Source organism: Myodes glareolus, chromosome 17 (assembly GCF_982192425.1).
Source record: "Myodes glareolus chromosome 17, mMyoGla1.1, whole genome shotgun sequence".
Taxonomy (NCBI): Eukaryota; Metazoa; Chordata; class Mammalia; order Rodentia; family Cricetidae; genus Myodes; species Myodes glareolus.
The window spans coordinates 20,319,311-20,425,709 of record NC_142042.1 but is presented as its reverse complement, the minus strand read 5'-3'; the positions used below and the strand labels follow the sequence as shown (position 1 = coordinate 20,425,709).

Here is a 106,399-nt window from a genome sequence, read left to right as displayed (position 1 = left end):
GATGAACTTGTTGTGCTAAAAAAAAAAAAAGAAAGAAAGAAAAGAAAAGAAAAAGGAAAGAAAAAAAAAGGTACCAAGCCATGTGGCAGTAGGTAGATAAGAAATAGGGGTCAATTTAAGTTGTAAGCACTAATTAGTAACAAGCCTAAGCTATCAGCCAAATGTTTACAATTAACAAGAAGCCTCTGTGTGGTTAATTGGTTAATTGGGAGCTGTTAAGAGCTGGCTGGAGGGACAGAAATAGCCAACAACAAAAATCCTGGGCATATTATGTCAGAAACAGAGATGAGCACGCGTTTACCTTTGCACAAGGCAGAATTTATTGAATAACCATAAACTCACAAGGGACCACAGTTTCAACAGCAGCAATTTGTCAGAAACAGAGATGAGCATGCGTTTGCCTTTGCACAAGGCAGAACTTTACTGAATAACCATAAACTCACAAGGGACCACAGTTTCAACAGCAGCAATTTGTCAGAAACATCAGCTTTTCTTGACAGTCCTGGCAGTGGTGAGCAGGGATCCTTTAATTTCAATCTATTTACTACTATTAACACTCAGATCACATATTACACATCACACAGTGTGTGTGTGTGTGTGAGAGAGAGAGAGAGAGAGAGAGAGAGAGAGAGAGAGAGAGATTATAGAATGACTCGTGTGAGTTAAGGGGTCACAGCAGACTTCAGAGAGTTTCAGAAGTCCCAAAAAGCAAAAAACACAGTAGAAATAAATTTGCAGACAACGAACCAACCTGAGCTGTTGCCCCTGCTAAATCAGAGGGTCTCAATCACTCTAAAGCTGTGACCCTTTAATACAGTTCCTCGTGGTGTGGTGACCCCTCCAACTATTAAATTGTTTTCGTTGATACTTCATAACTGTAATTTTGCTACTGCTGTGAATCATAATGCAAATACCTGATACGCAGGTGGTCTTAGGCAACCCCTGTGAAAGGGTCGTTTAACCCCCTAAAGAGATCACCACCCACAGGTTGAGAATTACTGTGCTGAAGAGTCTATTAGGGCTGTTGTAGAGTCAGGCTTCAGGCTGAGTTGAGAGCAGCAATAGAGACAAAAGGGCGGAACTGGGTCCAGATGAATACATGAGTAGATGGGTGGATGGCAGATCTAGGCAGGTGAGCAGGTAGGTGGGCAGACGACAGTTTGAGTATGCCATGCCAACAACAGAGCCTGAGCTGAGTTAAAGACCCTGAGACAGTTCTGAATTATCTCGCTGTCGGTCTCTTGGTACACATCCTAGGTGATCAGTGAGCGTTGTCTCCATCTCTGTTTGTTTGGTTTTTTAGAGACAGGGTTTCCCTGTGTAGCATTATCTGTGCTGGAACTCACTCTGTAGAACAGGATGGCCTCAAACTCAGGGATTCCCCTGCCTCTGCCTCCCAAGTGCTAGATTAATGGTGTGCACCACTACCACCAGGCATCTTAATGCTAGGTGCCTGCCTCTTGATGGGACTCAAATGTAGGAGTTTCCTCCTTTCCTTCATCTGGCATGATAAATTCTTAGGCCTGCTCTTCTCTGTGTGGTTTTAATATGTTCACTGTACAGAAGATGGGGCAAAGTTTTGTATCGCATAGTATTACTTATCCCATGCTACCTTGCACATGCAGTATCTGTCACATGAGTTCTACACACAGTTTCAAGCTTTTCATGTCTCATTAGCATATTGAATCCTCCTAGGGGTGTGTTTTAGTGCTGTGATGAGCCATAGGTCACCTGCACACGCTCTCAGGTACTCCTATGCCTCTTCCAGTGGCTGTAGTTAGTGAATCTCTAACCTGATATTCAGAAAGCTCACAAACTCATGGAAACTGAATAATGAGCAACTGAATCACCCCTGGGTCAAGGAAGAAATAAAGAAGAAAATTAAAGACTTCCTATAATTCAGTGAAAATGAAAGTACAACATACCCAAACTTAGCAGTATGAACAAGACAGTTCTTAATACTAAAAGCCTACATAAAGAAGTTGGAAAAATCCCACACTAGCTAATTAATAGAACATCTGAAAGTTCTAGAACAAAAAGAAGCAAATTAACCAGAAGGAGATGCCAGGAAATAATCAAACTGAGGGCTGAAATCAATAAAATAGAAACAAAAAGAGCCGGTTCTTCGAGAAAAGCAACAAGATAGATAAACCCTTATCCAAACTAACCAAAAGGCAGAGAGAGAATATCCAAATTAACAAAATCAGAAACAAAAAGGGGCATTTATACAACAGAACCAAATGAAATCCAGAGACTCATCAGATCATACTTCAAAAACCTGTACTCCACTGGACGGGAGGGAGGCACACACCTTTAATCCCAGCACTCAGGAGGCAGAGACAGGCACATCTCTGTGAGTTCGAGGCCAGCCTGCGAGTTACAGGACAGGTACCAAAGCTACAGAGAAACCCTATCTCAAAAAAATGAACAAACACAACAACAACAACAAAAAAAAAACAGTACTCCACAAAATTGGAAAATTTAAAAGAAATGGAAAGCTTTTTGGATAGGTACCACATACCAAAATTAAATCAAGACCAAATAAACAATTTAAATAGACTTATAACCCCCAAGAAATAAAAACAGTCATCAAAAGTCTCCCCTCCCAAAAACAAAAGCCCAGGACCAGATGGCTTCAGCACAGAATTCTATACCAGAATTTTAAAAAAGAGCTAATTCCAATACTCCTCAAATTGTTTCTTACAATAGAAACAGAAGGAACATTGCCAAACTTCTTTTACAAGTCTACAGTAAGTCTACATTTACCCTGATAACCAAACCACATAAAGATGCAACAAAGAAAAAGAACTACAGACCAATCTCCCTTATAAACATTAGTGCAAAAATTCTCAATAAAATACTGACAAACTGAATCCAAAAACACATTAAAAAAAATCATCCATCATGACCAAGTAGGCTTCATCCCAGAGATGTAGGGTTGGTTCAACATACACTAATCCACCATATAAACAAACTGAAAGAAAAAAGCCACATGATCATCTCATTAGATGCTGAAAAAGTTTTCCACAAAAAAACAACATCCCTTCATGATAAAGGTCTTGGAGAGACTAGGGATACAAGGAACATACCTAAACATAATAAAAAGCAATTTACAGCAAGGCAACAGCCAACATCAAATTAAATGGAAAGAAACTCAAAGCAATTCCACTAAAATCAGAAATAAGACAAGACTGTCCACTCTCTCCATATCTATTCAATATAGTGCTTGAAGTTCTAGCTGGAGCGATAAAACAACAAAAGGAGATCAAGGCGATACAAATTAGAAAGGAAGAAGATGTCGAAGTATCACTATTTGTAGATGATATGATAAGATACATAAGTGATCCCAAAAACTCTATCTGTGAACTCCTACAACTGATAAATATCTCGAGTACTATGGCAGGATATGAGATTAACTCAGAAAAAATCAGTAGCCCTCCTATATACAAAAAATAAATGGGCTGAGAAAGAAATCAGAGAAACATTACCCTTTACAATAGCTCTAAATATAAACTATCTTGAAGTAACTCCAGCCAAATAAGTGAAAGACCTGTAAGACAAGAACTTTAAGTCTCTAAAGAAAGAAACCGAAGAAGATATCAGAAAATGGAAAGCTCTCACATGCTCTTGAATAGCAGGATCAGCATAATAAAAATGGCATTGTTACCAAAAGCAAGCTACAGATTCATTGCAATCCCCATCAAAATCCCAACACAATTCTTCACAGACCTTGAAATAACAATACTCAACTTCATATGGAAAAACAAAAAAAATGGAGAATAGCTAAAACAGTTCTGTACAATAAAGGGACTTCCAGAAGCATCTCCATCCCTTCAAACTCTACTACAGTGCTATAGTAATAAAAACATCTATATTGGCATAAAAACAAATATATGGACCCACAGAATCAAATTAAAGACCCTGACATTAATCCACACACCTATGAACACCTGATTTTTGACAAAGAAGCCAAAATGGTAGAATGGAAAAAGGAAAGCTCATTCAACAAATGGTGCTGGCATAACTGGATGTCAACAGGTAGACGATTGCAAATAGATCCATATCTATCTCCATGCACAAAGTCCAAGTCCAAGTGGATCAAGGACCTCAAAATAAACCCAGTTACATTGAAACTGATAAAAGAGAACTTGAGAAGTAGCCTTGAACACATGGGCACAAGAGACTACTTTCTAAATATAACATCAGTAGCACAGACACTGAGAGCAACAATCAATAAATGGGACGTACTGAAACTGAACAGTTTCTGTAAAGCAAAGGACACAGTAAATAAGACAAAACATCAGGCCACAGAGTGGGAAAAGATCTTCATCAACCTATCTGACAGAGGGCTGATCTCCAAAATATATAAAGAACTAAAGAAACTAGAAATCAAAATACAAAATAATCCAATTTAAAAATGTGGTATAAAGCTGAGCAGTGGTGGTGCAAGCCCTTAATCCAGGCACTCCGGAGGCAGAGGCAGGCAGATCGCTGTAGTTTGAAGCCAGCCTGGTCTACAAGAGCTAGTTCCAGGACAGGACAGGCTCCAAAGCTACAGAGAAACCCTGTCTCGAAAAACAAAACAAACAAATAAACAAAAAAAGTGGTATAGAGCTAAACAGAATTCTCTGCAGAAGAATCTCAAATGGCTGAAAGACATTTAAGGAATTGCTCAGCATCCTTAATCATCAGGGAAATGCAAATAAAAGCTACCAACTTACACTTGTCAGAACGACTAAGATAAAAAAAAATACTAAGGACATCTTATGTTGGAGAGGATGTGGAGTCAGGGGAGCACTTCTCCACTGCTGGTAGGAGTGCAAACTTCTACAGCCACTTTGGAAATCAGTATGGTGGTTTCTCAGAAAATTGGGAATCAATCTACCTCAAGACCCAGCAACACCACTCTTGGGCACATACCCAAAGGACTCTCAATAATACCACAAGGGAACTTTCTCAACAATAGTCATAGTAGCATTATTCATAATATCCAGAACCTGGAAATAACCTAGATGCCCCTCTACTGAAGAATGGATAAAGAAAATGTGATACATTTACACAATGGAGTATTACTCAGCTGTTAAAAAAATACAATGACATCATGAAATTTGCAGGCAATGGGTGGAACTAGAAAAAAAATCAACCTGAGTGAAGTAACCCAGACTCAGAAAGATAAACATGATATGTACTCACTCATAAGTGGATATCAGATGTGAACAAAGGATAACCAGACTACAATCCACAGTTCTAGAGAAGCTAGGTAACAAGGAAGACTCTAAGAGGGGTACATGAAGTGTCCTGGGAAGGGGAATTAGATGAGATCTCCTGGGTAAACTGGGGGCTAAGGGGGCGGTTAAGGGGAGGGGAAGGGGAATGAGAGCATGAGAGAACAAGATGGTCAAGGGGGAGGACAGAGTAGGCGAGCAATGAATGAGAAATCTTGATAGAGAGAGTCTATCAAGTCTATGGGGTTAGGGAGAAACCTGGTGCTAGGGAAATTCCCAGGAATCCACAAGAATGACTCCAGCTAAGACTTCTAGCAATAGTGGAGAGGATGCCTGAACTGGCCTTCCCCTGGAATATACCCCAACTATCGTCATAGAGCCTTCATCAGATAACTGATGGAACCAGATGCCGACAAGTTCCAGGGAGAAGGGAATGTATGAGGAGGGGCAGTCAAGATCATGATGGAGATATCTACAGCGAGAGCTGAACCAAGCTCATGGAAACCCAAGAACTCTAGACCTACAGCTGTGGAGCCTCCATAGGACTGAACTAAGCCGTCCATATGTGGGAAACAGTGATGAAGCTTGGACTACCGGAGGGGCCCCTGAGAGGAGGACCAGGATCCATTCCTGATGCATGAGCTAGTTGTTGGAGCCCATTCCCTACGGCGGAATGCCATGTTCAGCCCTATATAGGGGGAGGAGCTTGGTCCTGCCCCAACTTAATGTGCCAGACTTTGTTGGCTCCCTATGGGAACCCTTATCCATGGGGAAGAGTGGATAGGAGGTGGACTGGAGTGAAGGATGCTGGGAAGGATAGGAGGAGAGGTGGGAGGAGGGGTGGGAGGGAGAACTGTGATTGGAATGTAAAATAAAGAAAATAATTGTAATGATTCAGCTGCAATATGGCTGACACTTCCAGGTTCCAGGGCCACGCATGAGCCCCCAGGCAGAAGTGCCTAATGACCCTGGGGAATCTTAAAGGATCCTGCAGTGACCCACGTGCGGCATGGTTGAATCTGACACAACTGTGTGACTCCATTATCTGTGTATGAAGTAACCACGTCATCCCCCTGTGCGCATGTGCTAGGCATCCCCGTGTGTACATGTGCTAGGCAATCCTTAAAAGCTGGAGGTGCCATCTTCAGCTCTCTCTGTGCATACCGACCTTCACCAGGCCTGTCCACACACACACACACACACACACCTTAATAAACTCCTAAGTGGGTTTGTTGCATGTTCCATGTTTCATTCTCGCTCACGCCAGGTAATTCCAATGATGAAATTAAATTAAATTTTAAAAATCAACATAAAACAGAGTTAGTTAGGAACAAACCTAAGTTATAGGCTGAGCTTTCCTAATTGAAAAACAAATAAAGTTCCCACTTTCTAGTAGACTGTACTTATGGCTTAAAGTTTAACCTGGTAACAAAAGAGCTTCAGTTTAAAAGCTGTTGCATTAAGGCTCAAAATAAACAGTGATAAACTAACTACCTTAGTTTAGAAGTTCTATTCTGACAAAAGTTACTGTTAAAACATGGGTAATGAAGATATAAAAGTTAATGATTGGTCAACTTATGAATGATTAAATGTTTTTAACAAGCCCGAAATTGTGTTTACAGTCATGCTAAGTACAAATGTAAAACATTTATAGAGACAGAATTGGAGAGAGAGAACAATTCATAGCTTCCATTTTATAAGAACATATATTTATATATTTATTTCTTAGAGAGAGAAAGTTCCTTTTCCTAAAGACTCTATTGTGGTTTTCTTCTTGTGTGTGTATGTGTGTTTCTGTGTGTCATGCATACCAGGTGCCCATGGAGGCAGAAGAGTGGACTGGACCCTCTGGAACTGAAATTACAGGCAGTGGTTAGCCCCCATGTAGGTGGGAGAAATCGAATCCAGGTCCTCTGGAAGCGCAGTTAGTGGTCCCTAAGCACTGAGTCATCTTTCCAGCCCAGAGAGTAGCTTCTCAGGATGGACTCTACTATGGTGAAGATGCTATGACTGTTGTTTAAAGGACCTTGAAGGATACAGATATTGCATAAAATTACTGTAAAAGCAGCATTGGGCTTGAGATGACTGACCCCAATTTTGAAAGTTGTCTTGCGGCATAAAGCTACCAAACCTTATACAGAGAAATATTTGTGAAAGGAAGATCCAATTAATACGACTAATGTCACTGCTGTTTTTAAGAATTTGCCGCATGTGTGCCTTCCTTCAGGAACCACCGTCCTGATTATTAAGTGGCAGTTAAGACAAGATCTTCCACTAGAAAAAAAGACCTTGGTTCTCTAAACATTATTCTATCCATTAGCGCATTTTAAGAGTGAAGCTGTAGTAGCGATATAGCGTTTTTCCTCTCAGCGTAACACATTCTCCCCAAGTCCATCTTGGAGCAGAGAAAATCTCGGCCAGGTATCCTTGACCACTAGCTAGAAAAAGGACACCCACAGGGGTATCTAGGTCTATGGCACAGGCAATGAAACAATGGAGGCTCGCTAGCGGAGGGAGGTTGGAAGTCAACTGTGATTATTCTAGGAGATCCACACGAGTTTCCTGCAAACCTCATACAGGACATATCAAGGTAATATTCTAACACAGAGAATTTTTTCTCTTTTCCTAGAAGATGCATAGCGCCCCATTTTCTCTGATGTAAACTGAAGTAACCTCTAGCTCATGCAGAGGGGAGTAGGACCCCAGCGCATCTCAAATAGTAACCTAAACAAATTACAGCAAATGGCAAAGGACCCGGCCGCTGGCCTGACATAAACTCTGAAAGTTTCCAGTAGACCAAGGTCTATCTCTTAGAAGATCAAGATCCTTGACCTAGATCTGCCCTACACATAAGGTTAGAGGAGGACTAAAATATTTCCAGTAATGAGTAAACTACCAAATAGGTTCGTAGAAATCGCCTTCAAGTAACAAGAAAGTATACATTTACCAAGATTTAACAGAATGTGGTTTAATAATTATCTGGCTTGACTATACAGAAACCTCAGATCCCAGCCCCTTGAACTGCCAGTGCTGACAGGCTGACACACTCCCGTTGTTTCCACGGTGAAAATATGGCCACCAGAACCTGCTGGCCCAAACAGTCCCACCTACAACAATAATGTAAGGAAGCCACCATGAGCAATGCAAGCCGGGTAGGTGTCTTCTCTCCGTGTGTGTCGGGCCATAGTTGTGTCCGTTTCCCAGGCCTCTACAGGACACGCGGTCTTAAGCTCTCCCCGCTTTCCGTTCCCTCTTACTACAGCTATCTGCTTGTCCCTTCTCAGCGTTTTCATTACTTCAGTAGGCAGCATACAAGCTCTGTTCCAGATTTCCCCATTCAAAGGCAAAGCCCTTCTCTCTTTTTTTTAACTTTTTTTTATTGATTTTTATTGAGCTCTACATTTTTCTCTGCTCCCCTCCCTGACTCTCCCCTCCCCTTCAACCCTCTCCCAAGGTCCCCATGCTCCCAATTTACTAAGGAGTTCTTGTCTTTTTCTACTACCCATGTAGATTAGATCCATATATGTCTCTCTTAGGGTCCTCATTGTTGTCTAGGTTCTCTGTTATTGTGATTTGTGGGCTGGTTTTATTTGTTTTATGTTTTAAAACCACCTATGAGTGAGTACATGTGATAATTGTCTTTCTGGGTCTGGGTTATCTCACTCAAAATGTTTTCTAGCTCCATCCATTTGCCTGCAAAATTCAAGATGTTGTTATTTTTTTCTGCAGTGTAGTACTCCATTATGTTAATGGACCACATTTTCCTTATCCAGTCTTCAGTCAAGGGACATTTAGGTTGTTTCCATGTCCTGGCTATGACAAGCAAAGCTGCTATGAACATAGTTGAGCACATGTCCTTGTGGTACTATTGAGCCGCCTTTGGGTATTTGCCCAAAAGTAGTATTACTGGGTCTTGAGGAAGGTTGTTTCCTAATTTTCTGAGGAATCGCCACACTGACATTCAAAGAGTCTGTACCAGCTTGTATTCTCCCTGACTTCAAACTCTACTACAGAGTTACAGTATTGAAAATAGCCTGGTATTTGCATAAAAACAGACAGGAGGAACAATGGAACTGAATCGAAGACCTGGGTATTAATCCACGCACCATCAAACACCTGATTTTTTACAAAGAAGCCAAAAATATAAAATGGAAAAAAAGAAAGCATATTTAACAAATGGTGCTGGTATAACTGGATATCAACATGTAGAAGAATGAAAATAGACCCATATCTATCACCATGCACAAAACTCAAGTCCAAATGGATCAAAGACCTCAACATAAAGCCAACCACACTGAACCTTAAAGAAGAGAATGTGGGAAGTACACTTGAATGCATTGGCATAGGAGATCACTTCCTAAATATAACCCCAGTGGCACAGACACTGAGAGAAATAATTAATAAATGGGACCTCCTGATCCTGAAAAGCTTCTGTGAAGCAAAGGACACAGTCATTAATACAAAATTACAGCCTACAGAATGGGAAAAGGTCTTCACTAACCCACATCTAATAGAGGTCTGATCTCCCAAATATACAAAGAACTCAAGACATTGGTCATCAAAAGAACAGATAATCCAATTAAAAAAAATGGAGTACAGACCCAAACAGAGAACTCTCTACAAAGGAATCTAAAATGACTAAAAGGCACTTAAGGAAATGTTCAACATCCTTAGTCATCAGAAAAATGCAAATCGAAACAACTCTGAGATTCCATCTTACACCTGTAAGAATGGCCAAGATCCAAAACACTGATGACAACTTATGCAAGGATTCCTCACAGATACAGATAGTTAGCTAAAAAAAAGATCTGGAAGATGGAGGGCAAGGAAATTTTCACACCTACCCTGGCTTCCCAGAGCAGGTGGCACTGAGGGAGAAACTTTCCTGAGAAATAGAGACCCACCAGGTAATAGCGGACAAGACTTTGTAAGCAACTGAAACCACAGGGAAAGTACAGAGACCAAAAGAGCTCTCATTTGTTCATTTTCAAGAAGCCTGTGTGGATGAAAGACAAGGCGGAGGCAGACAGTGGCAGAAAATAGGACTGCAGAGAGACAAGGAGACTGTGATGTCCATGGATGCTGTTAGGCAATGCGCAGAAGCATCACTTCTAATGTGTTAGCCCAGGAGATGGCTGACACCATGGTACGGAGGGTGCATCTGAAGACGATAACACCAACCGGTGGAGCAGAAGCTTTTCCAGCGATTTACGTGAAAGACAATGTAAGAGCCCAGACCACGGAGAGGTAGCTAGAAAGGAGAGTACAAAACAGTGACGATATAAACAGAAGACAAAAAAAAAAATGGAAGACCATTTTGTTCATTTACCCTTATTGTTAAAAATGCCCATTCCACCCAAAGAGATCTACAGAGTCAACGCAATCTTAACAAAATACTAAAAACATTTCTCTCAGAACTAGGGAAACAGCCTTAAAATCTGTATAGAACCACAAAAAAAATGTAAATAGATAAAGTAATCCTGCTCAGACAGTTTAAAACAGGAGTTTATAATCGAGTACGAGTGAGCACAGCAGCATGGTTTGGCAGAAAAAAACAGAATCACAGACGAATGGGAGCAAACAACAGAGCACCCATAAGTCTAAGTCGTTCTATTCAGGTTAAGTGATTTTCTCCCTTCTGCCATCCATAAGGTTGTTAACGGAGTTATTTACCCTTCAGTGGCAGGTCTCTTATTGCCAGAAAATAGACTTTGAAGTGCCCATTCTGGCAAGGACTCTATTGAGTTCCTAGCCGGGGAGATTAGTTCCTCCTGGCTCAGTCTCAAGGGAAAAGAGAAGACATGTCTCTCTCAAGAGTTAAATTTATAATGGAATGTTTATAAGGTTTGTGTTATAAATTTTTTTGTTGTTTAAGCTAATTCATACAGATAAAATTATTGCTTGTTTTTATTTAGTGAGGCTTACCTGTCTTTGGCTAGTGCCTGTTGAGTATGAGTCATTTTGCATACAAAATACAGCAAAATCGATAATGTGCTTGCTCGTTGGAACACAGGCTGGATTTGAAGTCTGTTTGATTACAAAGTTCATATTTATCTTCAGGTGTTTGATAAAACTTGGACTCTGTAATTTTCCTTCTCTCTCTCTTTTTTAATTCTCTGAAACAATATCCCCAAATTAAATACTTTTTTATTGGTTGCTTGGTCATTTTGTAAGTAATAAAGTTCTGTGGGGAAAGGCGTCTCCAATGCAAGTGTTACAACTCTGAGGGGAAATGTATCCTGGAGACAGAGAGCCAAATCATAGTACAAAGCCACAGTGCAAACAAAGTTCACACAAGGGCTTTATTGGGAAAAACACAGGAGTAGGTGGCGGGTTTATATCAGGTTTCCTGGGGGCAGAATTTTCCATGATGGATATTTCTAGGGTGGGGTTGGTGAAATTTCAAGTCATAGCCTGGGGTGAGCTCTGGAATTGATGGGTTCAAGCCTCAGAACCGAACTCACCTTTTTACCTTGCAGTCATGGTCACAAAATAGAAAATTAACTAAACAGAGAGCAACTTTGTGAACAGCTTCTTTACTGACCACTCTTTTCTTCCATGTAGTTTTATAATCACACATTCTCCAAGAATTAATGATTACCCTTGGGTTACAAGTGCATGTATATTATGTATGTACAAAAAAATGACAAAATCAGTCCATGGATGAAAACCAAAAAAATACTAGTCTTCAAACTGGAAGAAACATTACCTAGAAGAACCAACATAGAAAACACAGTCCAAGAACCTTTGGACCAGGACCACAGAGCTACCACTCACAGATTGTACTATGCTCAATAGATACTGGATAAGTAGATGAGAGATAGATAGATAGATAGATAGATAGATAGATAGATAGATAGATAGATAGATAGATAGATAGATAGATAGATAGATAGATGACAGATCGAATTTAATATTAGATTTTTAATCTTACCCTGAAATTCTAGTGCTATTTTGACTGGAGCTATGGGGAAGTCACCAGAACAGCAAACCAGGTGACATGGACTTAAGCAAACAGGTAGATCCAGTGAGTGACATTTCTAAGCTTGGATTTCTCAAGGATACTAATGTATTGTTACAGAGGATGACTGGGACAGGTACAGGGCATCAGATATGGATGAGCAACTTCAGAAAATAAGGCAAGAACTAAGGGGCATCCATGGAGACATTCTCTGAAGAGCTTGCCTCTTGGCTCTTCAAAATGGTTTCCATTTCTTCACATTTTCTTCACCCCTCTGCAAATCTATTGACTTAAGAAAATGAAATAATACTGGCTAGCAACGTGTGAGTGTGCATGTGGCTGGTGGGGGAAGTGGTGTGGGCACAAATGTGTTTAACTGGAGGACAGAAGGCAACCTCAAGGGTCATCTTCTAGAGCACTGTTCACCTCCTTGACCTTGAGATAGGGTCTCCCATTGAGCTAAGCTCACCGGGCAGAACAGGCTAGCTGGCCACTGAGCCCCAGAGAGCTCTCTGGCTCTCACTGTCCAGTGCTCAGGTCGTAGTCAAATGACACCATGCCCAACATAGGCCTAGATCATAGGTTCTAGGAAATCAATCCCAGGTCTCACACTTTTATAATGATTTATTTATAGTGATCTGCCTGTTCATATGCCTACAGACCAGAAGAGGGCACCAGATCTCATTACAGAGGAATGTGGTCGCTGGGAATTGAACTCAGGACCTTTGAAAGAGAAGGCAGTGCTCTTAATCACTGAACCATCTCTCCACATCTCACACTTTTAAGGCCAGCTCTTTACAGACTGAAATCTCCCCAGTCCAATTGCACCTTTCTTCTATACCCCCTCCTTCATCTAACCACTGGTCATAAAACATTCCTTCTACACCAGTCTGAATCTTTCATTTTGCTTTGGCTACTTGTTATAAGTTACAGCCAGATTTCCTAACACCATTTCTTCCTGATGCACAAGTGTACACCTGCCTGAATGGAAAAATATATACATATCTAAGGAAGGTTTTGCCTGAGACAAGAAATATAAAGGGCAAATGTGTAGTTAATCCAAGCACTCAGGAGACAGAGGCAGGTTGATCTCTGTGAGTTCAAGGTCAACCTGTTCTACAGAATGAGTTGCCGACTGTTACACAGAGACTGTTACACAGAGAAACCCTGTCTCAAAACATAAACAAACAAAAAAGAGTCAATGCACAGGTTTTTAGAAAGATATCTCATGAAAAACAACCTGTATTTCTTTACTGAATCATCAAGATGCTCTTGAGAAAGAAAGAAAGAAAGAAAGAAAGAAAGAAAGAAAGAAAGGAAGGAAGAAAGGAAGAAAGGAAGGAAGGAAGGAAGGAAGGAAGGAAGGGGAAGGGAAGGGAAGGGAAGGGAAGGGAAGGAGGGAGGGAGGGAGGGAGGGAGGGAGGGAGGGAGGGAGGGGAAAAAAGATAAAGAAAAGAGAAAGATCTTAAAGTTATTGGAGCTAAATTCCTATTTTGAAGAGAAATTTGGATGAAAACAATGCTGCTTTACTTGAAAAATGGCATGAAAAGTAAAGAGAATCTAAGAAACTGATCACAATTTCCTATGAAATTTAAGGACACAAATGAGACAAGACAGTTGAAGTCTGTACATGATTCTGGGCTGTATTCTGTACTCATGGAAGAAAACATTTTTTAGAGAATGTGAAAGCTAGACTATAATGCACCAAGGATCACTCCACAAGAAAAGACGCTTGCCACCAAGCCTGATGAACTGAGTTCAGTCAACATGTGTTGGAAAGAGAGAACTAACCCCTGTTAGTTGTCCTGTGACTTCCACTCATTCACCATGTTACACGAATGTACATGCATGTACAATACATACAATGAATAAATAAATTTATCTTTTAAAAAAGAATAAAATGTGTTGCCACCTAGGCTGTTGATCTCTGGATCACCCCCTAGGAAAGCTGATTTTCCTGAAAATGTATGAAGGAGATGGGTCCATTAATGAGATGAGGGATTTATGTCTTCAGAGGCTACTCGTTGAAGACAGTTGTGTACAGATCTTTGAAGCAAAGACATTCCGGTTTTCTGAGTTCTAACTCAAAAAGAATGACTTCCTTTTCTGATACCATCCAAAATCCTAAGAATGACACTTAGGGCTGTCTCACTGTTTTTCTAATGATAAATCTTCTTCCCTGTTACCCTGTTAGTATGTTCTGGATGTATCAGTCTTGGATGTTGCATAAGCAACCTTGAGCACTCCTGCAGCAGGGCTCATGAAGAGAGCTTTTGTGTGGCCACTGAGTCACCATGAGTAGAAAAAAAGAACAGAGAGAAAAGGGGGTGCATGAGCTATGGTGGGTTCATACAGTAGAATGCCCACCCAGAAGGAAAATAAACTATAATTTAAGGTACTGTGATGTCAGAGTCTGGTGCTAGCCAGGACCATAAATTATCTCTCTAGACCAGACCCCATCATAAGCTATCTCTCTCTCTGGACCAGCGTGGAGGTGCAGGAATAAAGACACAACGCATATGGTTTTATCGGGAGGGAGATTCTCAGTGATCACTTGTGAAATCCTGAGTTCAAAACCTGAAGAACTTCTCTCTTTATTTTCCAAACAGTTTTTATACCAACACTTAACTGAGGTGGAAATACATTAGCATTCTGTTTTCTAGGTAACTAGGTAACTGGCTTTCAGTCATGTCCACATCTTCCTGGTCTGTATGCTAGCTCAGTCACAGCCTGAATTAGCACCTCTTTTCAGGCACCCCCCAAATTACAAAGAAAGAACAGAGCAACATCCTGACCTTTTGTTAGGGTAGCAAGAGCCTGTCTGGAAGGTTACATGACCATTCCAGATACTGACTATGGCTTTAGAGCCTGGCTGCCATATCGTATAGAAATATGGGCCTCACTGTGAGTGATTTACAAACAGAACTGAGAGGGAAACACTTGGAAGGACACACATTCTAGGAGTCTATTATTAGACTAGTATTCGTCTATAATTAGTCTATTATTGCACGAACATATTAACACTCTAACTATTAGATAAGAAAGCACAAATATGTGGCAAAACAATAAATATGCAAGGAAATTATCAGGCTGTAAAAGAGAAGAGTGGGGAAGAGGGAAGCTCCAGAGCAGTTGAAACACCTTTACTAAGTGGTTATCTGTACAATTGATGCACTTTTCTCTATTCGATATATTGTAATAAAAGATAAGAAAAGAACTAATGAAAAGAACTCTTGGTGCCAGCTTGGAGCGATGGGTTTGTAGATGACATACAAATACTATGACATACAAATATCACAGGAGGAGTCAGGCAGGGCTGTGACTGGACAACCAGCCAGCAGGAATGCTATTTATTCAGAGTTCTCAGCACAGGACACAGAGAATTCCAGGTAGAGGTGAAAGACCAGTGAGAAAGACACTTCCAAAGCAAGCTTCCCGAGGAAAATGGGCACCAAGGGAAAAGTAAGTAAACAACCTACATTTAGCTTCTGCTTCTGCTGTGTCTGAATATTTGCTGAAGACGCTGCCCCCCACGTTACACTCAAGGCACAGCAAATTAAAGCCAACTAAAGGGACAGGAACAGTCCATAAGCTAGAAATTGGTTCTAAGATAAAACAACTCTGGATTTGCTGAAGTCTTCTTGGGTACTCATACACTATTTAAATGAGGATGAGGGGGGAAATTAAGTGACCTCTGCTCTAAGCATCAATGCAGCATATGTATTTAAAGCATGGGAATGAATGGGACAAGGTAGATTACAAAATGCTGTTTTTATGACCCCATGTGAGGACACCCAAGGGCTTTCCAACATAAGGAGAAAGAAAGTAAAGTAATAAGAGAATTGGTGGATTTTTTTCTTACTTATATTTCAGAATTTCTTGTAATGAATGTATATTGCACTTGCAATTTAAGAAATAATTTAAATCATAATTAAATATTGCAAAGAACAATTGAGAAGGTTTCAAATGGTTAAAAAAGATTATAATGAAAGACCCCCAGTGTGGGGAGACTCTCACTCAAGCCTCGGGATGACACGACCCTCCCAGTAACTCACGAGAGACCGTCCTTGCTGCAATCATGCAAGGTTTAATCGACAAGATGGGAACCAGTGCACTGGGGCCGAGACTCATAACCCATACAGGGGAAGAGTTCGACCCCGAGTAACTGGGAGAAGGGGTTTTTAAGGGGAGAGACCACAGCCCAGTAATCCAAAGGGGTAGGGAGGGCATCATAGAAAGTTCCAAAAATACCAATGATAATCACAAGGGGGCAACTCCCTGTTTCTCAAGATTATTCTCAAGATTACAATCTAACTTTATCTTCAGCTAGTTCCTGAAACTGAACCGGCTAATCCTAGATTTCTGATTCTTCCCTCCCTGCTTAGATTTTTGGCTCTATATTTTCCTGCTAGGGGGATCTGGATTTATCCAGGTCTTTTAATACCAATAGTACAGGCAATAATAAAGACCAAGGATTACAGGCTTTCTTTCAATTTTCCTTATATTTGAAATTTAAAATGTAATTTGAGACTGAAAAAAATAATGTAGAATTGTAAAACCTTAGGTGTTTAGTTTCCTATCATACATTTTTACTCAATTTTTATGATGAGAACAATTTTTATTTAACTTACATTCTACTGATAAATTGACTGTGTCTCACTTCCCAGATCTTTTTACCATCTGGAGACATTAGTTGTTCACAGGTCAGTGAGTTTATAATGGGACTTTCTTCTCTAGCAGTTTCAGAGTGGTAAGAATATCTGTTGGTCCAATGACCACACTTTAACTTCTGGTCAAACTTTACCTTACCATTACACATTAATTAAAAATAATAAACTGCTACAAATGACCTTCTGTGTGTTCAATAACCACCCCTGGGAGACTACACTGATGGGGTCAGAGGAATTAAAAGAGAAGATTCTTCACCATTGTCCTATAAAGGCAACTAAATCCCAAGGAACTGTACAACATCTTTCAAAATGTTATGTAACTGTGAGGAACCACCTGCTCTCTTGTCCTGGGTGGCGTTAGATATATCACTGAGTGGACTCTAACAAATGTCCAGTCATTAAAGAGGATAGTCAACACAGGAAAAATTGACTCCACACTTCCAAGTGAAACACTGGCCAAGCAAGGCCTTTGACTTATCCTCACATAGATGGACAAAATGGCAAAGGAAAGACTAGTTGAGCCAGGGACTTCTCCTGAGTCCAAGTCATGCCTGAGGACCAACTTCAACTGCCTTTGGCAGAAAAAAAGAAAGGATTAATTTTGGGCCCCTCCACGGTCTTAAACACTCAGCATAAAGATATAACCAGAATTAAAACAGTTTGTGTTTATTTAACAGTTTAAGGAACTACAGTCCTCAGACACGGTATGATAAATTATTTGTACAACATTCTCACTAAAGATTCTAGTCCTGATAAATATATACATTGCACAGACACAGGACAAGACCTTAACTTACTTCACCACTGCAATGTCTGTCTGCAGGGGAAAAGAAAACAGTCCTAGGTTCTTAGTTATTGAGGCCAGCTCTGTGGAAAGCTGTGTTTTCCAACCACAGAACACTGTTTCCGGAAGGGCACGTCTCAGCTCCCAGGTGTCCTTCTGTACTCTGACCGTTCATGGACAGTGACCAAAGGATATTGCCACATATCCTGTTGTCAAACTAGGGTCTGAAAAATTATTCAGGATGCCCAAATGATGTCTTTGGGACACTGTGACACAATTCTGCTTTAAAAAAAAAAAAAACTCCTCTTTTAGTTTACTAGTTAGCTGCCACTGTCTGGTTGGGACTCTGGATTGTGACATCTGGATTTCAGTCAGGTGTGGCCCATACTGTCCACGTCCACTGGGCATTACACCTATCCGGGCAGTAATAGTGCATCTATTACTATAGCGGGCAAATTACTTTACCTACTTTTACAAAGTTTACAAGTGGTCACTCCTTGTTCAAGAGTCTAATGTAACAGCAGCTGACTGTCCAGCTGCTCTTTGATCTGTCAACTATGACATACATCGATTGAGACAGAGCAGAGAATTTCTTTGATGTTCTACGGGATTCTACTATGAAGGTTCTGGTGCACTGTCCAGCCAGCTTCACGGCTATGTTTCACCATGCTAAGTAGGACTTAGGTTATTTATAAGGTAGAAAATTTTTCTTCACTAACTTTGTCTCTTCTTCACGAGAACACAGTAAAAGAAACTCAGTAGCTGACTTCTGAGCTTGAATTGGCCAATGAAAGGCTCCTTGAATTCGTGAACGGGACAAGTGACCTCCTCCGTGGTCTACAACTTATGGTGACAGCACAAAGCATCAATCTTATTGATACCTATTACAAAGCCTGCCAAGGATACTTTAAATGGTTTTCTTGCCCATTCTCTGTCTCTAATAAGGGCAAAGCTGCCCCAACTATTCTAACTACACGTTCAGTAGTTATAGTACTACTAATAGTCTCACTTGTTATATGTTACGGGTGCTACCTCAACAGTTTGACACACTTCTAAAAAAACTGCTACCATCAAATGGCTATTAGGTTCTGAATCCTCAACATCACCTAAGCATTTCCTTGGTCCCTTAGACCAACCCATGCCTGAGGCAGTCTTACTGCTGCCCCTCCCTCATCAATCCTTTTGTCAACTCAAAACAGCTAAGAGGGGTCAGCAACTCAAAATCCCTACAGTAGTTAGGGTGACCTCTGAGAGGGGGGCAAAGAGGAGCCAGGAATCAGGTTCCCTGGTGGACAAATAGGGAAAGAAACCAGAGATAAGCAATAAAAACAGTAAACTTTTAAGATGGCTGACGTTTTCCTCAACCTCCTGACCTGAGACAAAAATATTAGGCATAGACCCTGTCTCAAAAAAAAAAATTAGGCATGTTCATGACCTAGTTGAACAAGTTCTAGGCCAGATCAGGACATGTATACAACAGTTGGGAGTCAATCCACCATCCCACTTTTCCTGAAACCAAAGAACCCTAAATTAGAGGAGGAAGACTCTTCAGACACTTAAAAAGCCCCTGCCCTGAGAGGAGGTGGGATTTGGGGACCCCTGAGTACCCCATGCTTTGCAGGTCTTTTTCTCTGTGTCTTCCTTAAACTGCTGATTCTGTCTATTCCCGCTTGCTGTGCTCAAGAGTTCTCTGCTGCTACTCAAGACTTGCCCTGCCTTTTAATTCTTTAGCAGGCAGAGGAAATGAACCCAATCAAGATGTCTAGACTATAAAAAGAGTGAGACGAAAGGTACCTATTGTTCCAAGTGAGATTTTAAAAAGGGGATCAGGTGTTCTACCTTCAGGTCTCTTTAATTCTGGTGGTTTTCGTAATCCGTAAACCCATGTTACATGTTTTAAATTCAGGCAGGAAGCAAGCATGGTAATCACTCATGGTGATTGTCTTCTTATTCAAAGGTGACTATCTAGGTGTGGAAAGGCTCTTTATAGGACAGATTCTAATTGGTCTTAATAATAAAAAACCTGAAGTCAGATATCAGGGGGTAGAAGATGAAGATCAGAGAAGCAGAGCAGTCAGACACTAGCTCTTACCTCTATGGAATCCTCAAACTGAATGGGCGAGATCCTGTCTCTACCCACCTTGTATTCCAGTCTCCACATACTAGTGTTGGGATTAAAGACATGTGCCTCTCACGTACTGGAATTAAGCATGTAAACCACCACTGCCTGGCCTCTATCGCTAACTAGTGACTATCTCCACACTCTGATCTCCAGTCAAGCTTTATTTGTTAAAGCACCAATAAACTATCACCACATTTTCCCATTTTTGTCTAAAATATAAAAGGTTATAACTAATATAAGAAAAACTATATACAGTAAGGACAACCTGTCTATCTAAAATATATCTCTGTCTGACCTTGAGAACATACTTAATATGACTACAAGTTCAATTATAACAGGAGACTAATTACTAGCCTTCATTTCCTTATTACCCTAAATAATTGGCAAAAAAAACTTCCAAAGGCTAAAAATTTGCATTACCTTGTTGCATAGGTACAATAACTTAGACAAGATTCAAAATGTATGTAAAGTATGTTTTAACAAAGTTAATTTTAACTTTGTATCAATATGCAAAAATTCATATCAATGTAAAATAATTAAGACTATTTGTTGCTTTTTTGGTTTAAAAATAGATTTAATAATCTACCTTTTTATTCTATTTCTATATCCCCCCTTTTCCTTTTCAGAGTAGATTCAATAATCTACTCTTATATTCTATCATATCTATATTCCCTTTTTTCATTTCAAAACAAGAACTCTGAATCTGATCACCTTTGTTCAACTTTTTTCCTGACCATTACCAATAACAACTTTTAACCAACCCCCCTAAACAATGACAAATATTCATAGCCCACTGAATGACCAACACACCTCTTGGGAATGTGGGTGTTGTGTTCTTAAATTTACTTCCTGCTATCTAGGAGTGATGGTATCTTTAGGGAATCCTGAAAAGAAAAATTTGGGTTAATTGTCACCTCCTGGGAGAGGTATCTATATCATTTGTTGACCAGTCTCTGCATAATTGGAAGGTGCAGAACTTATCTCAAGTCCTGACTAGAATAGTCTGTGAGTCTGGACCATCTTTGCTAGCCACCTTGAAATTGTCCTGAGCAGTTTGCAGTCCAAAGCCAATCTTTGAGTAGTGTTTGTCAGCTTAGTGGCATTATCATAATTCTGGTGGAATCATCGTTATGGGGCCCCATCATCCTTTTGAAGAATTCAAAGTTCACTGTTAGGCATCGTCATGGTTCACTGCAGAAAACTTAAATATTTTAACTGTCATATGCAGCAGATCTCAAAGAGGTTAAAGGATCAGTGTTGGTTATGTATATCCAAAGTATAAAAAAAAACATAATTTCTAGATACTTGATAGAGACCCACACTTGAAGTCATGTACAGAAAGCTAGATGATGCTTTTTCCTTGAAGAACAATTAATTAAAAACTCAGAGAGAGAGAGAAATTGGGGCTCAGCTAATGGTGAATCAATCCCACACCAGTTATGTTTTAAGGGGGTATTTATTTTGAGGGGTAAAACTTACATACACCATAAACCGTCAGGAAGGGAGCCTAGTCGCTGGAGCAGGAGCCGGGAGCAGGAGCCAGGAGCAGGAGCCGGAACCAAGAGGCCGGAGCCAAGACTTGCGGCTCTTTTTAAAAGAGAAATATACCATGCCCCAGTGGGTTGGTATTTCAGTGGCTATTGGCTGACGGAGCGGAAGGCGCTCCCGCATCACCGTGGGCTCATGCTTCAGCGACTATTGGCTGAAGCAGTGGAAGGTACTCCCGCAGCACCTCCCCCTTTTGTTTAAGTAAGAGAGTTCTAAGCCTACTATGAAATTATATACAGTAAGTACAAACCTACACAATTATATACAATAAGTACAAATATCCTATTCTAACTAGCTAAAGTCTTATATAATAAATAACTTCGCCAAGTCATGAGAGGAAAGTAGCTACATTTATCTAGTCTTCAACCCCATAGAAGATCCGAGAAGGGAAATAATGTTACCTGAGTAATTAGGAAGTGCAATCAAAGAACTTCCAAAACATGCAACAAATCACAGAGACAACTGGCTACCTGGGCAATCACCAAAGACCTGTTTGCAGTGTTGAAGCAACCAACTTTGACTAAGGCCTAGAATAACTGACAGATTATTTTTAACAGGCAAGAGATTTTTCAAAACCATCTTACCCTGTCTTGGCAAGATTTACAATTCTGTTTATCCATTTCCGGATTTTAAAAGGCAAAAGATTTTTCAAAACCATCTTACCCCGTCTTGGGAAGATTTGACAGTTCTGTTTATCCATTTCCAGATACCGTGTATTTGTCAGTAGCTGAGGTATGGGCAGTTCCTTGCCCAGAGGCCAGTTTTGTCAAGAAGACAAGCTCCAAGTGGAGTGTCTTTGGTGCTCAATAATCTCTCGGGAATAGGTCAGTGTTGCCAGGAGTGATTGTGTCTCACTACACAGAACTCTAAGATTAAATTAAATGCCATTTTCTACAGCTCTTCGAAGAGGTTGAAGATTATTTATATATAATCTCTATGTATCTAAAGAACCTGATTAGTCTAACCATAAATATGACAGACATAGATGACTATTGATCTACAATTCTTAACATGTATCTAACTTAAAGACTAAGAGAATAAGCAACTGTGCAATAAATGAGGACAATGCCCTCCAAATGTAAACAATAAATATCAATACATAAACAATATATGAGTATCTTAATCAGAGGTAAAAATGTACACTGCAATATGGTATACATATATCAATACATAAAAATGTTTTAAACAGGTAGAAGCATGCATACATACAATATTCAATATATGCCGATGTAATTATCTATAAACAGTAACTCACAAATACCATTATTATCTATCCAATTATCCCCTTTTTTTTCAAAATGATCCCTGAGCTTAAAAAATTCCTTTCCAAACTCTCAACCGTATACTAATTATAATCAATCCCTAAATATTGTTCCTAAACCTGGGGACAAACTTTGCTGAGAGAGGGGACATCGTCCTCTAGAATTACTTCCAGCTGCCATGGGGGTATGGTTCTTTCTGGAGGATCCTGTGAAAGTAAAATGATGGTTAAATTTCAAGGTCAATGTCTTTTAAAATTGCAAACAGTCTCTGAGTATTTTGTGGAGGTCTGGCCAGAATGTTGTTCAAGATGTGCACCATTTTAGCTAACCAAGTTGGAATCATCTGTGCAGCTGATACCCAAAACAGGACTTGTAGTAGCACTATCAGTATCATGACATCATATCAACCGAGTGGAGCTGTTGTTATGGGGGTCCCATCTTCTTCTTGGAAACTTCAAATGTCAGTGCAGAAAAAACTCATTGTTCATTGTGGAAAACTTAAACATTAATTATATAGACATAAACAAACATATGTTCAATGAAAGGCATGATAGACATATTCAATGAAAAGTATGATAGATATGAAGAAAAGCAAGGATGTTTTCTAAACTCATACTTCTTTCTGTCTCATATCATGGCTCTTGACATAAGACAGAAACTCCAGAATCTCTGGGTTTTTCTCCTAACAACAGGCTTGGAATTAGAGAGGGACCGAGCCAAGAGTCCAACTCCAAAACCAGCTCTATAAATTCAGAAATATGATTTAGTATATTCCAGAGCTTCATACTCACAGAACCTATTCAGTTTTCTTGATAATCCATATTGGGTAGTTATTTTTCCATCTGTCAGTATTCAAACATCCAGGATCCTTTGAATTTTTCAAAGACAAGTCTTTTCCTGTGGAGATAAGAACAGAACCCTGCCCCCATTCTATGTTTTTCTTACCACCTGTATGGTCATCATCATTGTAGATGCTGTCATTTCTCCTTTCCAAGAGGTTTCTTCTCTTCAGATCTAACCTTTACTAATTTTGATGGTATCCACATTTTTTCTTCTTCTGTGGAAACAAGAGCAAAAACCCTTCCCCAGCGCAGCACATCTCCTGGCTTCCACTGTGAGGTCAGCACATCCTTGAAATAAATTGGTTGATTTAATTCAGCAGACTTTTCCAATATCCAATGTCTTTCTGCAGCCAATGTCCCATTCTCATTAGCATTGAGAAAATTCAAGGTTAATAAAGCATTATGTAACCTATTCCTGGGGGTATTTTCCACCCCTTTCTGTTTGTTCAATATATCTTTTATAGTACGATTTGATCTTTCTACAACTGATTGACCTGTAGGATTGTATGGTATACCTGTAACATGCTTAATATTATAATAAGCAAAAAATCGTTTCATTTTCCTAGAAACATAAGCTGGACCATTATCCGTCTTTATCTGTGTAGGTATACCCATGATGGCCTTAACTTCTAATAAATGAGTGATTACTGAATCAGCTTTTTCTGAGCTTAAAGCAGTTGCCCATTGGAAACCTGAGTACGTGTCAATGGTGTGATGTACATATTTTAATTTGCCAAATTCTGGAAAGTGAAACACATCCATCTGCCAAATTTCATTCCTTTTAATACCCTTTGGATTAGTCCCTGCAGGCAATGGTGTTTGGTTATAAAAAGAGCAAGTAGGGCATTTCTTTACAATCTCCTTAGCTTGTTGCCATGTAATAGAAAACTCTTTTTTCAAGCCTTTGCTATTGACATGATGTTTTTTATGAAATTCAGATGCCTGTAGCACACTACCAATCAATAATTGATCAATATCTGCATTACCTTGTGCTAGAGGACCTGGCAGACCCGTATGGGATCGGATATGTGTTATATACATAGGGAAGAGCCTGTTCCTGATCATGTCTTGTACCTGGATAAACAATGAGGTCAGTTCTGTATCATCAGGTATAAATTCAGCAGTTTCAATATGCAAAATAACTCTTTCTGCATATTGTGAGTCAGTAATTATATTAAGAGATTCTTTAAAATCCCTAAGCACCATAAGGATAGCATATAATTCTGCCTTCTGGACAGAATCATAAGGACTTTGTTCCACTTTACTCAATTCTTCTGATTTGTAACCTGCTTTCCCTGCTTTATTAGCATCAGTGTAAAATGTGTGGGCTCTGGTTATTGGAGTATCACGGCCAATTCGAGGAAGGATCCAAGAAGTTCTCTTTATAAAGTTAAGTCTCTTGCTTTTTGGGTAATTGTTATTGATTTCTCCCAAAAAATTAGCACAAGCTCTTTGCCATGGTTCATTGTCTTCCCACAGCTTTTTTATCTCATCAGCAGTGAAAGGCACTATAATTTCTGCTGGTTCTATACCTGCTAATTGACGAAGTCTCAGTTTACCTTTTATAATTAATTCAGAGACCTTTTCTACATATGTTTTCAATTTTTTACTTGGTTTGTGTGGTAAAAAGGTCCATTCTAAAATAGTATCTTCCCTCTGCATTAAAATTCCCGTAGGAGAAATTCTGGAAGGCAATATGACTAGAATGCAGCTAAGATTTGGATCCACCCTATCTACATGTGCCTCCTGTAATTTTTTCTCAACCATTGTCAGTTCCTTTTCTGCTTCAGCTGTTAATTCTCTGGGACTATTCAAATCTTTGTCACCATCTAAGGTTTTGTTTAGATGAATTATTAGATCAGGTGTTATCCCAACAGCTGGTCGTAGACTGGAAATGTCTCCTAATAATCTTTGAAAGTCATTAAGAGTTCGTAACTGGTCTCTCCTGATTTGTGCCTTTTGAGTCTTAATTCTTTGTAAACCTATTTTGTAACCTAAATAATTAACAGAATCTCCTCTCTGAATTTTTTCAGGAGCAATTTGCAATCCCCATTTAGGTAATACTATTTTTACTTCTTCAAACAGCCTTTCTAAGGTGTCTTTGTTTTGATCAGATATCAGGATATCATCCATATAGTGGTATATTATGGACTTAGGAAATTGTTTGTGTATAATTTTCAATAGTTGGCTTACAAAATATTGGCACAGGGTGGAAGAGTTTAACATTCCCTGTGGGAGGACAGTCCACTGGTACCTCCTTGCAGGCTGAGAGTTATTATAAGTAGGCACTGTGAAGACAAACTTTTCTCTATCTTTTTCTTGTAATGGCATAGTGAAGAAACAATCTTTCAGATCAATAACTATAAGAGGCCATCCCTTTGGTAACAGGGAGGGCAGAGGAATTCCAGATTGCAGAGGGCCCATAGGTTGAATAACCTTGTTGATAGCTCTAAGATCTGTCACCATTCTCCATTTACCAGATTTTTTCTTAACAACAAATACAGGAGAGTTCCAAGGGCTGGTAGATTCTTCTATATGTCCAGCATCTAATTGCTCTTGTACCAGCTGTTCTAAAGCCTGCAACTTTTCCTCAGCTAAAGGCCACTGTTTAGTCTATATTGGTTTCTCAGTCAACCATTGTAGAGGCATGGCTGTTGATACCTCTGAAGGGCCATCAATTGTGTTGTGTTCTTGTATAGCTCTAATGGCTGGTTTCCACCATCTGTAATATCTTGTAATATTGTCCTCAGAAATATAGGCTCTGGAAGCAGCAGGAATGTTAATTTGGGTATTCCATTGCTGCAATAGGTCACGGCCCCATAAATTCACTGCAATATTGGCTACATATGGCCTTAGTTTTCCTATTTGTCCATCTGGATCTATACAATTGACCCATCTCGTGCTTTGTCTTACTCGAGATAGGGTTCCAATTCCTAAGAACTGAATATCTACCTCCTGAAGAGGCCAATGCGGATGCCAAGATTCTGGAGTAATGATACTTACATCCACACCTGTGTCCAGTAAGCCAGTAATAAGTTTGCCATTTACACACACTCTTAGCTGTGGTCTTTGTTCCTTTATAGAAGTCTGCCAGAATATCCGTTTACTTTGTCCTCTTAGATTTCTTGATTCATTCACCACATTTAACTCATCCTTCAGGCCGTTATTGCTTTTAACAGCAGGCATGGGTCATTCTAATTTCCCTGAAGAGGCATGTTCTCTGCAGTGATCGGAAATGACTGGACCACATTTGTCATGGGGGCCTTCAAGAGGCCCCCTATTGAGTTTCCTGATGGCAACGGGTTGCCCTGTTTATCTCTTGTTGACCTACACTCATTCGTCCAATGCCTACCCTTTCCATATCTCCTACATAAACCTGAAGGCTGAGTCCTCCTATTCCTGTTATTCCTAGAAGAGGCATTATTCCTGGGATTCCACTGTCTGTAGTCCCTTTTCACGTGTCCCATTTTGCCACAATGAAAGCATTTTGTAATCTGATGTCTCCTTTTACCTTTGGAAATTGCTTCTTGCACCCATGTTTCATTGCCATAATCAAATGTATCAACATTCATTGTATGTAAAACCCATTCATCCAAAGGCGCTGATCTGAGCTTTAAAGGCCCCAGGATCCTTTTGCATTCTACATTGGCATTCTCAAGCCAAAGATTCAATAACTATATTTCTTGCTTCTGGATCAGGTATCCCTATTTGTACAGCCTTAGTTAGTCTTTGTAAAAAGTCACTAAAGGGTTCTCTCTGACCCTGTTTGACCCTGATATATGATTCTACTCTCTGACCTGAGTCTTGAACCCTGTCCCAGGCCCTTAGAGCTGCTGTAGCACATATGGATAAAATGTTTTCATCATAAAGAGTTTGTTCCTGAGGATCAGAGAAAAGTCCTTCCCCTAAAATTTGATCTAGTGAAACCTCAATTCCTTTTGCTGATTCTTGTTGTTGTAAAAGTCTGGCCTCTTGTTTGAATAGGCACTTGAAATGCCATAAAAGTCTGTTCTTGAGGACAGTTGACGTTAATTTATTCCAATCTTGAGAAGTGGCCCTGCTGCTCAGAGCCCCGGATTTTAACATCTCCCTAACAAAGGATGAATGTAGTCCATAATTCACAATTTCTTGTTTAAATTCTTTCAGATCATTCATACGTATAGGCTCCCATGTATGTTCTTTAATGACCTTAGGGTTTTTGGAGCCAGTTATCTTTTCTGATGTTATTACTGGAAAGGCAGGTATAACTCTATGTAGACTGAGAGTTTTTTGAGGTGAATGTTGCCTTTCTACCTTTTGCTCCTGTTCATCAGAGTCTATGATTTCCTCAATCTTATTAAATCTGCTCACCATTGCCTTCTGTAAGTCCTGAATCTCCTGTCCAGTATTATGCTCCAAAGCCTTCATTAACGATTCTAAGGCATGGAGCTTGTCCATCAGGGACACCATTTCCTCCTTGGACACAATTGCCTTCATTGATAATTCTAAGGCGTGGAGCTTGTCCGTTAGAGATACCATATCCTCCTTGGACATAATCCTCATGGCATGTACTGTGCCTTCTTGTATGGAAACCCTGTCAATTAATCTATCATACCCTTTTGATAAAGTCCGATTTTCACATTCAATGGTTATAATCCTCTCAGCTAATGTTTCAGCACTTACAGTCATGGACTGGAGGTTACAAGTCATTTTGGTTGTCCCCTCCTCCAGAGCAGTGAAGCTCCCTTCTAAAGAAGCAATATCAGACTGTACCTTCTTGATATTTTGGTCAGTCGACCGAGTCATATCAGACAAAAATCTAGTCTCCTTCTTGAGAACTCCAAACTGTGATCTAGTCTCCTCCTTGAAAACTCCAAACTCTTTTTTGAAGAGGTTGGTGTCAGTCTGAATTGTCCTTAAGGTTTTAATCTCTGCCCTCAGCATTGCTGATTCAATCTTGAAGGACTGCATCATCCTTATAAAATATCCAAACACCAGAAAAGTGACAAGTCCCAGAAATAACCAAGTAAGAGGAATATCAGAAACCTCATGGAGGATATCCTCCATGGTGCAATTAAAAAGGCCATTGAATTTGTGGATAGTAATATTTTCTGACATGTTCAATCAAAAGAAATTGTATTTATTTATTTGTTTTCAACAGAAAAGAAAAATCTTATCTGTAATGACCCTTTCTGCCAGTAAGTGGCGGGGGCGCACCTGAATCCACGTGGCAATGGTGCTGACCCAGAAAGATTCTGAAATATATATACACTCAAATCCAGAGGTTACTTTCAGGCTAGCAGCGCAAGCCAAACTCAGCTGGGGCTGCAGGGAATACACTGCCTGAGTGGTGGTAGAGTTGCCACTTGCCCGAGTTCCACGGTGTTTGCAGAAGCCGGAAAGTCCCCAGCCCGATTCTATTGAATGAAGCTGGGATCCAGTGCAGGCTTTACTGTAAAGGCCGTGGGGCCGCCAAGGGACTGTGTGCTCTCAGGCTGCTAGGCCCGCACCACGAAGTGGGAAAAAGGGCCCACGTTCGGGCACCAAATAATGGCGAATCAATCCCACATCAGTTATGTTTTAAGGGGGTATTTATTTTGAGGGGTAAAACTTAAATACACCATCAACCGTCAGGAAGGGAGCCTAGTCGCTGGAGCAGGAGCCGGGAGCAGGAGCCAGGAGCAGGAGCCGGAACCAAGCGCCAAAACCAAGAGGCCCGAGCTAAGACTTGTGACTCTTTTTAAAAGAGAAATATACCACGCCCCAGTGGGCTGGTATTTCAGCAGCTATTGGCTGACGGAGCGGAAGGCGCTCCCACAACACTGTGGGCTCATGCTTCAGTGACTATTGGCTGAAGCAGTGGAAGGTACTCCTGCAGCACTCAGCCTGAGGATCTGAAAAGCAAAGCCGCCAGCCACTGGCTTTTACCTTGACCTCAGTCTGAAATGGTGATCCAGGAATCTCAGAATGAGACTGTGACTAAGAGCTGTCTCCTCCCATTTTATAATCCTCTCTAGGGCTGGGATTAAAGACATGCACCACTGGAATTAAAGGCATGCATCACCCGGTTTCTATAGCAACTAGTGGGGTTACTGGGATTAAAGGTGTGTGTTACCATTGCCTGGCTATAAGGCTGACCAGTGTGGCTGTGTTAGTCTCCCAACCCCCAGACAAGCTTTATTTATTAAAATGCAATTGAAATGTCACTACATATCCTAAAATCAGTTAGTACTATAATGACCATTAATATCATGACAAAAAGTTTAATACATATATGCATATATATATATATTAATCTTTTAATTTGAGATAATATTTATGCCTTAAGAAAAGCTGTTAAAGAGTCAAAATAAAACCAAAGGATTATGAGATTAGTGGTAATACAATAGTTCCTAAGTTTTGGTTTTTCTTCTGTCCCATATCAAGCGACTCTTCTGACATGAGACAGAGATTTTGGATTTTACTTTAATAAGCATGCTTGGGTTTAGAGAAGGAGAGAGGTACACATTTACTCCAAAGCAGCTTTAATTTTCAATTGAACTGGGACTACAAAAAGACCATTTGCATTATGTGTCTGTAGAGAACAGCAGACACAAACATTTGGGAAGATTTATGAAATTTTATCCTGCTGGAGATACGATATACAAATGGGCTAATTTACTCTTTTTCTTGTGACTTTTTTGGATGATTTTTCCTTTTTCTTCACATGTCTCATTTGTCCAGTGGTCTTCAGATTCCTTACCTGGATGCCTTCATTCTCCTGAAAAGATGAAAACAAAACCCTGTCCCAACCCTAACTTTGGGGAAGTTACCTTTCAGAAAGTTATATCTGAACAAAGAAGCATTTGTTAATCATATAAGCTAGGTTAGATTGAATGGTCAAGCTGTTTGATGAACTATTATCTCCCTTAATCAAGAGGTCTCTCTTGTTCGAATATAATCTTTACAATATTTTCATGGTTTCTCCTTAAATTTTTGTTCTATCTTCTAAAGCTGTTCTATCTATCATCCAGAGAAATATCATGCTTTTCACAAAAGGCACTAGATTCCTTAATTACTCTGGGAAGACATTTCCTCCATGATGACAGCGAATGACTGAAACAAATTAGGCATGGGGTCTACAGAAGGGTCCCCCAGGGAGTTTCCCAACAGCAAAAGGGTTACCCTGAATATCCCTTTTTTTATTGACTTTTATTGAGCTCTACATGTTACAAGGATGGAGAGCCTGCTTATTCATCCCATCCAGCTGCCCGGCTGGCTTAGCCCCAAAATAATCACACAGAAATTGTATTCATTAAAACACTGCTTGGCCCATTAGCTCTAGTTTCTTACTGGCTAATTCTTACAACTTAATTTAACCCATTTCTATTCATCTGTGTATCACCACGTGACAGTGACTTACCAGGTAAAAGTATAACCAGTGTCTGTCTCAGGTGAAGAATCCATGGCTTCTCTCCTACTCCCCTTTCTTCCTCCCAGAATTCAGTTTTGTCTTCCCCGCCTGACTAAGTTCTGCCCTATCAACTAGGCCAGAGCAGTTTCTTTATTCATTAACCAATGAAAGCAACACATGGACAGATGGACCTCCTACACCACTACATTTTTCTCTGCTTCCCTCCCTTCCTCTCCCCTCCCCTCTTCAACCCTCCCCCATGATCCCCATGCTCCCAATTTACTCAGGAGATCATGTCTTTTTCTACTTCCCATGTAGATTAGATCTATGTAAGTCTCTCTCAGTGTCCTCATTGTTGTCTAAGTTCTCTGGGATTGTGGTTCGTAGGCTGATTTTTTTTTACTTTATGTTTAAACACGACCTATGAGTTAGTACATGTGATGATTGTCTTTCTGGGTCTGGGTTACTTCACTCAAAATGATGTTTTCTAGCTTCATCCATTTTCCTGCAAAATTCAAGATGTCATTATTTGTTCTGCTGTGTAGTACTCCATTGTGTAAATGTATCACATTTTCCTTATCCATTCTTTGGTCAAGGGGCATCTAGGTTGTTTCCAGGTTATGGCTATGACAAACAAAGCTGCTATGAACAAAGTTGAGCACACGTCCTTGTGGCACAATTGAGCATCCTTTGGATATATACCCAAAAGTGGTATTACTGGGTCTTGAGGAAAGTTGTTTCCTAATTTTCTGAGAAATCACTACACTGACATCCAAAGGGACTGTACCAGCTTGCATTCTCACTAGCAATGCAGTTTTCCCTTTTCCCCACAACCACTCCAGCATAAGTTGTCATCAGTGTTTCTGATCTTGGCCAACCTGAAATATCTCTTGTTGATTTACATTCATTCATCCAATGTCTGCCTTTGTCACACCTTCTGCATACTCCAAAAGAGAGGGGCATTCTGTGTGGATTACTCTTAGGGAAAGCATTGTTTCTAGGAGCACCCTGTTTGCAATCCCTTTTTAGATGACCTTGTTTATTGCGATTGAAACACTCGACATAATCGATTTTTCTTCAAATCTCTGGAATCACCTCTCCTATCCAAACATCATCATGGTCATGAGATTCAATATTGGTTGTATCTCAGACCCATTTCTCCAAGGGTGCTCATCTTGCCTTTAAAGGCCTAATTACTGTTTTGCGTTGTGCATTAGCATTTTCAAAAGTCAGAGATTCTATTATTATTCATCTAGCTTCTGAATTTGGTATCATTCTTTTTAAAGCTAGAGTCAATCTTGGGGGAAAAAAAACCTCAGTGAAGGTTTCTTTTGGAACCTGGTATAACCTTAGTAAATGACTTGATTTTCTTTCCTACTTCTTCAATACTGTCCCAGGTATTCAAAGTTGCTGCACAGCATAAAGCCAGAGTGTAGTCATCATATAGAAATTACCTTTGCACATTAGCATAATCTCTTTCTTCAAGAAGTTGGTCTTGAGAGATGTCTATACCTCCAGCCCTAGCCTCATCTTTCCAACAAGTCCTCTACTGTAATTGAGGACCAGGATCCAAGACTGCTATAACCAAGTCTTTCCAGTCTTGAGAGATAATTCTACTACAAGTTGACCACAAATTTAACATCTTCTTCACAAAAGGTGAATACATGCCATATGAGATTATCACTTCCTTGAATTTCCTTAAATCTAACATTTTCACAGGAGTCCATTCAGCTCTTACACAGCTTTGAAGATACCTATCATTTGGCAATTTCAGTAAGGCTGCTGGATACATTAAATTTGGTTGCTTGAAAACCTTAACAGATCCTCTCTAACCTTATAATGTGATGCTAAAATTGGTTCTCTTTTAAATTCATCTGTGTGGATCTGAATATCTCTATGATCTGTTTTATTAAATTTTTCTAAGGCCTATATCTTGGCACTCATATCAAAGAACTTTTTTGGAGAAAAACCAAGAATTATCAAACTGACAATAAGGATTATCAAAATAATAATTAACATTATATCAATTCCAGCTAAGTTAATTATCTCTTCATTCAAGTGTTCCATTTTTAAACCAAGCATCGCGTAATCATACAAAGACCTAACTCTCTACACTGTAATAGTTAGCTAAAAGCGGTGCAAGGACTGCAAAAGAGATCTGGAAGATGGCAGTTCAAGGAAATTTTCAAACCTACACTGGCTTCCCAGAGCAGGTGGCACTGAGAGAGAAACTTTCCTGAGAAATAGAGACTCACCAGGTAATAGAGAACAAGACTTTGTAAGCAACTGAAACCTCAGGAAAAGTACAGAGGCCAAAGCATCTCCCATTTGATAATCTCTAAGAAAGCAAGGCTGAGGCAGAAAGTGGCAGAAAATAGGACTGCAGAGAGATAAGGAGACTGTGGTGTCCATGGATGCTGTTAAGCAGCTAGCAGAAGCATCACTAATAATGTATTAGTCTGGGAGATGGCTGATGCAGTGGTGTGGAGATGCATCTGAAGATGATAACACCAGCCAGTGGAGCAGAAAGCTCTTTTTCAATGGGTCATGTGAAAGGCAATATAGGGTTCAGACCACACACAAGTAGCAAGAAAGGAAAGGAGGGCACAGATTCCAGAAAGTGTCTGATTGCAGGCAATGAGGACAGAGAGAAATTAAGGTTATTCCTGCATTTCTGCCTTGGATGAATGATTGGATTTCATGGTTGAAACAGGGAAAGCAGATTGTGTACTGTGTCCTCTAGGGTACAGATGAGAGAAAAAATGACTTGTTTATATATTAACATGTTCAGTTCACGTTACACGGAAGACAGTCAAACAGCATAAAAATGCGTATCTACATCTTTAGGAGAAATCTTCCCCATGATACGAAAGTAGTGACTGAATACATAAAAATGGAAGATAATTTATAATAAAGATGATGGGCTGATACCTGAACTCCTAAGAACTGCTTTTGTATCAGGAATCTCTCCAACATCAATCTCCAATCATTCCATCACTATTTATTAATCACCACCATTAGATGGACTTCTCTCTTGCTCCATAACTCAGTGCTTCCCTCCTAAATCCTTCATATCTAAGATAATAAATAAGCCCACATTATAATTTCATTACAACTCTGAAGTAACTAGTGGGCAATTTCATTTATAATAAAAAGCAAATGTTTAGCATCTAATCAAGAGTGGTGGCGTGTGCTTGTAATGGCAGCTCAGGGACGTGGAGGCAGAAGGATCACAAGATCAAGGACAGCCTGGGATACATAGCAAGACTCTTACAGAGAGGACAAAGAGAGAGAACTATCCATCCTTTTATATGTGTGCTTTTCTACAAATATATGTTATTTGTCAGACCAATTTAAATATAGAGGCTGAAAGCTTAAGAAAAATTATATTGGTCTAACAGCCACCAGGTTCAGTATATATTTAGATTTTCCAATTTGTTTATTTTCCTCTTGAGTCTAAGTACCTTTCAGATCTACTGAGTCTCCCTTTCTCCCGTCATCTGCTCTACCCAGGTGATCAAATGTAAAGCTGCTGTGCTCTGGATGCCTGGGGCCCCGATGGACTTTGAGGAGATAGAAGTGGCCCCACCAAGGGCAAAGGAAGTTCGAATAAAGGTAAAACACAACCCAGATTTCCACGTCATACCCAAGGTGTTCGCTGTAAATTATATATCTTTTTCAGAATTTCCTACTCAAAAAGAAAGCTGCATTTTTCTTCTGTCCAGGAAGAGTTAGGGAGGGTTGGTGTCTGTTCACACTGCTTAGTAGACTAAGAAAACTCACCCGATGGGGGTTTTCAAGCTTGGTTAGTGCTTGGAATCACTGAGCAGCTTGGAAAATGCTAACTGCATCTCATCCCCGAGATTCTGAAGTTATTCATTGATTGGTTTGGAGAGCTCATATCCCCAGATGACTCCAGCTGGCTCCCAGAGAGCTAGAAAGCAGTTCGTGTGACTTGTAGTTCAACGTCATTAGATCATTTCCATTACAGCAGTGGAAAGTATGTATTATTTACGGATGGACGACAGAGAGATAATTCTAAGTTCCCTTACCCACACAAACCATATCCTCCTCTCAAGGAACCTTCTCTGATATCTATTCTCTACTGAGCGAGGAGGGTGGTATTTAACATCCCAGTCGAGTACTCTCCAGCAAGGTTACAACTCTCACAAGTTTTAGACTCAAGACACCCAACCATTTTCTGACAAGCTGCAATGTGACTCTCTAACCTGTGCATTTGAACCAAAATATAGAGCAAGTGAGGTGATGGCAGGCAGGGGACGGGCTGAGTGGGGGTGGTGCCACTAGCCATTGTCATCCAGGTGATTGTGATAACGAAAGAAAAAAAAACCTGCCTGTCGAAGATTAACAGGAGCATTTCAGCTATAGTGTCAGAACCAGAACAAAATAATGAACATGAAAACAGGTTGGTGGGTGCAGTTCTGGGTCCAAGAGGTTTGAATACACTTTCTTCAGTTGTGTCAGCACAACAGAGTTGTGACTTACACTAAAGCAGGATTGTTAACACACCTTTTAAATGTGTTTTGCAAAATGAACTAAAACTTTAGTTAATATAGGAAATATTACTATATTCTGTCTAATGCCTCAACCTTTTAATCCTATAATTAGTTGCCTTCCTCCACACTTCTGCTCTCAAACCAGGTCGGGTCTTCAGCACCATACTGAGGTGATTTCAACTGGACTCTTCCCCCCTTGGGCTCATCCACTCACCTCAGTGGATGGTGCTGTTGGTGATGGTGTGTTTTGTTACAGAGGAAGACATGGGGGACAGGCTTTGGAAGTTCACAGCCTTCCCTTACATCTAGAATGCGCTCTGGTTCCTTTTTTGGTTGAAGATGTGTTCTCTCAGTTTCCTGACCTGGCTCTCTGCTGCCGTACCCCTCCCTCCATTCCTCAGGTCTCTCTTTGAAAGAATAGCCCAGGGTAGACTCTTCCTTTTGCGAGCTGTTTGGAATACTTTCTCACAGCAGTGGAGAAGCCACTCACCAATGCACACGGTGAGCTTCCCCAGCTTCTCTTCTGAAATCAATAAACTGTGACTCAACATTTTTAGCTTGGAAATGAGTAGAGGGAGAACACCGCGCTCGTTTACAGAACTAATTATTGACAGCTGTCAGAAATGAGTGCTGACTAGAAGCGACGCACTAGAAACCGTCTCAGAGCAGCAGATCTGAAGTTCCTTCGCGACAGGCAAATCTCAGTTCTCTGTGCTTTCCACGCAGATGGTGGCCACAGGAATCTGTGGGACGGATATAAAAAGTCTGGCTGATAAGGACCTTTCCCAGTTTTGCCCCATCATTATGGGCCACGAAGGAGCTGGAATAGTCGAGAGTGTGGGAGAAGGAGTAAGCACAGTGAAAACAGGTAGGAAGCAACATCCGGCCTCAAGAAACGGCGAGTTTCGGAGCCCACAGCAGAAAACCAATTCAAGGGCATCCCTTATGTGTGTCACAATGAAGCAAATAAAAAGAAAGGTGAAACTCTGCCCACTTCCCAGAGGGGATGATCAGAACGGTCGCTAGATTACAGGGCAATTGTCATGAGTTTTAGTCTTCTCATTTACGTTTTGAAGTAGAGTGCACCCAATCTAGCGCGAACAAGTGAGGAGAGAAAAATGAATAATTAGGTAAATAAAGTGAGGGCAGTGGCCCATATTGTTTGGTTGGGTCTCTTGGATCCCCTTGGCCAACAACTTGAAGGGAGGTGGACTTTCACTGGCATTGGGTTGTTGATAGTCTGTGTCTCCTAGAGAAAGCACTGTCACCTGATGTTTGGAAACTCCATTTAAATAAGATGTGTGTGTATGTGTGTATATATATGTATAAATACATGTGTAGATGTGTATGTGTATATTTAGATATAAAGTATGTATTGTGTATACAGATAAGTATAAATGTGGGTACAGATGTGCAAATGTATTAGATATGTATGTGTGTATGGTTATGTATAAATCATATATATGCATGTTTATATGTGTGTATAGACATGCATAAATGTGTGCATTGATATATATTTGTATGTATATATGTATACATATTGTGTACTTATGTATGTGTATAGATGTGTATATATGTGAATATACATATTTGTTATATGTTTATTTTTAAGCTTATAAAATAATATTTCATTATGGATTTTTCCAATACTTTTAGTGTTATTTATCCTTCCTGACTCTTTCTCCCTCTGTATCACCCTACTTTTCCCTCCCCAGTTTGGTCCTCACACCATTTCTTCCCTTTCCTCCTTCACAGCATCTTTGTTCTACGGCCTTCTCTCTAGAATTCCTCCTCACTTTCTCTCCCAGGATTCCTTGTGTCTTCCTGGCTTCTGACATTGCTCCAGGATTTATACTCAAATACAAAATACAAATTCACAAACATAAGAGAACATACAACATTTGTCTCTCCAGGTTACCTGACCCAGGGTATTTCCCCGCTCCATCCACTTACCTGGAAATGTCATGAATTCATCTTCTTTGGGTTGTGTATCAAGACCATGATCCCATTATACTTTCATCACTGAGGAGCATATAGGCAGCCTTTATCTTGCCACTGTTTCCAATAAGTGGCAGTAATTATGGCTGAGCAATTATCTATAGAGTAGAATAATGTGAGTCCTTTGGGCTTACGACAAAAATTAGTTTAGCTAGGTCACATAGTAAACAAATTTTGATGTTTTTTTTTAATTAAGTCTGCATGCTTATTTCAAAATGACTGCAAATCCAGAGTGGATTCCAGTCTCCAACAGTGACAAAGGAGGTCCCCGCTCCCCACATCTTTACCATCATTAGTTGAACAGTTGTTTTTTGATCCTAAGACATCCTGACTGGGGTAAGATGAAATTTCAAAGTGATTTTAATTTGCATATCCTTCTTTTCTGAGGTTGTTGAACAATTCTTTAGATATTTCTTGGCCATTCTAACTTCTTCTGAGAGCTCTCTGTTCAGGTCGTTAGCCCATTTTTCAAAATGAGTTGTTTGATTCCTTGATCCTCCATTCTTTGAGTTCTTCATCTATTCTGGATATTAATCTCCTATCAAATATGCAGCAGGCACACACCCTCTCCCACTCTGGGCTTCCTCTTCAAGCAACTGAATTGTCCCTTTGTTGTACAGAAGAAGCCTTTTGGTTTGGTGAGGCCCCACTTGTCAATTCTTGACCTCAATTACTTGAACAAATGGAGCTCCACTCAGGAAGCCCTTTCTTACACTGATATCTTGTAGGGTACCCCCTATGCTTTTTTCTAGCAGTTTCAGCGTTTCAGATTTCACATTTCAAGTTTTTTTCTTCTTTTCTTTTTCTTTTATTTTTTCTTTTCTTTCTTTGGTGGGGGAGAGGGAGGAGTAATAGATATGGGCCTAATTTCAAACTTCTGTATGGAAGACCAGTTTTTCCCATCACTATATGTGTAAGCTCTTGTCTTTTCCCCGGTGTGAATTTTTGCCAACTATCAGACGGCTATCGGAATATGTACTTAAGTTTGGGTCTTCTATGCTGATCCACTGACCTACCTGTCTGCTTTTGTCCTAGTATTATAACTCTGTGATACAAATTTAAACATGGTGTGATAATTTATACAGAATTGTTCTTTTTGCTCAGGATTGTTTTGGCTCTTCCTGGGACTTCCATATGAACCTTAGGATTTTGGGGGGCTCCTATTTCTGTGAAGGATGTTATGGGAATTTTCATAGAGATTACATTGAATCTATAATTTGATATGATGGTAACTTTCACGATGATCAATCTGCTAATCCACGGGCATGGGAGTCTCTTCCCTTTTCTAATTTCTCCTCCTCAATTTCTTTCTTCTCAGCTTTGAAGTCTTCATTGCAGAGATCTTTGACCTCCTAAAACTAAAACCAAAACAGAAGAGCCTAAATTCTAACAAAGCCTTTAAATTAAAATTTATATTAAATTGTTATACTTGGCAATATCAGACAATGAATCAGTTAGTAAACTCATCCCAAGCAAGACACTCTGATCTTCTCCTCCTAATTTGAACATAGAGATACAAAGGACACACACACAAAAAATAAACAGGAATATGTTTGCTCTCCATGGCCACAAAGAGAGAGATGAAGTACAACATAAAGCACAGCTTGTGACCAATCTTTCCCCAATCCTGGACTTCATTTTTTGAGCACTGTATCTATTTTGACTCAAGCCCCACAGTAGAAATTAATGTAGAGGACATAAGATGTAGTTGAAGATGTCTTAGGGTTCCAAACGCTGTGAAGAGACACCATGAACACAGCAACCCTTATAAAGTGAAAACAATTAGGGTGGCTTCCATTTTCAGAGGTTCAGTCCATTATCATCATGGTGCAGCATGGTGGCGTGGAGGCAGACATGGTGCTGGAGAAGTAGTCGAGCATCTTGACTTGCAGGCAACAGGAAATGGACTGTCTCAGTGGACATAACTGGAGCACATGAGACCTCAAAGCCCACCTCTACAGTGACACACAGCCTCCAACAAGACCACACCTACTCCAACAAGGCCACACCTCCTAATAGTACCACTCCCTTTGAGGGCCATTTTCTTTCAGTCCACCAACCACAAAGGCACGCAACTAAACTCTTTGCCTAGGTATTCCAAAAGTGCCTAACAAAGTGGGTAGATCTGGGGCCAACTCATAGAGATTCAGCCTTGGCCTGGGACTGAACAGGATGCTGAAACTATGTTGGTAGCCAAACACAATTAAACGTGGAAATAGTTCTTCATTATCACATCTTCTTGGTGCCTTGCCGTTGACATCCTAAGAAACCAGACTACTTAACACTAGCACCCTAATAAGTTACTCTACTTTTTAGGTGACAAAGTCATCATCTTATGTATACCACAATGTGGAGAATGTAACACTTGCCTCACTTCCAAGAACAACATGTGTAAGGAAATTAGGTAAGTCTTTATAACTCCATCTTCTTAAAGTCTAATTCGGTTTCACTGAAGAGCTTTAAGCTTTTCAATACAACATAAAGTTTGTTTCCTTTCACCTATAAAAAAGACTGTCAGGGACACATCTGACATCTGAAAGCAGCAGCAGAATCACCTGCAGAGGGAAGATAGTGCATCAATATATCGCTACAGGCACCTTTTCTGAATACATAGTCATAAAGGAAATCTCAGTCGCCAAGATTGATGAAGATGCTCATCTGGAGAAAGCGTGCATAATTGGCTGCGGGTTTGCCACTGGTTTTGGTGCTGCGATCAATTCTGCCAAGGTGAGGGGCTTTTACATCCATTTTAAAATAGAACTAGTGGGATAAGGAAGTGAAATACCTTTCCCGTTGGGGTACCACATGATCATACCCCAGGAAAAAACAAGCAAACAAATTTATCTCTAAGCACTGCTAAGTTTATTAAATTAGTTGGTTGCCTTCCCATGCATTCCCTGACATCCAGGAGTATAGGTATACAGACTTCAAATATAATACAATTATAATACGACTATATCTTCCCATATTCCAGTTTGTTTAATTCAACAAGCAATAGTGAACGTTTCCACTATTCTGCCGCTAAAAACTCATCAAGTTTACATTCTAATTTAATAGTATATTACTTATCAGTGAATGTTAAAAAAAAAAGAAAGGGAGAGGTACTGAAGATGTCCTTCAAGGACAGAACGCATGCCTAGTATGCACAAGGTCCTGGATTCAATCCAAGTACACCGATGTCTTTGTTAGGGTTTCTATTGCTGTGAAGAGACCCCACAGCCAACACAACTCTTATAAAGGAAAAACATTTAATTGAGGTAGCTCTCTTATAGTTCAGAGGTTTAGTCCATTATCATCATGACGGGAAGCAAGGCAACATTCAGGAAGACATGGTGCTGGAGAAAGAGGTGAGAGTTCTTGCATCTACACCCACAAGTCACAAGAAGTAGTCTGTCTCACTGGGCGCAGCTTGAGCGTAAATGAGACCTCAAAGCCCACCTCAGCAGTGACACACTTCCTCCAACAAGGCCACACCTACTCCCATAAGGCTACACCAAATAAAATTTTAAGGGTTTAAGAGAACCGATGGAGAGGTGATTACACTGGTCAGGGAATCTCACTCTGAGCGAATGGGCTACAGTTTAGCTCCTTCTCTTGGAATATCACTCGAACCATCCCAGCTCAGTTCTTTAAGGGGCCTTTGATATTTAAGTCTTTGCATTGTCCACTGTGTTTTAGTCTCCAGGCTCCGCACAGAGATGGGATGTATCTTCATCGCTTTGTGTCACTGGGACAAAATACCTATAGTAGCCACACTGCAAAGAAGAAAGGTTTGTTTTAGCTCACAACTTTGGAGATTTTAGTCTGTGACACAGTCTTGGGGGCTACCTTGGGGCAGGAAGTCACGGCAGAGAATGCAGAGTGGGGCAAAAAGATTATAAATGGGAGACAAAAAAAGAGAGAGAGAGAGAGCTGGTATCCTAAAATCCCCTTAGGGCATACAGTCTTACATGAGATCTCCCTTCCACTGGGCTCCTTCAGAAGGTTCTGATACTTATTTCCAATGTCAAGGGCTGAGGAGTAGGCCTTTATTTCCTGTGTCTTTAGAGCATGTTCCAAGTGCACACTATATCAGGTTGGAAGGGGGTCAATTTAAATTGGTGCCACACTGCATGCTGCAAAGAAAGGGAGACAGAGAGAGAGAGAGAGAGAGAGAGAGAGAGAGAGAGAAAGCGCTTCCATGAGCAATGACTCTGAAGTAATTTGGTAGAAATGAGAAAGGGAAATTTTCAAGAAGATGGAGGTGTTTGAAATAATTCCAAACTGTCTAGAACTAACGACATACTCTGCCCAAATGAATCCTAAGATGCAATGAAACTTCATCACGTCACTTCCATTTATGCAAATTCCCCACTGGGACTTGAAACTCTCCTTGTAGGTAACTTTTTGTTCCTGTGGTAAAAGTATCACACACCTAGAAACAGCCTGAGAAACTAAAATTCTCTAGGTGTAAGTTACTCGAAAACGCTACTTCCTTCTGTCTCACACAAAGCAACTGTCTTGGCGTCCCAGAGTCACTGTGGACACAGAGGACTGGGGAAGAGCTCGCTGGTAGAAACTTCCTTGCTAGCATGAGACTTGGCATCACCCTCTACCAGAGAGGGGAATGTTCATGTTTGTTTTGGTTTTGATCTGTGTCCAGGTGACCCCAGGCTCCACCTGTGCTGTGTTTGGTCTTGGAGGTGTCGGGCTGTCTGTCATCATTGGCTGTAAAACAGCTGGAGCGGCCAGGATCATCGCTGTGGACACCAACAAAGACAAGTTTGCGAAGGCCAAGACAGTGGGTGCCACTGAGTGCATCAGCCCGCGAGACTTTGACAGTCCCATTCAGAAAGTCTTGTTTGATATGACGAATGGCGGAACAGACTTCTCCTTTGAGGTCACTGGAAACCCAGAAATAGTGGTACGTGGTCTTTGGAAGTGACAACTACCCGCATCTTACACCAGTTGTTGTTTGCTAGTTTAACTGAATGAACATCTTACAATTCCTTCAACGTCCCTCTACTCAATTTTCCTTGCGATCCATAACAAACCCACTAGGATATTCTGTCCGTTTACTTTCCAATAGAATCTGCAAGTCTGCTTTTGCGTTTGTTTACCCCTCTGTTTCAAAATACTTCTTCTTCAATTAAACATGAAGAACCCCCAGTCAGAGGTTATATGACCCCAGATGGCCTGCGATGCCAAAGACTGTCAAGCCAGGAAACGTCAGAGAGATAAGGCTCTGCTCAATCGGCCTAGAAAACAATGAGCTTTTGTCTTTCAGTAAAATCTTCCATGGCAGGTGTGAGCTTCTGCACCAAGCATTTCCTCGTTTGACTCAATGACTGGTGGCTTTTCTGCCTGAACCTGGCTAACACACGGAGATAAACATGAAGGCCATCACACCAGGCTCTGAGGAGAGCTGTCTTCTGGTCTCGGTGGAATGATGCTTTACTGTTGCATGGACCCATCTTTCAGGAAGTTACATAGAAAGAAAGCAAAGAGGAGTCTTTTCCAACCTGAGTATTTTTCCCAGAATTCCAATTTTCTTAGAGTTCACTGCAGATAACCCTCTCACTCAAGCACATAGCAAAGCCTTTATCCCTGTCTGTTCTGGAAAAAAAAAATTGTTTGAAAATAATGAATAGGAAGATGGTGTGTGATCACTTTGTTAGCATGACATAGTACACAAACATCTGACTATCACTTTTGATATCTAAAAGTAAACCATCAGCTCAAACCAGCCACCCACAATCATAGTCCTTACAGAAACTATTGTTAATTTTATTACCACAATGGTCTATAACGGTTTTCATCTCTGTTCAGTTTGCCGAATCCTAAAATCCCAAATACTATTCTAGGAAGAAACAGTAACTCACCTATGTTATAGAACATCTTCATAATATTGATGCTATTTCCAAAGGGACAGGGGAAATCAGAAAGGAAGTCATAGATCATTAAGCAGTCAAGCGGAATAAGAGTGGCCCAACTCGGAAGTAGGTGGTTTTATTCTTTTTCTGTCTTACATTGTTTTACAACAGGCAACTGCCCTGGCCTCCTGCAACAAGGACCATGGGGCCTGCGTGATCGTTGGAGCAATTGCTTCTTGGGTTCAGCTCAGCATCAGCAGCAAGTTGTTCTTCTCGGGACGTACTCTGAAAGGGTCAGTTTTGGGAGGTACGTACAGAAGAAACCGAATGCTGCAAGTGAGGAGCTAGACTGAGGAAACAGAAAATGGGCCAGAAGTGCCCAAGAAAAGACATCAACCAATTCAAATGACAGTCTTGTTTCAATGTTTAAAATTCGAGTTAGAAAGTAGATATTAACTATGTCCTCTGTCTCTTTGTAAGCTTTATTTCATACAAGGAGAGGAAAAAAGAAAAAAGCAAGTTTTTGTTGATTTGCAGAACAAACAACACAGCAGAGTCTGGGCGCTGGGGATGGCGCTCAACGGAAGAATAGTCATGTCAATTGTTGAAGTCCTAGGTTCAAAGCTACCCAAATCGTCACTTGCTAAAGTCTGCACTCTGTGTGCAGAGCTCTTGTCTCACCCAACACTGTGGCCCCAGTCTCTGGTCGCAGTCTTATACCAGAAACTTTGAAACCTGTGTTGCCATGGTAAATGCTCTGTCCCTCATCATTTACTCAAGGAATGTGCTGTGACCTTCAGAAGTAGCTTTGTAACTTTTTTTATGGCCTCAAGCCTCCTGTAAAATATGTATTTAAACAAGGTATCTGAAAAAGCACGGGAGAATTAAAGCAGAGAATTAGAGACAATTATAGAGCAAGGGAATGAGAACTGCAAAATAAAAGAGAGAGAGAGAGAGAGAGAGAGAGAGAGAGAGAGAGAGAGAGAGAGAGAACGACCCTCAGATTGTGTGTGAAGCTATCACAGAACTCTTTCAATCCTCACTTTGGAGGAGCAGTCTCTGAGTTACCCTGGGTAGTAACTTGGGAGCCGGACCTTCAGGATACTGAACAACTCAGTTCTCCAGGTTTTCACCACAAGTACTTCCACCCATTGCTCCATCTCCCCAGCCCAGGGTCTTTCTTAATGTTCTCCCACTGAAATAATAAGCAAAAGTGTTTTTACATATATACACAAATACTTCCTTAGATCACCAATAAAAACAAAAGAGAAATAGATGAGACTCATGGGTGGCAACAGATAACCCTAGTTAGAATTTGTGATTATATATAGAATAATTAAGTTTTAAAATACACCTGTTAGAAGAGTTTGGGGCCGTTTTGAGAGTAGGTAGCAAGGCTAGAGAGCCCAACATTACCTGGGATGAAGAAAAGGAAGCTTGAGGATTGCAAAGATGGCTCGACATTTATAAGCATCTATGTTTTGAAAAGGACCAGAGTTCCTAGCGTCTGCATGATGACACTAGCTTCAGGAGATCCAATATCTCTGGCCTTCTATGGCACCTGCACACACACACACATAAACTACACATAATTTAAAGTTATAACAATGAAAATAGTCTTTTTCTCTTTTATAAGATAGGTTGTACTATTGAGCACTTCTTATCTTTTAATTGTTATTTCTTCTTATGTGTGTGGGTGTTTTGCTGGCATATTTGTCTACACCACATATATGGCTTGTACCCATAGAGGCCAGAAGAAGGTGTCAGATATTCTGGATCTAGAGTTACAGACAGCTGTAAACTGCCATGTGGGTATAAAGGAATGGTACCTGTGTCCTCTGGAAGAGCATTCAGGGTTCTTAACTACTGAACCACCTCTCCAGTCATATATATCCTTTAAAAAAAATCAAGCAGATAACAACATCCTATGACAAAGTTATGAGCAGAGGGCACTAGTCTGGGTAGAGGAAATCACAGCCTGCAGGATCCATGCTCACCTCTTCCGTACGGGGGTGGGGGAGTAGGGTAGGGGGGCAGAAAACTCTGGTTGTGACTCATTGACCAAGGTATGCAGTCCAGTGTGGAATGGATATGCTTTTGGAAACTCACGAGAATAGAGAAAATACATTGTGGGCTTGTGTGGCTTTAGTTGACCCCATCTTTCTTTGGTCATCTTTACTCTCAGAGGACATATTTTAGTAATTCATACACATTAACATTCTGTTACTCTAGGCTTGCTGCCATGATGTTCTTCTCTGCTCATAGATTGTTTGGTTAGTTCATGAAGCTGCATGTCAAAGCACACAGACACAGATGTGCATGTGCGCAAATACACACACACACACAAACACACTCACGCCCAGAGAGAGAGAGAGAGAGAGAGAGAGAGAGAGAGAGAGAGAGAGATATTTCTATGCTTTTAGAGAGTACAGTACGGAAGATCAAACCTAGAGCCTCTTTAGCACAGCCATGTGTTCTCCCAACTGAACTATTTCCCCAGTCCTCATTTCTAACCTTTACGTTCATCTACGCATCTCAAGACTGTGGCTTTCAGTATACATTTTGTTTGAATTCACTGGTCTACAGAGCTTACAGCCTAACACCGGGAACATTGCAAGACGAGATTTATTTTCTATTGGTTTTGAATTATGACCTTTGTGTCTGAGGCACCAGAGGTCCCGTGAAGAGCATAAACCTGTTTGTGGGTTGTATGGTTGGAATAGCCCTCATCCTGTTGGGGCAGGCTGATGGGACAGCAAAACATCTCTAACGGTTTTAACATTGGCCAGCCTTTCTTCCTGTCTTCCTTCCTATCTTCGTTCCTTTCTTTTCTCCTTAATCTCTTTTTTATGGTTTGAGAATTTCAAATAATGTGTATATGGTATTGTCAAATCCACACGCCCTTCTCCACATTCTTTTATACTGAAACCTCATTGGTAGAATAGTTCATAAACCTGTGCTCTTTTGCATATTTCCAGGTTGGAAAACCAAGGACGAAATCCCTAAGCTGGTTTCTGACTACACAGCAAAGAAGTTCAGCCTAGATCCACTGATCACCCACACCCTGGCTCTCAACAAGATCAATGAAGCAGTTCAGCTAATGAAAAATGGACAATGGTAAAGGTCATGTTTAATCTGTGTGTGGGTATGGGAACAAAGGGACTGTCACTGCTGCAAAGGCTGCAGAGATTCTTGCAAGAGCTCAACCCTTCCCTGCCCTCTGTATTTTGTTTTATTGCTGCCTTATATAATACATGATCCTGCAAGGAGTAAGGTAGTAAATATTTGTTAGCTTTATTTTTCACTCAACACAGAAGTAAAGGTGTCGTCCCATGAAGTTATGGTCCTACTTTGGGAACACAGTTTATGGAGTGGAAGAAAGGGTTCTGAGGGTAAACACACTTGACACAAGATAGACATCTAGTCCCCAGCGCCCACTTAAAGACGGAAGGAGAGAACCGACCACAAGGCTGGTCTCTGACCTCCTTATGTGCACCTTACTTCCCGTCTATCCTCCACGCCTCCCCGGAATAATAAGATTGACTACAAAAAGGAAAATGGAGCCCACTTTACAAAGAGGCTGTTGTTGGCATTTTTATTGCTTTGTTTCTGTATGGGGAATGTCTATAACATTCCTAATTCTGATACCTATTTAATCTCTCCAGTAGAAACTAACCATAAATGATATCAACCTTTGTCTTCATTGAAGTTTCTATTGCTGCCACGAAACACCATGACCAAAAAGAAAAGTTGGGGAGGAAGGGGTCTATTTGGCGTACCCTTCCACATTGCTGTTTATCACTGAAAGAAGTCAGGACAGGAATTCAAACAGGGCAGGATCCCAGAGTGCGTGAGCAGACTCAAAGGCCATGGAGGGGTGCCGCTCACTAACTTGCTCCCCAAGGCTTTCTCAGCCTGCTTTCTTACAGAACCCAGAACCATCAGCCAAGGGATGGTACCAACCACTATTGGTTGGGCCTTCCTCTGTTGATCACTAGATGAGAAAATACCTTACAGCTGAATCTCAAGGAGGCATTTCCTCAACCGAGGCTCCTCCCTCTCTGATGACCCTAGCCTGTGTCAAGTTGACACACGAAATCAGCCACTACAGCGCTTCCCACGGCTTTAAAGCTTCTTCCCTATTTTATTACTCGGAGAGCAGCATGCTATTTTGTTCACATTCCTCACAACTTGTCAGTCAGCCCGTTTTTTATCCAACCTTAAAGGAATAAGCATGAGAATAAACATGTGGAACATAGACCTCAAAAGTCTAAAACATGAAAATTTGAAATCAAAATACATGTTGCTTCACAAATTCCTCCAAGTTTTGTTTCTCTTCTTTTTCCTTTATAGCATCCGCTGCGTACTGCTACCTTAGTTACAAGATCAGCAGCATTTCACCACCTGGATTTTGCATATCATCATGATTTAGAAGAACCAGCCACACAACACTTTTCTATTTTTTTGCCTTGATTCATTCAACAACGTTGTATCAGGCTCTCTCACCTGATCACACCATCAGAATTGTTCTCACGTGACCCCCGGCCATGGCAGTGCCATGCAGGACCTCCCTTTCACAGCTACACTAAGGTCGATAAGAACCACCCAAGAGCACATCCTGCAGATGAAGGCACACCAAGATGCTCCACAGGCGCAGCTATCTCTGGACCCACATTTCTTCACCCACTGGATCTTTCCCACACTGTATGCATCTATATGTGAAGCTTGGTGTATTGTCCACAAGAATTAGAATTCCCCCCGGTGAAACTACTGGAACTAATAAACAACTGAGCAAACTTTCGGATCACAAAACCAACAGACAAAACTCAATAATGTGGTTATATGGCAATAGCAAGTTTTCAGATATGGAAATCCAGGAAGCAGTCTCACAGTTACTGTGAGATTGGTCTCTCAGATAATAACTAGGAACAAATTTATCCCAAGGTAAAAGATATCCACAACTAAAAACTATAAAACATTACAGAGTACAGTGGTGTGCTTCTTTAATCCAAGCACCTTGGTGGCCAAGGAGGGTCAACCTATGTGACAGGGCATGATTGCTCACATAGCAAGTTCTACATAACTTGATCATGATAAGATCATGTCTCAAATATATACATATTTAAATATATAAAAATGAAAACCATTCTTTGTTCATGAATTATGAATTACGAGAATATTGTTAAAATGTCTGTACTACCCACAGGGGATCATAGGAATCATGGGTGATGAAATCGGAGGGCCACAGCAAGCCGGCCCACCCTTTGATGACGCAGTCCACCCTTCGATCATCCTGGGAACGATGATCGGTGGACACTGCAAAAAGAGAGCTGGCCATGACCCTCATGGAAGAGCTGTTCCTCCTCTCCCCACACTGCAATTGGGAGAGATGGCCTCACCCCTCACTACAGGACAGGAAGAACTGGCCCTGATGGTATGGGCAGAGGGAGCTGGTTCTGCTGCTTCCCTGGGGTGACCTGGAGCGACCAGCTCAACTACTGCCCAGACCCAGAGCCCTAACATCTACACTATTTAGGACCTGCTGGAGCTCGTGAAGGGACTGGACTTGATATCCATGGGATCTCCAAGACCCAGGATGGCTTCAGGGTATCTGAGAAGAGTTTAGGTGAAGAGCCACTGATGATGCTGTGTGAGAGACCAGAGGCCTTGAACCACACCAATGACTCATTGCAATGAACATGTGAAAGACAAGCAGATTACACAAAAGGATGTATTGTGTGATGCATCACGGCTCCCAATGTCACGAGGATGAATGCAGAGATATTGGAGAGGCCGGAAAGACAGAGGAGTAAAGAGGGTTTTGTTCCTTCGGTTTTGTTTGGTTTGATTTTTTTTTTTTATTTTTCATCTGTGGGGGACACTGCAGGGGTGAGAAAAAGATATGGGGGGACTGGGATGTGAGCAGAATTGGGGTGCGTATTGTGAAATTCCCAAGAATCAATAAAGAAATTATGCTAAATATTAAAAAATTTTTTAAATGTCCATACTACATAGAGATCTACAGATTCAACGCAATCATACCATAAATATCAGCAATATTCCTCACAGATAAAAATAGTCTTCAAATATACATGAAACCCAAAAATGCAAATAAACAAAGCAATCCTGAGCAAAAAGTAAAAAACAGGACCCATTATGATCCAAAATACACTGCTGAGTCCTAGTGACCACAACAACATGGTTTGGCAGAAGAAAGAGAATCATAGACCAATGGAACCAAACAGAGAGCCCAGAAAAACTAAAGAGTGTGCAGTGAGCATGGTAAGAGGTTGCTAAGAAGATGCACTGGAGGAAGGAGAGTCTTTTCAATTCATGATCCTAGAAAGTTATATGGAAAACAAGTTTTTTAACCCATTTTGTTTTTTATTTTTTAATTGTTTTTATTGAGCTACATATTTTTCTCTGCTCCCCTGCTTTACTCTTCCCTCCCCTTCAACCCTCTCCCATAGTTCCCATGCTCCCAATTTACTCGGGAGATCCTAGTTTTTTTTCTACTTCCCATGTAGATTAGATCCATGTATGTCTCTCTTAGGGTCCTCATTGTTGTCTAGGTTCTCTGGGATTGTGAACTATAGATTGTTTTTTCTTTGCTTTATGTCTAAAATCCACTTATGAGTGAGTATATATGATACTTATCTTTCTGGGTCTGGGTTACCTTGTTCAGTATGATGTTTTCTAGATCCATCCATTTTCCCACAAATCTCAAGATATCATTATTATTTTTTTTCTGCTGTGTAGTACTCCATTATGTAAATATACCACATTTTCCTTATCCATTCTTTGGTCGAGGGACATTTAGGTCATTTCCAGGTTCTAGCTATGACAAACAATGCTGTTATAAACATAGCTGTATACATGCCCTTGTGGCACAATTGAGCATCCTTTGGGTATATACCCAAAAGTAGTATTGCTGGGTCTTGAGGTAGGTTGTTGTCGTCAGTGTTTTTGATCTTGGCCATTCTGATAGGTGTAAGATGGAATCTCAGAATTGTTTTGATTTTCATATCTCTGATGACTAAGGATGTTGAGCATTTCCTTAAGTGTCTTTCAGCCATTTTAGACTCCTCTGTGGAGAGTTCTCTGTTTAGGTCTTTACCCCATTTTTTTTATTGAATTGTTTGTTTTTTGATGACCAATTTCTTGAGTTCTTTGCATATTTTGGAGATCAGACCTCTGTCCAATGTGGGGTTGGTAAAGATCTTTTCCCATTCTGTGGGCTGCTGTTTTGTCTTATTGACCGTGTCCTTGCTTTACAGAAGCTTCTCAGTTTCAGGAGGTCCCATTTATTAATTGTTTTTCTCTGTGTCTGTGCTACTGGGGTTATATTTAGGAAGTGGTCTCTTGTGCCAATGTGTTCAAGTGTACTTCCCACTTTCTCTTCTTTAAGGTTCAGTGTGGCTGGCTTTCTGTTGAGATCTTTAATCCATTTGGACTTCAGTTTTCTGCATGGCAATAGATATGGTTCTATTTTCATTCTTCTACACGTTGATATCCAGTTATGCCAGCACCATTTGCTTAATATGTTTTCTTTTTTCCATTTTATATTTTTGGCTTCTTTGTCAAAAATCAGGTGTTCGTAGGTGTGTGAATTGATATCTGGGTCTTTGATTCGGTTCCATTGATCCTCCTGTCTGTTTTTATGCCAATACCAGACTGTTTTCAGTACTGTAGCTCTGTAGTAGAGTTTGAAGTCAGGGATAGTGATGCCTCCAGAAGTTCCTTTATTGTGCAGGATTGTTTTGGCTATCCTGGGTTTCTTGATTTTCTATATGAAGTTGAGTATTGTTCTTTTGAAGTCTGTCAAGACCTCGAAACTTTACTGGAATTTTGATGGGCATTGTATTGAATCGATAGATTGCTTTGGGTAGGATTGCCATTTTAATTATGTTAATTTTACCTACCCAAGAGCATGGAAGATATTTCCATTTTCTGGTGTCTTTGCTACGGACCGGCCCAGGGGAGTCACTCAGACCATAAGAGAATCAGGGCGAAGGCACAGGAGAAATCAGGATACGGCGAGGAAAGTGACACACAGACACTCTCAATGTTGAGACATGCTGTTGCGATTTACTTACTTCAGTGCAGGATTATATATTTCTTTTTTACAATCAAAGAACTTGGCAAAGGCATACATCATCAAATCATAAAACAGAAAAGAGCAGCATAAAACAGTTTACAAAAAGAATCTTTGAAGATGCTTTGACTTGGGCACAAGGACTTCTGTTCTCTCACACTTTGCAAAACAAATTCTCTCCTCTTGCCTTCAAAGAGATCACTGCCCTTGAGCTAGACCATCTTTATCAGCTTGCAGGTGGCTGGTTGGTTTGAGCTAAGTGACCTTGTGTGCCTGGGTGAGAAAGAAAAAAGCTACTATCTCCCTGGGAAAGTTTTCTGCTAGGAAATTTCTAATACATAGTCTTGAATCTCTCTGAAGTTTACTTTATATCACTAACTTCAACTCTCCTCCCTTCTCAATTCTCAGGCTCAGATATTGTCAGCTTAGGCTAGGTCTTTTTCTTCCCATAAAAAAGGTTTCATAGGCCTTCTGTTTACAACTGTACATATTTCGCAGGCAAATGCCTAAAGCTTCTAAGGTTTTTCTTAGTAAAATTAACTCCTTTTGTTCCACATCATCAAGGAATTGTCCTAATGATGATTCTGGCAATTCCCAGAACTGGCTACTTTTTTAAGGCTTTAATTAATAGTGGAGCAGAATTCAAAAATGTCCTTAGCAGTCTTGTTTGTATCCACAACTGCCTGGAATAGTTTGATCTGTTAGCAATATGCAAGAATCACAAAGAACATACAGACAAGGGAAAAAGACAGACATATGGCTCCAAGGACAGCCAGGTTGAGTCAGTACTAATGGCGACTCAGGTAGCATTACACCACAACTGATTGCCAAGGGACCGCTTGGAACACACAGCTCCGAGAAGCACAAATCCCACTCCTTCCGGCAATATTTGCTCATCCAGTCAGCATTTCTGCTACACTGGCGAGATAGTCGTGGATGTAGCATGTCTTCTTCAATTTCTTTCTTCAAAGATTTAAAGTTCTTGTCATATAGTTCTCCCACTTGTTTGGTTAGAGTTACTCCAAGTGATTTTATTCTATTTGTGCCTATTGTGAAGGGTGGCTTTTCTCTGATTTCTTTCTCAGCTCATTTATCGTCTGTGTAAAGGAGGGCTACTGATTTTTTTTTTGAGTTTACCTTGTATCCTGCTATATTACTGATGGTGTTTATGAGTTGTAGAAGTTCCTTGGTAGAATTGTTTACTTATGTATACAATCATATCATCAGCAAGTAGAGAGAGTTTAACTTCTTCTTTTCTAATTTGTATCCCCTTGATCTCCTTTTGTTGTCTTATTGCTCTAGCTAGAACCTGAAGTACTTTATTGAATAGATATGGAGAGTGGACAACCATGTCTTGTTCCTGATTTCAGCGGGATCGCTTTGAGCAGCTCTCAATTTAGTTTGATATTGGCTGCTGGATTGCTGTATATTGCCTTTGTTATGTTTAGATATATTCCTTGTATCCCTGCTCTCTCTAAGACATTTATTATGAAGGGATATTGTATTTTATCAAAAGCTTTTTCAACATTTAATGAGATGATCATGTGGGGTTTTTATTTTCAGTTTCTCTATATGGTGGATTACATTGACAAATTTTTATGTGTTGAACTATCCCTACATCTCTGAGATGATTGTTTCCATTGAGAAGTCTGGTGTAATTCTGGTAGGTCTGCCTTTATATGTTACTTGTCCTTTGCAGCTCTTAATATTCTTTTTTTATTCTGTATGTTTATTGTTTTGATTATTATGTGGCAAGGGGACTTTTTTAAATCCAGTTTAAGGGTGCCTGAACCGGCCTTGGCCCATAACCATACTGATGAATATTTTGCTTATCACCATAGATCCTTCATCTGGCGATGGATGGCGATACAGACGGAGACCCACATTGGAGCACCGGACTGAGCCCCCCAAGGTCCAAATGAGGAGCAGAAGGACAAAGAAAATGACGAAGGACTGCGAGGGATGCTATCACCCACTGATACAAGGGGACTGATCTAATGAGAGTTTACCAAGGGCAGTTGGACTGCAACTGAAGGAGCACGTGATCCAACCAGATTCTCTGAATGTGGCCGGATTCTCTGAATGTGGCTGGCCCGGAGTCTTTCTGAGAAGCCATTAACAATGACACTGGGACTAGTTTCCTCTGCATATACTGGATTTTTGGGATCCAGTCTGTTTGGATACTCACTTTCCTGGACCTGGAGGGAGGGGGGAGGAACTTGAACTTCCCACAGGGCTGGAAACCCTGACTGCCCTTAGGGACAAAGAGGGAGGAGGAGAGGGAGGGGGGGAGTGGGAGGGTGTTGGGAAGAGGGGCGTAAAGGGAAACTTTTATAATTTAATAAAATTACTTTCAAAAAAATAAATCCAGTTTATTTGGTGTTCTATAGGCTTCTTGTATCTTCATGTGCATATCTTTCTTTAGGTTGAGAAAGTTTTCTTTTATGACTTTGTTGAATATATTGTCTGAGCTTTTGAGTTGAACTTCTTCCCCTTCTTCTATACCTATTATCCTTAGGTTAGTCTTTTCATGGTGTCCCATATTTCCTGAATATTTTATGTTAAGCTTTTGTTAGATCTAATGTTTTCTTTGACTAATGGGTCCATTTCCTCTATTGTATCTTCAGCACTTGAGATTCTCTCTTCCATCTCTTGTATTCTGCTATTCATGCTTGCATTTGTGGTTCCTGATCGGGAAAACAAGTTTTTTTTCCACATACAAAAAAATAAAGCTATACTGCTCCTATTCTTGAGCCGATTTCAAAAACAAACTCTAAGCACACTGATGTCTTCCATGTAAGGACTGCAACTCCTAAACTACTATAAGAAAGCGTAGGGAAACAGTTCTGAGCCTTGAAATGGGCAAGGGACTGTTGGACAACACCTCATAGACACAGAAAAGATAAGTAATTAGTCAAATTGGATTACAGCCAACCAAGAAGGGGTTCTGCGCAGCAAGGGAAGTTGTCACCCAAGTGAAGACAGCATGCCATTGCAAGATGGTTCTGGAGTAGAGTACTATGAGAAGTGGCAATTAACAGATATAAGGTGAGAACAGATAGCACATTGTGTATTTCAAATAATATCAAAGAAAAGGGATTTTGAGTGTTTTTCTCACAAAGAAACACTTTTTCAGGAGACTGTTTACTGTGATCTAATATCCCAAAGTATATACACATGCTGCTCCATAATTATATAGAACTTTATGCTTTTGTATGTCAGCTAAAAATAATCTCAAGATGCTTAAGAGATGACTTAGTGGTTAGGAGCACTTGCTGCTCTTTCTGAGGACCCAGGTTTAGTTCCAAACACCCACATAGTGACTCACAACCTCTTCTGGCCTCCATGGATATTGAATGCATACAGTACACAGACATACATGCAGGCAAAACACCCATGCACCTAAAACAAAAATAAGCCTTTTTAAAATAACAGAAATGAAAATGCATTGATTTTTAGAATTAAATAAAACTCCCTGTCTCAGTTACTTCTTTTGTTTTGATAAGAAACCATGACCTTTGAGATGCTTGCTCCCTGTACATAGGCAGGTGCTACCAAACCTATCTACTCTGGATGACAGACACATCTTCTCCATCTTTCCATGTCTAAGCTGAAAATCTGCATTCTCTCTTTCCTACCTCCATTTCAAACCATCCTCCTACCTACTCTATCCCTAAAATAAATTTTGTAACGGTGAGAACTTGGAGGAATCTCATCATGCTGGAAAGTCAGAATTTCCCAGGAAGGAATTAACAAAGCCCAATTATCCGAGCTCCTTTGACTATCTCCTAACAACTTTCATCCCCCCTTTTAAGGTAAACTTTCAATATGTAGCCCAGGCTGGCCTCAGCTCACAATTCTCCTGCCATAAACTTCAATGTACTGAAGTTACAAGAGTGAGTTACTCCACTCTGCTTCCTTCTGTCTTCTTTAAGCACCTGTTCATGGTGGAGCTCATTGAAAACATCTAATTTTATCACAAAAGCAGCATCTCTGTCTTCTTTCTGTTAATACTTAATTGTAGAAGGCCGCAATCACACTCTCCACCATAGATGGCGCTGCACCACCAGGTGAACTAGAAAGCTCACATGTGTTGGTATTTTTCCACTACTCCCAAGGTTTCACCTGGGACTGGGAGCAGTTGACCAATCCAGGAATGACACGTCCAGGGCAGGGTCTGTTTTCCTTTATAAGGGCTGGGTTTCCCTCATTCTGGGTCTCCGCCATGTAAGCTTATGCTCTCCCTCTCAAGATGCATAAAGCTTTACTGCAGAAGAATCCTAAGTGTCCCGCGTCGTTCTTGCTGGCGAGACGGTAGCGTGGGACATCTGGTGCTCGAAACCCCGGGACGCCGGGGGACCCTGACAACTGCTCGCACCGCCGGAGACCCCTTGGACACAAGGAGGATTCAGAACTGCAGGGTGTTTGCTCAGAGAGGTACGACTATTCTTGGACTTTTCGGTTTTGGGCTTGACTTGTCTCCACCTTGGAAAGATTTTGTAGAGGCCTTGGTACTTCTTAGCAGTTCTCTTATCACTTTGAAATTGCTTAGAAGATAAATCCTGCCAGGCTGTTGTTGCAGACGGACAAAATGTATTGGAGGAAGTCCAGGATAGCATATCAGAAACTGAGTGCAGTGAGAGGTTAGGCGCGCCTGTAAGAAAAAGAAGTAAGGAAAAAGAACCCCCTGGTGGAATGGGGGAGACTGAAAAGGAAATAAGAAAAAAGGACCCCCCGGTGGTTCTAAAAATGGGGGAGAAGATGCAAAAAAGCTTTATGTTATGTTGTTTGTAATGCAGCTGCGGCTGGAGGGCGGCTGGAGCGGAGCTTTGCTCTGTGGCTATGGTGGGAGACACGTTGTGCCGGCTCAGTCGGTGCCTGGCCTGGAGGGTATCACAGCAGTACCGAGAATGAGAGAGGTGCCACAAGCTGCCAGGCCAGAAGGCTTGCAATGTGCCTGAAACTGTGAGGGGCTCTGAGGCTGGAGTGGCTTCTGTTCCGCTTGGCTGAGCTGAGCTGTGCTGATCCTAGGTAACAAAGGCGGACCAATAGCCTGGGGCAATGGGCGGGGCGAACAATGCCGGCTACTAGCCCGAGAGATTTTCCATCTGAATAAGGAACTGAAGAGATAGCTTAGGGGTTAAGAATGCTGCCTGCTCTTCCAAGGGTCATGAGTTCAATTCCCCAGTGACCACATGGCAGCTTACAACTATTTGGTTTTAAATCTAATGTTTCAGGATCCACAGGGAGGTAGATGCAAAAAGCCCTTAGATTTTTAAGGTGATTGGGTCATTGGCTAAATCTGTGACTGTGGCAAAAAAGCCCAGAGTTTCCAAAATGCCTCTGGTAGACTTCTTGATGCAGCTGGAGAATTGCGCTCCTGCGATCCCAGATGCAATGACTGATTATTAAGCAATTGTTTAGTTATCTTCTAGGTAATTGGACTGGAAAACTTGATGAGAAAGTAACAAGGATGACCCTCTAAACGCTACCATAGATACATCTATTAGAGGTAGAATAAAGAACAGCTTTATTATGGCAGCTTGCCCAATTGGGCTGTGAATGGAAAACTCCAGCCTTATGTGTGACCAGTATACCATATGAGAACTTTATAAAAGTGGCTAACTTGTCCCGAGAATTGTCTTTGTATCTTGCAGGAGAATTTTGATGATTTGCTGTCCTCCTTGAGATGGTCCATCATGACAATCAACTCCACGCGAGTGGACATAAGCCTGGCCAAAGGATTCCAGTCCTGGATTGTGTCCTTCATCCCCTACTTCAAAGAATGGGTAGAGGTGGAAATGTTTTGGAACAGTCTTATGCTATGGATTAGTGTTTTTCCTCTGGATGGTCTGCTGACTCAAATCCCAAAATCGTAGGGACAAAGTGGTTATTGCACAAGCGCTGGCTGCCCTGGAACAGGGGGCCTCTACTGATGTGTGGTTATCTATGTTAAAGCAGTAAGGTTTAAGCCAACCAGCTCCTGCACCCCTAGGACTGTGGTCCATTGCACAGGGTGGAGTGCTTGGCTTAGCTAGCCCTGAAGGTTGTCGAGCTTAAGAGCATCGCACAGAGAATGACCCTCTCTGAGAGATAAGTCGCTCTGCTTAAGGGTTTCCTGCCGTATATTCCCTTTCCCAGAAAATTGGCAGAGGGCAGGCCGGATAGGTTCCAGGTGTCATGAGCCTAGGAACAGATTCCGTGTAAGCCCATTTTAATGTTTTCATTTTGGGAAGTGCGACCTCTATCTTTACCTTCCTAGGGAGTTGCCTTTCTGCAAAGAAGTAAAATTAGGGGGAGATGTAGAAGGCCGCAATCACACTCTCCACCATAGATGGCGCTGCACCACCAGGTGAGCTAGAAAGCTCACATGTGTTGGTATTTTTCCACTACTCCCAAGGTTTCACCTGGGACTGGGAGCAGTTGACCAATCCAGGAATGACACGTCCAGGGCAGGGTCTGTTTTCCTTTATAAGGGCTGGGTTTCCCTCATTCTGGGTCTCCGTCATGTAAGCTTATGCTTTCCCTCTCAAGACGCATAAAGCTTTACTGCAGAAGAATCCTAAGTGTCCCGCGTCGTTCTTGCTGGCGAGACGGTAGCGTGGGACACTTAATCAAAAATATTACACAAGCAATGGTTCTCTACATCAGTTTATAGCTATTCACCACTGATGCTAGCTAGCTAAAGGCCACACTCAACTACAAACCTGTGTCCTGCCTCAAAGCCCCACCATTTCAGCTACATTTAATGGCCCTGTCCCAACCACCAAGCAAGACACATCTTTGCAATTTCTAGGCATGGCGTTTCCCAGGATAGTGAATACACGGTGGTTTATGGCCTCTTCCAAGGCTTGCCTAATCCCACACCCACACTATAAGCAGGTAGTCAGCTTCTAAATACAGCTTGATTAAATCATGCAACGTTTTGAGTTTCTTCTACACTTTTATCTGAAAGAATAATTATATCATTAGTTATTACTCAAATCATAATAAAGCATGTATAAAATATAGAGGTCTTCTGCTGAAATACAGTGAGCAAATGCTAGGCTGTGACCCTGCATTCATGTGCTGCGGGATAATGCTCTTGTACACTGTAAAGATTTTTCGCTCGTATTCATCTAATAAAAGCTGATTGGCCAGTAGCCAGGCAGGAAGTATAAGTGGAGCAACCAGACCAGGAGAATTCTGGGAAGAGAAAAGACAGAGATGCAGTTGCCAGCCAGACACAGAGGAAGCAAGATGAGAAAAGATACCAAGTCATATGGCTAAGCATAGATAAAAATTATGGGTTAATTTAATTTGTAAGAGCTAGTTAATAATAAGCCTGAGCAAAAGGCCAAACAGTTTATATTTAATATAAGCCTCTGTCTCTCATTAGAAAAGCACAGGCTTCTAAGAGATAACAACTAAACATGATAAAAATAAAATACAATACGATGAAAAAAAAAGTTTTCATGTTGAAGTTGAACATGGCAACCCAACAGGAGTCCCAAGCGCAGGCACAGGGTTTGAGACCCACTGGTTCTCACAGTCAGGTGTCCCATAAAAATACTAAGCTAATAGCTTTAGTGTATACGCAGAGAACCAGATGCAACCTGTGTAAGTCCTGTGCTGCTGTTTCAGTCTCTGTGAACCTTGCTTAATTTTCAAAGGGCCATCTTCTTCTGGTGTCCTCCATCCCCTCTGGCTCTTAGAATAGTCCTGCCTCCTCTTCCACAGGATTCCCTGAGCTGGGGGCGGGGGAGGGACAGATTTGATGGAGACCTCCAATTTAGACGCCATCTGCATAAGGTCTGGGTGCTGCCAGAGGAAGCCTCTCTGATGATGGTTGGCTAAGGCACTGGTCTATGAGTACGGCAGAGCATCACCAGGGATCATTTTATTGTTTTATCTTTCTTTCCTTTTTTCAAGTAGAGTTTGATTTTCACCCTCTGGGCCATCTAGTCTCCGGTTCTTGGTTACTCAAGCAGAGCTGGTTCTGAGTTCCTTCTCGTGGAGCCTTAGGTCAATCAGCATTGGTTGGCCACTCCCACAAATTCTGTACCACCGTTTCCCTAGCATATTTTGTAGGTAGCACATATTGTAGTTCAAAGGTTTTTGTGGCTGGGTTGCTATCCACGTTTCTCTTTGGTCGCCTGCAGGGTACCTTCCCTTACCAACGGGACTAGAACGTAGTAGTGAGGACTCTAGTCAGGCACCAGCTCAGCTTCTCCAAAGAGTTGCGTAGGTGTTGTCCTTGGCAATGGGGCCCCACTGTGAGTTTGCAGAGAGGATCATTTTGTCTTAGTGTACAGCTTGGATTATTTGTGGATTTCCATGGGAGTCCCCTGGCCAACAACTCAACTGAATGCAACCTAGTCAGTCCCTCCAGTAGAAGCCTCAAAAAGGGAAAAACTCGTAGAAAGATATTCAAATCAGTTTGGAAATTTGGGCTTTATTAATGCCTTTCTCGGAAATTCTGACATTACAACATGTTGAGATTCCTCCATGTGTATGATGGTTTCATATTTTTGCCTTTCACACACACTCTCAATTTTCTATTAAATGTTGGAAATTAATGCTAGCCCTCCCTCTAGTGGTAGCACTCGTCATTAACCTACATTATAACTTCAAAACCTGCTTCCTACTCCCAACAATTTCTCTCCAACTTCCCCCAAAAGCCAAATAGCCCACCACCAGAATGAGCGGCACGATCCTAAAGCAGTCCACTAGCTTCGCTTTGTCCTTTCGGGGAGCTCCGATAGTCAGTTGACAAATCACAACGCTACAGTCCACAATGTGCGGTGAGACACGGAAACAGCCTGACAGCTAAGGAAAGACAGGCAAATAATCACAGCTCAGTATAAAAAGTGTTATTACGGGGGAATAAGCAGCCAACAAACCAGAGGTAAAAGTCTTTCTGCCTAGAAGATGACAGGAAACTCAGAGAAAATACCTGAGCCTCCGTGGGTACAATTTCTGCCACGTGGGAAAAGCGGTTTGTGTGTGGAGTGGCGCTGTTCTGTGATGCACCCTGGGTAGCAGCCCTGTGGAAAGAACCCGCGAGCCTGGAGCTGTAAGGCCTTCCAGTCCCCTGGAAGGGAACCTGGAAGCAGATTCTTCCTGAGCCGATCCTCGAGATGATTGCAGGTCTGGGCAGCACATACAATCGGGGACCTTCTGAGCTAAACTTGCTCTCCCAGACTCCCGGCCAACAGAAACTTTGAGAGCACATTTGTGTTTTAATCTGTCAAGCAGTGAGTTGCTGATGTGTAAGTGCTCATGCAAGGAGTGGTGACCCCCTGGCATGCACATGCAGTTGTGGCACCTTACTAAAAGTCTCTCTTGAGGTGACCCGGGATGGGGTAGCGGGCACACGGAATGTACTGCCTTGTGCAGTATCACTATCTTATCTGATTGTTATAGAAATAGAAAACTGAGTATCACAAGCATAAAGGGTGAATAGCAACCAGTGCCCATGGACTAAAAAGATCTCTAGGAATGAGTAATCTCTAGGCATAAAGAGGGTTCTTTAGAAGACATCTAACAGGCACAAAATGTCTACCTAACAAAGCAGTAGGAGCTTCCCCAGTAGGAAATACAATCACCACAGCCCCTGACTTTCAGCAGGTTTACTTTGCATACAGACCACGCATGAAATACCTCCTTCGGAGTGGGTGCCGATCCAATCAGAAAGCTGCTGACTACCTCGCCACAGCCCCTAATGCACATATGGGCACAGAAAGTCAGTGACGTAACACTCGGGGTCTCCAGCTGGCTGCGGCTGTTGGTGACTTCTCTCCCCCAGGAGCATGTAAAGCACTTCCAACATGGTGAAAACCAGCCAGCAAGGAGGAAGCTTCCGGCCCAGTTCCAGCATGGTTTCTCTGTGTCCTGCAACCAAAATGTGTAGAGCCTTCAGCAAGAAGGAAGAGATTTTTCAAACAGCATTCCCAGTCTTGGCACAGAGGCCAAATCTGACCTGTCGCTGAAGATGGTTCATCTGGCCCCAGACATTCGACATTCAGTAAGCAGCTTGCATAATGGCTGAAGGGCTCTGTTGGTAGGTGGGCATCAATGCGTATGATTTTAACAAAGCAGACACGGTCCTTATCGTCACAAAGATTTCAGTCTCCTGAGAATAACGATTAACAAAAGCATGCACACACATACAGTTAATCACAAAATGCAATAAACATTAGAAAAGTCAGGATTTAAAAGTGGATTTATTTTGGACCGAAAGACAGATTTTTTTGAAGTGAATTTTAGATACCAGTCGAGCACTGGATGCATGGAAGAGACTTGGACACAAGGCTCGCACCACAGTCAACCTTCTAATATGGTTTAGTATCTGTGCTTTGCTTTTTAACATTCGCAGGATGCAAAAAGTGTCCTAGCTATAACTGCTCATTTTATATTTCATTATTATTACAGAAGACACCTGTGATACTCAATGCTTGTGTATCTCTTCCTGTGGTCTTCCATACTATGACCTTTTCCCTCTGGAATAGCCCATGATGCTGACTCTGCTTCCGGGCAGCTCAGATGAATCCGTCCATGTTCCTTGCTGGGGCCTGCAGTGAACAAACAGTTATGTTGTTCGTCAGTGTTACAGAATTCTTGTGGTTCCATTTAAATTCTGCACACAACATTCTGCTGAGATTTGTCACTGATTAAATAAGGGTGCCACTGAGCAGGTCAAATTTGAGAGTGCGGGCTGGAGGGCTGGGAAGGAATGGCACAGGAGGCCTGCAGCACAAAGAACCTGGATCCAGTTTGCCGAGTTAGAAGAGGTAAGGGATAATCTGAAACCTGAATGATTCGGAAAATTGCGTTTACTTGATATTTCAGTATTAAAGTAACTGTATATACTCACCTAAAGATGAGGAATTTAACCTTTATTCTGGAGTTCTAACCAAGACCAGGACACTAAGATCCCCAGGCAATTATTAACTGATAATAACAATGAACTGAGTGTTGTCCCAGAGTTCAGAATTCTATTCACTAATAATAATAGAGAGGAAAATTACAGAGTCCAAACTTTATCAAATACCCAAAGCTGCCAGAGCAGTAGCTGATGATAAATATGAACTTTGTAATCAAACAGACTTCAAATCTAGCTCTTGCTTCACTAAGCAAACATGTTACCTACATTGCTGTATTTTACATTTACAGAGTACCTGGTACTTTCCAGAACTCTGAAATTCTCTAGGAAGGACATATAAAACGCCATCTCAATCCTAATGACATACTACTATACCCATAGACCATGACTGGCTCACCCCACATCAAAGCTTCTCCTTGAACTAGATGAGGATTTGTGTTAAATATATGTACATCACCTCAGTAGAACATGAAATCAGATGGGGCTCATATGTCTATCTCAGTGTGCCTAACAAGCAAACCAAGATGGAGAAGACAAAGCCTGTACATCTGAAGGATATCTCAGAGTTTAGTAAGCAAGACAGCTGTGGGACAGCTCCACGCAGGGCAGCACAGAAGCAAGAGGGTCAGAGGAGGATGCAGAGAGCACCGGGGAGCAAGACACAAATTGGGAACCTGAAGAGAAAGTCAGTAGTATTTAGTGTGTGGGTAAGTGTTCAGGAACAACTGAGTTCTGAGGTTGATTTGGGAAGCTTTGGAGAGCTCTGGATGCTTATAGACCAGAAAAGGTATCTGATTTTTTTAAAAACTAGAAAATGAGAGATAAAGGGGGTTTTCTTTTTAAGAAACTGTTAGGAATATGAATCTAGTGCTTTGAAACAGCGAGTGCAGGCAGAGCTGTGCCAGCAGGAGACTCCTCATCAAGATTACTACAACAGCGTAAACAAGAAATAATGAGAAGCCTACCTGCAGATTAGTAACAGTGGGAAGAGGAAATGAAACGGGGTGCACAGAGCTTGTCAGTGCTGTGCAGAATGGTCAGGGGAGCTTTGGAACTCTGAGAAAAAGAATAGAGACACTCCTGTCAAAGCCAAAGTAAGAGAATAAGCCATGTTCAAGTTTGAAAAAAAAAAGAGAGAGACAGGTTGTTTTGTGAACATAAACACTTAAAATAGAGATGTCTACAAGCAATTAGCATGTCCAGCCTAAAGCACCAAGAAAGCTGGGAAGGAGGAAGGAGGGAAGAAGGAAGGAAAGAAGGAAGGAATGAGGGAGGAAGGGAGGAGGGAGGAAGGAAGGTAGTGAGGAGGGAGGGAGAAAGGAAAGTAGGTGGAAGAAAGGGCTACAGTGATGAACACGAGGTGATAAAGGCTAGAAAAGCTCACAGCTACAGAAAAAGTTTATAAAAGGTTAGGTGTTTGGAAGGTTTGGTTTGTTTGATTTTGCAAGGAGACTACTAATAACCTTTAAAAATGTTTAAGTAGAAAGGTAAATGTTAGGGATATTCCTAAAAATGAGCCTCTCCACCGACACAAATAATCCCAATCAGACCAAATTAGAAGATATCCAGGTTTAATTGGACGCCTGCGCTCTCAGGTGGCCTGAGAAGTGGGGGGGGGGGGTACAGAAAGAAGAAAAGACCAACAAAGAGGAAGAGGAGAGACCTCGTGTTTATTTTCTGGGGAGCAGTTTAAATAGCCTGTGGGAGTGGTCTTGACCTTTCCTGGGGTTGGGATCAAGGATTGTTGGGCTCAGGGGGAGGTAACTTTCAAAGATGGAGGCCGGAGGCTGGGATTATAGTAAAGATGGAACCCAATGAATTACAAAATAAAGGGTGAATAATGAAAAAAGTGGAAGAGGCCAGGAATGGTATAAAATCAAACAAACCAGCCCTCGGAAGGCATAGGCAGGCAGATCTCTGAGTTTAAACCAGCCTGGTCTACATACTGAGTTCCAGGACAGTGGGGGTTATGTAGAGAGACCCTGTGTCAAACAACAGTAACAAAAAGCATGTGGAAGAGAGAGCATGCGCTATACTTTGGAACGTTGAGTAAGCTACCTTTATTCAATATTAAATCACTGAGGTCAAGAAGAGCTGGTGGATGCTATGGGGACACAAAAAAGACTGGCATAGCTAAACAGAAGCACACCAACAAGGGATGGTGGCCCAAAATAGATTATACTTTTAATACACAGAATACAGAACTTTTTAGAATGCAGAGTTTGTGCATGATCAAAATGTAAAATATATAAAGTAGGCTCAGAGAGATGGTTCAGCAGCAAAGGCAATTGCATCCAAGCATACCCACTTTGGCTCAATTCCCAGAGCTCATTGCGGTTAAGAAAGAGAACTGAGCCCTTCAGATTCTCCTAACCTACGCGCGCGCGCGCATGCGCGCGCGCACACACACACCAATACACACACTCAAACACACACACACACCAATGCACACACTCAAACGCATTCGTGTACACACACACACTAAATGTAGTAAACAATTTCAAATATGTAAAACAAAAAGTACTATAAAAATAAAAACTGCATCACAATAATCTTTACAAATCTCTCGTGAACCAATTGATGATAAGCAGAACGACCTGAGTCCAGAGCGCCAGACTGCTTATCCTCAGCGACGGTCAGGGAAGCAAAGATCACACAGAATCACGTGTCCTGTGCACCACCATAGTGTCAGGTTTAAGTCTGGTGACCCTGAGCCTGAGTCTCCACACCCTGTCACTCAGAGGTCCAGTCGGTTTGTAAACATGAATCGCTCTGACCATCACAGCTGCACCCCCGCAGTTCCCATAGCAGCCCAAAGTGTGGTCAATCAGGATGGAGTCAGAAGATACAGCCAGACTACAGAGGCAAAGCTAGCCAGCTGTGGAGCAGAACTTTAAAGTAAGACACAGCAGGAGGAACTTGGGGGACAGTGAATTCTTCCACTCACCCCCTGGAGTGATGGATATATGATGTTTTTACATTGGTCAAAGGTCATAAACTTAAAGATAAGATTTAATTTTGAAAAGTTGAGTTGGTCATCAGTTGGAGATGACCCTTTTCCTAAACAGCCATCAGGTGTTACTCTGCCCCTCAGGACTGGCGGTCAGAGCCCCAGGTCAGACAGGCTCTAAGCACTGGTCCTCAGAGGCTGCGGCACTGCTGACTGTGGAGGACACTGTGAGACCCAGAGCCACTGGGACTGTGTTCAGGCACACGCATCCAGAGGGACAGTGAGAGTTGTCCCCAACAGTGACTTCATGGCTCCCAGCAGTTGAAAGGGACTCTGGCAGCTTTCGAGCCAGTGGCTTTTGAGCACCCTTAACAAAAGTGTTTCCGTGTCTGAACGGTCAGTGTTGCCTTGTTAGCATGGGCTGGCTCTATCAGCCTTGGATGTCCCATAAGCACATGTGCAGCAGGGATCATGGAAAGAACTTGTATGTAGCCACCGACTCTCCATGAGAAAAAACAAAAACAAAAACAAAAAAAAACAGGGAAAAAGGAGGTGCATAAATTATGGCGTGTTGATACAACAGAATACTCAACAGTAAGAAAAATAAACTGCAGCTAAAGACACTGGGGGTGGCTTCAAAGATGACTCAGCAACTAAGGCCACTCTTCCAGAAAACCTGGGATCAATTCCTAGAACCTAAATGGCAGCTCACAACTCTCTGTAATTCCAATTCTACGAACTTTGATAAGCTCTCTGGCTTCCATGGTGACCAAGCACACATGTGGTACACATTTGACACAAATGCAGTCAAAACACCAATATACATGAAATAAATAAGTAGAGGCACCGTGAACGATCAACAAACAAAACTAAGGGGAAACCATGTGAAGGGTATACGCTAGGAGTCTCTTCACACAAGCTTCCTAATAAACAAAACTGAACTATTAGAAAGGAAAGAAAGCTGTGTGGTAAGATCACAAAAGTACAAGGAAATTATCAGGCTGTCAAAGAGAAGAGTGGGGAAGAGGGAAGCTCCAGAGCAGCTGAAACATCTTTACTAAGTGGTTATCTGTAACTCGGCTTTGTACAATTGATGCGCTTTTCTCTATTCGATATATTGTAATAAGAGATAAGAAAAGAACTAATGAAAAGAACTCTTGGTGCCAGCTTGGAGCGATGGGTTTGCGCATGAACTATGACAGTACAAATGTCACAGGAGGAGTCAGGCAGGGCTGTGACTGGACAACCAGCCAGCAGGAATGCTATTTATTCAGAGTTCTCAGCACAGGACACAGAGCATTCTGGGTAGAGGTGAAAGACCAGTCAGAAAGACACTTCCAAAGCAAGCTTCCCGAGGAAAATGGGCACCAAGGGAAAAGTAAGTAAACAACCTGTATCTACATTTAGTTTCTGCTTCTGCTGTGTCTCTGAACATTTGCTGAAGATGCTGCCCCCCAGGTTACACTCAAGAATCCTGTCCCTTTAAAGCCAACTAAAGGGACAGGAACAGTCCATAAGCTAGAAAATGGTTCTAAGAAAAAGCAACTCTGAATTTGCTGAAGTCTTCTTGGGTACTCACATGTTATGTAAATGGGGGTGAAATTAAGTTACCTCTGCTCTAAGCATCGATGTAGCGTATGTATTTATAGCATGGGAATGAATGGGACTAGGTAGATTACAAAATGCTGTGTATATCATCCCATGTGAGGACACCCAAGGGCTTTCTAACATAAGGAGAAAGAAAGTAATAAGAGTTTATAGGTGGATTTTTTTCTTATTTATATTTTGAAATTTCTTGTACTAAATGTATTTTGCATTTGTAATACAAGAAATAACAGTTAAAATCATAATTAAATATTGCAAAGAACAATTGAGAAGCTTCTCAAATGGTTAAAATATATATATATGTACCAACAGTACAGCCAATAATAAGATCAAAGAATTAAAGACTTTCTTTCAATTTCCTTCCAATTTTACTTATACTTGAAATTTAAAATGTAATTTGAGACTAAAAAAGTTAATGTAAAAATTAATTGTAAAACTTTCTGTGTTTTGCTTATTTTCATGCACTTTAACTCAATTCTTAGAAAGAACATTTTTTTTACTGAGCTATACAGTTTTCCCCAATCCCCTCCTCCCCCTTCCCCTCTAACCTCTCCCATGACCTCCACACTCCCAATTTCTTCAGAAGATCTTGTCTTTTTCTCCTTCCCATGCAGATCCATGTGTGTCTCTCTTAGGGTCCTCTTTGATGTCTAGGTTCTCTGGGATTGTGAATAGTCAGTTGGGTTTTTTTTTTGCTTTATGTCTAGAAGCCATTTATGAGTAAGCACCTATTATATTTGTCTTTCTAGATCTGGGTTACCTCACTCAATATGATGTTTTCTAGATCCATTCATTTGCCTGCAAATGAATTTCAAGATGTCATTATTTTTACTGCTGTGTAGTATTCCATTGTGTAAACGTACCTCATTTTCTTTATCCATTCTTTGGTTGAGGGGCATCTAGGTTGTTTCCAGGTTTTTGCTATTACAAATGATGCTGCTATGAACATAGTTAAGCACATGTCCTTGTGGTACGATTGAGCATCCTTTGGGTATATATCCAACAGCAATATTGCTGGATGTTGAGGTAGATTGTTTCCTAATTTTCTGAGAAATTGCCATACTGATTTCCAAAGAGGCTGTACCAGTTTGCACTCCCACCAACAATGGAGGAGTGTTCCCTTTACCCAACAACCTCTCCAGCATAAGTTGTCATTAGTGTTTTTGATCTTGGCCATTCTGACAGGTGTAAGATGGAATCTCAGAGTTGTTTTGATTTGCATTTCTTTGATGGCTAAGGATGTTGAGCATTTCCTTCAGTGTCTTTTAGTCATTTGAGATTTGTCTGTCGAGAGCTCTCTGTTTAGGTCTGTGCCCCATTTTTTATTGGATTACTTGTTTTTTTGATATCAAGTTTCTTGAGTTCTTTGTATATTTTGGAGATCAGTCCTCTGTCCGATATAGGGTTGGTGAAGATATTTTCCCATTCTGTAGGCTGTCGTTTTGTCTTGTTGACTGTGTCCTTTGCTTTACAGAAGCTTCTCAGTTTCAGAAAGTCCCACTTATTAATTGTTTCTCTCAGTGTCTGTGCTACTGGGTTAAGTTTAGGAAGTGGTCTCCTGTGCCAGTGTGTTCAAGTGTACTTCCCATTTTCTGGAAGAGAACAATTTTTTTTAAAACTTATAAAAGTTTTTTAATTTATAAAAGTTTCCATTTACGCCCCTCCTCCCAAACACCCTCCCACTCCCCCCACTCCCTCCCCTCCTCCCTCTCCATCCCTAAGAGCAGTCAGGGCTTCCTGCCCTGTGGGAAGTTCAAGTTCCTCCCCCCTCCCTCCAGGTCCAGGAAGGTGAGCATCCAAACAGACTGGATCCCAAAAATCCAGTATATGCAGAGGAAACAAGTCCCAGTGTCATTGTCAATGGCTTTTCAGAAAGACCCCGTGCCAGCCACATTCAGAGAATCCGGCCACATTCAGAGAATCTGGTTGGATCACGTGCTCGTTCAGTCCCAGTCCAACTGGCCTTGGTGAATTCTCATTAGATCAGTCCCCTTGTATCAGTGGGTGAACGCACTCCTCACAATTCTGCCTTTCTTGTTCATGTTCTCCCTCCTTCTGTTCCTCATTTAGACCTTGGGGGCTCAGTCCAGTGCTCCAATGTGGGTCTCTGTCTCAATCTCCATCCATCAACGGGTGAAGGTTCCCTCTGATCCTGCCTTCTTTGCTCACGTTCTCTTTCCTTCTGCTTCTCGTTTGGACATAGGGAGTTAAGTCCAGTGCTCCAATGTGGGTCTCTGTCTCAATCTCCATCCATCACCAGAGGAAGGTTCTATGTTTTTATTTAACTTACATTCTACTGATAAATTGACTGTGTAAGCCTCGCTTCCCAGAATTTTTTCCTTACAATCTGGAGACCTTAGTCAATCATGGGTTAGTGGATTTAGGATGGGACTTTCTTCTCTAACAATTCTAGAATGACAGGAATACCTATTGGTTCAATGACCACATTCTAGCAGCAAATCATACCTATGCTAATGACCTGGGCTCTGGTACTTTAGAGCTGGTTACAAATGCCCACTGGGATTCTACCAAAATTTTAACCCTTATAATTATATTTCTTCTTTGCTGTAGAGATAAATATGTAGGCATGGTATTAGGGTAAATTTTCATATATCTGTTTCTTCAAAATATAAAAATTACAATGGCTATAGCATATAAATTAACTTATGCTAAAAAATTGTCTCCTGAAGATGATATAAGCATCCATGCATCTAGTCACAAACCCCTTCTTCATATATCATTTATTGACCTGTTGAGACAAAACCCCCTTATTCTATCTTCCCTCCCTCCCCTCACCACAATTCTCCCTCTCACCTCTCTCTTCCCTCCCTCCTCTCTCTTGCAGGTTATTACATGCAAGGCAGCCATTGCCTGGGAAACAGGCAGTCCCCTTTGCATTGAAGAAGTTGAAGTATCTCCCCCTAGGGCTCATGAAGTTCGAATTCAGGTAAGTAGGGACTTTAGCAGGGCAGTACAGACATGTTCCTGAACTAAATACTGACTTTCCCCTATGGCTAGCTATATTTTTAGATCCAAATTTAAAAAGAAGCATTATCATGTGTCTTAGAGTTTCTGCTGCTGTGAAGAGGCACCATGACCACAGCAACTCTTATAAAGGAAAACATTTCATTGTGATGGTTCGCTTACAGTTCAGAGGTTTAGTCCATTATCATCATGGCAGGAAGCAAGTCAGCATGCAAGCAGACACAGTGCTAGAGAAGAAGCTGAGAGTTCTTACATCTTAACTCACAGGCAACAGGAAGTGGTCTGAGACACTGGGTGGGGCTTGAGCATATATGAGACCTCAAACCCTGCCTCCGCAGTGACACACTTCCTCCCACAAGGTTATACCTGCTCCAACAAAGTCACCCTTCCTAATAGTGTTACTCCCTTTGGGGATCATTTTCTTTCAAACCACCACATCATGTGACTTGAAATTTAATTCAACTATTTTAATATTGATAACAACCCCAAGAATCAGCAAAGTAACTTAACTTTAGATTAGAATTAGGCTTTCTGTTTTCCAAATGCTAATTATAGGAAAGTGATATTTTAAAAAGGGGAGAGAGGGAAGTAGGCCCAAAGCAAAGGAGGTTGAGAACCTGGAGAGCCACCCTGAACCACAGAGGTCATGGGTGCCAAGAGGAGGAATTAGGGCTGGGTCAGTAGGGAGGAGTAGAGCAGACCCATTAACAGCAAGTCCGAAGTTATCCATTTTTCTCTGGATCAACCTATCACAGGTTTGTGTGTGAGGATGCATGAAGAAGCCTCATGCACGAATCTGAAGAATCACCCGGGGATAGGTTGGAGAGAGATTTGGACACAGTTTCTCTTTACTACAGGAGATTTATTACCTCTACTTCATTTCAGGCAGTCTCCACGCAACAGAACAAGTCATGTAGAAAGAACTATGTTCTCCCCACTGCCTGGTGTGCTTTCTCTCATCCCTCTTCCCTTGGATTTTTCCTCTCCTAGAGACAGTATCACCAATGCTGTTTTTTTCTTCCAGCAACAAGAAAATTAGAAAACTAAACTTGATTCCAAGAAGAAAAGAATAAAGCCTAGTAATTGTATAAGTCCATTTTTTTTTCAAAATATAATTCTTTTACTGAATACTAGGACTGCTATAATGCTTCAAGACACCATGGGGCCTAAGAACACAGCATGACAACTCTAGTTGATCTTGCTTTGTAGGTAATGGCCATGTGTGTGTGTCCTACTGACATCAACGCTACCAATCCTAAGAAGAAAGCTCTCTTCCCGGTCGTCCTTGGCCATGAGTGTGCAGGAGTTGTAGAAAGCGTTGGGCCAGGAGTCACCAACTTCAAGCCAGGTATTTCCCCTTCTGATTTCAGTGAACTAGGAGTTCCCAGTCTTCCCCTTCCCTGGGAAGACTCCTCACAACTAACGGCCTGTGCTTTTATGCTGTCTGGGCTCCGCTTACAGAGTTCACCTTTCCCGAAGGAACATTGACACAAACCATCTGTCACGGCATAACAAGGAAGCAGACTATCTAAAACCAGAACAGCCTAATAAAATTCTGAAAATGCAGCCACTTTATTTACAGAAACAGAGAAACTGTCCTATAAAGCAAAGCTACTGGGTTAGTGTAAAATGAAGCTTCCGTGCTTCACAAATACGTCCTGCATATGAAATGGAAATTTACTTTGTGGTTACGTAAAGAGTGAAAGCTTGTAAGAGGCTTATGGGGAAAGCATCACACACAGGTCGATGTTAGTGTAAGTGTCACTTTGGAAGTTCATAAGATAAAACATAATACCCTGAAGCAAGCCAGTGGCTCATCGTATTTTACAACAGTGTACACTCGTCATTTTCCATGTGAGAGTTGATGAGCCATATCACCCCTCCATCCAAACTTGGAGACATATTAGTATTTTCCATTCCAAGCATGAGCACAGAAACAGATTGCTCCCTCAAACCTGCATCCTTAAAGGTATGACCAGTGTCAAACTTTAGTCCTGACTGTCATTTACTGGATGTGTGACTGAGACCAGGTACAATGTTTTGTGTGTGTGTGTGTGTGTGAGTGATTGGACTTGTAGTTTTCCTAAATGATAGCTGTGAGAAATAAAATGATCACATTAGTAATGTTTGGGCTGCCACACACTAACTGCTGATCACGTGTTAATTATCATCACGTTGGTCATCCCAGAACCAAATAGGAACTGGATGAGGAGCTAGAAGATACGGGATTTATAAGTGAATCAGAAGGATGCAACATGGGCCGTGATATAAAGTCTATGCTTACTTCTAGCCTACCATGCCCCCACTCCTCTGTCCTACAAGGATACTCTCTACTCCACACAGGGTGTTTGGGAAGGCAGTAAGCAAGAGTCATACACAGAGACGTCAGTGAACAGGGGCCCAGCCAGAACTCTACGCCTGATAGCACCAGTACAGGCTGTTACTTGGCTGCTGAGCAGATTAAGAAAGGAAAAAAAAGTGCCGTACTCAAAAGAATCCACAAACTTCTATTTCACTGAAATGGTATATTCTTGTTGAATATAAAATGTATATTATAAAAAATGGTGTTTTTCCGTGATTAATCTGAGAGTAGCTCAGATAAATCAGTGAAAATGACCTTAGGGCTAGGGATCAAGCCTGAGGCCTTGCATAAATAGGCAAGTTCTCTGCTACCAATTCACATCCTAGCTGCGCTTCAGAAACAACAGTGGCACCTTAGGTACCACCTAACTATGGCCTTTCTTTCTAGGTGACAAAGTAATCCCATTCTTTGCACCACAGTGTAAAAAGTGCAAGTTCTGTCTGAGTCCTCTTACAAACCTCTGCGGGAAACTCCGGTAAGCACCCTTCACTGTTAGTAAGAATGTGGGTAGGCATGAAAGTCTCGGACACACTGGCCAAGCATACATGGAAGTAGAAAGATGAGTAAGAACCTTCCACTTACTAATTCTACTTCTATGTGACTGGAAGACATTGTTCCAGACACACAGGAAGAGATACATGCCAAAATGTTCAGTCACGTGGCTTATGAGAACAATAAAAACCATAGAATGACCTTCAGTGAAAGAATAGGTTTATGTACTGCTAGACAGTAAGTAACACAATGAGATACTATATAATGAAAACAGATAGACTTAAAATACTCACACTCGCCTAATTTTGTACACATGTTAAGGGAAAGAAGCCAGATGCTAAAGGGCGTACTTTCTGCATCACAGAAAGACAGTACCAGAATTTATGGTTACATGTGTATGTAACAGAAGTATAAACACATCACCGGAATGATAAATTCCAAGTTCAAATTGTATCTACTTCTAGGGGAGTGAGCGTGACTATGTAGGAGCACATCAGCTTACTCTAGAGCCGTACAGCTTCAGGTATTGAACCCGGGTTTTTCCACAGACACTGTGACTCAACAGTTGTGAATCTTACTCATCTCGGACTGATTTTATTGAGACCACAGAAAGATGTGTTTGTCCTGAATGCTGATTGAAGCATGTTATTTAAGAAGTTAAAGCCTGGGCTGGAGGGATGACTCAGCAGTTAAAAGCGGTCACTAATATTTGCAGAGGACTCAGTTACCAGCATAGTGAGTGACTCGTAACCACCTATAACTACAGTTTCAGGAGATCCAGTGCCCTCTACTGGCTTCTGAGGCACTTGCACACATGTGCCACATATACACTCAAGCACATATACACACTTAATAAGCAAATATCTTACAAAAAATAAAACCAAATGACTCATATCCATGCCTCTGTTTCTCTACCTACGAGAAGATACTAACATCGGTTTGCAAGGTTGAATGAAAACTATACTTTTTTGCAAACTCTTAATGAAATGATGGATTTAGACCATGGCCAAGAATTCTACTGGTATAAAAAGAGAAACAACAATATGCAATGATCTTTCCAAGTAGATCATATCATAAGCTTTGAAGTATTCCCCCCAAAACTGTGAAATCTGAATCAGACATTTCAATAAAAAAAAGTCTTATTTAAGAGGCAATGCTGAGATGGAGAGACATGTTAAACCAGCTTCCGGTAGAGTCACCAGCAACACTAAAAGGAGGGAAAATCTATGGGACTGATGACTCCACTTTTCCACAAGGAAATTACAATATGGGAGGCATAAATTTAAAAAGACATCTTAATAAAATACAGTATGCCAACGTACTGAGATGTCTCGATACAGATGAAACCGTGTGATGTGGGAGACGAGGTGCGCACTGGGGGGGGGGGGAGTGAAACGTGACGGCCTGGTCAGGACTTGACAGTTAGCTAAGCTGGAAGGTCATTGGAATGCATGGAGGGGCACTGTACTAGTCTAGTTTTACTTTTACTTGAACTTTCTGTCAGAAAGAAAATATGAGCTAACAATAGAGCCCTTGAAAGAGCTCCTAACACACAGAAAACATTCAACAGAAGTGTGTTGGTATTCACACTAAAATAGTTCAAAAATAGTGTGCATGGATGTGAAAAGTACCAAGTTATTTTCCCAACTTTTCCATTGGACCCCAGAAAACATTCATGACAAACATGTGATATCCAATTTATCTTCTTCACCAAGTCCTTTTCTTTTTCTAGGAACTTTAAATGCCCCAATATTGACCAAGAGCTCATGGAAGACAGAACTAGCAGATTCACCTGCAAAGGAAAACCAATTTACCATTTCATGGGAGTCAGTTCATTCTCTCAGTACACTGTGGTTTCAGAAGCCAACCTTGCTAGAGTCGATGACGAGGCAAACTTGGAGAGAGTTTGTCTGATTGGTTGTGGGTTCTCATCAGGCTACGGGGCTGCCATCAACACTGCCAAGGTACAGCATTAAATGCCATGTAGTCTGCAAACAGAGGTTACTGGGAGACAATGTTGTATGAAAGAGATAGAATTGTCTTCACAATCTGGCTACATTGCTTATTGCCACTATAGATTAGCTGTATCATTTACTGCTCCTATGATTTTCTTTCTTGGGGATTGAACCCAAGGCCCTGAACCTGCTAGGAAAATGCCGTACCAATGAGCTACATCTCCAGTTCAGCGTCTGTGATTTTATGTGGGCTATTATATGTCTCTAAATAATCATATCAATGGTGGTAAGCATATTATTATATTGAATATTAAGCTTCATATAGATGTGCCCTGATTTAAATACAGCTCATTTAAAGATGACCTCTAAACATGAATGCTCACCCATGGACAACAACTGCAGAAACCCCACCTATCTCCATTTAGTCACCCAGCTTTCCCCTGGTTCTGTAGATTATTCTCCCTCAATCAATAAGAATTTATTTCCCATCCCTTTGAGGCTTCAAGAGAGTCTGTTCTCGCAAGATGTGTTCCTGGGAACCTACTAGAATTTGGACACTCTTAGGAGGCTGACTGGGAAACAAACAAAGAGACAAGATAGTTTTGTTTTGTTTTGTTTTGTTTTTTTAAAAAAAAGCTTTCTTAGGTGGATATCAAAGACATCTCTGAAGCACTGCAAAGAAGCAGTGAAGCAAAGAAGCCCCCTCTCTCCCTGCTGACTCCACTAGATACATTAGATACAAGTGAGTCTATCACTATCGATAAGAAAGAGAGGTGGGTTATAAATTACTGTGTGTGGTATAAGAAAAGCAAAACAGTACCGATTTCTGACTGAAGAATCAAGAACAGATTCATGGAGAGAATTCTGTTTAAGCCAGGCCTAGATGGAGAGGGTTTATTTTAATTTAAGGAAATGGGGTGGAAATTACACTGGCTGGACTCAGGAGGAAGGTACTAAGTCACAAGGAGAGAAAAGTGCCACCATATACGGCTGGTGTGGGAAATCCTGGAAATAAAACTAAAAAGTAAACAGGGGTCATCAAAAATTTACCAAGTATGGTATCTCATGCCTGAACTATACAACACTGCAGAGGCCTAAGCAAGACTGTCTTAAGTTCAAGGTCACTGCAGTCTTAGAATGGGAATGTGTCTCCAACAAGCAAGTGATCATCATTCAGTTCCATGCAAAGATAGTCAGACTTCATCCCACCTTAAAAAAAAGTGACAATTTGGAATAATCAAGTGTATCCACTAACACTCATAAAAATATTAATGGTTATTCAAAAACAACTGTGCAGCAAAATAAGGTCCATTAGAACCACAGATGCCAATTCACCTCTGACCCAGCTTCAATGGGAAGACAACACCTTCGGAATGTGTGCATGTTTTAATTAGTTCCTAACATCACTAAAGGGCAACGTGAAATAAGAATTCTTTCCACTTGGGTTTGCTCCTTATGAACTGATATGTTAATGGCCCTTTAATAATTTTACAACTTTTGGTAGGAATGCTTCTGCCTTCACACTGGCAGGTTTTCACCACTGGATACATCATAGTTTTATAAAAGGCATTTTTTAATGTCTGTGTCTGAGTCATTGCTCCCTCCCCCCAAGAAAGACAAAGCTGAGAGCATCGGCTTTCAGCCACTCTGTACTTCTCCCGCCTGCAGGTCACCCCTGGTTCCACCTGTGCCATCTTTGGTCTGGGCTGTGTCGGCCTTTCTGCCGTAATCGGGTGCAAAGCAGCAGGTGCCTCCAGGATCATAGCCGTTGACATCAACAGTGAGAAGTTTCCCAGAGCCAAGGCCCTGGGAGCCACTGACTGCCTTAACCCTAAAGACCTAGATAAACCCGTCCAGGATGTCATCACTGAACTGACCAACGGAGGTGTGGATTTCTCCCTGGACTGTGCGGGAACAGCTCAGACCTTGGTATGTGGATTTCTCTCCCCGTCCTCAGCCCTTTGCATCTCACTTCTAATATGCTCTTTAATTACCAGCTAATAAGGGAAAGCGAGCCATGTTTCTAGCAGTAGATGTTCTTCTTAATATTAATATTTTCAAAGGCCAGAAAGAAAAGAGCTGTGAGCCATAAATCATCAACAGCCACGCTGTCCATCAAAGCTCACTGCCGCGGCCTCTGCGTCAGTCTGTTTTTGTTCTATAATGAACTACCTGGGCTTTTGATGCTTACCAAGAGAAAAAAAAGTTTCTTTTGCTTACATTTTGGAAGCTGAAAAAAAATCTAAACAGCACAGGGCCAACTCGGGTAAGGCCCTCCCCTCTGCATCACCCCACATGGGTGTGATTACGGTGAGAGTGCATCTGTCCACTAGGCCTATTAAAGATCCCACAGTTATCAACATGGCCACACAGAAGACCAACGTATGAGTCCTTCGAGGACATGGTCAGAACAAGTCTCAGTCACAGGACTTCCCAAATGCCAGTGTGGTCTGTAAGCTCAGACCTCCACTTACTTTCACGTTTGTTCTTTTGAGATCTCTTCATAGGAAGTAAACAACAGTTTCCAATTTTGTTTTCCACGATGACTCCAGTTAGTTCTCACAGGTAACTTGGGGGTTCATTCTTTTTACATAGCTAGGGACCTTCCCCGCCTCCATCAGGTCAAACAAAGAAGGGGATGGACCACCCATCGCAGACAGATCATCTCTGTAGTTTTCAACTGGGAGTGGCCAGATTTATTCTTCAGTAAATAATCACAGAGTTTGCATTTTCTTTTTTTGTTTTGTTTTGTTTTGTTTTTCGAGACAAGGTTTCTCTGTGTTGCCCTGGCTGTCCTGGAACTCACTTTGTAGACCACGCTAGCCTCAAACTCACAGAGATCCACCTGCCTCCCAAGTGCTGGGATTAAAGGCATGTGCCTCCATTGCCCAGCTGTACTTTCTTAAGATACCGATTTTATTTTTGTTTGTTTGGGGATAAAATGACCAAAGAATTTATCAGCTAACTTCTCCACCCTTTTTCTTCTTGTCTCACTAACGTGGGAGAGAAGCAGCTGCGATGTTTCCCGTGTGAGTGGCACAGCCATGCACCCTGGTTACTAAGCCTCAGCTTCAAGGTGGCTAAAAGAAGTAAAAGCTGAAGAGATGTACTTTGTGCTGTTTCCTTCCCTGGGTCTTACATGACCAGTGCATTCTCTGGAACAGAATGGAGCCAGGAAGAAAGCAATTCAAAAGTCATACAAACTGCCCCGACAGCTTCTAGCAGGCGGTAAAAGCTGGTAAACATTGTCAGTTACTGAGGACAGCACACACTCAAGGCTTCTTATCTGTGCTGTGCTCTATATTCTGGGCTTCCCACCCTGCAGTCTTTTGAGCTTCATATCCATTCTGCACATTCCACAGCTCAGTTTTTACAGTGAAAGGCAGCTTAGCGACCCCAGTTTTTCATTATGATAGCTAGCATTAGACTTTGTCCTATCTGGGGTTTCTATTGCTGTGATGAAACACCATGACAAAACACTGTGGGGAAGAAAGAGTCTTTTTGGAAAGCACTTCTACATGGTAGTCCATCATTGAGTGAAGCCAGGACAGACAGACACACAGGGCAAGAACCTGGAGGCAGGAGCCGATGCAGGGTTCAGCAACGTGAAGCCAGCAAAGATTTCTGTAAAAGTATAACCACAAAAGTTCAAAATCAAGTTGGCCACAAAGGACGCGAACAAAGTTTGCACGTGTCTTCTCTCTGAGTCTCAGAAGATTTAAAATGTTTATCTGTTTGCCTTATGGCTTTCTACACAGAATGGCTTCCACCCTGAAACTTGTATTTTTATTTTCAGTTCTTAGCATTTCTACATGAACCCCAGATTTACAATGTTCTCCGTCTCAGTCAATGGTTAGCGTATATCTCCATCTCTTGGCCTGCTCTTCCATGTGGAGACCCAGAAACCAAGGAAGTTCAGATCCAAGGCCTCACAATCTCAACAAAAGGCAGACCTTACAGGCAGGATATATCCTAACTGTAGGCTAAAAACGGCAGGGAAACAAAGTATTATTTTCTAGCATTTTTTTGCTCAATTTTAAACAGCAATTCTCCCAATTTATTCTACTTTTAAATCTAAGAATTTAATGTGTGCCTCATTTCTCAGGCTCTATTGAATCACTCACTAGCTCTCTCTCTTCATACTCTTCAATATTTTGATCCCAGACTTCAGGAACATCCTATATTTTAGTAAATGTTTGTGTTAGATTGCCAAACCATTACTGATTGAAGTTTATGCTCTACAGATTCTTCTTAATTCCATGTTCATGTTCCTCAGCATGCATGTTAAACTTTGCAGGTTCAGCCAAACAATGGTAAAACATGTCCCACTTCCTTTTAATATCTTTTTGATGGTTAAGATTATTTTTTAAGCCAGTTGTGGTAGCACATGCTTTTAATCCCAGCACTGGGGAGACAGAGGCAGGTGGATCTCTGAGTTTGACACCAGTCTGGTCTACAGAGCAAGTTTCAGGACAGTGAGGGCTTCACAGAGAAATCCTGTCTTGAAACACAAGTAAAACAAGAAAGAACTGTTTTTGTAGGTTTCATATTAACAGAACACTAGAGTAGAGCCTCAAGGCTCAATCAGATGATGTGATGACCTCCTTAACTTAGCCTATTAGGTTACTGACAACATTGTACAAAATTTCCCTGAGTCCTGTATATAGGCACACCCGAGTTCATGTGTAATTCTCTGCTTGCCCAGGCAATCTCTTGTTTGACATTTCAGAAAGCAGCAGTGGACTGCACAACATTTGGCTGGGGATCGTGTACTGTGGTTGGAGCAAAGGTTGACGAGATGAGTGTACCCACTGTGGACATGATAATGGGCCGGTCTATCAAAGGAACATTCTTTGGTGGTCAGTTTTTTATTTTTCTCATTATTATATAAAATTATGAAAGATTATTGAATTTTGTAAAGAAAAATCATTGGTATAAACATTGAGTATATAAAAACTACTCCAGCATTTGAAAAGTAAATGAGGTTTGCATGGAAATATGACTACAACTTGCAAACTGAAATTCAGCTTACGTAGGTGGGCTTAGCGGTACAAGCCTGTAATCCCAGTACTCAAGAGGATAGCGCAGATGGATCTTAAGTCTGAGGCAAGCCTTCATATGCTGAATTGAAGGCCTTCCTGAGCTGCACACAAGAACCTATCTCTAAAGAAAATGGAAAAATTGGTTGAAATGAGACAATCGGTTGAAAGAAACAAAAGGGAAATTTTGGTCTAATTAAGATAGTTCTTAGCTAGAGTGGATAATAATCTTGGTTTTTTTTCTTATGAAGAAAACCCTTATTATTTATTTACTTACTTATTTTGGTTTTTCAAGATAGGGTTTCTCTTTGTCACCTGACTGTCCTGGAGCTCACTCTGCAGACCAGACTCAGAGATCTGCCTGCCTCTGCCTCCCAAGAGCTGGGATTAAAGATGTGTGCCACTACTTCCTGGCAAAGAAAATTGTTAAAACATAATAAATCCATAAAATGAAAGGTGGAGCCAAGTTTAAGCTTAATGAATTTAAAGCAACCCAAATCTTACCTAGTAATCTCATCTCTTCAACAAGCACACTTATCTAGATTTAAATAAACAAAAAGACATTAAAGTAGAAGGGGACCAGCAGGTGCTGGGACAGGTGACGAGAGAGGAAGCTCGGGGAGAGCAGATATTAACAAAGTACATTTTGTACATGTATGAATTCCAGAAACAAGCCTTTAAATGAGAAAAATTAAAACTATTTCAGTACTTCAGATGACAAGCCTTTATGTGGCACTGTGGCTCAATTGCAGGTTGGAAAAGTGTGGATTCTGTGCCACACCTGGTTACCGCCTACAAGAATAAGAAGTTCAATCTGGACATACTGGTGACCCATAACCTACCTTTCGACAAAATCAATGAGGCAATCGACCTGATGAACCAAGGGAAAAGGTAAACGGCCAAGTCTGTGACTGAGTGGTTTAGAAATCCTTTATGATTTTTTTTATTTGTGATTTTTTATTTTATGTGTACATGTGAGTATGTGTGTGCATGCACCATGCACATGTAGGTGCTTGAGGAAGTCAAGATAGGATGTCAGATCCGCTGGAACTAGAGTTACAGGCATTTGTGAGCCACCTGATGTGGATGCTGGGACCTGAACCTGGCTCCTCTGCAAGATCATCAAATGCTCCTACCCAGTGAACCATCCTCCAACCCCAAACTTTATGGTTTTTATTGAACCCAACAACTAACCGGATCTCTCTTCTGACTCTACATCAAAATCACCAGATCAAATAATAGCCATTTGGGAAAAAGGAAGGCTTCCATTTCCACATACACAGTGTTATATGCTAGGCGGTATACAGTAGTGGCATAAATGGGTACATGTTTTCCCTTTCACAAACAACAGTTAGCTCAAGCCAGTTGTTCCCGAGAAGGAGAGATTTCTATAATATAACAGTAGGTTCCTCTGGCCCAGTGTGCCTAAGTCTAGAATCATTTTCTGTGATTTGCCAAAGAGCCTTCATGGTCAGAGCCCTGTGCAACCACTGAGATGTGAGCAGAGAGAGGCAGGTATCAGGTATATAGAGAACTTCAGCTCTCTCTGCCTTGGTTTGTCCTGGGGCTCCTGTAAGATCCCTTTGCCTGACAATTTTAGATGCACTGTGTCTCAGTATTGGTTCCTAAATATTCATTTCTAGCAATGCTCCAAATGAGGAATTCCTAGAGGCTGGGGACTGGGTAATACTAGGATTAATTATTTTAGTTTATTTACAACCTACATTTAGAAGAGAAATAGGACAAAGAGCTTAGGAGACATGGCAAAGAAGAGGCGGGATAACTAACGTGTTGGGCCCTAAATTACAGTGAAAACGATGGGAGTTGGAAGCAGAGAATAAGCTTTGCAGGAAGAGAAGGGGGGTCCATGGGGTAAGGACCCAGGGTATTTCACGGAGAAGAAACGAGAGAAAACATCCCACTGATATCTACTGTCCCGATTTGCAAACACGTCAGGCACAGCATATCAAAAAGTTCAGAAAAGAGAGAAAAATGGTGATTTTTAAAGCTACATTATGTAAACCTAGTAGATAAGCCCCTTGTAAATCTGTAAATCTGAACGTGCCTACAGGATTTCTCAAGTCAGGAGTTGGGTAGGGAGGCCTGAGAACCTGGGGTTCATCGCTCCTTTGTCCTGAAGTTCTCAGTCACAGAATACATCCACAAGGAATGCTAAGTGGTGGTAGCCAAGTGGAAATGTCATGCTGCGTTGTTAGCAGAAGGACGAACCTCCCATATTCCACACGGAATTCCTAAGCAATTAGAGGATGAGCAGAAGCTTGGGTGTAGGTCTACCTGAGGTGCCTTTCATATTCCCTCACTGGCCCTGAGGGAATCGCCTATCTATCTCCCAATGGACAAGTGGCCTTCACCACACGGGCACAGAAATCCTATGAGAGGGGAAGTCCCCCTGCCTTCCTAACTTCATAAATGAAGAGGAAGGAAGGGAAAGTACACAATACACATAACTTTCGTTTCCCCGGTAAAGGATGTAGTATGAGGGCCGGCTTGTTGGGGTATCTGTCCCGCCTGATACCCCACAGTCGGCATGCCCCAAAGAGAAAATCACACACAGGATTCCATAAGGTTATAAACTGATTGGCCCATTAGGTCAGGCTTCTTATTAACTCTTATAACTTATATTAACCCATTATTCTCATCTATGTTAGCCATAATGGCTCCGTACCTTTCTCAGCTGGGCAAGTTACATGCTGCCTCTTCAGTGGTCTGCGCAGGAGTGGCAGAGGAACCCTTCTCCTCCCTAGCCTTATCCTATTCTCATTACTCCGCCTCTACTTCCTGTCTGGTTGACCCGCCTATACTTCCTGCCTGGCCAATCAGCGTTTTATTAAAATACATGATTGACAGAATATAGATAATTCTCCCGCACCAAAAGGACATATTTAGGCATGGCACCTGCATATGCAACGTTCTTCAGCTGCTGCTGAGGGGTCTGTGATAGGGTTTCTGCCCTTGTTTACACACATTGGGGTGACTCAGGAGTGCCATTGGAGCTGTCAGAAAGCAGCCAGCAAGCACATCAACCTCTCTCTCCTTTGATGTCCTACTTTGCTAGGAGTGGTGTCTTCTCAATGCTAACGCTTCATTCCCCAGCTGGTAATGCCTTAATTCCCAACAGCAGCAGCAGCAGCAGCAAGGGCCTCCCTCTGTCAGGTCAAAATTCCACGGTCGTCCCCCCCACAGTCCGTCAGCACTGTCACAAATATTATCAACGCCGTGAATGGAGGAAGGTGACAAAAGAGAAGAAATGATTCATAACGGTGTGGCATTTGGCAGGGAGGAGTGGGACAGAGCGGGTGAGGGGGAATCTGACCAGAGCACACTGTGCACACGCTTTCAATGTCAGAATGAACCCCACTGTTGCACATAAATAGTATATGTTAATAGCACATGTTTCTCTAAAGCTGAAACTCTGAAGTGAAAAGAAAAACAACCTTGCGTACTTTGGATAAATGTTCATAGAAATAGTATTTATTGTTTTATTGTTATTATTATCAGCATCCGAATAATCCTGACCTTTTGAGATAGAGAAGCAATCTGGAATATTATCTGATTGGATCGGAGCCTGTCTGGTTGACTTGCTACTTCACACGATGAGCCAAAGAAAGCAAGGAGTTGAAGCACAAGTTTGCACTTCGTACCTCAACATAGTTAATATAAATGATATACCAAGTGTGCCTGTAAAACATGTTTAGGCTTCCTATACGCAATAACTGACGGTGGGTCTGTGGCTCGCAGGCACATTGCTGGCTTAGCCCGTGTGAAAAAATAAATGGATGAAGGAATGAAAAGAGACCTAACATATGTATAAATAGAATCATATGTTTAGGAACTGTTTAAAACTATTTTTCAGAAGTGGGAGTTGGAAATGAAAAAAATAAATAGGTCTGGCTATATATTTGTAACTTCTGAGGCTGGGGGATGAACACATGGAATTTCTTACACTGCTCTCTTCGCTTTCATCTATGTCAACAGCTTTCCACAATAAAGAGACTTTTTTATTGGAAAAAAAACATAATGCACACGCGTGTGTATACATAAAATATTATCCTATTTCTGTATTCTAATAAACTATAAGTAAATCTTAACAGATACTAATTTCTTTTTTAATATGTGTTAATTTCTTATCTCTTAGCCCCATTTTATAATCATCCACTACAATCATAAGTAATGGGATATCAAAATCTACTTAAAAGAAAATGTTTAAAGGAAAAAATACATCTTTATCTTAATTTTTCTATATAAAATAACTGACCTATTGCCTGGTAATTGTAATACATTATATTTTGTGCTTTGCTGAACAGTAAGCAATAATTGGCACAAGCTGATGCTATTTTCTAAAGTCAACTGAAAGTAATGAAGAACAAACAGGGCAGTGGCGGTGCACACCTTTAATCCTGGCTCTCAGAAGACAGAGGCAGGTGAACCTCTGAATTTGAGGCCAGCCTGTTCTACAAAGCTAGTTCCAGGACAGCCAGGGCTACACAGAGAAACTCCTATTTCCAAAAGCAAAGAGGAAAAAGGGAGCAAAGAACAATGTGCCAATGTACTTATAATAAAGGAGATAGGTCTGGAGAAATTGCTAAGTAGTTAAGAGCACTGGCTGCTCTTCCAGAGGCCCTGTGCTTAATGCCTAGCAACCACATGGCAGTTGACAACCGTGTGACTCAGTGCCAGGAGATCCAGTGCCCTCTTCTGGCCTCTGTGGGCACCAACAAGACATGCCTTACCTACGTGCAGGCAAAACACTAAACACAGAAAATAAAAATAAGTAAATCTTGCCAGATATACTAGCTCATACCCCTAATCCCAACACTTGAGAGGCAGAGGCAGAGAGAGACTGGGTCTAACCTCAAAGCCCATCTCCAGGGACACACCTCCTCCAACGAGGTCATACCTACTTCAGCAAGACCACACCTCCTAATCTTTCTCAGTTTCATTCCCAAACATGAGACTATGGGGACCAGTCCTATTTAAACCATCACACCTGTTTTGAGTTCTGAGAGAAAAACACCTCGGAAGCCTTACTGGGGAGAGGAGGGCAATGATATCTTAAAGCAGAGGCTCATATTCCTGACTTGGTTGGTTTGAAACAGGGTTATAGTATGGAGCCCGCGTTGGTCTCAAAACCATGACACAGATCAAGCTGGTCTCAGATGAATAGGGCACCTTCCTCCCTGTGGACAAATGCTGAGATCAAGCCTGTGTCATCTGTCCCTGCTTCTGGAAGACTGTTTTTTGGAAATAGAAGAAAGTTGTTCTGGGCATGCTTCCTTTTCCAGTGTTGCGGGGACTAAGACAAACTTCCCAGTTCTTAGCCTCTCATGCTATCCCAGCATGCTTTGTCTTTTCTTCCTACCCCCCTCCTCTCCTTTGCTTCCTTGATCCCCAGATTGCTTCATACCCACCTCTGTTTAAGACCTGTCCACCATAAAATGCATTATTTTCCATTGCCTTGGACACTCAGTGACTTTATAGAAGCCTCAACAAATGTTGCTACTGCTGTTTCTCAAATCTATGCTTGCAGCCTCCTTTGAAGCAGAACAATTTTAAATATATAGACAGGAAGCACATTTGGTAACAAGTTTGTTCTCATGTGCATCCAAATAATTTATATTCACTCTTTTTGGTTGTTGTTGTTTGGGGACTTTATTTTGAGAATTTTATATATAAGTACTGTATTTACATCATTTCTATCCATCTTCTCTCTCCAAGTCTTCTCACATCCCTTCCCCTACTCCCTCTCAAATTCCTGACCTCTTCTTCAGTTGTTACATATATACATACACACACACACACACACACACACACACACACACACACACACACACAGAGGTATATACAATTAGAATCTGGAACAGTAAATCTGCGTATCAAAATGTGTTTTCCCAACATAACAAGGCACACATTTATTTACAAAAGCTGTTTTGTGGGTCTAACATTATTGACAATATTCATGCACTTCTATAATAGTGTACAACATTTGAGCTTGAAAGGCAATCTGATCACAACACTACTATACATTTGTCTGAAAAGGGCAAAGGGTTTTAACATAACCACTATGCCTCTGGCACCTTAGTTTTCAAAATGCTACCACAGCACCCTCTGGTGTTCCTTTAAATTTCCATCTCCTGGATGCCTTTTCACTGAGAGAAACTAACTAGTCAGGAAGAAAAGCAATTCCTATTGACACCAATAGAAATTGTATTGTAAAGGGTCCCTTCCTCTGTATTATCTAATGTGACCCTCAAATACTTTCCGCTATAAGGTCCCTGAAGTTAGAGCTATATTCCTAACCTGAGTGTCTTACCAAGCAGCTTCCAGCCACTCACCCGCGGGAGTGGGCAAGGCAGGCTTTATTGTCCACTGAGGAAATCTGTTACAGGAACACACACACTACTTTTCCAATTGACTTATGAGGATATCTCTGCGAACTAAACATTTGTTCTTTGGTTTGGTGATGATTGATGTTTGGTTGGCTTTGGTTTGTTCTGCTTTGTTTGAGAGATCCTGTCTCAAAACATAGACCAGGCTGATCTAGAACCCACAGAGGCCCACTTGCCTCTGCCTCCCTGGTACTACAATTAAAGGCATGTATTATCAAACCCAGTCAAGGTAAACACTTTCTTAAGGATGAATGGGGAAACATGGAATGTTCTTGTTCTTAGGTGATACTTGCTGAAGAAGATAGAGGTGATTTCACAGACAGAGGCAGCAAGTAGATGGGGCTAAAGTACCCCTTGGTACACCTAAGTGACAGATGTAGAGCTGTCCATTCTCTTCTTTTTCAAATTATGAAACATTTCAAAATAAAAAGCTGGTGAAGACATTTTGAAGATAAAAAACTTTGAGGATACAAACTTACATGAACACTCAAATATAATAAAGAAATCACTTTTAAAAACACACCACCCCAAAATAACCAGGCTATGGCCAAGGCTACTGGCTGACCTCCACAAATCAACAATAAGGCCCCATTGCCGGAGACGACACCTACACAAATCACATGGAGACGTCAAGCAAATGCCTACCTAGGTCTGTCACCCCTAATGACAGGTGTCCATAGTACTGGAAGGTACTCTGCATGCTACCAAAGGAAAAAAGTAAACACCAACCCACCTACCAACTCTGATGAGCTGCCTGCAAGATGCACTAATAGAATGGTAGCTCAAAGCTATGGGAGTAACTAACCAACACCCGAGTGCATTTAAGGCCACTTCGTGAGATGGAATCCATCACCAACGCTGCTCAGGTGGCCAAGAGTTTGAGACCAGATAGGCCAGGGACCTAGGGGAAAACCAAATACTACTATTCTGCTAAAGGAAGGTGGCCATACAGTGACTGCTAACATTCTGCTATGTTCATAAACGAGAGAGCCTTGCTCAGCCATCATCAGAGATGATTCCTCCTGTCATAGATGGGAACAAACGTGGAGACCCACAGGTAGGCAATGTACAGAGAGTGAGAGACCTGAAACACTCCTAAATGGGATGTCTCTATCAGAATCCTCCTTCGGGGCTCAAGGAACCCCGCAGATGAGGTAAAAAAGATTGTAAGCTCCAGACAGGATGGAGGACACAAAAGAAACCAGGCCCTCTAAACACCAGACTGAAGCCCATGTGAGCCCACAGAGTCTGAGGCAGTACGCCCAGGACCCACACAGGTCTGGACCTATGGGGTCCCAGCCCTGAGAGGGGAAGGAGACCCAAGGCCCCAACCATAACACAGAAGCTATCCCCAATTTATAACCACTCACAAATGAAAAATTAGTGTTCTCCAACAGAGTCTCAATGGGGACACAAACCACTCTTAAGGACAGGTCCCGTACCTAGGTGATGCAAACACAAAATGAATTCATTGGCATCTTTGAAGGTTCTTTGCCTCATGTTTTATCAGAATTTATATTTTAACTTTACAGATCCTCTGTGTATATATTTTGGCTTCTGGTTTTTATGGGATTCCTGTTTATGTGAACATTTGTGCTATCTGTAGCTATGTTTCTAGTGCTTTTTCTTTGCTTCTTTTTCTTCTGTCCATTTTGTCCTAGTCCAGGTTTTGGTTCATTTTATCTTTAGATGATTGCTTGCTTTCTAACAAGAGACAGAAAGGATGTTGGTTGATTCAGACAGGAGGTGGGGGTGGGAAGGATCTCAGACATTCAGAATTTTATATTTTAATTAAAAAAAAACTGTTTTCAATAAGAGAAGAAAGCTTTCTCCGTCTCTCTTTGTCTACTCTTAAAACGTGCCCATTCTGCTTCCTCATTCCCTTCCTGCAAACTCTTCTCCCCGTGTCCTGTAGCCCCTGAAATCCCAGGAACCCGGAGGAAGCAGCAACTGGAGCTCGGCAGTTCTTGTCTAGGACCGCTCCTCTCCCTCCGGGGTTCCGAGTTCTCAGAAAACTCAGCCGCTGGGGGCAGTGTGGACGCATCCAGTACGCAGAAGCACGGAGCACAAGGAGCGGGGCGGGGACACGACACCGAAAGCGTGGCTTGTTCCTCACGTGCTTCATTTGCACCCCGGTTCCCTCACGTTATACTTCTTTCATTTCTAAGCCTTACGTACAATGATTGCACCAAATTAGACAAGGAACTACCACACAGACAGATTATCTGTAGCGACTCGATCAGGCCAGCCCGGAATAAAAAGCTTCAGTGGCTCAGGATAAAATCCCCGCCATCTCTATCTGAGGAGCGCGGGAACCACAGCTCAGGCTCCGCCCTTCCTGCGCTAGCCCCGCCTCCCTCTCAGGTCCCGTCCCTACGCGCAGACCCCCGCCCCCTACGCACGCCGCCTCTACATCATAGCTCCGCCCCTGCGCTCAGCCCCGCCCCTCACGCACGGCCCGCCCCAACCCGGGATCCGCTAGACTTGTTGCTTGACGTTCTGTTCACGAACCCCAACCTTAGGACATGGCGAACCAGGTATTTATAGGCGCGATGGGCCCGAGCAGAGGAAGGGAACTCTCGGGGGTGCGCTGCCGCCAGCCCGGGAAGGCGAGCGCAGCCACAGCAAGGGCGGGAAGGCTTTGTTTCGGTCCTGAGCTTGGGGAGCAACTTTGCTTTTTGCTCTGCTCGGCCCGAAGCCGGGTGGGAAGAGGCCCGCGGCCTTCACGCCGGCTCACACTTGCAGGATTGCGGAGCTGGAGCACTAACCGTGCTCAAAACTACCAAGCAAAGTTAGGCTGTTCCTTGGGCCTTCGCTTTCCGTGTGCAGCACCGTGTACCTGTTTCTTTAACTCACATCTTACTGACTTTCAAGTCCATCTCCAATAAACCCAGTGACTTGCAACCTTTATTCTGTCAACGTGTTTCATAAGCATCAGTGACCTAACAAAATCCAACCTTCTCATTAGGCTTGCGTCTGGGGTAAGGAAAGGCAGTTCTGAGTGGAATCGCTTTGGTAGCTCATTACTTTAGATGCTAAAAGTATTTTCTTTTTTAGATAAAAAAAAATGCATAATGAATTTTAAACTTTTCAGGAGCCACATTAAAGAGAACACATAAAATTAACTCTAATTACCATTACCTAATAGTTACAGCACTGTTTCAACATGTTATCAATATTTTTAAATTGAGATATTGTTACTCTTCTAAGCTTTCAAAATTTGCATTTATAGCCGATCTCAGTTGCCACACTTGGCAAATGGCTAATGAGTTAGCTAGCACAGTTACAATAGATGATTGTGATATTTTTACATATCCCTTATTTGGATCTTTCTTAGGATTCTTTCCACTGTGCAGATTTGCACTAAAGTGGTGTTTTATAAGCTGTCCAAAGGACAAGATTATTGGGATACATGATAATAAACTTGGGGTTCCTTGAATTACTAGCCTAGCCTACTGATAGGACCTGGGTGGGATTCCGTTGTTCTTAGCTTGACTTGCCTTTTGTTGTGTTGGGGATCGAATCCAAGGCCTTGTGCATTTCAGGCAAGTGCTCCACCACTGAGCTATATCCCTAGCTTGGCTCCTGTATCCTGTGTTCTTTATTTTGTCCTCCCGTTTTTGTTTGTTTGTGTAGATAAAGTCTCACTATGCAGCTCTTGCTGAACCAGAACTTTCTGTATGTGGGCCTTAAATTCACGGAGATCCTCCTGCCTCTGCCTCCCAAGTGCTGAGATTAAAGTATGCACTTCCACACCCAACAGGACCTGTAATCTGTTCTCAATTAAATCCTTTTGTGTGTGTGTGTGTGCGTGCCTGTGTTTGTTTGTGTGCACCACATGCGTGCAGAAGCTTGTGGAAGTCAGAAAAAGACACAGGTCCTCTGGAACAGGAGTTCCATCTAGTTGTGATGTAGATACGGAACCTGGAGTCCTCTGCAAGAGTAGCAAGTGCCATCTCTTCAGCCTTTCAAATATATGTGTGCATGTGTAATGGTGGTTTTTCCAGGGAACGTTTGAGACGAGATCTTTCTGTGTAGCCCTGCCTGTCCTGCAACTTGAAATGTAGACCAGACTGGCCTCGAACTCTTAGAGATCCACCTGCCTCTTAGGTGCTAAACTAAAGGTTTGCATCACTATCCCTGGTCCTTCAATTATATATTTTTAAGAATATCACTTATGTGAAACCTAAAAAAACAACTCTCCATTTCACGCAGAGATATACATTTTCTGTGAATATATTCACTTCATTTAGTTTTGTGTGTCCCTGAGTGTGTGTAATGTATGTGAGTGTTTATGCATGTTCACACGTGGGCACGGGAAGGGCTGAGGCTGACATCAGGAGTCTTCTTCTGTCGCTCTCCACCATATGTGCTGAATCAGGGTCTTTCACTTGAACCCCGAGCTCGCCAGCACAGGTAGTCCCCTCGCTGCCATCTGAGTGCTGGAATTACAGACAGGCCACCGCATCCATCTATGCTGTGGAGCTGCGCTCTGCTCCTCATGCCTGCACAGCAGGACCTTTACCCACTGAGCCCTCTCCCCGGCCCTGGTACGCTCTAGTGTTAGCAGTCGTTAGTATCTGAGTTGCCTGTCGGGGAATGATTAACTTAGGAGGATAAACTGTTGACTGCCTTTTTTTCCCACCTCAGGTGATCAAATGCAAGGCTGCAGTTGCCTGGGAGGCTGGAAAGCCTCTCTCCATAGAGGAAGTCGAAGTAGCACCTCCCAAGGCTCACGAAGTTCGCATTAAGGTAATGTTGCAGCAAGGCTCTGTGGGAAGAAGCCTAGTAGACCTGAGGGCTGCCGAGGATAAACCCAAAGGGTGGTGTCCAGAAGGAGGTATCGGAAGCCTTCCATCCACGGAATCACACAGTCCTCTCATCTGCCTCCCTAGAAGCAGCCCTCTGGGGCTGGGAAGCCAAGCCTCTGGATTAGTGGACTACAGCAATATAACTTTTTATGGTTTGGGTTTAAGGCAGCTTTATATGAGCCTCTCCTCCCTGCTAATCCCATAACTCACAGTGTGGTGCATTAAGTCAAAGAATAGACTCGATCTTCAGGTTTGCTTCCAGAAAACTGGGGAAAGGTTCTTGATTGATTGGAGCAATAAACAAAGTTCTCTTGCCTAGAGAGCGTTAAAATGCCCCTGGTGGACAAGGCCAGGGTTCAGTGGATTCATTAGTCCCCTACCCCTTCCCCTTCACTGTGGCTAAGAAAAGAAGTTACCCCTGGAGAGAGGCAGAAGACAGCATTCCCAAGAGACCTTTGACTTCTTTACATAAAACTTTTGTTTTACCCTCTGCTCTGTACTGGTTTTGGGTAAAAAGTGAATGCTTTAAAGTTAGAACCATTACATGTGTTCTATTCCATATCATTCTGGAAAAATGGTCCTCTTCAAGGAAAAGAGCCACAGGTCTCTTGCATTGTCTTGCTCCCAGACACACCATGCACTGTGCCTGTGCCCCAAGATTCACAAAAAAGACTGATTGAGAAGCACAAAGTCTAGTGCTTTTCAAGGTCCTTTTCAGCCAAGTCTAAGAATCTGAAATCTTATAATACTTTGTGTATTTCTGTTTGTGTTCAGAAGTTAAGCTGGTTGGTGCTTTGCCAGTAAAGAAAGCAGTTTGCCTTAGATAAATGCAGATGAATAGTGTGGACACAGTGAACTGTCATCTGTCATCCCCCGGGAAGCTGGTGACTCACAGCAAAGGATGGGGTACAGAGAACAGGAGCAGAACAGCATAAAAATGAACAAGATTTTTCCTTTAATTGATTTTTTTTCTTTAATGTATGTGCTGATATACCTCTGAGTTTCTATATGCCAAGTGCATGCAGGAACCTGAGGAGACCAGAGGGTGTTGGAGCCCAGGGGAGTTGCAGGTAGTTGTGAGCCACCTAATGTGGGTGCTGAAACCCACAAACCGGATCATCTGCAAGAGCAGCACACACTCTTAGTCACTGAGACATCTTTCACACACACCCCACCTTGTTTCAGTAGAAATTGTGTATGTCGGCCAAAAGACTCCATTCCACTAAAAGCTCTGAGTTTGGCAGAGACCAGAGAGGCAGGCACCTCTCAGAAATAATGTCTTCTTAGGCATCACATTCCAAGTTAGGAAGCCAGCAGTGAGATGGCCCCTGCTGTTTTGATCCTCTTTATAACAGAAGGCACAGTGCTGGTGAAGCCACCAGCTTTACCTCTGCTTGCTCATATCAAAAAGGAAAATGGCTCTGTCACACCTTCCTGCATATTAATGCACCGCCATGCTCATTAGTACCAAGAAGCCTGCCTGCCAGGTCTAAGAATTGTAAACATCTTAGTTTTAGAGAAGTACAGTTATAAAGAAGATGTAACTAAGAATTTACAAAATGTGCTGTCTCCAGCTGCATGTGCACACTTAGATGCTTTTTCTCTTGATGTCCTGGTAGATCATCGCCACTGCCATTTGCCACACCGATGCCTATACCCTGAGCGGAGCTGATCCTGAGGGCTGTTTCCCAGTGATCTTGGGACATGAAGGCGCTGGGATTGTGGAAAGCGTTGGTGAAGGGGTCACTAAAGTGAAGGCAGGTAAGGAAGGCATCTCATCCACTCAAAATGATTTTGGCTTATTTCTGTGGGAGTGTTACTGATTAACTATACAACCATCTATTTCTGAGCAGGTCCTCACCTACGAAAGGTGTCAGTTAATTTCACTTATATTGGAAGCACAAGTATTTGGATTCGTTTTTTTCCTGTTGGATTTTGCAGACTGCTTTTCATTTGAAACTGTCTTAAGTACATTACCAAAAGCAATTTTGGCAAGTTAAGCAAGAATTTATAGGGATGTGTCGATGAATTGGTGGTTTTGAAACATAGCGACCTCTTTAACCTCCAACTATTGAGAGTTTTGTTTAGATCAGAAACTTTGAAACTTACCTTTCTGTGCATGGCTGGTTAGTGTCTGAACCATGCTCTTTAGGGGACGTTTCTAGCCTTGAGGCTGTCTCTTTGCAGGCTTGCGGCAGCTGATGGAATCAGGAAAGCTGCTGTGTTCACTTAGAGCCGGCCGCACCATCCAGGATAATAATGTCACGTTTGTTTCCTAGGCGACACTGTCATCCCGCTTTACATCCCACAGTGCGGAGAATGCAAATTCTGTCTGAATCCTAAAACAAACCTTTGCCAGAAGATAAGGTTGGTATCTTTTTAAAAGTATATATAGCTCTTTAAAAAAGCTAATGCGTGTGCATATACTATGTGTCTGTCTGTTGCACATGCAGGTGTCACAGCAGAACATCAAAGAGCTCACTCCCCACCTTCATCTTCCTCCCTGTTAAATGACAAACTTTTCTTGGGGAGACGTAACACATATATGCCTACTTACCCCAAATAGGGAGCCCACAACAGACCAAACTACAGATACCACCGAAGTCCTGCTTGGTGACCCATGAGTTTTATTGGGGTTATTTACAAGGATATGGGTGAGGGGTCACTCACAGGAGCGGAATTACTCAGATGGCTGCATTCCCAAAGCCCATCCCAGCACAGTGACAGCTCACAAAGGCTGGGAACCTGGAGCACACTGCACAGCCTGCGGGTTAGAGGCTGTCCTTTCCTAGTGCCTCAGTTGGTCTGTACCTCTTCCAGGCAGCCGCTCTGGCCTGAGAGTCTTCTTTGCAGCTTGACTCTCTTGTCTGAAAGGGACCCTTACTCCGGCAAGAAGGGGCATAGTGAATCTGGTTAGTTTCAAGGACTTCCTGAAGCTATTTTGACTTCTTTACCTTCCTACTTAAGGAGCTTCCTTCCAAAATGAAATGTTTCAACTTAAGAGGAAATGTTAGTACAACTTCCCTCCCCCTTTCCTTTGAGACAGGGTCTCTTACACTGAAGCTCTCCACTTCAGCTGTGCTGGCCACAGCTCCTGAGTCTGCCTGACTCCTCCCCAAATCCACCCCACCCACCTCCACACTAGGTTACAGCATGCGGGTCAGGCCTGGTATTTCACATGGATTCTGCACCTTGAACTCAGATCTGCGTGCTTGCACAGAGCTTTAACTGCTGAGCCATCTCCCCAGCCCTCTATTAATACAGTCTTACAATAGGAGATCTTATTAGCAGTAAGAATGGTGCTACAGAGATGGCCCAGTGGTCAAAGCACTTGTACTAGCTGCTCTTCCAGAGGACCCAGGTTTGATCCCTGACACCTACATGGTGGCTCACAACCGTCTAACTCCAGTTCCAGGGGAACTGATGCCCTCTTCTAGCCTTGGGGCTCTAGTCACACACATGGTGTATGTACATACCTACCTACATACATACAGACACACTCATGCAAAACACCCATACACACAAAAAGTAATAGATCACAGCAAGTATTTGTGTAGTGACTTACTCAGCGCCTGTTGCTCAACACTCGGGAAATGCAGACAGGAGGTCACAAGAATCACAGCCCAGACTACAGATGTAGGTAGCCTCCTTTCAAAGAACCACAAAAGGTTGGTGGGTGTGGGTGGGTCAGAGTTTTCTGAATACATTCTCCTTCTGTAAAAGGCAGGTAAATTTGCAAGCAAAGACATGTATTTTTAAAGTGAAATGAAGCCCTTTTTATGAGCTGTTTTATGGCCCATTGAATCAGAGTAATAAAAGCTACCTCAGGAGTGTTGTGTGAAGCCCAAAGGAGATAACAAAGCCCTTGACACAGAAGGGGTGGTTCTGTGGTGGATCTTGATTTCTTTGTTGCCTCTTTTGCTTTTCTAGACAGGGTTTCTCTGTATAGCCCTGACTGTCCTGGAACTCACTCTGTAGACCAGGCTAGCCTTAAACTCATAAAGATCCACCTGCCTCTGCATGATTAAACACATGTGCCACCATGCCTGGCATTTGTTGCCTTTTTTATTGGGGTAGAACACACGTTAATACAGTAGTCATGGTACATAAATTGTACAGCCCAGTAAGTGTTTACATGCGTACATATGGCCTGGATAAACCCTTCTCCCAGCACAGGTAGCGACCTTTCCCAGCACCCATCTGTGTTCCTTGTGTCCTTAGACCAATACCTGACTGCTGCAGAGGTCACCACTGTCCTGGCAGCTTTCCTGTAGAACTTGGTGTAGGTGAATCACGAGGCATGTGCTGCTGCGTTTCCTCCGTTTGTGTCTCTGCGTGGTGTCCAAGTTCCTACATGCCTGTCTGCTTTTGTGTTGTTCTGTCATGTTCCACTCCAAACAGCAGTGTGTTCACTTGCCTGCTATTGGTGGACACTAGGTCATACCAGGGAGGGCTGTTGAAGTTAGTGCTACATTCTTACCTGTTTTGTGTTGGGTATGTATGCTACTTTCTCGAGGAGGAGTCCTGCGGTTTGACTGGCTAAGATGTGAGAAGTACACAGCTTTCCAATGTGAATGGAAGAGTTTATACTCCTACAATAATGTATAAAAGACTTGTTTTCTAATTTGTGTATTTATTCATGTATATATTTCACAATGTTTATCTTAGTATCAGGTTATTGTGTTTATTAGAAATGATAACTGTTGTGGCTGAGACAACAGCTCAGTTGGGAAAATTCAGATCCCCTGAAACCACATCAAAGCCAGCTGCAGTATTGTGCAAACCACATCAAAGCAGTTGCACAATTGTGTTATCCCAGCATGCTCTTAGGGAGATGTAGTAGGAGGGCCACTTGTTTGTTTCCGGCTGCTCAACCCTGAAATAATAACACAGAAACTGTATTAATTAAATCACTTCTTGGCCCATTAGCTCTAGCTTCTTATTGGCTAATTCTTAACATCTTAATTTAACCCATTTCTATTAATCTGTGTATTGCCATGTGGTTGTGGCTTACCAGGTAAAGTTCCAGCATCTGTCTCTCTCTGACTCCGCCTTCTTTCTCCAAGCATTCAGTATGGTTTTCCCCACCTAACTCTGTTCTACCCTATCAGGCCAAGCCAGTTTCTTTATTCATTAACCAATAAAAGCAACACATGTACCAAAGGACCTCCCACACAGGGAGATAAAAGGAGACATGATAATCATTAGATCAACTCGCCCATCTAACACAGTACCTAAGAGACCCTGTCTCAACGAGGGTGGGGAGACTAAGAGCAACCTCAGGGTTGTCCTCTGACCTACACACACACTGAACCCTTACACCATTGGTCACAGTGTTAATGCTTTCCTTGCCATACGTTCAGATTTTTGTAGCAATAATCTACAAGGAAGATTACTGTTACTCTACACTGTGTAGTGAGGCACCAGAAGCCGTGCTTCATCCAGTGGCTAAGCAAGTGCTAGTTCCTGTCTCTCGTAAGATAAAGGAGTTTGGGAGTTGTTTTGGGGGCCATTTTGCTTGTTTGATTTTCCCCTTAGTGGTAATCAATCACAGTCAAAGAGAAGGGCCAGATGTGGTGGTGCACATCTTCAATCTCAGCACCCAGTTCTGAGTTTGTGAACATCCTGGTCTATAGAGCACCCTCAAGGTCAACCAGGGTTAGATAGAGAAGTCCTGTCTCAAAAAAAGGTGCGGTAGAACTCAGATCCTTGAGAAGTGTTACCCTGTTGAAGCCCCATGGAGATGCCTCTGTTTTTCACTAGATGAGTTGGATAATTGCTTTGGAGTGTCTTGTATAAATTCTTACAAAGCTTTATTTGCTTCTCAGTGTTTATGAAATTTAAAAATAACGTCATGGAAGTTGAACCTGTTAAAATCAGTTCAGTTCTGGTAGCACAGCTTGACTGAGATCTGTAACATGAGGGCCCTGCACGTTGGGGTTTCTGTCCCACCTGGTACCCCACAGCCAGCAAGTCCCAAAGGAAATCACACAGAGATCTCCATAAATTATAAAACTGATTGACCCATTAGCTCAGTCTTTGTATTAGCTCTTATAATGTATATTACCCCATTATCCTTATCTATGTTAGCCACATGGCTCCATACCTTTCATAGCTGGGCAGATTACATCCTGCCTCTTCAGTGGTCTGTGCAGGAATGGAAGGAATGGGCTTCCTCCTTCCCAGCATTCTCCCGTTCTACTTCCGGTCTGGTTTACCCGCCTATACTTTCTGCCTGGTCAATCAGTGTTTTATTAAAATACATGATTGACAGAATACAGATAATTCTCCAGCACCAGAGATAGGACATAGGTGGACACAGTGCTCACGGCATGCAGATCCCACTAGGACCCCGAAGCTTAGGACCCCGAAGCTTAGGACGATCACAGTCTTTGTAGGTTTATCTAGTAAGGTGTTGGAATGTGGGCAGTTGTTAATGAATGCATCAGAATGGTGGCTCTCAACCTCTGGGTCACGACCCCCTTGAGGGTCAAATGACCGTTTCATAGTAGTTACACATCAGATATCCTAATAATGTAAATATTAGATATTTACATTACAGTTCATAACAGTAGCAGAATTACAATTATGAAGTAACAGCAAAGTAGCTTTATGGTTGGGGTCACACACAGCATTTAGGAAGGTTGACAATCCTGCGTTAAGAGTTAGGGGGGTTTGTCCTAGTAGACCTTTCTGAGTATTTGCTGGTCATTATTTTTTAAACTGATTTTTTTCTATAAAGCTAAAGAAATGAGTCTACCCTTCTCTTTTCCTTTTCCTTCTCTCTAGAGTCACTCAGGGGAAAGGATTAATGCCGGATGGCACTAGCAGATTTACCTGCAAAGGAAAGTCTCTTTTTCATTTCATGGGAACCAGCACATTTTCTGAATACACAGTTGTGGCTGACATCTCTGTTGCCAAAATTGATCCTTCAGCACCTTTGGATAAAGTCTGCCTTCTCGGGTGTGGCATTTCAACCGGCTACGGTGCTGCTGTGAACACTGCCAAGGTAAGAGACTGGACAGGGCTTCGGCTTCTGCCTTCATTCAGAGAGACATTGCTGAAACGGGCTGTCCTGTGAGGCTGTGACTCTTGGCATGCTGCTTACAGACTGTCTTTTGATGTAGGTGGAGCCTGGTTCTACCTGTGCCATCTTTGGCCTGGGAGGAGTTGGATTGGCAGTGATCATGGGCTGTAAAGTGGCTGGCGCATCCCGGATCATTGGTATCGACATCAATAAAGATAAATTCGCAAAGGCCAAAGATTTTGGAGCCTCTGAATGTATTAACCCCCAGGACTTCAGTAAACCCATCCAGGAAGTACTCATTGAGATGACTGATGGGGGAGTAGATTACTCTTTCGAGTGCATCGGCAACGTGAAGGTCATGGTGAGTATGCGTGCCTCCTCCTTTGTGCTTACAATACTTTCTTAAAATGCAGTTTCCAGAAGATCAAAGATTGTTTTCTTTTGGAAGGAAGAGCTTTGATAGGAATTAATTCTAAAGAAAACAGAGGGTGGTAATAGCTTCTTGAACTACTTGGAACTGTTTGAGTGTGAAATGATAGAAGTTCGGAAAGGGGAAAGATGAACGAAAAAAATATTTCTTTGCCTTTTGAGTGTATGTTAACTGCTTATCTCATGAAATGAAAAGCTAAATAGTGTGGAGAGTGTGAGCTTTGGAATTGGATATGCAAACATCCTGACATGGTAACCTGAGGAGAGGATGCAGATTCTCACAGACTCAGATAATCTGAGCAGAGGATGCAGATTCTCACAGACATGGGTAACATTAAATAGTGAATTTCTTACAGTTACTTTTGACAGCTTCTTGCGCTATTTTTTTTAGATTTATGTATATGAATGTTTTGCCTGTGAGTACGTATGCATATGACATGTATGCTTGGTGCTCACAAAGTCAGAAGAGAGCATTGGATCCTCAAGAAGTATAGTTATGGATGGTTGTGAGCCACCTTGTGGGTGCTGGGGTCTGAAACCTGGTCCTCTGTAAGAGCAGAACGTGCTCTTAACCACTGAGCTATCTCTCCAGCACTAAAATCTTTTTGAGTTTGGGTTTACTTTTATTTGTAAACTGATATCTAAAAGCATAAAGCTTGCACGTTGATGGATCACCAGGCCATGATCAATCCTTTGGGTGCTGTTTACGTCTGCCTAAATGGGGGAAACCATCAAGATTGTCTAGCTGTGTTAAGTACAAATACAGCTGGCAGACACTTGGGCTGTGCTGCAGCAAACATGGGGCTGCACCATTCTTGTTTGGGCCAGAGTCCCCCAGTTCTCCCTGATCCGTCTCATCATTCTCTCCCGTCCTCCCAGGAAGTGAGTTTGTGAGGAGGAAGTCACTCTTAGGAAGCTGAGCTTTAACTTGATGAGGCCTTTGCGTGTGTATTGGCGTGTTTCTGATATGTTGGCATGGCTCCATTTAGCTAACCATCTGTGTCTCCTCGGTGCCTGTCTGACTTGGGCGAGGTTGTGAAGATGGGTATTGGCTTTTGGAAGCTGTGTTGGTGGCGCACATTACAGGTCTTCTCATCAAGACAAAACAAAAAATAACATGGTCCTTCTAATCTAACAGTACCCCTGGCTCCAATCCTAGTCCTTGGTCTCCTTCACCAGTGTTATCTTCTAGCCATATTTCATTTTGGAGATGAACTTCTAGAATCTCCCTTGCAGCACTGGTCTGAATTTGCCGCGCCTGTCCCTGTCCTAGCTCGGAATACTGATTTTCATCCCAGGGCCTGAGCACTTGAGGCCACACTCTCAGCAGCTCCTTTCTTACCTCCTTGGACTTCACATTGTCACAGACGTTTGCAAAGCCGTGCTTTTTTGGGCCTTCTCCAAAGTTACTGAGAGCTGATAGCACATTTCCATCTCTCCTTCCTGTCTTTCCCCTCCAGAAACCATCATCCCTGTTGGATCCACAATCCCCACCTGCACCATCCTTAGTTACCTGTTTGTTGTAAGGGCATGGGCCCTTTGTTTGTCCTGGCCGCCTGGCTAGCTTACCTGTTCTTCTCCCTTGTTGTATAACTCCCTTCTGCTGGAATCCGAACCCTAGAAGCTTGAGAAGTCTGTTTAATGAGGTGCTGTGTTGTGGTTTTGAGTCTCAGTAGTAGTGATGAACATCTTTTCTCGTATCTGCCATCTGTGTCTGCTTTGGAGAAATGTCTTTTTATATCCCTTGAGACCAGGTTGTTTGGCTTTTTGTTGTTGGATTTTTAGGGGTTTCTTGTAATTTTATAAATGATTTGTGATCTGCATCTACACTCTGCTCTTCTCTGCTGTGCAGAAGTCTCTTATTTGCTCTGCTCAATCTGTTTATCTTTGCTTTCGCTTCCTATGTTGTTGAGATCTTACCAAAAAAATATTCCCTGTCCCGATGTCTAAGTATTGCCCTTATGTTTTCTTGTAGTAGTTTGAAAGTCTCAGGTCTTTTTATAGTTGGTTTTTATAACTCATGCGAGAGAAGCAGTCTAGATCCATTCATTTTCTCTGTGGATATAGGATAGAAAATTTAAAAAGAAAGCAATAGCTTTCAATTTGTTAATTTTCTTATAGTCAGGTTAAATTTTAAAGGTACTTGTTAAAATATAATTGCTCAGTAAAATTAAAATTACTAAACATTAAGTTTGAGAACTTGTTGCCATTTTGTAAAATGTGTCATCCCTTCCCCCACTAGAGATTTCTGGGGAAAAGGGCAATGTCGGTGCAGTTTATGGACACCTGTGATTGTGTCTTTGTGCTTGCAGAGAGCAGCCCTCGAGGGGGTGCACAAAGGCTGGGGAGTCAGTGTGGTGGTTGGCGTAGCTGCTTCAGGTGAAGAAATCTCCACTCGTCCATTCCAGCTGGTGACAGGACGCACATGGAAAGGCACTGCCTTTGGAGGTAACGCAGTGGACAAGTAGATTTTCTCTCCTGTTTCCAGGAGAGAAATTTGGCATAATTTAAGTCACAGTCTCATTTCCTGTGTTAACACAAATCATCTGGTTGTAGTTCTTTCTTGATTGTTTCACGGGAGACCTGAAGAGACTTTCAGAGTCAGTATTAGCTGCTGGTGCGGGAGAGGCATTCGGCTTCTTCTTAAGTAAGGAGAGCCAAACAATAAAGAACTTCAAAGAGCAAGAGCCAGGTGTAGGGGTACAGCCTTTAATTCCAACACTCAGGAGGCAGGGGCAGGTGGAAGGCCAGCCTGGTGTATATAGTGAGTTGCAGGACAGCCAGAGATACACAGTCTTAAAAAAAAAAAAAAAAAATTAGAGGAAAAAAGAAACGAGAAGGAGAGCAAGAATTAATGAGCAAGAGGTTGAAGGCAGGCTGGGTAAACTGCCCAGGGTTTCTTGTGTGAATTTAGGTGTCATTTTTAATACTCCTTCCTTAGAGAATGTAGCCATCACTACTTAATATGGTCAGATTTCTTTCTGAATAACATTAGTTTTAGTAGCACCCAATACGTGATCCTAAACTAAACTAGTGACGAAACTTTTTAGCAAAATTAAAAGCTGATGATCATTTTCCCCTGGTGTAGTCGAAGGAGGGATTTAGTCATTTGGCATTATCTAACTATGGGTAGAAGGTTGGGTAAAGTCTTTTTATGGTGCTCAGTTGGGGAGAAATATCAGAACATAAAAAATATCAAAGATATCAAAAATATCTTACAGCCCAACTATTATGAATGAATGACTTCCATAGTTCTTATGAACAACTTTCAAAAAAAACTCAATGAACAATCCTATCCTACCATCCTTATTAGGGGGAAAATATCCCAGGCATTTTGAATGCTGTTTAAGAGAATGTGTGTTGAGATCCCGTACCATGTATTATATAAATATTTTGAGACCGAGAATAAAAGCCTTGGAAACTGTGCTAAAATGAGGGCATGACCATAATTTTCTTTATGATTATACTGTTTACCTTAGAAGATGTCAGTTTGACTAACTGATTCTAGTATCTTGGAACTCTTTAACTAGCATGAGCTCCTGGAGGCACCATACTCCAGGAGCTGGATTTGAAAGGGCCTTTGAAGCCAGAGTAGCTAGGCAAGTACTCTCCAGCAGAATTATAAACTATTTGTTTTTGAGGCAGGGATGACCTTTCTGCCTCTGCCTCCACTGTGGCTGGTTTTTCAGGCCTGTGTCATCCAGCCCAGTGTTTGTTAATCCTAAAATAGGAAGAGAACAATTAACTCTAAAGTGTTTACTTTTTCACAGCTAAGGATGTGTCTGAATCTTCCTCTGTGCCACAGTTCTAAAAGGTTTCGTTCATCTTGAATCCTTGTAACCTCTGAACTGTCTGGGTGTCACCCAGGAGAGGAACGCGATTAAATACACTGCAGAAACTTGTTGCATAAACTTATCCTTAAGAATGTGGTTTCTTTTAGGATGGAAGAGTGTAGAGAGTGTCCCAAAGCTGGTGTCTGAATATATGTCAAAAAAGATAAAAGTTGACGAATTTGTAACTGACACTCTATCATTCGACCAAATCAACAAAGGCTTCGACCTGATGCACTCGGGGAAAAGGTGAGCTTTCAGTTCAGCGACACTTAGAGTGGGAGGGATGAGCGGAACAAACAGAACATCAGTGGTCCTTCATGGCTCTGAAGGAGCCCAATGACATGAGTGAGTTCAGTCCCCATGACCCACATGATAGAAGAGAACTGATCTCCACACACATGCCAGGGTGCACACATAGAATAAATAAATGTGATTTTTTTAGTTTTCCACACACATGCCAGGGTGCACACATAGAATAAATAAATGTGATTTTTTTTAGTTTATCTTTCAAATTTTATTCTTCTTGCCCTGTCTCACAGCATTCGAACCGTTCTAAAGATGTAAGTTCAGAAGAGAACACTGTCCTTCCTGTACTTTTTCCTGTGATCAGAAGAGAATAGACTGACAGATCTGCTTCAGAAACTACTAGGAGTGCGTATAATCATGTCTTTAATCAAGGACAAGGCAAATAATCACAAGTCAGTTTTTTGAACTCTCCACGTAAATAATTGCCGCTCAAGAAATATTTTAACGTAATAAAAATACTTTCTGCATTTGTTAGTAAATTGAACATCTTGTCGTCTCTCTTTAGGCTGTCCAGTATACTGTCTAGAAACAATGCTAACCCAAAAGAAAGGTTAATTTTTAATTCATCCACATAGGCTTAGTTAACAAGCCAAGATTAGAATATTCTTTGTCTGCAAATACCGATTAGAAACATAACACTACCAAGCAGTCAGTAAACTTGTTAAGTTTATTTAGGCAGCTAGTTTGGTAATACATCCTTGAACTGTGTTGACAACAACCAAGTGGCCAGGTGAAGTCAGCCCTGCCTGCTCATAGGGCTGCTTTTGGTAGAATTGAGAACAGAACAGTGCAGTGTGCTCTGTCAGCTGGACACTGACCACAAGTCAAGGGCATGCTCCACAGGACACCTCTGCCTAAATGTCTACTCAGCTACTCCCATAGCCCAAAGTGAGGCCACGCTGTGAAGGCTGCAGAATGCTCAGACGCATGACCTGTCATCTCACTTAGGGCTCAAGTACTGATTTGAGTTGAAACACTTGGAGTCCACCCAGCTACCAATAATGCAAATTCGCTTCAGTCACATTGTCCTGTAAGCTGTTGCTAAGCTGTGATGTCAGTGCATGCGGGTGTAACCTGTCCCCTAGCCACACTGTTCAAATCAGATCCCTGGTATCCTGGGCGTGCGCTTCTCTCAAAACACAGTAGTACAGATGTGCTTACCAGTTTAGTACAAAGAAGATGCAGACAAGTATCTTTGGCTTGTTCTGGGGGTAGGGTGGGAAATGTGAAACAGGAGTAACAGGGCTGAGAGCCTCAGCACTCAAGAAAACACCAAAGTTTGCCAAGTTAAAGCTTTACCCATCTTTTAAAAGCTGTACATAGGGATTTCTCAACCGTCTTCACAGAAGTTTCTTTCAGTAGATGGCAATTAACAGATGCTCAACTGGTCAACATGCAGAGAATAACTGGATTGCTAACCCTAAATGAGATGTATACTTCACACCCTTCCAAGGTTCAGATTTTGTGGAAGATGGGGTAGAAAGATTGTAAGAGCCAAAGGTGGTGGATGATTTCAGGCCAACTTTTCCAGACACACCCTAGAAGCTGCACATATGAACTCAGAAATTTGTGACACCATGCACAAGACATCACATGATCAAGCCAGACGAAGTCTCAGCGTGAAGACACGCAAGTAAGCACAAAATTCCATCCCTAGCCAAGGAGCTCTTATGGCATGGCCCCTGCGGTCACATTCTAGGCCAGGCCTCCACTCTGAGCAGTTGGGCAACACAAATTGAACTCAATGAGTTTAAAGTGGAAGAAAACACAAAGTTGGGGGAAGTAGGAAGATGAAGGTAGATCTGGTATGAGATGGGAGGAGAGCGGTGTACCAAAATACATTGTCTCAAATTCTCAATTTTAAAAAAAAGTTATTTGAATAAGACTCTAGGCTGGCGCTGGTGGCATGCATCCTGATCCCATCTGAGGAAGGCAGATCTCTAGTCAGAACAAGTTCTAGGACAGCCAAGGTTACACAGAAAGCCCTTCTCCCAACCTGCCCCTGCCAAAAATAAAAACAAGCTATGAGCCAATAGTGATACTGCTAAGGGCAGAGCAGTGGACTGTCAGCTAATAAATGCTGAGGGTTGATACATCTGCAAAGTGCTTCTCTGTAAAATGTTCATGTAAATGAAATACTCGATTTGGGAAATCCAAATTGCAGAGCAAATGCAAGCAAATAGTGGATTCAGGGAAGGATATCAATGAATGCTAAAGTCATTGTGTGAACATGATATCCATAGTCTCCAAGTAGCTTCCAATCTACTTGTTTAAAAAAGTCAGAGTAAAATAGGAACAGGGAACAGACACGGAGTGATCGAGCACTGGAATACTCTTGACAATTCATATGGGCCGTAATGAATGCAGCGTGGCATCCACGAAGTCTTCTGTCACAACATTTCCCCTGAGCATATCCTCCTGAGAACTGACTTTTATATGCAACTGTCACTATTTCCAGTGTTAATTTCCTACAGCACTCACAGAGCAGGGACGTTATTACAGAACAAATTATTGGCCATGACACGGTGGGGTGCACAGAAGAAACTTGGGGGAAACTGAGTCTGTATACACATTTATTATGCACCAATGTTAAAAACTGTGTTGGTATAACAATTAACATTACAATCACGTAGACTCCTTTGCTGGGGTGCAGGTACTTACTGGGAATTGAACTGCCAAGTCTCGTGTGCCAGTCCACCACACTATCAACCGGTAATACTCTTGGAACAAGCATCCTTAAAGAAATAAAGGCTGAAGTATAAGACCCTTTTCTTCTGTACAAAGTTCTGGGTTCAATCCCAGGACCAGCTCAGAGTAAGGAAGCATTTGAACAGTTGGGTATAGGTAACTACTACTTCACTATACTTTCAACTTTCCTATAAAATTTTCAAAACATTCTGTAAGGTGTGCTATGTATATACACACCTTCACTGAGACTAAAGAAAAAGGAGTCCCTCTCCACCACTCGGCCCTGTTCCTTCAAGGGAGCATCTCATTGAGCCTGGAGCTCCTGGTTTCTAGCTATGCTGGTAGTCGGCAAACCCCAGTAAGCTCCCGCACTACTGAGATTCCAGGCATGTTTGGGGACACATCAGGCTTTTACATGGGTGCTGGGATCACAAACTGGTACTCGTGATTGTGCATCACGCACTCTTTAACTACTAAGCCATCTCTCTAGTACAAGAATTAAAATTTAGAAGATAATTTTCATATATAATGGGTGTGTATCTACCATTGCAGAACACTATATTGTCAATTTCGACCAAACCAGAAGTGATTTAGAAATCAGTAATTAAGCAACAACAGCAAATCCCCAGTCTGATTGTCTGTAATTTAAAACGCACGGGGGACAAGTATTATACACACTGCTGAAGGGTTTCTAAACTACTTATCCACAAAAATATAAAACAAAGATAAGAAATGTGATCCTTTATCTTTTTTGGCAACAACTGGATTTGGAGTCACCTAGGAGACACACTTATGGGAGTGTCTGGAGTGTTTCCACCATGCTGAACGTAAATAGCAACATCATGTGGGCTAATGTCCTAGACTGAATACAAAGAGGAAACAGAAAGCTAGTCAAGCACCAGCATAATTTCATCTACTTCCTGAGGACACAAAGTTGATTGATGCTCTACTGTGACTCCATTCTCCCAGGATGCACCATGTCCCTTTAAACTATAAGCCCAAATAAATCTTCCCTTAGGTTGCTTCTGTTGGGAATTGTCAGCCACAAAAAAAAGGCACCGATGCCAAGGACAAACATGTTTTCTTCATTTAAATTGTAGCTACAGGAAATGCAAGACGAACAGGAGGATAAAGAACGGTCATCGTACAAGTTAAACTGTATGCTGCAGTAGAGGAGAGCATGTGCCTACTATATACAAGGCCACCAGTTCAATCCCAGCACGGACAAAAAAAAAAGCTAATACATTAACTGTGGTAGAACAAAGTAGATGTTTTGTAAACTAAGCCTATTAACTGGAGATATTATAATTAGACTAGAGCCCACATTATTTAAAAAAAAAAATCAAACCAAGGAAAGCACTCCTACAAGCATGTCTAGTCTTTCTACAAACTATAAGG

General features: G+C 41.8%; 3 protein-coding genes and 1 long non-coding RNA gene across 5 annotated transcripts; 3 read left to right on the top strand and 1 right to left on the bottom strand.

Annotated features, from left to right (window-relative positions):
• Positions 1–8,344: 8,344 nt before the first annotated feature.
• Positions 8,345–49,143, top strand: LOC125414715 (alcohol dehydrogenase 6). Of its 2 annotated transcripts, none has more exons than XM_085677657.2 (9): positions 8,345–8,377; positions 34,300–34,401; positions 36,030–36,171; positions 39,618–39,705; positions 39,812–40,028; positions 41,944–42,204; positions 43,325–43,460; positions 46,132–46,270; positions 47,507–49,143. In XM_085677657.2, exons 1-9 carry the CDS (start codon positions 8,360–8,362, stop codon positions 47,529–47,531), a joined length of 1,128 nt encoding a protein of 375 aa, XP_085533783.2. In that variant the 5' UTR covers positions 8,345–8,359; the 3' UTR covers positions 47,532–49,143. The 2 variants fall into 2 exon arrangements, with proteins under 2 accessions (XP_085533783.2, XP_048312809.3); XM_048456852.3 differs by lacking the exon at positions 8,345–8,377 and adding an exon at positions 15,502–15,648.
• A 10,532-nt stretch (positions 49,144–59,675) lies between these two features.
• On the bottom strand, positions 59,676–62,222 carry LOC125414739 (uncharacterized). The gene is made up of 5 exons (XR_015735243.1): positions 62,104–62,222; positions 61,669–61,801; positions 61,210–61,284; positions 60,891–61,121; positions 59,676–60,274 (listed from the first exon to the last, which is right to left on the bottom strand). It is a non-coding gene; the product is annotated as an uncharacterized LOC125414739 (long non-coding RNA).
• Positions 62,223–66,283: 4,061 nt separating this feature from the next.
• Positions 66,284–83,609, top strand: LOC125414716 (all-trans-retinol dehydrogenase [NAD(+)] ADH4). Its single transcript, XM_087897528.1, has 9 exons — positions 66,284–66,440; positions 69,513–69,614; positions 70,862–71,000; positions 72,402–72,489; positions 74,239–74,470; positions 76,130–76,390; positions 79,191–79,320; positions 80,253–80,391; positions 83,020–83,609. Exons 1-9 carry the CDS (start codon positions 66,423–66,425, stop codon positions 83,042–83,044), a joined length of 1,134 nt encoding a protein of 377 aa, XP_087753654.1. The 5' UTR covers positions 66,284–66,422; the 3' UTR covers positions 83,045–83,609.
• A 4,717-nt stretch (positions 83,610–88,326) lies between these two features.
• On the top strand, positions 88,327–102,797 carry LOC125414723 (alcohol dehydrogenase class-3). Its single transcript, XM_087897527.1, has 9 exons — positions 88,327–88,444; positions 90,558–90,659; positions 92,338–92,479; positions 92,998–93,085; positions 97,508–97,727; positions 97,846–98,106; positions 100,487–100,622; positions 102,115–102,253; positions 102,547–102,797. Exons 1-9 carry the CDS (start codon positions 88,433–88,435, stop codon positions 102,569–102,571), a joined length of 1,125 nt encoding a protein of 374 aa, XP_087753653.1. The 5' UTR covers positions 88,327–88,432; the 3' UTR covers positions 102,572–102,797.
• The last annotated feature ends 3,602 nt before the right edge of the window (positions 102,798–106,399 follow it).

What these genes read in the sequence shown, in the direction of transcription:
- LOC125414715 (XM_085677657.2), top strand. An exon ending in CTGGAAACCCAGAAATAGTG is followed by an intron (nt 42,205 to 43,324) that starts GTACGTGGTCTT and finishes GTTTTACAACAG; the next exon opens with GCAACTGCCCTGGCCTCCTG. An exon ending in GAAAGGGTCAGTTTTGGGAG is followed by an intron (nt 43,461 to 46,131) that starts GTACGTACAGAA and finishes GCATATTTCCAG; the next exon opens with GTTGGAAAACCAAGGACGAA.
- LOC125414716 (XM_087897528.1), top strand. An exon ending in AACCTCTGCGGGAAACTCCG is followed by an intron (nt 72,490 to 74,238) that starts GTAAGCACCCTT and finishes TTCTTTTTCTAG; the next exon opens with GAACTTTAAATGCCCCAATA. An exon ending in CTGATGAACCAAGGGAAAAG is followed by an intron (nt 80,392 to 83,019) that starts GTAAACGGCCAA and finishes TATTATTATCAG; the next exon opens with CATCCGAATAATCCTGACCT.
- LOC125414723 (XM_087897527.1), top strand. An exon ending in CTGCTGTGAACACTGCCAAG is followed by an intron (nt 97,728 to 97,845) that starts GTAAGAGACTGG and finishes CTTTTGATGTAG; the next exon opens with GTGGAGCCTGGTTCTACCTG. An exon ending in GAAAGGCACTGCCTTTGGAG is followed by an intron (nt 100,623 to 102,114) that starts GTAACGCAGTGG and finishes GGTTTCTTTTAG; the next exon opens with GATGGAAGAGTGTAGAGAGT.